The 144,179-nt window shown below is 35.2% G+C and overlaps 5 protein-coding genes across 11 annotated transcripts in view; 1 reads left to right on the top strand and 4 right to left on the bottom strand.

Annotated features, from left to right (window-relative positions):
* Positions 1 to 14,538, bottom strand: part of LOC136803308 (uncharacterized) — an 18,902-nt gene extending 4,364 nt beyond the window's left edge. Inside the window, exons 1-12 of the mRNA XM_067060032.1 lie at positions 14,459 to 14,538; positions 14,153 to 14,236; positions 10,879 to 10,903; positions 5,643 to 5,942; positions 3,379 to 3,689; positions 3,004 to 3,034; positions 2,432 to 2,566; positions 1,765 to 1,841; positions 1,196 to 1,261; positions 774 to 846; positions 417 to 510; positions 1 to 58 (exon numbers count right to left, since the gene is read on the bottom strand). The exon at positions 1 to 58 is cut by the window's left edge and continues 91 nt beyond it. Of these exons, the coding sequence (XP_066916133.1) occupies positions 1 to 58; positions 417 to 510; positions 774 to 846; positions 1,196 to 1,261; positions 1,765 to 1,841; positions 2,432 to 2,566; positions 3,004 to 3,034; positions 3,379 to 3,689; positions 5,643 to 5,942; positions 10,879 to 10,903; positions 14,153 to 14,203 (1,221 nt within the window). The 5' untranslated portion in view covers positions 14,204 to 14,236; positions 14,459 to 14,538. The remainder of the gene's footprint in view (positions 59 to 416; positions 511 to 773; positions 847 to 1,195; positions 1,262 to 1,764; positions 1,842 to 2,431; positions 2,567 to 3,003; positions 3,035 to 3,378; positions 3,690 to 5,642; positions 5,943 to 10,878; positions 10,904 to 14,152; positions 14,237 to 14,458) is intronic.
* A 47,082-nt stretch (positions 14,539 to 61,620) lies between these two features.
* On the top strand, positions 61,621 to 72,767 carry LOC136803311 (caspase-3-like). 2 transcript variants are annotated; one of them, XM_067060036.1, is made up of 5 exons: positions 61,621 to 61,650; positions 67,006 to 67,142; positions 67,635 to 67,808; positions 68,358 to 69,224; positions 72,099 to 72,767. In XM_067060036.1, the coding sequence occupies exons 2-5, from the start codon at positions 67,028 to 67,030 to the stop codon at positions 72,368 to 72,370; spliced, it is 1,428 nt and encodes a 475-aa protein (XP_066916137.1). In that variant the 5' UTR covers positions 61,621 to 61,650; positions 67,006 to 67,027; the 3' UTR covers positions 72,371 to 72,767. The 2 variants fall into 2 exon arrangements, with proteins under 2 accessions (XP_066916137.1, XP_066916136.1); XM_067060035.1 differs by lacking the exon at positions 61,621 to 61,650 and adding an exon at positions 64,902 to 64,993.
* A 1,772-nt stretch (positions 72,768 to 74,539) lies between these two features.
* On the bottom strand, positions 74,540 to 79,267 carry LOC136803315 (zinc finger protein sens-like). Its single transcript, XM_067060040.1, has 3 exons — positions 78,581 to 79,267; positions 76,250 to 76,372; positions 74,540 to 75,744 (listed from the first exon to the last, which is right to left on the bottom strand). Exons 1-3 carry the CDS (start codon positions 78,729 to 78,731, stop codon positions 74,912 to 74,914), a joined length of 1,107 nt encoding a protein of 368 aa, XP_066916141.1. The 5' UTR covers positions 78,732 to 79,267; the 3' UTR covers positions 74,540 to 74,911.
* Positions 79,268 to 82,965: 3,698 nt separating this feature from the next.
* On the bottom strand, positions 82,966 to 102,985 carry LOC136803300 (uncharacterized). Of its 5 annotated transcripts, none has more exons than XM_067060021.1 (17): positions 102,358 to 102,985; positions 95,044 to 97,446; positions 94,472 to 94,770; positions 93,987 to 94,142; positions 92,830 to 92,994; positions 92,345 to 92,506; positions 91,485 to 91,691; positions 90,965 to 91,099; positions 90,445 to 90,675; positions 88,805 to 88,980; positions 87,864 to 87,986; positions 86,567 to 86,768; positions 85,649 to 86,046; positions 85,275 to 85,440; positions 84,090 to 84,484; positions 83,528 to 83,705; positions 82,966 to 83,242 (listed from the first exon to the last, which is right to left on the bottom strand). In XM_067060021.1, exons 1-17 carry the CDS (start codon positions 102,977 to 102,979, stop codon positions 83,021 to 83,023), a joined length of 6,240 nt encoding a protein of 2,079 aa, XP_066916122.1. In that variant the 5' UTR covers positions 102,980 to 102,985; the 3' UTR covers positions 82,966 to 83,020. The 5 variants fall into 5 exon arrangements, with proteins under 5 accessions (XP_066916122.1, XP_066916123.1, XP_066916125.1 ...); XM_067060022.1 differs by having other exon boundaries at positions 95,194 to 97,446; positions 102,358 to 102,984; XM_067060024.1 differs by lacking the exon at positions 102,358 to 102,985 and adding an exon at positions 101,653 to 101,920 and having other exon boundaries at positions 95,194 to 97,446.
* Positions 102,986 to 105,264: 2,279 nt separating this feature from the next.
* Positions 105,265 to 141,141, bottom strand: LOC136803314 (tetratricopeptide repeat protein 17-like). Of its 2 annotated transcripts, none has more exons than XM_067060038.1 (8): positions 140,977 to 141,141; positions 126,980 to 127,248; positions 108,104 to 108,335; positions 107,352 to 107,461; positions 106,787 to 106,934; positions 106,323 to 106,459; positions 105,639 to 105,840; positions 105,265 to 105,459 (listed from the first exon to the last, which is right to left on the bottom strand). In XM_067060038.1, the coding sequence occupies exons 1-7, from the start codon at positions 141,103 to 141,105 to the stop codon at positions 105,678 to 105,680; spliced, it is 1,188 nt and encodes a 395-aa protein (XP_066916139.1). In that variant the 5' UTR covers positions 141,106 to 141,141; the 3' UTR covers positions 105,265 to 105,459; positions 105,639 to 105,677. The 2 variants fall into 2 exon arrangements, with proteins under 2 accessions (XP_066916139.1, XP_066916140.1); XM_067060039.1 differs by having other exon boundaries at positions 105,678 to 105,840.
* Between the last annotated feature and the right edge of the window lie 3,038 nt (positions 141,142 to 144,179).

Raw genomic sequence — 144,179 nt, 5'->3', positions numbered from 1 at the left:
GTTTCCAGGGATCCTGACTGATTCGTTGTATACTGAAGGAACTAAGCAATCTTTCGTTCTGTAACGATATAACATATTTAAAAAAAAGTTTATTTTCGCGAATTTAGCCTGTATGTTTTACTAGAGAATCTAGCTTAAGAATTTTGGCTTAAAACCTAAGAACAATAAACGACTAAGAATGAGTAAGTCTGAGACAACAAGAATCTTTAAGATAGCTTGCTAATATTCCAAATAAATATCATAGACAAAATAGAAAACACTCGCACAAGGTTCACAAAACGTCGAAATGTACTAATGATTTTAGATGAAACAACGTTCAATAGGGGATATAATGTAGGTAGCAATTAAGAGTGGCATTATCTGGCCCTAAAATGGATATAAAAGAAATATCACAAGTTAAATAAAGCGATGAATACCTTGTTTTTTTAGTATAGCAGACGCCAGAACCGACACACTTTTCTTTACATATACAAGTTGACCAGCTAGACCACTCACTCCATACACCATCATCTAAAAGAAAACAATTTATTGATTATCTATCATCTAGTAATCTTATGGAGGAAGAAATTGAAGTCAGCATTTAGTCTTCAAAGATTATACAGTTCAGTCTACAAAACTTCAAACTCCAAATGGTCAGCAGTAAAAGTGTTCGACTTAATGAAGATTGTAGGAGTTAGCTGTTGATTCTATAAATTATGGGCTGGTTATGGATTCGAGTTATGGAGAACTGCTTTTGAAATGGTTGAAATTCGTTATAAGAAAAAATGCCATACAAGGACACTTGTAGAGTTGCTGTACTGTCAACGCCTGTCTGGAGATCTCTGGTAATTCTGGAATAGTTCTGACCTGATTAAATAAAATGATACCAAAAAAAATTATAAATCGATAACTGAGTATCATGTTTTGGGAAAGGGTTTACAAGATTTCAATTAACGATCGATTGTTCATTCTTGATATTCATGACGTAGTCTTTTATACCGAAACAGCCGAAAAACACCGGGCGTTTGCCACCAGTTTTGATTTAAACAATGAAACTGGTGGTAAACGCCCGGTGTTTTTCGTGTGTTTCCATATAAAAGATTAAGTCATGAATATCAAAAATTGTATCGTTAGTTGTATTTGAAAATCAGCTTATGTTCTTAGTCAACTTTCAACTTTTATCAAAGTTAGAGAGAAAACAAAATCGAGAACTTACGACAACAGTATATGAACAATTCGCGTAAAACCTTCTGTCTTTGTTCAAATCGAACGTCAATTTATCCTGAAAAAGCAAGGAAAAAATATCTAAAGTATGTTGTATATAACTATTTTCAAGCTATCCAAAAAGGACTTTGTTTTTAATTGATTTTAGAATTTTTCGTAGATCCGAGGCAAGCCAAATATCCTCCAATTAAGGTACACTTCAAAAGGATCTTATCAAAATTTGTGATTTAAAAACAAACAGAGGTAAAAGCAGTTGTTTTAACTAAATAATAATGCCTTCAAAATTGTTTTTATACTGGGTGTGCCAGAAATAAGTTACGTTTTTCCCCTTTTTTTGACACTTCTTAAAATTGACATTTTAGAGTTTTGAGCATAACTTTTGAACCCATAAAGTAAAATTAAAAAGTACTACCCCAAATTTTAATTTAGGCTTTCCTCTGAATGATTCAGAAAGAATCTCTTTTCTACTGCCTACAATACCAAATCAAAGAGAGTATTTCTGGCACACCCGGAATGTCCTTTTACTTGAGTTCGGCTTTGACGGATCTAATCATCATTTACCTTTGAAACTAGGTAACATCTAGAATGTTCTTCGAATTCTCCCATGATCGAGATTTTATAATACAATACATGTGATGCTAAAAAAGGGAAAAAGGGAAAAAGCTAACGTCAGTAATTAGAAAAACACCTATTTATTGGTTAATATCATTGTTAATACAAAGAAATGATCTCTAGCTTAGACGGTCGACTTTCTGCCTTGTCTATTTAAATTGTGAATGCAAGTAGGCAGAAGTTAAGTCAAATATTGCCCAATCTTCAGCAAGAAAAAGTTTTAATTGCAAACTCTCAAACCAACTTTTTGTGAAATCTAGCAACTGAAATAGGCAAGAAAGAAAGTCGGCGGCCAGCTGTCTAAACTACGACTGGTTGATGGGAAAATTATGCATAATACACACTAGAGGAGGTTGACAGCCCTACTTCCATCTTTGAAAAATCTTATTCCCAGAAATTGTTCATGTTTTTCAGGTTTGAGAAATCACGAGTGCCTCGACAAAGTTGTTTGCAAAGGTACAAAAAAATATGCTATAGATACTGATAAATATTTTGGATCACGAGCTTAGAATTTTATGTCGTTGACGTTTTTGAAATGTCACAACCTTTATCAAAAAAGAACCCCTTTCATCAACAATGTGTTAATTGGTATTGTTAAATAATGATTGATTATTACCGTATTCCGGTTCTGACCACCGGATAATCATCTTTTCGGAACCAGAACAAGATCGATGGATAGAAGTATGTTTGACGATTCCTGGATATTCTGTAATATTTTTTGGAGCTGAAATACTGTTGCATTTGAGTTTATCTGGAAACAAAGAACCGAATATTGAGTTTATCAGCTCTTTTCTTATTGTTGATTCATGTGATGAAACTACTTATAAGAAAATATGAAATATTTTTCATCAGTACAATTACTCAGGTATTATGGATTTTTGAAAACATTACATCAAGAACACAATGGTGTCTCTATAACTCGAACACGCACGGGGAAAACAAATTTGTTTGACTTTGAAGACTTTGATGATGAAATTTTTAAATATGAAATAAGGTTTATATTTATAAGACATTGGTAACTGAAGGGCGAGAATACTTGTTCGAGTTAATGAGACATTCAGTTATAAAGGGTTCGAGTTAAAGAGTTTCCAAAATAAATGTACAAAAAACTACACACAAGGGCATTTACAAACAATTTAAGAACAACAAGTTAACAAGTGAAGATCCAGCAAAGGTGTCGAGGCTTACCAATAACTTCTCGTCTTTTCCTTCTGTGATCCTGAAAAGTGGAAAAAACATCTCATCAATGACAGATTTAAAGAAATGGGAAAAAGCTTTCATTGAATTCGAGACTTATCCGATAATACAACTGTTGATTGAAAGTGCAAAATATGTATATGATTTTTAGAATAGCATAAGACAAAATCAATTTTCGAAATTTTTTCAGGGTTTGTACACTGAAGGGACCATAAATCTTTTAGGTAAGTTAGGGAGACTATAAGGGCTCGAGTTACGGAGAGCTATTGTATAAAGGACAGCACAAGAACAATTCAGCCTTGAGAATCATTAAATGAAAATAACAAGCTGGAAATTTACTGGTTAATATAAAAGGAATGTAGGTACCCCATTGAAAGCGATCTTTGCATCTTTAGTCACAACTTGACCAATCTTATTCATGATGACGCATTGGTAAAAACCGACGGAAACCGAAACATTGGTTACTTTCAAATTCGAACAAAACATATCATCTTTAACAACGGTCTGTGACACTTCATGAATCCGGTCACTTCCGATTGGATTTCGGTTATAATACCATTTGAAGCGGAACGGTGGTTGACCGGTGACGCAACAATTGAAATCAACAGAATCTCGTCTGGTGTAAACGTTTATAGGATGAACTTCGATCTTTGGAAAACCGTCTGGTAATAAATGCCCTGTGCAAAAAGAAGATGGTGAAAATTTATTCTTTACCTTTAAACCTCTTTAGAGATTGGCGCCCTAACTAATTGGAAGGCGGCGCTCAATATTAGAATAAGGTATGGACCGTATCTGCAAAATTCTATTAGAAAATAGAAAAAAACGCAGAAAAAAGTCAGACAAGTTAGCAAAACCCTTCACCCCGCTTAAACATAATACAGATAATTTGTTGATGTCAGTATCCTTGTAAACTGGAACTCAAACTTTGTAGTAATATGGTTACGGTAAAATAAGAATATTATTTTTGTGTACCAGGTTTAATTATCTTTCTTTGACCATCTTCGAATTTGATCATCATGCCAGATTCAAATTCAATTCTACCGAAATACTGAATTCCAAAAATGCAATCAGCCAGATATACCAAAGAAAAAATAGTTCTAAGACTGCTAACAGCTGGTCTAAAGTTCATCTTTGTATTTTTCTTCTACTTTTGATCGATGTTACAGAATTAGTAGTGCACTGAATGAAATCGAAGTGTGTTATTGTATCAAGCACAATATTTTTTTCAAATCACTCTCTTGAAATTATTAAATTCATTCAAATCCAAGCCAGACATAAAAAAACAATTAACAGCTGAATAGTGGTGCGACAGTACCAAGATCGAATACATGAACCTCTCAGCTCAACAGCCAAACATGTACTTTTCTTTGTCGAAAGGTTTAGCTAACTCAACACCAAAAAAATATATAGAATAGGTTAAAAACATTGCACTTCAGCACGTTAGAGCACGAAAGTAGGATTGTTTATGCTTTCTCTATATTTTTTAATATCTGTCGCCTTCCAAAAGGATTTTTTTATGACTTTTTATAATGAAATAGTTTTGTCAGGATTTGAATGTTCATGCAAAAAGAGATTTTGACCAGCCGACAGGATAGGCTACTTTAAGCTTGCTCATACTTGCCAAAGTAAAAGGATATCGATAAGGAAAAAATAAGCTTCTTTTTAAAATCTTTTTTCCAGCTGTGCGGTCTTGTCATGATATCCAAGATTTATGTTGTACATAACTGGGTTGAAAAAATCCTTTGAAAGCCATACCTTCGGTTGAGAAAAATTTCCCCGAAACTTATTATTCGACGTACGCCATTATTTTACGCCAAACCTATATCTAACGATTCAGACATATTTCTCATCCAAGCTTTCATTTGGTTTCCATCCCTGACCAAAGACATAGGTAAATGGAAAAATTTAAAAGTTAAAACTAGGGAGGCAAATCTTTGAATGGATTTGGAATCAAAGAGGACAGAGTCTGCTCTTTTACCACAACTTTAGACATAAACATGGCTAAGCTTAGAATTAATTCTCCATCTTGGTTTATATTACAATCTAATACCCGTTACCCCTTTTTTATTAAAAATGTTCTAAAACTATTATACTCATATTATTTAAGGGGTCGTCCACGTAAATCTTTGTGAACAGACAGTGAGGTTTCTAAATTCTCTATATGAAAATCGAAAATCTAAACTTAAAAACTGCTTAAAACTTGATTAAAAACTCTTTCCCTGGAGTTACCACATTCACTTTGTCAAAAAATTGTTACTGCATGGGCTTTTGTAGAACTGACCCCTAACATTTAAATATGGGCGCATTTATAATCGTCTAATCCATGTACAATATGCCCCACCCTGAACGAATTTGGTATGTACAAGAAAATATTTAGGTATTCTGACATGCTAGACGACTAATTCGAACATAAGCAAAAAATAATAGAAGGGGTAAATTGTTTATACAAACTGGTATTATCCCATAATAATTATCGTGTTATCATACAACTCTCGTATTACTGCATTACATGGAATAACAGTCAAACGTTTAGGTCAAATGATATTATAACAACTGAGATTTATTACATTCTTTTTCATTGTAAAAACCAAAGGAAATTTATTTCAAACTTAAGCAGAAAGTCTACTTACTTTGTTTGACAATAATATGAACTGTAGCCTTGATCAAAAATGAAGAGGTCTGCGCTTCACAATCATATTTTCCGTCTCTGGGCTGTCTGATCATCAAGATGCTACCTTTCTCGCCGGCAGTTCCTTTGTTCCAGTCTAACACATAAGGTGGTGGATTTTTGGTGATTTCAGTATCGTTATAATACCATTTGAGTTCAGCGTTTGTTTTGATTTCGCAGGCAAGGAAAATGGTTTTCTGTTGCTCATCAACGTGGATGGTCTGTGGTTTGTCGGCCACCATGTGAACGAGTTCCATGCCATCTGTGAAAAGAAAAACGTTAATGAAGTGGTTACAGCTCTGCCTAGTGTGATGGTAGAGTCGACTCACTCTTTAACTAGATGTTTAAGGGACAAACAAAACTTTTTCTTCGAATTAGGCTTTTCCAGAAAAAAACCGTATACCCCCTGTTGAGGAGGGCCATTTCCGTTCCAATGGGGTAAGGTTTGATATGTGTCGGAATTCCATAGGGAGATACAAAAATCGGTCAAAAATAACTGGAATTCCATGGGGTTAGCTTTTTAAATCCTACTAAAATTCAGAATTCCAGAGGGGTTTAAACCTGAAATGGCCTGGAATTCCAGGGGGTTACAACATTTCTAGCCACAGAGGGATGGACCTCCTCAACAGGGGGTATACGGTTTTTTTCTGGAAAAGCCCTATACAAGGATTCGGTCTACATACGGAGGGTATTTCATACGTTCATACCAGTTTTTTAATTCGAATTACAGAGAAAATATAGAATTGTAGCTAAGTAGAAATGAAGACATGAGGGGTAAAGGATAGCCATTGTGACCCACTGATTTATCTATCAATCTATCTATGGGTTCTAGCTCAATGGTAGAGTAATATCCGCAAATGACATGGTTGTGATTTTGAGTCTCTCCGTACCCGTCGGCTTTCCAACGAATTCGATGGTTGGCCAGAAGAAAAATTAGAAAGAGAGTATTCACTTAATTGCAATTATGCAAAAGGCAAAACTTGGAATTAGAATTTAAAACGTCAAGTAAGGCAGTCCAGCCCATCTTATCAAACTGTGTGCTATTTTTAAGCAGACAGTTCAAAGTTGTTTTTTCCTTTTCAAATTTCATTGTGGTATAAATTACAAAACTGAAAAAAATGCAGCCTAAGGACCACTTCAAACACCACAGTTTGAAGGACGTAACTTTTACACTTTTCCAAACTTTAACCACAAAATGGAATTAGCTTTAATCTGATTTACTTTCGCGATTTTGCGAATTTTTGACATTTTCGCGAAATCAAAACTCGCGAAAACGCATGAGATTCCTGATTCGCGAAATTAAATCCATCACAAAATTTTTTAAATCGCATATTCGGTGGAAAAACCAGTCCAAAGTCTCCATTTGTGGCATTTGTAAATCCTTCTTTATTTTCTCTATCTTAGGACCAAACAATTCCGAATCTTAAAAAAAGAACAGTTCAAAAAATAAAAATTACGAAATGAGAAATTGAATTTCAATCAATATTGACAAGATGAGAGACCTAGCATTTTTTGCATTCGGCTTCAAATTACAAAAGGAGAGATTGAATTTTGGAGTGATTTGGCATAATTGCCAAAATATCTATATAGACTTCATGATAAATAAATAAGGAGCTTAAAAACTAAATCATCTCAAAACTAACGATAACAAAACACCCTTTTTTGAAGAGATGTTTACTTTATAAAATACTGTTGAATCTTGTTGATTCGAATTCGAACGATAAAACACCCCTGTGTCGCAACAGACTCAAGGCCAACTGGAAAATTTGTTCGAAATTTCATTCCTGGTGAAAAAAATACCCTACAAATTCGGCCCCAATGGGAAATTGACTTTGATTTCGTCCCTATTCGATATTCGATGGGGAAATTGCACTCCAAAACCTTCCCTACTGGAATTTTCGAACAATAAGATTTCTATCCCCATTTCGATAGAAATTTTCAGGGAATGAGCTGAGGGGAAAACTTCCACTGGGCTGTGAGACAGGGATGATGAATCTAACTAATTGTCTAATTGAGTGATTCGTAAAAGCGAAAATACTATACTAGGGGTTTCTCATTCATTCAATCAGTTCCAATTTATACGAAGAATTAGTGAGAGTCCACTGAACTATAATCAGAGACCGATTTCGATTCAGACAAAATTTAATGAACATGCAAACAAAGTGACTCATCCACTATTTGGAGGAACAGAATTTGTGAAAATGTTTTCCTAAGTGAATGCTTTGAGTAGATATTTTATCCTAATTTCCATTTGTGTATGCAAATGTTTTGAACTTTTAAAAAAGGACTAAAGTGAAAGCACTATTACTGTAGAGAATTGACAACACGAATAACTTAATAATGATTTGGTAGCCTATAGTAGATGTCACCCGCGTTCTTTCTACGCAATTAACGTCTATTCGAATTTGCAACTTTTTCGAATGTTTTGAACCCAGGTTTTCGGGCTCCAAACATTCGATTTTTTGACGTCACTTTAAACTTTCGAAGCTCTCACAATTGCAAAAAAATTGAATTTACGTCAAAGAACTTGAAAGGCTTCTATTTTTCGAAAATCGTCAAAGTGGAACTCACTAAGAAGCGGGATGAAAAATCCCGGTTTGGTGAGTTGCTCGCTAATGATTACGCAACATATTCAAAAATGGAAATTCAATATTTGAATACCAAGCACCGATGACGTAAATATTGTGTTAATATTTAGTTTTAGTGGGCTTACTTTTTGGCATCGATTTGTTTTTTTAACATAAAGTAACCTTTTGTTGGGATTAAGCCAGTCTTATTGAGAGGGCCTAAGAGACTCAAGTATGAATCAATTTTTATAAAGTTTCTAATGAGCTAAATAGCCTTTAGCTTGCGAAATATTTTGAGCTGGTAATGCATATCATGTTTTTGACATTTTATTTCTTAAGAGAGTTTCTTTGACGTCATTTTGTTTACATTTTAAACAGACTCTTCATTTAAGTTCTCTTCATTACAAATACTGACTGATAAAGTCCCTCGTGACAAAAATACACATAAGACTTTCAATAAGGTCGATGTAACTCGAATCTGTCACACATTTCAACTTAAATCAACACCTGAAGCTTGACCCATATAAACGACTCGGTGTTCTTCGCATAAGTCGAACGCATTTTTGCCCTTTCATTTATTTCCAAAACTTTTACAATGAATCTACTTATTCTTCACCATATGTAAAACAAAAAATATTAAATGTGCAGACACGGATAATAGTATCGCGTGGATCGGAAAAATTTAGGTGAGCGTGAAATCCCGGAAAATCCACTTTCTGATTGAGAGAATGCGTGGATTTCGGTTATTTTTACCACAATCAGTCACATTTTATAAAATTTATCCCGTTTTCCCGAAAATCTCTCCGAATTTTTTTTTTAATTTCCGGTTTGCGTGAGGGTTGAAGAAAAATGCGTCTGTGCGTGAATTTAGTAAAAAAAATGGCTTGAATCCGTGAATTCTGCGACCGGGTTTCTCTAAAAGAATTAGTACCGATAAATCAGTATTTTTCTCAATAAGAGCCCTTTCTCACAATCAGAAGAGTGCTTTCGTAAACTTTAGCAAAATATCAAAATTTAAACGACTAATCGAAAGAGGGAAAATAAAATTATCTTTATTCGGATCAGCATTCTGCCATTAAGATGGAAAATCCTGGTAAATCTGTTCAAAATCTATTATCCAAGTATGTTTTTGTCATGGAGTATACCAAGCTCACACCCTTACGAGCCTTTCTAAAGAGTGTCGAGTGTTTTTTACCAAAAAAAGCATTTCTGATAAAGGGCATGATAATAAGAACTTTCTGAGGATGCTTGAAGGGGAAAACACTAATCGGATAAGCTTGATTTAGCGAAGGACTAATGTCTTTTCCCAGCCGATATGCGTGCTATTTTTTTAATCTGTGAAAGTGTCAAGCATTATTGATCCAGAGATTTTTAAGATTCCTTTTCCTGTCATTAACTTGATGGGAATACAATGCGTTCACTTAGAGCAGTCATATCTGCGCGGATCAAAGACGTTTCACGAAATTTTCAAACAGCTTTCGGAAAATGAACAAAATTTTGAGAATAGGTAATTCTTGGTCAACTTAAGCGGGATTGTAAATTGCGTTTGATAGAAATGAAGGTCAACAGAAATCTTTGTAATCTATCTACTATCTATGTCCAAAATAGAAACCGAAAAAAGTATGAATCGAAAACAGTTAAATAAGCTCACTGGAAAGGTCTTCAGGTAAAGTCAAATCAATTATTACTATGAAAATTATTAATCGGTTGATTGAAAAATGATACTTAGTTTCTTAGTGTCTGGCACTACCAGCTATAACTATTCTTAGGAGCAGACGGATAAACGTTTCTCCAGCTCATTAATGTCTGCGGTTTTACAAATGATAGAATAGATACGAAACTAAGACGACAATCAGTAGGTTATAGTTTGGTCAACGTCTACAAAAGGGGCCTTTTCTTGACCCGTCATCAACTGCAACTGGTTATGGTTAAAAACCACTATATTTCCAGCTGTCAATTACAGAAATGTATACAGAAAAGTCGAGGCTGGGATCTTTTTAACCATACCAAAAATTTTACCTAGAACTCATTTTAAGAGTCACAATGAGCTTTTCCAGAAAAAAATTGAATATGGGGGGTAGAGGATATATCAATTTTCAGTTATCTACCCCCTCCCCCCGGACAAAGTGACTTTTAGCCCCCGGAAAACGGGTTTTACCCCCCCCCGGACAAGCATTAGTCGACCCCCGGACAACCCAAATTACCCCCCGGACAAGGCAAATTTTGATGATTTTTCGCTACCCCCGGACAATATATCCTCCACCCCCATGTACGGACATTTTCTGGAAGAGCCCAATCTGGCTTTTGAGTTTTCATCATTTTCATGTCTTGGCTAGTGATTAAAAAGTTTACTCTTCTAATTGAGCAAAGTGAATCTTTATATGGCTTAGCTTTCTACTGACTCCTCTCTTCAAAAATCTTAGATCTTAGAACATACATCAAAGGACATTATTCAACGTATCTCCTACCATTTTTTACACACCATTTTGAAGACAAAAGTAAGAACTGTTTTCTCCCATTCTCCCATGCCACGCTGCGCGAGCACAAATGTTGAGAAATTCTTTTATAAATTGTATTTGTAATTTGCTTTGTCAGCAACATTTTCTATGTTACAAAAACAAACATACTTACATTGGTGGTGAAGTGAACTGCAGACCTAAAAAACGGAAAAAAGAAACAAGATTTAGAATCATAACACTAACTTCTAGCGAAGTGAAAAATTGTTTGCGAATTTATGGAATGAGAAAGTAGGAATTGTATTTTTGTACAAGTTAACAATATCTACTTAGCTCCTTTTTAAAAGAACTTGTAAATTAAACGGATTCTAAATTTTTAAGGATGCAAATTTTGGTTTTACGTAGAACAGCCTTTATGACGCAATTCCTTCCTAAAGAAAGCCCAGAGTTTTTCTTCCTATCCAAGAAGGTCAGTGGAAGAAACCATCTTTCAATTTCAACGAAGCCCTTAAAAAAGGGATCTGCACCGTTACTGCTTGATGCAGTGCTGTAATTTTGGGCGATTTTGGGTTCAAGACCTCATAAATTTGCAGATTGATTTTCTTAAAATTTTGTTCATTTTAAATAACATACGCCTAAAGTGTGCATTAATTCTTGCTACCGTGTAGATAATCAGAATAATTCCTAAGAGAGTAGTTTCCAAATGACCGAAAAATAGTTCATAAATTAAGCTGATGGACTTTAATAGCGTTGTACTAGCAATAATGGTGAACTCGACACGCCCCGATCACTCCCAGAGCATTCCAAGGCAAAGGTTTAGCAGTTGAGCACTCATTAAAAAATATGACAAAAACACACAGCTCAAGTATAAAATATAAAATCAACAGAAACTTATTTCATGAACTCTGTGACACTCGAAAATCATTAGCTTTCCAAAAATAACTACATAGCGCAGTTTGAAAATTGATTATCCGTCAATGCCGTTCATGTCATCTTGTATGGTGAAAAAATAACCTCTTTGTTTCGAAATCGAAAACAACTGTATGATTCATTTTAGATCTACAAAGATTAAACTATAAATAGAGTGAAAGTTCGTGCACCATAATGTGTCTAGACGCAAGAATTTTGCAATGCAGGGTTTAGGGCTCTAGGAGAGAGGAAACACTAGGCTAGATATGGTCACGGAAAAAGTCTGAATTTAAAAAAGCCGTGTAACATTTCAAAATCTGCAGGTATATTTTGAGGTGGACATTAGGACAGGATTTAGAATCTGAAATTTTGGAATCTCTTTGAAATTATTTTCAAGATTTCAAGAATGAAACCTTCTATGGCATAGTACAATTTCGAACATGTCGACTTGATTCCTTCGTAAGGGAAACAAAAACAACAAAGATGGAATAAATTAGGAATTTGATATTATCATCTATTTATAAAGTCCTAAACCTTATTTTTTGCAAGAAAAATTCCTTATTGAATGGAAAATACAAGAAAGTAGAGCTCTTTTGGGAATTATGAGTTTACTTTCCCCAGTTTTTTTGAGCCGTTTAAGCAGGGGTTTAGAAAGTAGCACATTCACATGAGGGGTAGATTTAACCCGTCATTTCTTGAGCATAAAGCCAATATTTAAACTACGAAACGTTCCAACGTTTTTAATTTAGGATATGACAAAATGAATAAGCAATGACATAGTTGTTTAAAGGAAACTTAAAAAGCTCCCTTTTTGAAACACAGCCAAATAGCTAATCGTTAGTGTGATCAATAGGTCCAAAAACAACAAAATATTTGCAGCTTTTATAAGCATCATCAAAGTGATGTAAGATATCAATTATTTTACGAAGCTTTTTATTATAATCCACTGAAAATAAATTGAAACCCATGGATGGTAACTTAGCCTGGATGAGTTGTGTCCTTAATTTTAAGGATCGTTTGGCCTTCTTTTCACTTAGTCAAATATTTCAATAATGAATTTTGAATAATGAATAATGGAATTTCAATAACATCTAGAGTGAGTTATAACTGGTCTGAAAAATTTACTTAACATTTCGCGATGCCATAAAAATGATACTCCTTATTTATGTATTTGACAAGAATAAATAAACAATGATATCTAGTGTCAATGTGTTAGCATAATACCCTTATATCAAGTTGGAAATTTCACTTCTATTGCAATGAATCACGGATAAATGGTGTTTAGTTCATACTGTATACGTGAGGGCTAGGAAATAGGAGTTAAATGTAGTAAAAAGTGAAATATATTGGGTTTTTTTTATAATAACATACATAATTTTTGAAGCCTTCGGATGTTCTTAACTTTCTGATTTTTAAGCCTAAAAATATTCTTAACATGTTCTTATGTCATATTTTTTTCAATATTATTGTCCATTTTCCTCAGAAATCGCGTGTTTTAGAGTCCTTACGGACTTAAAACTTAAAACTTTTTTGACTTGTTCTTAATGTTTTGGTTAGCGAAGCCTCGTGTTATTAAAAAAACGTGTACTGAATTTTTATCAGGGATTTTTACTTATTGCCACCTCTTCCCAAAAAGTAAAACAAACACCCACGGACCAGACGTAAACATTCATTCAAAGAACATAAAGCTTGTTAAAAATAATAAAAACAAAGTCAATAGTATATGACATTCGGTGTTAATGTAATCCGGAAATCCGATAATGTCAAAAACGGTTTTACAGTGAGAACCGTTAAATAAACTGCTGGTCAACCTCTCTCTCTCCAATTCCTCTAACTAAAATTTTTTCCTTTTTTTTCTCCAAAAAAAATTGTTTTAATGGTTTTAACTTAAACGGGTCAAGGGCCAAATACAAAGCTTGTTTTTACGAGAACAATTTTATAAAAACAAGATGCTTAACTTTGCTATAACCTAAGAACGAACGAACGAAAAAAAAAGACTGCTTATTTAAAAAAAATTCCCCATGTCTGTGTCCATTGATGATCGAAACAAACAAATCATCAATGATGTTATGAAATTTGGTTCAAAAGTTTGTAGCTTCACAAATATATTTCACATGGAATGACAGGGGAACGACAAAACAAAAACCAACAAAATGTTCAAAAACAATGATTCGAAAGTCAACGCAGAGTAAAATTTAGATGTAGAACGAGTAAAAATGGAGAATGCCCCCATCAATTAGTTAGAGGGGCTAAAGAGTATGGGATGTCGGGCCTCTTATAAAATCCAATAGAAATGGTGTTGCCCCAGGCGTCAAAAGAAAATCATTTAACGTATCATCTTCTATTTTGCTTACACGGCATATTCATACAAACCGAAGAAAGAACAACTTTATCTCCTCCCACGGTGCGTGAGCACAAATTTTGACAATTTTTTTTTTAATCACTTCTGCTTTGTCAGCATCAGATGCGCACTTTCTTTCTATATCATAAAAAAGAGTAGCTTAACCTTTAAACATGGAAACAAATCGTACTCCACTCACATTGTGACAAAGGCTCACTATCACCAGAACCAAACATAATATTGAATCCATCGCACACTTGCTTCAATCAATACTATTTAATACCTGAAAAATAAAATATCATAATTGAAATAACCAAATGCAAATCAAAATTTATTTCACAATAGCTATACAACGGGGAAATATAACATTAACATTTGTTGCAGCTTTAGAGTTTTCCATGAATATATTGACATAAAACTTCCTCCGCTGCAGATTATGACTTTGATAGTCAATCTAAGGAAACTTTTAAAGACCATTTTAACCGAACTCCCTCTTCAGGATTACCTGTTATAATAAATACTTTTACTCAACACACCAAAAAGTGAAGATTCAAGAACTTTCTAGTGAATTATTATAAATAATCTATGAGAAAAGAGAAAAGATAAACCTTCAATGAAAAGGAAAAGATTATCAGCAACCAATGAAAATACACGTTGGAAATTTTCAAAAGATTAAAATAAAATCAATTTAAATCTCGACTAAGCTCGATGATTAAGGGCCTGAAAAGGAACTGAGTCGTACTTGTACTCGTACGATACCCACAGTAGACGAAAACAGGGCCTGCAACTCCGAGATGGAGGGTTGATTGTTTTCTGAACTTGAAGATTTAATTTCAGAAAAGCAAATGTAGGAAGTCCTATACTCTTCACAAGCCTATAACAGATTTGGCTACTTTTAGTGCAAATGTCGCCCAATCTGTCATAGGCCTCTAATATAAAAAATCGAAATCGAAATAGAAATCGATTGACTATTTACCAAATTGACCAATATTGTTTATTTGTCATCCAAACTTGAAGATTCAATTCCAAAAAGGCAATTGTGGAAGCTTTCATCATTTTGACAATACTATAACAGATTTGGCAACTTTTATCTTAAAAATCACAACAAAAGATGACCTGGCCTTCAAATTTAAATTTTTCCCTCGCCCTTATGGTAAACGGTTCCCTTCATAGGTACGGGTATGTGCCGCCCTTAAGGGTGCTTTCTGAAACCTGGCAGTCCCTATAAGGGTTGGAAAATGTTCAACTTTTTGCCACTAAAAAGATCGAAATTTGGTCAAAAAGACATTCCCTGGGTATTAATATTAACAATAATTAGACCCTAGTACTTCCCTGGTTTACAACGCTACAAGCCCGTTAAACCTAAAAAATCATTTCGCTTGACGTGTCACAACTCTTTGGAAACAAACTTTAGTATTCTTGCTTTCTTTTATGTGCCTTATGTTGACCTTGAAAAACATTCATTCCTTATCATAAGCAGGATGGAAATATTGCAATCTGTAAATGAAAATATATTTGACTTCTGAGATAAAAATGAAGAAAAAGGAAAGACAGGAAAAAAAAAGAATTCTGTTGCAAATTTTCCTAGAATATAAAATGAAGTACTTGTTCAAAACGTATAACAAAGAAGTTACCAACCATCCGGTAGGATTTGTGAAACCAAAATGTATAATTTAACTCTACAAGTTATTATGAGTAAAATATAGATCCGATCTGAAGAGGGAGGTGTTTAACATTTTATAACATACCTTATAGTGTAAAATTTCGGCCTGAAAAACACTATCCAGTATTGACAACTTAAAAGACTACGGTAAAGTTTTCGTCAGTAACATTTTTGTCCAATTTCCTAAGAAATCGGGTGTTTTAGGGTCCGCAAAGCCTTAAAATGTTCTTAACTTGTTCTTAATATTTTGGCCATCGAAGCTTTATGTTCTTATGTAGTTTGTTCTTATAAAAAACGTGTAATTCATAACTTTCACTGGATATAAACATACAGTAAGTAGAATATATGAGCAATGAAACATTATTTATCAACCACATAAAACCTGATACCTTATCTTTATCAACCTATATCCGTAATTAAAAAATCAAAGAATGGTTTCAATATATCTAGGTCAAATTTTGTATCAAATTAATGTTTATAAAAATTCTTTAAGCCGCCAAAACCTTTAAAGACTGAACTCAAAACTTTACCCTTTGCTCATATCTTGGTGATAAAAGAAGCTAGACTATTTGAACAAAATCAGAAAAGATATTAAAAGGATCAATTCTTAAACAATTAAAACCATGCTAGATCTGCTTGTTCATCACACAATTAATCTCACTCTGAAAATCGAAAAGCTGATCAGCACCTATTAGATTAGAATCCTGTATCAAATTTTTTCCAGCAAAAAGCAACACCATTTTTGCAACGTTGATTGAAAGAATGGCTACTATGAATACAAAAATATCTCCCTCTCAATGAAATACCTTAGCCTCCTTACGTAAAAGGGGTAAATACAAAAACTCTATTTTGATTGGTTGACTGTTTGACATTATGTAAACAATGTGTCTTATTTTGACAAAATACAATGGTAGATTATATTTTGTTTTCGAATCTCGATCTATATGATACTTGAGATGTATAAAATGAGATGTTCTTAAACCTTATCGGCCCTTTTGCACCGAAAGTAATTCGACCCAAAAGTAAGGCAGATCCCTGTGAATTGTTTTTCTCAATTAGAAACTATGCACTGTTTACCGATCGAAAATCTTTAGTATATGAAGTCCAAAGTGGACACAGAAAATTCCAGTTACTGTATATTGCTTCATCTCAAGACGAAAGTAACCCCCTTTCTCAGTACCACTTTTTGATCAGAAGCATCCCTTCCACAAAATTTATGGCTTGAAAAAAAAAACATTTATCAAAAACAAAATCCGCATCGCGCTTTAGCCTGGGATAATAACCGCATGCCCAAGACTGATCGCATTTTAATGAAACCTCAAAGGCTTATTTAAACATTCATTCCAAATCTTGATTGAGAAAATTTTAAAGCGATACCGACAACATCCAGTTTCATATTACCAGACATATCAAAGAAAACAAGATTGTTTTAGGGTTCAGTTATGGTAATCGTTTTTCAAAATACTCGCCTCGTTTACACACCATTTAAAATGCTAAAAGATACAAAAAATCTAGTTACAGTCTATAAATCAGCAAACCGTGTAAATATTGTGCATCAACATTAACCCTTGGAGCAGCCTTGCTGAAAGTGCAGACCCCCTGGAAATTGGCACCCCTGCCCCCTCCCCCTGTTGAGGATATCGGATATCCAAGGGGTTCACGATTTTTGTACAAAAGTGGATATCCAGGGGGTTAAATATCTACAAGGTAGCGGATATCCAGGGGTAAAGTGTCTTTTCAAGTAAAAAAAATACGATATCCAGGGGTAAGCATCTTTATAAGAGAGGATATCCAGGGGGTTCAGCATATTTTTAAGAGTGGAGTCTTTACTAATAAATTAGAATATCCAGGGGGTTCGATACTTCGAAAAATCAATATCCTCAACAGTGGGGGTAAAACCTTTTTCTGGAAAAGCCTATTTTAGATCTGAAAGTCAGAAAAAATGCACTGATTGCATGAAAAAAAAACTTTTAAAACATTTTTTCAAACTTTTACGATAGTATTTCGTATAATTTTGACAAGTATCTGCTAATCTTGTGAATTGTCTCCATTACAAAATTTGTTTGTTAAAACTACAGTCCTAATATTTGACTACAATTTTAGGGTAAAAAAAATAAGGGTCACGTATTCACTTTGTTAAAGTAAACGTCTAGCTGAATACTTTTATAATTTAGAAAGATTTTCGATCAATCAGACATGCCTAGCGTTTAGTTTCTGGTTCAAATCTCCCTGATACCGACGCACCTAAGCGTCAAAAATCAATACATAATAGGTTACAAAACACCCCAAAAAAATGGGTGCGTACCAGATTAATCCAGAAGCAAGACATCATCATTCATACCAATCTTACTACAAATTTGAGTTTGATTTCAAATTTGAGTTTGATTTCAATTTTCTTAAACGTTTATATAGTATTAGGGAAAAATATCTTTAATGAGCAGGAAACTTGACACGATATTGGCACCGATCTTTTTATAATGGAGCATTTTCAATAATGAAAACATTGTAATGTATCCAATGCAATTGAACTACCCTTGAACCAGCTTTAATCTACGGTCCATATCCGACCAAAGAAGGTAAGGCCCCCATATTTTCCAAAGGTTCATGGTTCAAAATTTACTTTCCAGAAAAAAGACAGAAAAAGACCGAATAGGTAAATTGGAACACGCTTGCTTTTTTTTGGAAAGCTAATTTCAAAATTCTTACAAATAGTCTTCGATACGTACACATTGAAATCGTGACGTGGAGTAATGTGTTGGAACATGACATCATTACTTTGAGTTCGTCAAAACATCATACGAAAATCTCTCTTGTGACGACAAATCCGCTAGAACAACAATCGCTCATATAACTTTAGCATTATTTTACAAAAAAAATTATAACTTTTAGTAGGAGGCCAATCCTTAGGATCCGTGACATCTTTTATGCGACGCAACCGCATGTAGTTAGTTCGAAAGTAGGAAGGTTTTCAAGACTTTTTTGAGAGGGGGCCCGCTGACGTCAATCGTACTCTATCTGACAGAATTTCAAACTTTAGATGGCCGTATTTCTTCGTGCGTTCGAGTAAGAGACTTGTTATAGTATACTTTTTTGCTCAGAACTTCATGCTCTTTCCGATGGTCTCATTCATTTCTTTCAAATTCGACTTTAAAAAACGTCAATTTTTTACCCATTTTTTACCCTTACATTTTTGTCTGTAAACGTCAGTCTTTTAGTCATAAAAACTTTTGCCGGGCCTAATTCGCGGACCCCCTCTCAAAAAAGTCTTCCTTCCTACTTTCGAACTAGCCATATGCGGTTGCGTCGCATAAAAGATGTCACGGATCCTAGGGATTGGTCCCCTACTATTTAGGATATTTTGCCACGAGAAAGACGTATTGCCAATGATGCTTTCCATATGCTCATTTCGAAGAAAGCTTTTACTATTGCTCGGTAAAAAAGTTGAAATATTGAACTCAATTCATATATTTTGTTACATGTCTGTGATAAAAATCTTCAACGAAGCTACCTGGAATTAAACCGGTCTTTTTGGCTACGGTCTTAGGCCGGTGAACGACCGACAAAAGTTTACCAAAAGGCCCACTACGGGCACGGTTGATTAAGAGACAATTTTGACGTGCAACAATTGGACCGTTCGAACGAGACCAGTCTCAACATTCTTTAAAAAAATTGTTTCAATGCCATCGTTACTAACACGTGGCTCGATAAAACGAGCGGCTAAAATCGATAAAGCGAGCGGTCATGACTGAATGTGAGAGAGCGACTAGGACCGGTCGAAGTCGGTGGAAATTTGACATTTGATCGCTACTAGAACGCTCTTTTGTTAATGAATTGGCACCCAAGTCAATCCTGCATGTTAGGTCCGCTCAAATAAAGAGCTTCAGGGCGCGGATTCGAATTTTTCGCCACCTGCTTGATTCGATTATTTTATCGATGAAAAAACTTTCAGATCCCAACCTAACCTTCGATTTCCATTAAATTCAAATTTCAGAAATTTTTTACCGATGAAGATAGAAATCTATTACTATCTATATCTATTTAACTAAAATAACATTATACCAATATGCAAGGTCTCGACAGATTTTGATAATTTTGAATAAACATAGAGGGCAACATGCATCTAGTAAGGGGCCGTCCATATAGTACGTACGCAAAGATTTAAAAAAATCTGATACCGCCTCCCCCCTTGTACGCAGAGAACAATAGAAAGATGTCATTTAAACAATAGATGTACGCTTTTGCTAAACCCCCCTCTCCCCCCTTCACTGCGTACGTACTATATGGATGACCCCTAAGTGACCACAATTAGTAAATCAACAAAAATAAAAATATGTTGCAATTCATTCTTTCGTTGTTATGGTCTTAACATTCTTGAAGAGTATAAAAGTGTTTGTTCGTGAAATTTGCTCATGAGTCCTGACATTTACCAGACTGACCGGGGACGCGGGACCATCAGAAAAACACGCTCAGAATACCAACATCGTGGAATTTGGCAACTGAATCGAAGAATGCCAATTTTACAGCACTCTACCTGTAAACTGCTAATCAATATAAATTGGCGTTTTCGTGAAAATTTTGAGCAGTGGTATAAGGGGAGGGAGCAATTCTTTGCTGCGGTATGTATTACATGTTAAAATTAGGCTACAATCCCGGACAAAAGGTTGTAGACTTTTCAAAAATACATGAAAAATTTCAAAATAAGCTCTGAAAACCCATTTTTACCAGGGCCAATGTTGTTTTTATTGGATTTGGAGAGTTGGGTGACAAGTCTAAAAGCCAAATCCACTCGACATTGAAGGAAATTAATTTTTGCAAAGTCTTCAGGCCTTATTTTTTGTCTGAGATGGATTGAAGATTGAAGGTTCAATGAGTTTTGCTCCTCAACTTTTTCGAGAAGACATCTAATTAGACCATATTCGAGATGGTTTAATCAATTGATTTAATTAACTTTTCAAAGCTCTCTGGTGCACCCCCCACTCACCACCTTTATGTGGCTGATTTTCAGTCATTTTCAGTCTTTGGCAGTCTAAAATTCACAAGGACTAAAGCCACAAGGACTGCTAGCAAGCCTGTAGGTGTCTTCTGCCAAATATAAACACTTGTCGAAAACGGGAGCTTATCGAATAATAGAATGTCGAATAGTATAGCGTAGTTTATGAGAGTTTCTTAAGCAAATTTGACCGTGACTTTCAATTTGATCGAAAACGGGAGCTTATCGAATAGTAGAACGTCGAATTAGAGAGCGTCCACTGTATATCCACGATGAAATGGAAAGACAGCTTTCTTACAAAAACAAGCAACATGCTGAATGGACCTACCTGCATCATCAACTTAGATAGCAATAAGGAGAAAAACAATCATTAAGAAAATATAGCAGTTAGCGAAAATGCATTAAATTTCATCATTGATTGTTGATGGGGGGAGGGGTTTAGGGAAAAAAGAAATAGAAAGTTCCAGTTGCAAAATTGCAAAAGTTTTATTGACAATTGAATCATGCTTGATGGTGGCATTGTTATCAATAATTCTTTAAGTGAAAAAACAAAGAAATATATGAAAAAAGCCCAATTCAAATCTGCAAAAACGGCGATTTCCGGCATACTTCCGGCATTTTCGGCCGGAAAAACATGATTCTCAAAAATCCGAATCGGCAACACTTAGGGCCTTGCTGATACACATCTTTGTGCAAAAATCGGGAAAAACCATTAATGAAATCTCGACAAAATGGCAACAAACCGGTTTCGACGGCATATTATCGGCATTTTTGGCCGAAATTTTTTTCTTCAAAAATCAGGCTCCTTCACATTTTAAGTATTGCCATTTTGCATCAGTGTGCAAAATTTCATGAAAAAATATAAAGTACAGCTCGAGAAATTCAAGAAAAACCGTTTTTCAAGCGATATTCGGCTGTTCCGGCGATTTTTAGAAAGTCCCGGCATCAAAAATCAGTTTTATTGACAATTGAACCATACTTGATGGTTGGCATTGTTATCAATAATGATTTTGCGTGAAGAAACAAAGAAATATCAGGAAAAAGTCCAATGAAAATCTGCAAAAACGGCTATTTCCGGTATATTTCTGACATTTTCGGCCAGAAAAGAATTGATAGGGAATCAAACGATATTTTCAAAAGTACGCTGGATGGATGGAGAAATTGAGTATATAAAAAACTCTTAGCTGATGATCGATGAGCATCGCTCTCCCAGTGTCGTTCGAGTGCCATGGTTTACGCCATGGCTTGGCAGCTCGCGTCTGTCAAGTCGAAGCGTCTGTCAGCGCTGTGATTCATTCTCCCTCAGGAGTAGGACCCATCCCGAATGATTCAGAGGGCATATATTTATATCAGCATAATATAACATTAGGCAGACAATGGATTTAATGATCCTCCATATTAAATCCATGGTCAGACACTGAAACACAAACAGGAACACTTCTGTAAGAATAAAACCTTTAACTGTTATGATTGATTTTTATTTCAAACCTTTGGTATCAAACTTTAGAATATAAACGATATCTTCGAAACCTATTTGAATCATTATTATTATTTGAATTTTTCTATAATTGGAACTAATTCCTAGTACCTGCTAAGGAGTAGTCTTCTTAAAGTCTTCTTATTTCGTCTGTAGTCGTACGTAACTTTTCAGGGTATATGTTTACTCGGTAGAACGGAAAGACGGTTTAGATTTCCGATTTAAAACTCTACCCGTCCACCCATGCACTCTTTTATGTGAAAGATTAAACTTTTATTACGTGGGATGGAAGGGGCACCTTATTTTTTATTACAATAGCATGAAAAAAATATCTGTAACAATTTTTTTCGTATTTCCCTTTGAAAAAGTATAAAGGGATATTTCTTACATTTTTGGACCTACCTCGGAGATCCTTTAAATAAGATGTTCGTTCGTCTGTTGCCAGCTTTTCTCGGGATTGGCTCATTAGTTTTTCTGATTTTTCGCAGTGATGCAAAAAATGTCCAAAAAGTGACGGAGCCCGATTTTCGCGAGAAAAAAAATTTCCAGCCGAAAATGCCAGAAAACCAGTTTTTTAGTATTTTTACCGAGTTCTCATCATTAGTTTTTCCCGATTTTTTGCACTAAAATGCGTATTTATTTATTCTTTGTTTAACGTTGGTCAAAATAAAAATAGTACAAAGACTAATTAACACCAACATGACGATCAAATATTTACTAAATAGTAAATAATCTTGTAAAAGTTAAAATTTTAAAAATCATTAAAAGATTGAACACAGTTTGCAAGAGCAATAAATTTTTGTTTTCAAAATTTTGGTTTTGAAGCACTCAACTGAGTCTGATGTTTTGATCTCATTGGGCAATCTATTCCAAGCCTGTCCTGCCCGATAGTTGAAGGAATTCAAGCAAACTGCATTTTTTGGTAGCGGAAGTTTGATTTGAGCGCCTCTTCTGGATGTTGGGACTCCCTGATTTACGCTGGATAATTTCAAACTGGTCCCAGCCTAGTTTATTTCCGATTTTATTTACGCTCTTATAAACTTCCACTAACATAAGTTGTAGATTTTGAGTGTGAATAGACGCACAATCTGCTTTGACCAGTAGCTCGTCATAATCAAGATGGACAAGATTTTCTTTTGCCCTAAGGGCCCTGCAATGAGCTTCGGTCAAAAGATTGTGAGCCATCTTACTACAAAACATCCATATTAAAGGGCAATATCTAAAATAAGATAAAACAAGCTATATGCTGAATGGACCTACCTGATGATGAAAGTTAGATAGCAATACGAAAAGAAAAATGAAAAAAAATCAGTCAGAAAATATAGCGCTTAGCGAAAATACACAACACAATAAATTCATCATTGATTGTTGATGGGGGGAGAGGGAAGGGTTGTAGGGAAACAATAAATAGGAAGTTATGGTCGCAAAATTCAGTTTTATTGACAATTGAATCATGCTTGATGGTGAGCATTGTTATCAATAATGTTTTTGTGTGAAAAATATAGAAATATAAAGAAAAAATCCAATGAAAATCTGCAAAAATAAAGAAATTCAAGAAATACTGTCTTTCCGGCGAAAAAAGGTTGTTCCGGCGACTTTTAAAATAGTTCCGGCTTCAAAAATCAATTTTATTGAAAATTGAAACATGCTTGATGGTGGGCATTGCTATTAATAATGTTTTTGAATGAAAAAACAACCAATTATAAGGAAAAAGTCCAATGAAAATCTAGAAAAACGGCGATTTCCGGCATATTTCAGGTATTTTCCACCGGAAAAAAATTTTCTCAAAAATCGGACTCGGCCATGTTTAGGGCATTGTTAATACGCATCTTTGAGCAAAAAATCAGAAAAAACTAATGATAAAATCTCGAGAAAGTGCCAAAAAACAGTTTTTCCGGCATATTTCCGGCATTTTCGGCCGGAAAAAAATGTTTTTCGAAAATCGGGCTCCGTCACAATTTAGGTATTGACATTTTGCATCAGTGTGCAAAATTTCATGAAAAAATATAAAGTACAGCTCAAGAAATTCAAAAAAAATACCGTTTTTTTTTCCGGCGAAAATCGGCTGTTCCGGCAATTTTTAGAAAGTTCCGGCTTCAAAAATCTATTTTATTGAAAATTGAAACATGCTTGATGGTGGGCATTGCTATTAATAATGTTTTTGAATGAAAAAAACAACCAATTATATGGAAAAAGTCCAATGAAAATCCAGAAAAACGGCGATTTCCGGCATATTTCCGGCATTTCCGGCCGGAAAAAATTTTTTCTCAAAAATCGGACTAGGCCATGTTTTGGGCATTGTTAATACGCATCTTTGAGCAAAAAATCAGAAAAAACTAATGATAAAATCTCGAGAAAATGCCAAAAAAAACAGTTTTTCCGGCATATTTCCGGCATTTTAGGCCGGAAAAAGATGTTTTTCGAAAATCGGGCTCCGTCACAATTTAGGTATTGACATTTTGCATCATTGTGCAAAATTTCATGAAAGAATATAAAGTACAGCTCAAGAAATTCAAGAAATTTAGAAAGTTCCGGCTTCAAAAATCTATTTTATTGAAAATTGAAACATGCTTGATGGTGGGCATTGCTATTAATAATGTTTTTGAATGAAAAAAACAACCAATTATATGGAAAAAGTCCAATGAAAATCCAGAAAAACGGCGATTTCCGGCATATTTCCGGCATTTCCGGCCGGAAAAAATTTTTTCTCAAAAATCGGACTAGGCCATGTTTTGGGCATTGTTAATACGCATCTTTGAGCAAAAAATCAGAAAAAACTAATGAGCCAATCTCGAGAAAAGCTGGTAACGGACGAACGAACGAACGAACTAACGAACAGACAGAGGTTAATTCATAGGACCTCCACCGGGGCACCCGGAGGTAGGTCCAATAAAACTATTAAATATGAAGTCCGCTTGTTCTTGGCTCAGGTACGATCTAAACCTGAGTGTAGTTTTTGTTTTCTGTGAGGCCTTGTTACATAGATCCTGAATATGCGGATAAAAGGATAAGGCACTATCTATGGCTAAACCAAGAAGTTTAACACACTCTGAAGATTTTAGTGAAAAATTTCCTAAATCAAGAGCTATATTTGCATTCTTTGTACCTGGAAATAACATCTGAAACTTCTCCGGATTTGCTACGAGGGAATTATCTTCAAACCAGGATAGAATAATATGCATGTCTATATTCAAAGCTTCAATGACTTCCTCCAAGCAGGAAGCACATTTATGGAGAGTATTATCATCGGCAAAGTTACACAGGTCATCTTCATTTACAAAGTAAAACAAATCATTTATAAAAACATTAAACAGAATTGGAGCCAAAATGGATCCCTGAGGCACTCCAAATAGCAAAGGTAGCCAGTTACTGTAAGATGATCCCACCCTGACCCTGTGTTTCCTTTTTGAAAGATAGCTATGTATGAAGGCGAGACTTCTACAATCCAATCCATATGCATGAAGTTTGGCGATCAGAAGATCATGGGGTAAGCAATCAAAGGCCTTTGACAGATCCATCAGTATAGCTCCTATTTTACCCGAAGTAGAGAGAGTTGACTGCCATTTTCGCAACATGTTTAGTAAAGCACTTTGTGTGCTATACTCTTTGCGAAAACCGCATAGTCTTGTGGAGAAAAAAGACTCAAAAAATATATTAAGCTGATTTGAGATAAGTTTTTCAAAGATTTTAGCTGAGGAGGGGAGCAAACTGACCGGTCTGTAATTGTCCTTGTCGTGCTTACTATTCTTTTTATGGACTGGGATTATATCAGCCTGCATCAAGCTATCAGGAAAATTTTGAGATGTAAGACTGTGGTTGAAACACGCTGTCAAAGTAGGAGCACATACAAACTTGGCTAACTTTATAATTTTGGTAGGAATATCACCACTGACTGATTTAGAATCGTTCAGGTTTTTTATTACCTTGAGTGTTTCGGAATTTGTTACAGGTGAAAGCTCAAATTTATCAACACCTTGCCAAAATACTCGGATGGTCAGAGAATTTTTCTATGGCCGTATTGATATCATCTGAGATTTCACCATTAACAGAATTCCATCGAGGAACGTCTAATCGATCAGTAACAGTGTGATAGTGCTCATTGAAAGTTTCAGCAATATCTCTATTTCTAGATATTATGCTTCCATTTTCAATGAGCTGAATTCTCTCATCAGCATTAATGACCTTGTTCGAAAAGAATGGCTTGAAAGTGTCCCAAAATCCTTTGGGAGATTGTTTTGGGTCATTTTTGCTGAAGAAAGATTTCTTTTCTTTCCTATTCATATTAACGACAAGGTTTCTCTGACGCTTATAACGAGCAACATCTTCAGGATTCTTGGATTTATTTGCTATATTTTTAAGTTTTGATCGGAGCATAATAGCTTTCCTGAGGTCTTTGGTGACATGTTGCTTATTATTAGCACGGATTAACCTTGTCTTTAATGGTGCATGTTCGTTTAATAAATTTACAAAAATACACTCATTTCGTTTTATAAGCATACGGTAAATTTCGGCTGAAGCTCACTATGCTTAAGTAAAGCTCAATTTTGAGTCTCGACTATGCTTAACCCTATGCTTGGTAAAAAAATTATGAAGAGGGGTAAAAAAATTCGCGCATTTTCCCCAATCTTTAATCTTGAGAGAAATGAAGACATTCTATTGTTTTTGAATGTTGTTGTTATTATAAGTTGTGTTATTTATAAGAGATTAAACAAAAATAAAATCACCAATTTTGTTTGTAATTCTCTTCTTCATTCTTCTGTTATTTTCTGAAGTTTTGGAAATTATGATTCTAAAAATTTCTTTGGCTGAGCCTCAAGGTATGCTTAGCATATGCTTAATTTTTCTGGAAATTTGAGCTTCAGTATGCTTATAAACGTTATGCTTATAAAACGAAATGAGTGTATTCGTTCAAAAATACTATAATCTATGATGTTTCTGTCTTTAAGTATACTATTTAGCTCATTTAAGAAAATAACTGAATTAAAATTTTTGTAATCCCTATACCTTTTAATTACAGGTGGTAACTTAACATATGTAGATTTCATCATGGTATGAACTAGCAGGTGATAATCACTTAAACCCGTTTCTAGAGCACCAGTGAATTGAAAGGAATGCTTCCTGTTTGTTAAAATCAAGTCAATGCAGGTGCCAGCTTCTGACTTAAAACAGGTTTTTTCTTTGACCAGATTGTAAAGGTCATGTGCATTCATAAAGTTTTTAATTAATTCATTTTCGGGTTCTAAGTTAAAATCACCTGATATCACAAAATTGTCATAAGTTCTACTATAAAAATCTAATCCTAGGGATAAATATGATAAAAATTGCTCAATCTTTTCTTTTGATTTAAATTTAGTAGGATTTCTATAAATCATAAAAAAGCACCATTTAGTTTTCCTGAGGTTTATTTCAAAAGGAATGACCTCTCTATGCCTTTAGGGAAGATAAAAGACGTAAGCTGATGCATTAAGATATCAGACCTAGCGTAAACCAGAAGTCCCCCACTTGAATCAGTATCATCTAAGCGGAAGGGTGTTTTGTAGCCCGGAAGTATCAACTTGCTGGTTGTAAAAGCTTGATCTAGCTTAGTTTCTGCAATAGCTAAAACGTCTAGATTATTTTCCAAAAAGACATTTAGGTTCTTTAACTTATATTGCACTGAATTTATGTTTATATAACCTATTGTTAAATTAAGAGGATGTTTCAATTTTTGATTTTTCAACTTAGTTAATTTATCACAGTCAGCATCTTCAAAAGCATTTTCAACACTCGGTAAGCCATTCAATCAATTTTTTCCAAGAAAAGATTTAAAATTTAGCGCAAGCAATTTAGCAATGCCCAAAATATGACTGATTCGGATTCATGAAAAAAATAATTTTTCCGGCCGAAAATGCCGGAAATATTCCGGAAATCGCTTTATTTGCAGATTTTCGTTGTGCTTTTTACTTTCATTTCTTAGTTTTTTTCACACAAAAACATTGTTGATAACAATTCCCACCATCAAGCATGATTCAATTGTCAATAAAACTGATTTTTGCAACTGGAAGTTTCTATTTCTTTTATTTCCTCGTCTCCCTTTCTCTCTACTCCCATCAACAATCAATGATGAAACTTAATGCGTTATGCATTTTCAATAAACGCTATATTTTCTGACTGATTGTTTTCATTTTTCTTCTTATTGCTATCTAACTTTCATCACCAGGTAGGTCAATTCAGCATCTGGCTTGTTTATCTTTTTAAGGAAGGTGGCAAGAAAGGTGGTATCGATTAAGAGGTTGAAAACACAATAAGCAGGATTTAAATTTTTCTTACATCCATTTGCGCCATTGGCCGAAAATGATAGAACTGGCTTATTGTTACTTATTATTATTGAGACAAAAAACAAAAGGTTATTAAACTTTCTCACAGTAAAAGAGAGAACCCGACTAAAGATTTTACCATAACAAATAAAATACTTGAAGGAGAAGAAAGAGCAGTAAAGCATTTCCAAGCCATATGGAATCTAAAAACATTACAACGGTCAAACCTCCTGAAGAAACAACACCATGCATGTTGAAATTCGACGAGAATTGGGATAACAATGGTTTTTTCTTAGTATACTATGTTATGACGCTGACCGTTTTGTTGGTGACTATTACTTTGATACTTCTCAGAAAAAAATACAAAACAATGTCTGCTAAATTTTTCCTGATTTTCTTTTTCGCCAACTGTTGTGTTTTGGTGAATTTCATTATCAGTGCAATCGTCAAAGAGAAAAAGATTTCTGGTGATCGCTGCCAGTTCATCAAGGTCAGCTATACATCTCACAGCATCAGCACTAAGCTGACCGTAGCTTCCCTGATGGTCATCATGCAGGTCAATGTCAACCAAATCAGAAGTATCCGTACCATTGTAACACCAAACGAAAAGAAAAAACAAATTCGCAAAAGTATCGGAATTTTTGTTGCTCTGGTGTTGGCATCAGCGAGTGAACCATTATTAGCGGTGGCATTGGAATCAAAAATTGTCATCCTGTTTGGTATCATTTTTGCTATTGGTATGAATGTATGGTCATTGGTACTGGCTTGGAAAGCATACAAAGTCATTATCCATCAGACGTCGATTGTTTCCCTGACAACAGCCTCACGATGTACCATGCTAGCCGTCAAAAAGCTACAAAAGACCACACTCGTACTAGTCATGCTGACGTCAATCCCGATGCTATTACATATCGGTATCTATATTCTCGTAGGATCAAAATCTGGCGCTGAAATGCTTTCAAAATCAGCCAGACAGGTTCTGATGTATATTGGTCGCACCTATATTTTCACAATCAGCATCAACACTGCCGTCTTCCTGTGTAACCACATCCAGGAATTGATGAGAAAAAGAATCGAGATTTTGGAAGCCTCAACGGTACCTTCCCTGGAATCAGCTTGTGTCCAGGGTACCCCAAAAGATCAAAGATCTGTTTCTAAGCAAACCCAATCGTCTAAAGTCAACTTGGAGCTCTATCGTATTTCAAATGCTGCGAAATCGGAGAAATTTAGTGAAAGGCAAATTTCGCATGATCACCATGTACCTTCAAACGTCATAATTGTAGAAACAACAGAACAACTGAATTAAAATCACGCCTGAACAACCCTAAAGCTGGATCATTGTCAAACAAGACTGTTTACTGAACGATGGAAAACGCCAGAGTTTCGAGTAGAAACAACAGAACAACTGAATTAAAATCACGCCTGAACATCCCTAAAACCGAATCATTGTCCAACAAGACTGTTTACTGGACGATGGAAAACGCCAGAGTTTCGAGTAGAAACAACAGAACAACTGAATTAAAATTACGCCTGAACAACCCTAAAACCGGATCATTGTCAAACAAGACTGTTTACTGAACGATGGAAAACGCCAGAGTTTCGAGTAGAAACAACAGAACAACTGAATTAAAATCACGCCTGAACATCCCTAAAACCGAATCATTGTCCAACAAGACTGTTTACCGGACGATGGAAAACGCCAGAGTTTCGGGTAGAAACAACAGAACAACTGAATTAAAATTACGCCTGAACAACCCTAAAGCCGGATCATTGTCAAACAAGACTGTTTACTGAACGATGGAAAACGCCAGAGTTTCGAGTAGAAACAACAGAACAACTGAATTAAAATCACGCCTGAACATCCCTAAAGCTTAATCATTGTCAAACAAGACTGTTTACTGGACGATGGAAAACGCCAGAGTGTCCAGCAGGAAAGGAACCTATGTGACTATGTCATCAATCTATTAATGCAATGTATATTTTCTGGGCAGAAGTAAGGGAGTGGTACCCGTTGGTAGAACTTCAAACAAAAAAAGAAATGTAAATGTAAACAAAAAATAGAAGAACTTTTAGGAAAAGTTGTTTACCAAAAAAAAATCGATGGACTATATTCTCGAAAAGGATTAAATGATTGCTCGCCTCCTTCTAAAACATTGTTTCAAAGATATTTTATAACGACATAAAAAGTGTTTGTAAGAGTGGTTGCTTTAGTATCAAAATTTGGGAACATACATTCAGTTCCCAGAAAGTAATTACTCTTTTTCAAAACGAGGCCGGAAATGTGCATTGCGAGTTTAAGAAAATCCTTTGATAAGGCGATAAGGAAGAAAAGTTTTTGTAAGTTCCGAGCGACCCTAAATTTTTAAAAATATGAAAATAGATTCTTATTTTCATTGGCATTTGCATCAAGTTTTCCGAGAATTATTTTTTAATTTTTTGTTTTATCGGCTTAGTTTGAAATAAGTTTCCTGGCATTCAGCAATAAGCAAGCTAAATTTTTTAACAATATTAGTTGTCTGTAAAAAAAGTAACCCATCCCAGGTAAGTTATTATTTCGAAATATTTGTGCTCTATGCACCTCTAATTTTCAACATTTTGTGAGTATTTATGTCCATTTTCCTACGAAATGAGGTGTCCACAAAGCCTTAAAATGTTTTAATAAACACCCCCCCCCACTTGTTAATTTTTCAAAAATCTCGGGACCCCCCCCCCCGTTCAATAATTTTTAAGAATATTTCAGCTGTCAAAGAGAAAGCCCCTTATTTTGCTCTAAATAGCTTAATTTTAGCCTATATTTACCTTATTTGGGTTTTCAAAAGTACAATTTCCAACCCCGGCAATTAGGTCCCTGTTCATTAAATTCCCGATCATTTTCCAACCCTCCTCCCCCTGCCGTTTATTTGGAACCTAAGAGTATTCTTGTATAGTTTTCTTATAAAAAAACGTTTCCAAGGAGCAGATCACATATCCGATGATACCACACGTATAGGTTGGTACATTGTTACAAGCATAGGTGACTGAAGCGAAATGTTTTTGACAAAAATCTATCATTGGTTTGATGCATTGTTCCAAATCCAACCAAATCACTTCCCCTGTGAGTAAAATAAACACGATACAAACTTTCTTAAAGCAGGGGGGGTCAACATCCAGATACCAGACCCATAGCCGGGTGGTGGTGTCTTTTTTCCTTTAAAAGTCTGAAAAGTCAAGTTGGTATTGATGGGGGTGGGTCCCCCTTTTTTTAGAAAAAAAGAATTATCCCCGGTTGGTATTGATACCAAAATAGGGAGTGGGTACCCCTTTTTTTAAATAATATGATTCAGAAAGTTGGTATCCATAATTATCAAAATGACAGCAAAACTTTCCTAATTTTTGCCCTTATAGCTAGAAAATACCCCGAAAAAATTAAACAGTCTGTATTTCTTTATTATCTTGGTCGTTTTTGTATAAAGGTAAAACTCTAAATCCATGAATTTTTGCTTCGAAATTTCGGTATTATAAAATTTTTATCCCCCTTTTTCGGAATTCATACATGAAAAATTAAATTTGATGAAAAATTAGTCAAAACGAGGAAAAATACCCAAAAAAATCGGCATCGAAATTGCAAGTATTTTTTTACGGAATTTCGGAAATTTTGACAAAATTACTCGGTATTTCGGAAATCGCAAACCCCGTACGCCCCCCTTTTTCAAAAGACCATAATCCCCTCTTCATATTTCATCTGATATTTATATTGATATAACTTTTTTTCATTTTAAATAAAGTACATTAAGTCTAAACAGGTTACAATTGGGTTTGTTTTAGCTTTTGAATATAATGACTGTAAATGAGTAATAAGTATAAATGACTTTGAAGTTTGTTTATTTTGGACTTTTTCAATATTTTCAAGTTTTATTTTTGATCAAGCCTGAAGCAAAAACATTTTTTCTGTGATAGCATTTGGAAATGAGTGAATCTATTCTGTTCTAAAATTATGGCACTAATAATAGCTTCTCCTAGTTTTTGCACATCAATTATATTCAGATAATATTGATTCAGATTGATTTTGTTAGCTTCATTGGATTCGTTTTTATTATATTGTCAGTTTTCAGTCATTTTCTATTTCAGCATATGACATTTTTTGTGTTGTGTTGAAGAAAGAGTATTTCAAAAATGAGTTTTTTTGAAGTTTCTCTTAGTACCATGTTTATGTGGGAGGGGGTGGGTCCCCTTTAAACAGCTTTTAAACTCAAATTTGTCAGATTGGTATTGGTACTAAATTAGGGGGTGGGTTCCATGATATTTTGTCAAATTCAAAAAGTCATGTTGGTATCGATACCAAATTAAGGGGGTGGGTCCCCCCTTTTTCTGAAAATTATAATTTTCAAGTTGGTATCGATACCAATTTTGGGGTGGTGGTGTTAACTTAGCTCAAAAGGTCAAAAGTCGGGTTTTTGGGCTATGGGTTGGTATTATAAATGTTGATCCCCCCTGCTCAAAGTAGAAATTTTGAAGGATATAGCGTGGTTGCTCCAACTACTTTAATGGGAAATATTCTTACCGTTATTAAAATTTTAGAAAAAATTAGAAAGTTCCAGTGCTTGTTGGTGGACATTGTTATCAAGGATGTTTGAATGAAAAAACAAAGTAATATTAGGAAAGAGTCCAATGAAAATCTGCAAAAACGGCGATTTCCGGCATAAAAGTTTTTCTCAAAAATCCAAATCCCCACATTTTGGGCATTGCTAATGCACATCTTTTTGCAAAAATCAGGAAAAATTAATGATGAAATCTCGACAAAATGCCGAAAAACGGTTTTTCCGGCATGTTTCCGGCATTTTTGGCCGGAAAATTCTTTCTTCAAAAATTCAGGCTATGTCACACTTTAGGCATATTGCTATTTTGTATCACTGTGCAAAAAATCGGAAAAAACTAATAAGCCAATTCTCGAGAAAAGCTGGTAAAAGACGAACGGACGAACATCGATTAATTAAAAGGACCTCTGAGGTAGGTCCAAAAAACATTAAAAAAAACAACTAGTGAAGCAATTTCACACAAAGACCGTTAATATGTGAGACCTCCGTTTAGCTGCTATAAAATTTCACTCTAGCCAGTAGGATGGCTTTTGTTTCGTAACAGAACAAAACGGAACTATAAAAAGTGGGAAGCAGGTTCGATAATCTCTTATGAAAGTGGGAAAGTGTGGGCACAAAAAGTATTAATGTCAACCGTTATCACTGACACCTTAATTCATTGTGACACAGTTAAGTTCACTTTTAGCACCTACACGTTGTTGTTTTTTAAGACACTAGTTTTACTAAAGCAGCCTCAACGTTTCTTAAGAAATCGGCCTTTTGAACCTTAAATGTTTCTTACATGTTTCTAAACTTTTTGACATAATCAGCCTATTTTTCATGCAAAGAAAAAAAACATTTGTTTTGATTGGAAGGTTCTTAAAATAAACAGAATTAAATCAATTAAAATGTTATTTTCTCATTCTCAGCCTCAGCATGTTATAAACGCTTTTCTTTATAAAAACAATCCACTTTCAGTGGCTCTACCGTGACATTTTCTTCTTTGAGAAAAAAAAATCAGTTTTATTGACAATCGAATCACGATTGATGGTGGGAATAGCTATCAATGATGTTTTTTTTTAGAAAAAACAAAGAAATGTTAGGAAAAAGCCCAATGAAAATGTGCAAAAACGGCGATTTCCGGCATTTTCGGCCGGAAAAAAATTTTTCTCAAAAAATCGAAGTCTGTCATGTTTTGAGCATTGCGAATACGCATCTTTCTGCAAAAAATCAGAGAAATCTAAGGATGAAAATTCGAGAAAATGTCAAAAAACCGATTTTTCCGGCATATTTCCGGCATTTTCGGCCGGAAAAAAATTTCTTTCGAAAATCGGGCTCCGTCACAATTTAGTTATTGTCATTTTGCATCAGCGTGCAAAATTTCATAAAAAAATATAAAGTACAGCTTGAGGAATTCAAGAAATACTGTCTTTCCGGCGAAAATAGGTTGTTCCGGTGATTTTTTAATAGTTCCGGCTTTAAAAATCATTTTTATTGAAAATTGAAACATGCTTGATGGTGGGCATTGCTATTAATAATGTTTTTGAATAAAAAAACAACCAATTACAAAGAAAAAGTCTAATGAAAATCCAGAAAAATGGTGATTTCCGGCATATTTCCGGAATTTTCAGCCGGAAAAAATTTTTTCTCAAAAAATCGGACTTGGCCATGTTTTGGGCATTGTTAATACGCATCTTTAAGCAAAAAATCAGAAAAAACTAATGATGAAGTCTCGAGAAAATGTCAAAAAACCGATTTTTCCGGCATATTTCCGGCATTTCGGCCGGAAAAAAATGTTTTTCGAAAATCGGGCTCCGTCACATTTTGGGCATTGCCATTTTGCATCTTTGTGCCAAAAATCAGAAAAAACTAATGAGCCAATCTCGAGTAAAGCTGGTAACAGACGGACGGACGGACGGACGAACAAAGGTTAATTTATAGGACCTCCAGGTAGGTCCAAAAAGCGTGTATTTGGAGCATTTTTGAGAAAAAACTCATTTCACATAAAAAAACTATCAACGTAATTTTCGTATAGGTCTTGTTTACATTAACGCTAGTATGACTGGCAAATATTGATGAGTAACGTCATGAGTTTCATTGACACAAAAAATCCAAAAGCTAAAATTCATCCGTTGGCAAATTCTGACAAAGCCGACCCAACCTCCAATTTTCCGTAATTTCACAAAAAATCTTTAAACCTCCCACTAAAAATATAACATAAAAGATAAAATTATTCATCTTAGTAGCCTTTGCTCTAGATAAATATTCAGTCTTAAAACGATACAATCTTTCAAAGGAAAACAAGCAACATGCTGAATGGACCTACCTGATGATGAAAGCTAGATAATAAGGCAATAAGGAGAAAAATGAAAACAATCAGTCAGACGATATAGCGTTTTGCAAAAATGCATAACACATTAAATCTTATCATTGATTGTTGATGGGGGAAGAGGGAAGGGGAGTAGGGAAAATAGAAATAGAAAGTTCCGGTTGCAAAAATCAGTTTTATTGACAATTGAATCATGCTTAATGGTGGGATTTGTTATCAATAATGTTTTTGTGTGAAAAAACAAAGAAAAAAGGAAATAAGCCAAATGAAAATCTGCAAAAACGGCGATTACCGGCATATTTCCGGCATTTTCAGCCGCAAAAGAACCTTTCGCAAAAAGTAAACTCGGTCATGTTTTGAGCATTGCGAATACGCATCTTTCTGCAAAAAATCATTTCAATTTCAAAAATCAAATTCGAGATAATGTCAAAAAACTGGTTTTACCGGCATATTTCCGGCATTTTCAGCCGGAAAAAAATGTTTTTTCGAAAATCGGGCTCCGTCACATTTTAGGTATTGTGATCTTGCATCAGTGTGCAAGATTTCATAAAAAAATATAAAGTACAGCTCGAGAAATTCAAGAAATACTGTCTTTCCGGCGAAAATAGGTTGTTCCGGCGATTTTTGAATAGTTCCGGCTTCAAAAATCAATTTTTTTGAAAATTGAAACATGCTTGATGGTGGGCATTGCTATTAATAATGTTTTTGAATGAAAAAACAACCAATTATAAGAAAAAAATCAAATGAAAATCCAGAAAAACGGCGATTTTCGGCATATTTCCGGCATTTTCGACCGAAAAAAATTTTTTCTCAAAAATTGGACTCGACCATGTTTTGGGCATTGTTAATACGCATCTTTGAGCAAAAAATCAGAAAAAACTAATGATAAAATCTCGAGAAAATGCTAAAAAACCAGTTTTTCTGGCATATTTCCGGTATTTTCGGCCGGAAAAATTTTTTTTTCGAAAATCGGGCTCCGTCACATTTAGGGCATTGCTATTTTGCATCTTTATGCCAAAAATCAGAAAAAACTAATGAGCCAATCCTGAGAAAAGCTGGCAACAGACGAACGAACGAACGAACGGACGGACATGGGTTAATTTAAAGGACCTCCACCGGGGTACCCGGAGGTAGGTCCAAAAAATCAAGAAGCTTTATAATTTCTTGGGGTAGAAAATTTTCCTCTTTTGTTATTTATTTCAAAAAAAAACTTATAATACAATAAATACAGTGATAATAACAAAGGGTATAATGAAAAAAAAAGGAAAGAAATTGCAGAAGTATTACAACAGGATAAAGGAAAACAGTCTTACCTACAAAAATATGACCACAATAACCCCCTATCAACATATTGCTAAGATTAACCAACCAACAGTAAGAAACCTTAAAGTTGATGATAATTTTTATTTTTGAGAATAACCGACTTCAGGGGGTCTCTCTGCTCAGGATTCGTTCACAAATGTTGAGAATTTATTTTTGGAGGGTTGAGAATTTGATCATAGTACGTCTGAATCAGATTCTTGATAAATAATGACACCCCCTTCTCACAGACCCACTGGGAACCCCTTCTCAGTGGAAAAATTGGCCAAAATATCGTCTCCGGTGGAAAATTATCCTCTCCCCATTGAAAATAATGAAATAAACCTATTCTCACCGCAAAATATTTTCCTAAATTTGACCAAATTTGGTACACATTTTTCAATTAAGTTACGAAAACTAGTATGTCCGCATTTGTAACCTTATTGCTTTTGACAGATAACATTTTCTTAAAGTTATGCCACATAAGTTTGCATTTCAAAATTCCTGCTAAATTTGGTCCGATTTGAAAACAAAGATATTACTTTAAGGGCAGAAAGTTTCGCGGGCAGAAAGTTTCGCGAGACCGAAAAGTCGCGAAATTTCGCGGATTTAAGTTTCGCGATTTTTACTTTTTGAAGAAAATTTACGGAAGAAACTTTCGCAGTTTTTTGTGAATGTTCAATTTTAGTAGCAATAGCCGGTACCCGGCGTCGCACGCCGGTTTAGCTGTTTGCTGAACGCATTTAAAGTCCTTTGAGATGTTGGGAAGATGGCTTAAACACGATGAAATCAAAGTTTGACTCTATCCCTCCCGGGTGACGTATCTTTTAATTTTGAAAAAGATTTTTGTGGCAAAAATGATAAGAAAACAGAAAGGGCGTCATTTCCAAATTACACCATACCGGCGACCAGCGACGTCCGAGACGGCTCTGCAATTAGATTTTTTTTCTCGCTTCGCTCGTATTATATTTGCCGTAGTTCTTGATGTTTAGGAAAACTTTGATGTCAAGATAAGCAGAGTGAAATAATAGACATGACACGCGATTCGTCGAAAAAAGGTGGCCCGGGGGAGGGGGTACTTAGGCAAGAGAAGGGTATGGGTATGGGTATGTGCCGGCCTTAAGGGTGCTTTTTTTGAAACATGGGCAGTTTGAAAAATCGGAAAATCAAACTTCAGTCCCACTGAGAATTGGAAAAATAGGAAAATTTCAACTTTTTGCCCCCAGAAAGATAGAAATTTGGTCAAATTAGTTCCAAAGAGTGAATTAAAAAACACACAATTTCCCTTGTTTCTTCTCCTCTTTATTCTGCTAAGGGTCCGACGGGCATAACCTGATAACAGATTGTGTATTTTCTGGCCTAGTACGCTGAAGCTCTAAAGACGTGGGCGAAAATATACAATCTGAAGAATATGGTCGCGCGCCTGTTCGCGGACCGCGTAGAATTTTATTTAAGAGGAACAGGTCCGAGTGCAATGTCGACAGGGAAGGGTGTCATGGCCGACAACTTTTGGGTCGGGAGATATGTCAAGTTCTCTCAAAGCAAATTCAGAACTTTTTTGGAAAAGAAGCATGCAAAACATTATTGTACTTCACAAACAAGGTTCTTCTATGAATGAATATGCTCAAAAAAGAATCTTTTTGCTCCGGCCTAGGAGCCTTAAATTCTCTCTCGTCCGAAGACGACGACAACGACGACGGTCAAGACATTTTTATTTGTTTATCTAATCCGATGATCTATTCCGATTTAATAAAAACGGATTATCTGGATTTCGATAATATTGCGAAAGTATTTAGAAAAAGATGGCTGCCGAAAGTGGGCTTAGCTGCAAATCTCAGTGAAAGATAGTGATCATTTTCATCATTATNAAAACACAATTCTTGTGAAAATTTGAACAAGATTGCAGAAATTTTCACAGTGTTATGGCTGAAAATGATCGTTTTTGGACTTTGTCGTAATTTTCATCATGGCTGACGACCGTTCCTTTTGATTTTTCAAACCCGACACAGATTTTTTACAAACATATCACTATGAGAATTCAATAAAGGATATTAAAACACAATTCCTGTGTAAATTTGAACAAGATTGGAGAAATTTTCACAGTGTTATGGCTTAAAATGATCGTTTTTGGACTTTGTCGTAATTTCATCATGGCTGACGACCGTTCCTTTTGATTTTTCAAACCCAACACAGATTTTTTACAAACATATCACTATGAGAATTCAGTAAAGGATACTAAAACACAATTCCTGTGTAAATTTGAACAAGATTGGAGTAATTTTCACAGTGTTATGGCTGAAAATGATCGTTTTTGGACTTTGTCGTAATTTCATTGCGGCTTGCGACCGTTCCTTTTGATTTTTCAAACCCGACACAGATTTTTTACAAACATATCACTATGAGAATTCAATAAAGGATATTAAAACACAATTCCTGTGTAAATTTGAACAAGATTGGAGAAATTTTCCCAGTATTATGGCTTAAAATGATCGTTTTTGGACTTTGTCGTAATTTCATCATGGCTGACGACCGTTCCTTTTGATTTTTCAAACCCGACACAGATTTTTTACAAACATATCACTATGAGAATTCAGTAAAGGATACTAAAACACAATTCCTGTGTAAATTTGAACAAGATTGGAGTAATTTTCACAGTGTTATGGCTGAAAATGATCGTTTTTGGACTTTGTCGTAATTTCATTGCGGCTTGCGACCGTTCCTTTTGATTTTTCAAACCCAACACAGATTTTTTACAAACATATCACTATGAGAATTCAGTAAAAGGATACAAAAACACAATTCCTGTGTAAATTTGAACAAGATTGGAGTAATTTTCACAGTGTTATGGCTGAAAATGATCGTTTTCGGACTTTGTCGTAATTTCATCGCGGCTGGCGACCGTTCCTTTGATTTTTCAAACCCAACACAGATTTTTTACAAACATATCACTATGAGAATTCAGTAAAGGATACTAAAACACAATTCTTGTGAAAATTTGAACAAGATTGGAGTAATTTTCACAGTGTTATGGCTGAAAATGATCGTTTTTGGACTTTGTCGTAATTTCATTTGCTGGGGCGACCGTTCCTTTTGAAGATTTTTCAAACCCGAAACAGGTTTTTTCCAAATATACCACTATTTATTACATACACAATATTGTACCATTTTATTTGGTTTATCCTACTCTCCCTCAAGTATTATCCCAACAGAAAAAATAATGCTTAGCTAAAAGCCCGTGACCTCTAATTTAGGCTATTTTTCTCCCCAAAATTTTATCTGGACAATCAAATCAAGAACTTGGAGATATTGACTTCTAATGTTTATCTCCTTTAGCTCCAATTTTGAACTTTTTAGTTGAGGATGAGTGGGCGGGGGATGGTTGGTTCTTTAGGCAAGAAAGTGCATGTGTAATCACTTAGAAGAGCTAAACTTCCAGCTGGTTTTTTTATTTGTTAAGATTATTTCTCATACTCGCTTCTAATACTCGCTCTGCAATAGAAATATTACTGGGCTATCTGATCTGTTCTGATTAGCAGTTTGTGGGCAACGTTCTAACACAACTAACTCAACAAGCTCATCTTTCACATCTTTTAATCTCTTAAGCCGGAGCTTCCAGCGCAGCTGGTTTATTTTGCTTTAAACTGGTCACACAAGAGAAAACAAAGTATAATAACATCATACACAAATATCACTTAAAAAGAGAGAAAAATCATAAACAAACATCTTTATATTATCAGTAGAAGAAAACTGAAGCTATAGAAAATGAATACAAACCATTACTGTATACTTTTATGAGGTTTATAAAGTATAAAAACCAAAAAAACTTGAGTTTTAAAACAATAACAAACATCCATTTTCACCTTCCGCCTCCAATTTGTAACCTTTCCACTCGCAAAGCATTGTGGGCCAGAATTCTAATTCCTATCTATAAAACGCACTTTTCATGGAGCGCCATTTTAATTTTTAAGTTTTCGGCACGAGACAAAAAGTTGACTCAAAATTTCTGTAGAGATAGGGCCATTTTCCTCAGATGTTAGTTTTCAGCGATCTTTAGAGCTTCAGCGTGTCGCGTAGAAAGCTCCACAGCTGCTATCAGGTTAGAGGGGCAGGGCCGAAAGTCAGCTCGCAACCATAGTCCCCCCCGGAAGCCGGAAGGCAGCTAGAACACGCAGACAAAAAAGCGTGATAGCGCAATTTTATGTTGCTTTTTATAAAATAACTTCGTCATAACTTCAATAATTTTTCAAATTCAACAATGACTTAGATTTACAGCAAAATAATTATCGACGTACATGTTTAAAGGTCCCTTTTTACGGAGAAAGAATTCTAGTTTTTACCGCCTTTTGAATGTATTTTTAATGTTGCTGTTGTTCTAACAAACTTCTCTTGTGATTCTTGTGTTTTATTTTATATTTGTTCTTTTTCTTTAACAGATTCTGTTTAAAAGATTTCTTTTGTTTTGAAAAGAATTCGAATGTCTCAAATCAACTAAGGTCGTTAATTACATTCGAAAACATAAAACAAAAGAAAAGAAAGAAAAAAAAAGAAAAAGTCTAATCTATCAATCAAAACAAAGTCTTTATAAAACGGCGCGAATCTGATTTAACACATTTGAGGAGCAAGAAACAAAAGTCATCTTTTAAAAGAACAAAACATTGCTTGCGAAAACGAAAGTGACACACAAAAAACAAACCAACAAACAGACATACAGACTACGGCTATTAATATATAGACTAGGTCACAGTGTGGATCTAAACCACACAGAAACGACCGCCTTCCATCACGCATCACGCTTGCGAAAGAGCGCATGCACATTATTAACGCCTACATGTCATCTCCAGTACATTTTAGATTATTCATTGAAAACAGATTATAATATAGTCATTTTTCATGTCTCGATTATTCAATTCCGAATAAAAGACATTCAGGGAAAAAAAAGAGAAACACCTGGGTAATCTAGTTAAAAAAACCGAAAGTAAATGGCAGACAAACTAATGAGCCAAGGCAAAACGAGATTAGCGTACCACTATGAAAGAAACCGCCTCCGGCGGTCGATAACTTTCGCGAGTGGCTAGGGAAAGTGAATAAACGCAAAAAACGCGAAAGTTCCTGCCCGCGAAAGTAATAATGTAATAACCCGTCAAAAATTATCCAATGTTAAATTCCCTACCTGGGAGTAATACACATACCAACCAACAGGTGTGTTCGAAAGTTTGTTCTAGAACCACTTTACGCGGGACATTTTTATTTCGAAATTAATAATGTATTAAATAGCACATTACTCCAATGCTAATTCTAATCTGTTGTCAATCTGTCTAGCGGCAGATTCCCATACCTCTATTTGCCCCGTCCTCCCAAGATTTCAAAAAGATTAACAGAAATTTTACTATTTAAGCTGCATACTGAAGACATACTGGGACAAGTTAAATCCATGAGCTATAAAAATACCGTCTAAAGGCTGGGAAAACTTTACAATGCCACTTTAAGATGGAAAAAGACCATAATACCTTACCAAAATACCTTACTGGCCCTTTTTACGCCGGTCCTAATTCAACACCGGCCCTAATTACGCCAAAGCTATTTTTCCCCTTTTTAGCCTACCTAGCCTATACTAGGCGTCACCCGCGCTTTTTCTACGCAATTAACGTCTATTCCACTTTGCAACTTTTTCGAATGTTTTGAGCCCAGGTTTTCGGGCTCCAAACATTCGATTTTTTGACGTCACTTTAAACTTTTGTAGACCTTGCAGTAGGGAAAAATCGAACTTGCGTCAAAACACTTGAACGGCTTCTATTATTCAAAAATCATCAATGTGGAACTCACTAAGAAACGGGATGAAAAATCTCGGCTGTTAGTGAGGTACTCGCTATTTTTAGCCCGGCTTTAATTTAATTCTGATATCTTACGTCGGCTCTTATTAAAAGGGAAAACCTTAAGGAAACTTTGGCAAGAACTAATTTTGGCAAGTAGACTTTTTCAAGTCAGAAAACATTCATTGGAAATGTACCCATTACTTCATATTCATAAAAAATTATTTAATGTCTTAAGAGACATATAATCACCATGGTAATATTGTTTGAATACGATGCAAGTAATGTTCGTGACGTAATTTATGAAAAGGTCTATTGGAGGTCTACTGTATGTCCTATGAAACATCAATCCCAGAAATTCACCAAAAATGTTTTTCCGGGAAGGGAAAAGTTAAGTCATTGTACCATAAATACTGAAGACATGTAAATATAAAACGAAGAAAAATATTTCTGGGCCACCCGGTACATCAAAATCATATTCAGTTGTTCTAGCACATGCAATAAATAAGATGAAAGAAATTTTTTGAGTAAGAACTGTATTATATACTCGATTTAAAATTTATCACTAAAGCTTTTCTTATTTTCTAGAATTCCTAGAAAAGCAATTTTTGAACTATTTTTTTGACTGCTTTATTGTAAGTTGACTTGTAAAGCAGAAATTATTTATGAAATAAAAACGTAGAATAGTCACGAAAAGACCTGCAAAACATAATTCAATTCGGAACTACCCGATGGATATTTTGAGGAGCCCTAATACTTAATACGTAATACCTTTCGAAAGGACTTTAAGGTATGGTAACGATTTGATCTACGAATTAAAACTCAAAATCTTTTCATGTCTTCCACATTAGGTAAGTCCATGGCTGGACCCCCCCCCCTGACCTGAGGAGGGGGCTAAAAGGTCGAGCAGTAAATTTTTTCAGATGGACCTGGGGGCTAGATTCTATGTTTGGTGATTTTTTTCTGAATTTGTTTTTCTTTCATCATAAACTTCACTATTGAATGTCTTTTGTCTAAAAAAAGTATGTATTATCTTCTTTTTCTAAGAAATAAATACATATTCAGTTAATGAAATAAAAAAGAAACTAATGGCTTCGACTGAGTTAGAGGAGAACAGACAGCCAAAAGAATAAAATCTCTACAGAAAAATCAACCTTTTGGCAAAATAAGCTAAACTAACTGTTCTGTTTGTTTGATTGTTTGAAAAGGGTTTTCGAAAAAATTTGACGTGTCATTGGATCAGGGGTCACGTAAAATATTTGGCAACCAGGGGTTACCTAAATCTTAGGGGTCACCTGAATTCTTAGGGGGCACCTAAAACCTGCTGCCAAGCCATGTAAGTCGTTTTAAATTACATGTAGTTACACAGTTCTTTATCATCTCTTTTATCACCAAACATTATGGTATATAATCATAAAATAGTCTCTACAGTATGTGGCCCCCAAAACGGCGATTCAAATTTGAAATTTCTCTCAAATCTAGAGGAAAAGAGATTTTACAAAACTTTTTGCTGCATGAAAACCTTTAACATCTCTACTTTATTTCCTAGAAGTTCTTTTTCAAAATTTTCAATTTCAACAATATTTTTCAATCGCTTAAAGATAGGTAGCTTTTTTCTAATGGCCCCCAAAACGGAGGTTTGAAATTTTAGCGATTTCTCGAGATATCTTTAAGATATGAATACAAAATTTTGACCATAGTTTTGAAATATGATTTAGAGGGTTTTGGGCATAAATTTATTTGATAAAATTTTTACAGATACCCCTGGTTGTCAAAATACAGGTTTGGGGCCTCCAAAACGGAGATGTAGCTAAAATCAAATTATTAAGCCCAGTCGTAATAGGGGGAAAACTATGAACATATTTGTGTTTTCCCTTTAATTTACGACCCGATTGATGTAAAATTTATGTTTTTTATGAAATATTTCAAGATTTTCGATATTGCAAAGTCCAAACTGAAAATTTAGAAATTTTCAAAACGACAATTTTGATTTAACAATGTCTTAATCAAGTTTTTGAAAACAAATCTCTTTTGAAAATAGTTCCATTCATGTATGGTATAAGCTGTGAAAATTTCAGAAAAAAAACTTAACTGAAACTGAAAACATTAAGCTTTAAAGATATTTTTCTCCTATATTTTGCAAAAAAATGACAGAATTTGCCGTTTTTGCTGATTCAGCGAAAATTTTTATATATAATGTTAATTTTTGTTATAAGCTATAAACTTAAGGTGATAGGAATAGAATTCCAAGATTTTTTGCTTTTTCTCATATTTAGAATTTTCGGTTTTGTCAATGCTGATTCTAGGGCTCCAAAAAACTGGTTGACCTTCAAGATGCTGTATCTTTTACCCAGCCTCTAAAGTCACAGATGTATTTACATTTTCTGAACGGCATTAGGTGTAGAAAGTTTCCTATACCCCGTTCTCATAACTTATCTTCAATATCCAAGGAGCTAGAGTGAGTTATATGCAATTTTTATCTAATTTTGGTGTTAAAATATTTCCTTTAGACGCAAATATGTTATTTTGAATCTGTCTCAAACCAGCAAAAACATGCTCATTTTTAAGTATAACCATCATTCTTTCAAAATAAACAAAAATCGTTTAATTTTGATAAATCTACAAAATCTTCATTTTAATGAAAACCTCCGTTTTGGGGACCGTCTCCGTTTTGGGGGCCATATACTGTAAGTAGTATTTACATTTAAAACAAATAATAAAGAGCCCTAATATATCTAAGTTTTCGTTTTTCAAATATATAAGTGGAGTGACCGGTATAGATCACAGGGACAAAAGCAGTCACTAGGGGGAAACAACACTCATCTGTTACGGGGCCTATCCGCAGGTGAGGATAGCTTCTCCCCAGATTACCCTCGGTCCGGACTGTGGGAATCTTTCTCCACGCCCTACTTTCACTCATATTCATTAATTCCCTACTACTTCGACGTCGAAATCCACGTCTTCTAGTGTCAGTGTCGTGGGTACTTCTTTAGCAGCTGGCGCATGCGCGATAAAAGAAGAACTCCAAAGGTCTTTTCTTACAACTGCGCCCCGTGGTTTCAATTTCAAAGATTTTTTGTCAGGAAGTTGTGAAATATTGCCGAGTTTAACACCAATCATAGCAGCCGGCTGTACTGTGTTTTGACGGTGAAATAAAATCAAAAACCAATCATTGATACGTAGTAAAGTTTTCGGGTTTAATATGATATACGTTATGAGTAAGAAATGATTTACAAGACGGAGCCATTCTTTGAGATAACAGGCGTACAACAACGCACACATTTCGGTAGACGTCCACAAAAAAACAGTCCATATGCAAGTAAATAACGTAAATGAGACGCTAGGACGTAGCTTAACGTAGGCGTCTAAAGCAGCTCTACGTTTACCGTTTATCAATTGACGACGTAATAAATCAAGTTCCAGATTCTTTCCTTTAACGTACGTTAAGACGCAAACGGGGAGTGTAATAAAAGATGATAAACCCCTCGCAGACAATGTCAAAATGAAATGGTACTCCGATTTAAGTTGGTGTATAAAACAACCACGAATGACGAAGGCGATGATAACAAAAACCCAAACCAGGAAAATTAAGACGTTTTTAGAGATCATCGTATCTCTATTTTGATGACAAAGAGTCTGGTATCGACTGATGTGCCAAAGACACCAAAAGATACTAGATACCACTAAAAACAAACGAGCGATCGACTTGAACGCTACGGTATTATACGAAAAAGCGCCTCGTAGAAAGGCGATAGTTCCGTAAGCGTAAAGTGAAAGTAAGAAATGAGCGAAGATCAATTCTGTCTTGTTATGCTTACGTCTTAATATACTGTAAATCGTCTTCAGAGACTGGATACAGAACACTAATAACATAGCCATGGATGCAGATTGGAATGCCATTGCGTTAGTCATATTGGATATAAAACAAATTTTGAATGTTGTGAATAACTTCTTGTTGAGTTGAACTCTCATTCATCAGAAGAGTGCTTGACCAATCGGAATCGGAAGCATATATATACTATTGTCGAATGAAGTTAATATATTGTGTGTTGAATATATTGTGAATATATAACTAGTCTGCCACACATAATTACTTGAAAGGAGATATTTGGACAGAATTCTCTTAGACTTAGATTTCCCAATCCCGATGTCTTTTTTGTGTTTTTAGTTATACTGAAGAAACCATATAGAATAACACTTTTCTAAGATGAACAAGCAACATGCTGAATGGACCTACCTGATGATGAAAGTTAGTTAGCAATGCGAAAAGAAAAATCAAAAAAATCAGTCAGAAAATATAGCATTTAGCGAAAATACACAACACAATAAATTCATCATTGATTGTTGATGGGGGGAGAGAGAAGGGTTGTAGGGAAAAAATAAATAAAGTTCTGGTCGCAAAAATCAGTTTTACAGTTGGTGCTCTCTAATTCGACGTTCTACTATTCGATAGGCTCCCTTATTCGATGAAATTTAAAGTCCCCTTCAAAAAGAAACTCTCATAAATGACGCTCCCTTTTTCGATAAGCTCTCTTATTCGATGAAAGTCCAATTCCCCTTGAAGATCGAATTAGAGAGCGTCAACTGTATTGACAATTGAATCATGCTTGATGGTGAGCATTGTTATCAATAATGTTTTTGTGTGAAAAACATAGAAATACAAGGAAAAAATCCAATGAAAATCTGCAAAAACGGCAATTTCCGGCAACAGGAAAAAATTTTTTCTCAAAAATCGAACTCGGCCATTTTTTGAGCATTGCGAATACGCGTCTTTCTGCAAAAAATCAGAAAAAACTAAAAATGAAAATTCGAGAAAAAGTCAAAAAAACCGGTTTTTCCGGCATATTTCCAGCATTTTCGGCCGGAAAAAAATGTTTTTCAAAAATCGGGCTCCGTCACATTTTAGGTATTGTCATATTGCATCAGTGTGCAAAATTTCATAAAATATATAAAGTACAGCTCGAGAAATTCAAGAAATGCTGTCTTTCCGGCGAAAATAGGTTGATCCGGCGACTTTTAAAATAGTTCCGGCTTCAAAAATCAATTTTATTGAAAATTGAAACATGCTTGATGGTGGGAAGTGCTATTGATAATTTTTTTTGAATGAAAAAACAACCAATTATACAGTCGAGTACTATTGCAAATTAGGAGAAATGCGGGTATTTCGCTTAAATAGGATGATTTATCCTAAATAAGATAAAATCGATAGCTTAGTTAGGAGAAATAGAAGAAAAAGTTGATTTTCTGAACAACTTCAGAGATCCGCGTCTTTTTAACTCTCTGAATCAATTATACTCATAAAGAAGATCATGTTAGGCCAAATGTTAGCTTCTTATCAGCGCGGAGTGAAAAAATATTAAACATTTATCCTATTTTGGATAAAATATACAAATTAGGAGAAATAATGCTTTTGTTACACGCTTTGCCGTATGAAAAATATGAGCGTGAATGAAAAGTGTCGAAGGACGAGAAAGTGTTCATTCTCCTTGACACAAACCACACAAACGTAAATTGCGCAAATGTGTCTACTACAATAGGATAAGTTTTTTTATATCTAAGTTTCTATTTCTTCAAAACATCGTTACGAGCAAAGTTTTTACTAAGAGAGTTTGATGCATAAAATCTGAAGTTTGTCAAAAGTTGAATAACTTCTGAACGCACGCTGACTGATGGATCAGACTTCACAAGCATACTATACTGGCTCCAAATTTCTTAAATTTATGCAAAGCTTGACGCGGATCTCTGAATTTGTTCAGAAAATCAACTTTTTCTGCTATTTCTCCTAACTAAGCTATCGATTTTATCTTATTTAGGATAAATGATCCTATTTAAGCGAAATACACGCATTTCTCCTAGTTTGCAATAGTACCTGACTGTTATATGGAAAAGTCCAATGAAAATCTAGAAAAACGGCGATTTCCGGCATATTTCAGGCATTTTCCGCCGGAAAAATTTCTTTCTTAAAAATCGGACTCGGCCATGTTTTGGGCATTGTTAATACGCATCTTTAGGCCAAAAATCAGAAAAAACTAATCGTAAAATCTCGAGAAAATGCCAAAAAACCCGTTTTTCCGGCATATTTCCGGCATTTTCGGCCGGGAATGAATTTTTTCGAAAATCGGGCTCCGTCACAATTTAGGTATTGACATTTTGCATCAGTGTGCAAAATTTCATGAAAAAATATAAAGTACAGCTCAAGAAATTCAAGAAATACCGTTTTTCCGGCGAAAATTGGGTTCCGGCGATTTTTAGAAAGTTCCGGCTTCAAAAATCAATTTTATTGAAAATTAAAACATGCTTGATGGTGGGCATTGCTATTAATAATCTTTTTGAATGAAAAAACAACCAATTATGTGGAAAAGTCCAATGAAAATCCAGAAAAACGGCGATTTCCGGCATATTTCCGGCATTTTCGGCCGGAAAAAATTTTTTCTCAAAAATCGGACTAGGCCATGTTTTGCGCATTGTTAATACGCATCTTTGAGTAAAAAATCAGAAAAAACTAATGATGAAATCTCGAGAAAATGCCGAAAAACCAGTTTTTCCGGCATATTTCCGCCATTTTCGGCCGGAAAAATTTTTTTTCGAAAATCGGGCTCCGTCACATTTTAGGCAATGCCATTTTGCATCATTGTGCAAAAAATTAGAAAAAACTAATGAGCCGATCCCGAGAAAAGCTGGCAACAGACGAACGAACGAACGAACGGACGAACGAACGAACGAGCGAACGAACGAACGGACAAGGGTTAATTTAAAGGACTTACTTAGGTAGGTCCAAAAATGAAATACATTTCAATGAACAACAGTAACTACCTTACAAGAAGTGTACCGCGTGATGTTTTAAGCTGATGGATTCTAGAGGAAATGAAAACCAAATTGATATATTTCAGAATTTACAATGTATTGCATTGCCCAAGCTACAGTAAAGTCTTAATAACTCGATCACACAGAGAAAACACAAATCTGTTCGAGTTATAGAAATTTTTTGAGTTGCTGAATAAGGTTTATAAGGCACTGTTAACTGAAGGGACCATGAAACTTGTCTGAGTTAAGGAGACATTCGAGTTATAGAGGTTCGAGTTAAAAAGACTCCACTGAATTGAAATTTATATTGAAATTCCATGTAGCAAATCCCCTGCTTAAAATCAAATTTTTTCAAAAGAAATTTAACTTAAAATAAAAAGGCAGCGATAGAAACAAAAATGAGGGCTTTGGTGCTGTGGTTCGTGTCTTAGTTCCATTTTCCTTTGAACTATTTGGACTCTCTTAGCACAAAAATCAATGTCTCCAGCGCCAAATTTATAAGCTCGCGCTTAACCTCTTACATAAGTTGAGAAAGCCGTTACATTATACGCAGATTTGAAATGGGAAAACGTGAAAAGAGCATACATACCTCATTATATGAAAAAATCAGAAAAAGTAAAAAAATCAAAAACAAAATATTCCATCAATCCCCATTTAAAATATAAAATAAATTTTCCTGTTTTTGCCTTTTGTTTAGAAGTCAATGAAAAGTCTTTTTTAGAAAATACACCTACTTATTTCATACTCGAAATGTCTTTTGAAGATTTAAGCTATAGAACTTTTTTCCAAAACACTGTATGATCAATAGTATCTCTCATAAGAAGTCTTTACGTCTCTTTGCAAGTCCTGCAATAACTTTCTTCACAATCGTAACGAAGATGGTAGGACTCATCCACAACATCGAAAACAATCCTTTTTACTTTCAATAAAAAATATGAAAAAGTCTCTTTAACCATAGTATGATTTTTAAATGTTTAACATCTAGTTGGACAAGAAATAGTATTAGAATGGTAATTGAAACTTTGCACAGTGGGGGCGAACCAATGGGCCAACCAGCACCAAAATACCGACTGTTTTTTTCTTGATTCAAGAACAAAGACATCGAAATCCTTATTTTGTTACGCATGGAAAGTTTGACACTGAACTACACATAGTGTGCAGAGGAGTCCGAACCCCCCCCCCCATATTTAAAAAAAAATTCAAATCTGCGCTATTTTCAGCAGCAGTCCACCAGTCATTCAAAACTTAAAACATCGAAATTTGTATTAAAAATCATTTTAAAAAGGAGCTTAACATGGCGCCGCAGGTGAAAATTTAGCCATCTACACTTGTTTTTTAGTTGTCCCACACCAAATATCTAAATCAATATAAAATATGATAGATATTTTTATTCGGAAAATCTCCTATCCCCCTATAAAGCACTTTTAGAAAGGTTGGACCACCCCCCCCCCCCCCCCCCCCCCCCGTAAAAAAGAGGGGGTTCATCACACTATAGTCACTTTTTTCTTTAAACATCGAAAGCCTAAACCTTTACAGAGGTCTAACCATGACTAAGAATACACATTTTCATAGGAAACTCAAATAAATTTCTGAGTCAGGGCTGGGGTCACTTAGCATTCTAGCTCACTTTGTGAAAAAATTGCTTTGACCAACCCTGATATTATACTATTTTTATGCTTATTGGGTTAAGGTTAAGGACTATCGTTTGCCGTGCTTGGATTATCTAAAAACCTTTTACTTTACGAAATGGACTCGAGCCTTAGGTTGCTAATATAAAAAGCAGTGTGTAGTGACGAGTCACAATTACAAAACGCACTGGAACGCAGGGGAACAAAAAAAAATCTAAATGAGAATGTCTGAAAGTATCAGTCCAAAGCCTCAATTTTGACCAATTACCAACTACTAGGAATTTCGTTTCGAGAATTTATTTCGATTAATAAAAAATATGAAATATATAAAAGCTTTGTTAAAAACAATAGAAAAAGAATGAAGTCCATTTAGAATTCAAAGTCGTCCAGAACGAGATCAGTAGTAGAATTGACCTCTGCGATACAAGAAAATTCATTATCAAATTGATCTTTTGTTGTAGTATCTTGTCCATCTAACAACATATTTGAAACGTCGAAAAAGGCGTTCTTAAGAACGTTAACAACAACTTGTTTTGCAGCATCATCAATATTTTCATCTGCAAGTGGTAACTCAAATGTTTCTGATGGTTCAGAAGTTAATTGAGATTCTCCATCCATGCTTTCATAGCTAGCGTTGTTGGTATTTGGAGTAGACTCGTACGACTCGGTGGCTTCGAGACTGTGTGCTGAACCAACGGGGATCGACGAAGCAAGCTCTTTATAATCGTTTGGTTCCAGAGAGTTTGTTACAGATGGAACAGCCATCTCTCCCATTTCGGAAGGAGTCCCTTCGTTTAAACTCGCAGACACGATCCCGAGATTTTCTTTACCGAGCGGCATTTCAGCTTGACTTGGAAAATCAATACACGAATCATTTTGCAACTTTGTAAAATCAGATTGTCCAAGAACTTTCTTATTAATGGTCGATCGTTCGCTGTGCACCGCTTTGTTGTCATAAGAAGCCGTACCAAGGATAGCGTTGGCTTCTGAAAAAGTTAATTGGTTATTGACATCATTAAGGGACGCTGAATGGACGTCTTCCGGCTGTTAATGTATCACGAGTAGATTGAGCGTCAGCCTGGACATGCTTGAACTTGGGCTGTTCTGGTTCATCAGCTACATCAGCACATTTATCGATTGCAATATTCGAATCCGTCCCTACAGATTTACAGTGGTCACATTTATTTTCGATACATTTCAAAGTACCACGTTCATTTTGAAAACCGTTAGCCAAAGCTAAGACATCTCTCAAACCACTAAAATCGAAAGGTTCGTCGTGAGAGCTCCCATTGCATTTAGGTTGACAGTCATGTTTAATGTCGGTCATTGCATTATCAACATCCGTTGCCGATTCTGCATCTTCTATGTTATACCCATAACCTTGAGATAAACGTAGAACTTCGAAAAGGGAAGACATTTCCGATTCGGATATCTTCTCACCGTTTTTCTTGTCACAGGTTGAATCAGCTTCAAGGGGGGTTTGAGGGGCGGTTTGAGGGGCGGGCGATTTAGGTTTGACCTGATATCCATAGCCCTCGGAGCTTCGAAGGACGTCAAGAAGTTCATTCACGTCAGCCTTTGACATTTTTGTTTCATTTTCGTACTTAGAATTATCGTATGCACTTCCATTGTTCTTAGAACCGGCGGGGTCAGAGTCATCGCTGACTGTGTCGTAACCAAAACCTTCGGAAAGTTTTAGCGCTTCACAAAGATCCTTTAAGTCTTGTTGTACAGCACCATTTGGAGCATTGTCAGTTTCTCCCAGAGCAGTTGGATTGTCGTTAACCTTCTCTTTCATCGGTTTGTCACTAACATCGGAAGATTCCATTTCAGTCTGAGGGCGGGCAGATGATGGTAAATCTTTAGAATCCGATATTTCAAGAACATCCGGGGACACCAAAGGAGAAGGATTAATCGATTCAAGGTGATCTTGTGGTTGACTTGAATCAAACTTGAGCTTCTTAGTTGTTTTCTTCCGTGAGAAGCTGATCTCAACGACAAGTTTCTTGGGAGCGGGTTTTGTTGATTCACCTATGGAAGGCATATTCCTAATGTTGTTACCCACATGATCGAATGGTTCGTTCATTCCAGAACCTACGTTAAGAAGGTTTGAAAAAATATATAATAAGACTTGCTCTTAAGGATTTTTATAGTGAGGTTTATGTATTTATGTTGTTTAATCAAAAAATAATGCACGATCTTAATTTCAATCTTATTTTGATTTTTCATTATCGAAAAGTTGGTCAGGCTTGTAACAAAAACTAATCTGAAATGTTCTGACCTACTAGTCAAGGCAACTACTTTATAATAGTAAAATTGGTGAAGATTAAGTCTATAAAATCGAAAAGATTTATGAAACGATTGCTTTACAATCGTAATTAATAAGCACAACGAATAAGCTATAAGAAAAGGAAGTTGAATTTGAAAAAAGAAATAAACTAAGCATTCTACTTACTAGGGCATAGAGATTTGGAGCAGCATGGCTCTTGATAAACAGCCTCAAAGCCATTGGTTGCAGCGGATTTACCAGCGCTGACGTTGACAGGAGAAACACGGTTCTTCCCACGTTTCCAATTTGCAGTTCGAGGGCGCTTTTCGCGTGTGGCCTGTTCGTTGTTTTTCGTGTTGAAAACCGTCGCAAAAAATACCGTCACATTGTTGAAAAAATTAACAAAAGAAGAATTGTCTTTCTTCTGTTTGGCTCGCTTTCGGAACAATTTTGGCCTCGGCAAGGAGACCATCGTGGCGGCGTTACAGTTAATCCAGAGTTGCTTCAAGATTGAAATTCACCTGAAGACGTATGTCGCTTTTATAGACATTTTTAGATTGAAGTGACGTCAGTAGATATATTTGACGTCAAAATTTTAATCATAATTTTAATTTTAAGATCCAAACCAATTGAGAACGAAGAAGTCGATGGAATATGTAGAATAACCGATTGTTATTTAAGCTATGTTACTATGGAAACCGAAAGGACCAACACACGAAATATAAAATTGACATCAAATATATTGTTTGAAGTTGTGGGTCACATACTCATTGAATACGAGGTAATGGCTACAAGAAACTTAATTCCTATTATATTCGTTTAACTTTCTATCGGCTATTGATCCCGAACTGTTTCTCAAACTACATCGAAAAGCGTATGTCAATAACACCAAAACAAATACGGCTTAAGATCATCAATCCCCTTTGCGATCGGCTTATATAGGGCACCCACACCATCTTGACAAATCCAACTCGGACGTTAAAGATACCTGGTGTCAGTCGCACTTCCGGTCTCATTCTATTGTCTATAACATCACACCCTTATTAATTCCTTTCAAAAAAAATTTCGTTTTGCTTATAAATTTGCCAATAAATGATTTCAAAGTGTCTGATTGATGATTTCGTGATCATCAGAGAGGTCCACGGCGTTTTAAATTGAATTTAAAACGCCATGGTGAGGTCATATAAGAGGCCCCCAGCGGTAAGTCTGATCACGATATCCCACAATTTTTTGTCTTCGATCACGATCACGCAAATACAGCAAAAATATTGGATAATCACGCATCCCTTTGAAAAGGTCCAACTCACGCATCACGGCTTAAAAATCTTTCAAATCACGATCACGTTTTGACTTCTGATCACGCAATCACGAAAAAAAATTTCCAAAACACGTAATCACGCTAGAAAATAGTCCCCATCACGCCATCACGAAACCGCTTTGGGGGCCTCATATAATTATTCAAAAATAATAATAGAAGTTAAAACCCAAGCTTTGCAACTACAGTACTTTTACAGGTGACCGCAGCTGCTTGGTGCTTGTGATTCACACAAGCAAATACCAGACCTAATTAACCCAGATTTTCCCTTAGTTAGACGATTGAAATTTAAAAAAATTGGCCGATAAAAGGGGCTCTCTTCAACCGATTTTGGTAAGTCACATAAATAAAAATATGTGTAAAGCGAAAGATAATAATACTTTTCAAAGATTTATGTAAAATGTGTAAAATGTATAATACCTCCATCTTTAATTCATCTCAGGCTCAGAAGATTTGAAATCCAATGGTATTTATCCAAAAGAACCAACCCGTCTTTTCTATGGATCATTTTCGTCTGTTTATAGTGGTGCATTTCAGTGCCTCCGACTAAAAATGAAATCAAAATGGAATGATTTATTTCTATCATCAGAACTATCTTTTGTAGATTCAAATCATATTGGAACTATTTGTAGAAGCTTGGTAGAAGCTTCTCAAAGCTGTTTTCCAAAGTATGCTGAAAACATAGCTTGTACGCAGGTTCTGCGTTGCCCGTACATTTAGGAACTAAGGAACTAAAAGACTTTATACTGAAGATTATATCTTTAGAAGCGTTATAGAATTTCTTTTATTAACCACAATTAAACACAACAGTTTCCATATGGAAAGAGAAAAGTTTAACATTAACTTTGATGGCTCAACTTCTCTCATTTGACTGAAATTTAATCCCATAATCCTTTTCGTATTAATTCAAAAGTCATGGAAGTTATAAGTTTTTCTTTTTAATTGAGTGTAATTTGCGTCAAATTAGGTCTACTAAGTCAAAAGCTATATGCTAAAATGAAAAGGCCTAACGAGAAAACTTCTTTTAAAAGTTAAAAAAAATCTTGTAAAAAAACAAAAATTCAACACCATGGTCTTGCCAACGAAATCAAAACCAAGTTTTACTTTGAGGGGTCTCAAGGGAAATGTTAAGCTCGATTTTGGGAAATCTTGGGCATAAAGCAAATTAAATGATTGAGAAGGCTTACTAGGCTCCACCCCGCCCCCCCCCACTTATTTGGGGGGGGGGGGGGTAAATCTAAAATCAGCCTAAAAGTGGGTGGAGCTGTCTTATTTTTTAAAATCAGATACTAATTCGTGAGTTTCCACCAAAAAAAGTTAGTTCTAAGATGTGTGTCACGAAAATTGTTTTCTAGCCACTTTTTTCGATCTCAGCAGCGGGACTATTGTTTAAAAAGTAATAATCAATCAAATGAAAGTTTAAGCCTTTTCATTCAATCAAAAAGGACATTTTGACAATCTAAAATTCTGCATCAAATTCCTGCTATTGTCTTATTGTCTTAGAATGACGATTCAAAGCCTGTTAACAAAAATAATTTGTATATAGTTTTAATTCTTGATATTTTGAAATAAGAGTAAACATAGAATTGAAGTTATATTTGTTTCCTATAAAGATTATTTTAGCGTTGAAATACATAAATGAAAAGCATTCTTAAAAATGACGAAAACAAACAAATATATTCTATCTAGGGGCCAATCGTATCGAATACGTATAGCGTCCCAGAATTCTTGTTTTGATAGTTCGTAAACTTCGTCTTTGATCAGAAGCACCGTCAGCCAGTTTGAAACCCCCTTTTGGTTGAGAGTTTCCATCTTTCGTTTGGTCGATTCATCGGATTCGTTCAGAAGTTGTTGAAGTTTGCCTTGATCTCGTAGATCTCGTTCTTTGCGAAGCTGACTTCTGGTCTTTTGATTCTCGTCATTCGAACCCAGAATCTGATTTTGAAGAGTTGTTGTGGCGTTCATCGAGTCTTAAAAGTTGCTTTCAGCTTCTTCTTCGAAGATCTTTAGTCCCAAGCCACCAAGGCGTGGTGGTAAGGACAACATGATGCGTTCTTTATCGTTGATGATGTGACCACCAACCAGAGCAGGAATCAGCCGATGTCTGACCACTTCGTCAACTTGCTTGATTTCTTCGGAGATACCCGGGATCGTTCTCAGGAAATATGTCAGCTTGTGTTGATAGCTTGTAACGTAAGCAGCATATGCCGATTGAGGATATGTGGCGGCTATGTCAGCAAGGAGGATAATTTCATCCTTCCACTCGCTGACCTTTTCGTTGATGTAGTTTCGTTTATTTTCGTCTGTCCCGATAACCGCGCCTAGATGACGTTCTCCTTCAGTGGAGATCTGAATCTGTGTACCTGCGAATATTCCGGTTGCTTCGGTGAGCTTGGTTTCTTTTACTATCAGCGAAGATTTTGATGGTTGCGGGAAATATCCGTATGCAGTGCCAATTTCAAGGAGATGGTCCCACCATTGTTTGAGTGACTGGATGTCTCCTGCTGCGGTGATATCGTATGCAAAACCCACCATCTTGTTGTGCTTGTCTGCAATCACCATCAGCATGATATTCATCACGGGGGTTATTCCCAAAGCGTAGATGGCCATACCAAGAGGATCGCCTTGAGTTGTGCCTTGGTTTACCAAAAAATTGCAAAATGACCCCCTACAATTAAGCACAAGAGGATAATTTTTACAGAGGTCATAAATGTCTCTTTTTGTATAAAAGCTCATATGTATTTTCATATGATCAAGTAAAAGTAATCTTAGTTTTGTTTTGCAAGTATAAAGTGGTATGAACTCTCTCTTCTCATGACATGACGAAACCAAAATGCAAAAATATTTCCTTGCATCACATTATCTTGAAGCATGCATGAAGGTTCACTTTTCCGGAAATTTCTTCAACCAAATTCAATCAAATTGCTAAAATGTTGTTCCCTAACCTTTCTTCCAGTCTCTGTTATAAAACAAATTTTGTCCTGTTTTTCTATAATAGTTTTTTAAAAATAAAGCTAGCTAGCTTTTTTTTCCATGTGAAATTCATCAATGTCCAATGATGGGAGAAGAATTTCTTGAAACGTAGCCAAACCCAAATCTCGTGATCCATATATAGCTAGGTAGATTTTTTCCCTGTGATATTCTCGATGCCTAATGATGGGAGAAGAGCCAAACGTAAATCTTGTGATTATTCAAGACACACGATAAACTTCCACCAAATATTCACAATTGTCCTTTCCCATAAAAAATTCCATTGTTTTTGTTGGTATAAATGCTTCTCCTCTAAAGATAAACCAAAACAAAAAAGTTTCCTCAGAATGAAATGAGTCGTCTTTTCTTTTTCTTTTGTCACTCTTTACCACATCAAACAAAAGCAGATAAAAATTCCATCACACAGAGTCTTTGTGAGAATCATATACATTGATTGATATTGTTGTGTAATTATCTCAAATTTACTGATTAAATTGAACCAAAAATGTCCTCAAAAAGATTAGTAATTGCCTGATTATTACCACTTTTCAAGACTTCAATTCATTTCTTTAAAACACTGCATTGACAGCTTGCAAAGAAATAAGGTCGTTTGCCGTACGAATGGCTACCCTTCAAATCATTTCAATATTTTGCCGGCGACGACATGTGACTGAAAGTTATAGCATACAACCCCTGGTAAAATAATATCAAGATGGACAAGAAGAAAAATCAGTTTCGATCAGAAAACTAGATTTCACTTGATTCCCTTTCTTTGTATTTTTTATTTACTAAAAGGGTTGGGGTGGTTCAGCTGAACCATTTGAACCCCCTCAGATCCGCCGCTGGACTTTGTACCCTATGCTGCACTCAAGCACTTAAGCCAAAGAGCAGTAAAAATACAATTTTTCTATTTTTCCTTTTTTTGCAAAAGTTCTAGGAATGAAAATAAAGGGATAATGATAATTGAATACTATCCATTGATGATCCGCAGCACTATCGTAAAGCTAGAATCGCTTTGTATACTCTTTGCTTGAGAAAATGATTGACAGATTGAAGTTTTTCACCCACGCAGGAGCTTGCGAAGCGTTCTCGGCTCAATCCTCAGACTGCGCTAAAAATGGTAGACTGAGCTGTGATAGATCATTTCGATGAGAGTTGTTGGAATGTTTACAAGGCTCTTGACAGAAAATCGTTTGTTTTATTGTCAATGATGACAGTGCGGTTATTAATTTTGTCAGCTGGCAGGGGGCTTAAAAGAACATACCGTGAATTCGGGTAACTCGCATCAGTGGAGGGAAACATGCATAGCCATCAAATGACTGACCAATCAAAGCATTAGCAAAATTTCAAAACAAATGAACTACTCTAGCTCTACTCTACCATTTTTGTTTTCATTTAACTTTGTATTTTAATGACCAGCCAGGACATTCATTTGAAGGCATGTTAGCCTCCACTGATGCAAGTTACCCTATCTCACGGTATATACCTTATCAGCCAAAACTTAGTCGGCCTTAATTATTACTTGGCCCTAATTTTAGTGGTGAAGGCTTCTTCATAAAGACGAAAGACATGTATCTATTTTTCGGATCCCGTATGCGGGAATAGTGTCAAGACCTGCAGGCGACCTGGTAGGGTTTGGTATGGGTGTGGTTTGGGTGTGGTTATGTATCAGATTGGCTAGGAATTGGGTTATTATCAGTTAGAGTTAGGGTTGGAGCTCGAAACAAGCACTCTTTTGTGATTTTCTCTTAATACAGTCTTTTCTGCAGTTTGTACAATATAAATAGCCGTCAGAAGCATTATCCTGGCATGAATCCGTGGCGCAGTGGATAAGGCAATGGGTTTCAAAACATCGGAACTTTGCATTTAGTGGGTTCCAATCCCACTGGTGGCGATCTGTTGGTAAGTCATTCAGTAAGTTAGAAAACATAGAAAATAACTCACAAAGAACCAGAAAGTCAGAAAAACTACGAACAAGAGACTGGAAAGTACGAAATAAGTCCAGATCTGTCTTTCAACTTTGTGAAGAAGCCACCACCAATTTTAGTCACCTCGTCAAAATTTAGTCACTAATAAGGCCAGACGATCTCAATCGAACGGAATCGACGATCGAACCAAATCGAACGCAATCGACCGATTGAAATTCGATTGTCGAACGCAATCGAATCTCAATCGAATATTACTGCAATTTTCAGATTCGATTGATGATATTCGATTGTGTTTGATTGATGTTCGTTTGCGTTCGATTGATGTTCGATTGCATTCGATGGTCGATTCATTGACCCCCAGATTTTTCATCGCATAATTTCTACCAGTGTAGACCTAAAGCTCTAAAACAGCATCTAATAACATGAAAACCAGAATATGATTCTTCAATGGGAATCAAAACTATAAAGTGCACTTACAAACATCAATTTGTCAGATCTAACAAAATTAATAACCGCACTGTCATCATTGACAATAAAACAAACGATTTCCTGTCAAGAGCCTTGTAAACATTCCAACAATTTCCGTCGAAATTATCTATCACAGCTCAGTCTACCATTTTTAGCGCCGTTCGAGGATTAATAACCGCACTGTCATCATTGACAATAAAACAAACGATTTCCTGTCAAGAGCCTTGTAAACATTCCAACAATTTCCGTCGAAATGATCTATCACAGCTCAGTCTACCATTTTTAGCGCGGGCTGAGGATTGAGCCGAGAACGCTCCGCGAACTCCTGCGTGGATGAAAACTTCAAACTGTCAATCATTTTCTCAAGCGAAGAGTACGCGAAGCGATTCTAGCTTTACGATAGTGCCGCTGGACATAAATGGATAGTATTCGATCATCATTATCCCTTTATTTTCATTCCTAGAACTTTTGCAAAAAAAAGGAAAAATAGAAAAGTTGTATTTTTTGCTGCTCTATTCACATACTGAATTTGAAAGATCTTCTATGTGGCGTTTTTTTGCAAACTTCAAAAAACTGATTTTTGTCCTGCCTTTGCGGGACTTTGGCTTAAGTGCTTGAGTGCAGCATAGGGTACAAAGTCCAAACATGCGTTTCCCGTAATTTTTGTATGAAGAGTTAGGTCTATACTGTCTACGGGAAATCGAAAGTAATTTCATTCGGCTTGTGATGTTTGAGAGCTTGAATGTTGGAAAGCTGCAAGAATAAAGCCAGACAATCTCAATAGAACGGAATCAACAATCGAACCTGTTGAACAACAATCGAACCAATCGAATATTACCCAGAATTTTGACATTCGATTGAGATTCGATTGCGTTTGACAATCGAATTTCAATTGGTCGATTGCGTTCGATTAGGTTCGATCGCCGATTCCGTTCGATTGAGATCGTCTGGATAATAAGGGCCGACTAATAACTAAGTTTTGGCATTTCCAAATTTTAGTCGGTCCAAATTTTTAGTTGGCCCTAATTTTAGTCACCAAGCCAAAATTCAGTCACTTAGGGCCAACTAAGTTTTGGCCGATAAGGTACCTGAGAACTTATTTATTTGTTTATATCTATAATAAAAAACAACAAAAAACAAAACATATTAATTTTTTGCCAAACTGCCAGACTGTACAAAAATTCCCTGATTTATGAGATGGAGTGAGCATAAAACAAACAGCCATATAAATGTATAAGGTTTGCTTTGCTTTAAAAGATGAATAGAAAAAATTAACTTACGCAGAGCTAAAACTGCTGAAACCTCATGCAAAGTTAAAAATTCTGTCGCCATCTTGACTGCGGACACCACGCTGGAAAATATTTTTCCCGCCAAGTTTTAAGCAAATCCGCCTTTTACCGTCAGCCGACAAAATGCCTATACTGCGGACCGTGATGAACCAATTAGTAAATAACAAAGGGACTTTCCCTTCTCGATTTTCTATTACTTTCACTTTTTTGACAAATCTAGCATCAGCTCAGCCACAATCAAGGTCATAATATATTGAGAATTTTGGCTATTTTAACGTTTTTCAAGATTTAAAGTTCTGGCGAGAAAGTCGATTTTTGGCTATCTTTTTAATTTAATCGAATATTTCAATTTGGGAGGGGTTGGCAGACTTCCAGGCTATATTCTGAGTCTTATTGGACTATTTTTGAACTTTTGGATCCTGAGATCCTAAGGTCCTAAGTCTTAAGTCTCATGTTAAAACTCAGAGTTAAAACTCTACCCTTCCAACCTACTTTAGAGCACTTACAAATCGATTGTGGTTCAAAAACTTCCCGGTGGATTTCCCTTTTTTCTCAAATATTATGACCTTGATTGCAGTCCAGCCAGAACACGCCAGAAGCTTTTAGCAGGTTTGTACTAAACAGTTTCTTTAATCTCAATTATTCTGCAATAATATACCTTTCCCTACTTTTTATATCGTAGACAAGATCAAGGTCTTTCTCATATTACATTTTACTATTTTTTAAGACTAAGTTTTTCCAGACGATGTCAATCGAACGAATCGAACGCCGAATCAATTGAACGCAATTGAACACAATCGAATTATTGCAATTTGATTGTCGAACGCAATTGAATTGCAATCGAATATTACCCAGGATTTGCCGTTCGATTGCTTCAATTACGTTCGTAGATTTTATTCACTTTCGTACGGGACTTAAAAGCGCTCGGCCGCCCACGCTAAAAAGCTCTAACGGGGCGCAATCAAACTCATCGAATATAATCGTAATTGAATGTAATTGACAATCAATCGAACCAATAGACCTTTTTTCAAAGAGGACGTCCTGTTGAATAATTATGTACTCCAGCCATAAAAACAATGATAGAGCCATGCATAATTACTGGTTTTATCATTGTTTTTCTGATGGACTACATAATTATTCAACAGGGTGGCCTCTTTGAAAAAAGGTCTATTGAATATAAGCAACTATTAATCGAACCAATCTAACCTTACTCAAACGCAATTACCCAGGATTCGGCCGTTCGATTAAGATTTGATTACGTTTGACAATCGAATCGCAATTATTTGATTACGTTCGCTTGGTTCGTCCACGCTAAAAAAGCTCTAAAGGAGTGATCAAATTTAATTTAATTGCAATCAAACTTATCGAACATAAACGTAATCAAACATAATTGAAGATCAATCAAAGGTAATTTCCTGGGGGGAATTACTTAGGCAAATGGATGGTACGGTATGAACCGCCCTTAAGGGTACCTTTTTTGGACTTCCAAAGTCCCGCTAAGGGTCGGAAAAATCAGAAAATCAAATTTCAGTCCAACTAAGGGTCGGAAAATTAGGAAAATTTCAACTTTTTACCCCCTGAAAGATTGAAATTTGGTCCAAATTGGTCAAATTTGTCCCGCTAAGAGTCGTAAAATTCCCAAAATGTTCCTTTGTTTTCTCCTTTTTAGTCCCGGTAAGGGTCCAAAGTCCACCCCCCCCCGTCAGCTCGCAACCCGCAACCCTAGTACAGTGTAGACCTAACTCTTCATACAAAAATTACGGGAAACACATATTTAGACTTTGTACCCTATACTGAACCCCAGCACTTGAGCTGAATTCCCGGAAAAACGGGAAAAAATCAGTTTTTTGCAGTTTGCAAAAAAAACGCCACATAGAACAGAAGATCTTTCAAATTCAGTATATGTGAATAGAGCAGTAAAAACTACAATTTTTAAATTTTTACTTTTTTTGCAAAAGCACTAGAAATGAAAATAAAAGGATAATCTGGGATACTGTAATGATGATTGAATACTATCCACTGATGATCCGAGGCTCCATTGTAAAGCTAGAATCGCTTCGCATACTCTTCGCATACTCTTCGCTTGAGAAAACGATCGACCGGTTAAATTTTTCACCCGCGTGGGAGCTCCTGGGCGTTCTGCGAGCAGTCTAGGCTCAATCACTGACCTTTATATACCCTGGACAAAGCTTCTCAATCCCAGCCAAGCAAAATCTTTGATCGGAGTTTTTTGAAAATTGGTACCCTAATGTCGGCACTACTAACTCGATAGCGGTGTAAATGCATCGAGAGCGCTAGGTCTACTTTTCCTCAAATTTTTTTGATGATGTAGCGGCATTAGACGTTAATTTTTAACATTGCAATGGCTTCTCCTTGGGTACCAATTCTAAAAAAACTCCAATCAAAGATGGCAGATATTGTTTGGTCCAGGGTTATATAAAGGTCAGTGGGCTCAATCCTCGGACTGTGTTAAAAATGGTAGACTCAGCTGTGACAGATCATTTAGATGGAAGTTGTTGGAATGTTTACAAGACTCTTGACAGAAAATCTTTTGTTTTATTGTCAATAATGACAGTGCCGTTATTAATTTTGTTAGATCTGATATATTGATGTTTGTATAGTTTTGATTCCCATTGAAGAATCATATTCTGGTTTTCACAGGTTTTCATGTTATTAGATATGCTGTTTAAGAGCTTTAGAGCTACACTGTAGTATCCCCCCCCCCCCGGGTAATTTACAATCAATTGAACCAATCAAACGTTACTCGAACGCTATTGAACACAATCGAATATTACCCAAGAATCCTCCGTTCCATTGAGATTCGATTGTGAATCAACACAATTGAGAAATCTGTATATAATGTCTTCTAACTTTATTTTTTAGTATGTTTGAAACTGATATGTTTGAAACATTCAATTCAAAATGATTCTTCTTTCAAGTTCAAATTTCCTTAGGTCGTGATCACGAACGCATAAATAACTTGTGTTTGCTTTTTGTTTTTAGGTTTAAAAAAGAGTAGTTCCAGTCAGTGAAAAAAGGCAGCAAAATAGAGTCTCAAACTATGAGTCAGGCAGTATTGGAAATTGAAAATAAACAGCTGCCGGTTTTGCCATGTTTAAGATGGACGGACCACGTTCCTTTGTTTTCAGGATACGGCCCCTTTTTTATCAAATGCGCCATTTCTGTCTTTATGAATGACCAGGCTGGAAATGGTGCACAGTTTTTGGCGTATTGGCACAAGAGGCACCCCCATTCTAACGCCCGATTTTATGACGCTAGGTTTAAGCGCATCCACCTTGCTCGTAGAGTGTAAATATAATATAAAGCTTATGAGCAACTTTTAGGGGTGAGAAAATCAAATATCCCAGGGCTTTTGGGGGCTTCGCCCCCTGAACCCCACCCAAGCCCTGGACACAGAACTTTTTTTTGGCGTAGACCTCAGTTTTTTAAAACAAATATAACAATTCGGAGTGGACTTTGCATCATTTCCACACTGGATGAATGGGGAGATAATAGTACATTCCCACAAACCTGTAGGAAAGGGTTGAATATTATCTCTGTTTTATTTTGAAATTGAGCTCTTCGGTGTAATAATGTAATGTGCAATCAATAATTGAAGTAAAGATGGCAGTTTGTTCTTGCTTTTTCACTGGTATAACCATGGTAATATGATTTTTTATTTTTTTGCGGGGGGGAGAACCTAGGATGGTAGGGGGAAGCTCTAACGTAGGGGGTAATGACTCCTTCCGAACTATGAATCAACTCTTTCCTAGTTTAAATAAAAAAAATTTTCATGTCAAGAGTACAACATAGCACAAAAGCCATGGTTAACCATACATAGTTTTTTCTCTCCATATATTGAATTGCATTCGCAAATGCAGTATAAACGTCACTTTTTCATTTTTCCTATATACATACAAGAAACAGAATTCAAGATTCAAGCAGAAAATAGGTAACTTTTGTGCAGAATTTATTGGATCTCTTTTAACACACATAAATGAAATATTCTTTTCCGTAGATCAGATCCTTTTAATAAATACAAGCTTTTTTGGTACAATTTATATTGATTGATGTTTAAATCATCTTTGCCTACCAGCACCTTATGTACATGCAGTATACCATGAACATATAAACGACTGGACATCCATCTCCTTTATCTTTTTGTAGAAAAGGCTGCTAGCTTCGTTGTCGCCTCGTTAAAAGCACAAAATGAAACAATAGATTTTGATGATATACCACTTGGGAATACCTTGCTAACAACGTCAAAACTTCGACAAAAGTCTCTGTTGTTCTACTCTTCTCAAGTCTTTTATCTTTATCATAACAAAGATAACAGAGGCAAAACCATCGTCAGCTTGTCAAAACTCAGACTAATATTTTTAAATTTTGACTTAAAAGTGTCTAATAAGTTTAGAGAGTGTCACATTCTAATTTTGATATTCTTATTACACAGGCTCTCAACTTTGGCAAGCTATTTTTTTCAAGTCATAAAAAAAATTATTGGAGTGACAAAAGAGATTCAAAAGTATACACGCAGTTGAAATTCTGCATTTCAGAGTTGAAAATGTTGATAAAATATATTGCAAACTTGTAAAAAAATTCGAAAATAATTTTTTTTGTACATTAGGAGTAATGTTCAAGATCTATCAATCTTTTTACCTAAGTAATTCAAAGAAATAAAATTATAACGGAATGTTGTCGGATTTTTCATATCAATTTTGAAATACAGGCGGCAACGAAGCTCGCTTCAAAGAAACAATAAAAGATAGATGTCCAGTCGTTTATATGTTCATGAGTATACCAAATTTGAGGGAACTATCTGACTGACATTTGTTTCAAATTAGCATTCCCGTTTCTATTTCTGTTCTTTCTATCTATTTGTTAAGTAATATAAGATGTAAAACCCATACTGGACACGTGTAAAATTTAAGATAAATATTGTTGGTATTATGTACAAGTTTTGTTGAAATAAGGGAAAAGTGGAGAGATACTTGGAGTAGGTATAGTACGGTCTAATTGTGTAAAAATTGTGCACAAAGGCGTGCAAGCATGAAATTTTGCACAATTGTAGTTTAGGGGTCAAAAATGGATTTAAATCTCAGACCCAAAAAATTGGCACATGTTTGTGTATTTTACAGGCCAGAACAGGTTCCATGGCTAAATTGAATTTATTTTTCTCCAAAGTATATCATGTTACATACCGTTGGAAAGCATTTTTCATGCTTGTTTAGAAAAACATTACAACCTATATCTGAAAATGAAGCCAAAAAAAGTTATTGAGGAAGGCTTTTTAAAAATGAAGAAAAATGATGTAATTGCTGACGTCGGCAAAAATTCAAGGACCATACCTGAAAAAGTTTATGTCTATCAAATTAAATAGAGGACCTTTCAATGTCTAAATGGATAGCTTTGATTGAGAGTTAAACTTACTTGACATTGAATATCGCGTTTTTATGACCCTTCGAAAAAAAATTCATTTTAGCCTGGGAACCTGTTCTGGTCTGTAAAATACACAAACAGGTGCCAATTTTTTGGATTGGATTGGATTTAAATCCATTTTTAACCCCTAAACTACAATTGTGCAAAGTCTCGTGCTTGTACGCCTTTGTGCACAATGTTATTGACTTTTGGCACATTTAGACTGCACTAGTAGTGTATCTTAATAAGTGAAAATAATATGTAGTGGTTTAATTAGACAAAAGACAAGATAATAGTTAGCAACTACACACCAGGATAGACTAGAGCAAGACTATAAAAAATATTAATAACTCATAATTAAGAGTATTGAGCAAACCTCAGAATGATGCAAAGAGATTTAATTAATAGGAGATGCTAAGCACTGAAAGGATTAATGTTTTCTCACAAATATTGTTTATTTTAGGACAAGATGTTATCCAATTAGGGACTAAGGGGTCCCTCACACATTGATTTTTCCCACTAATAAAGTCTTCTATTGTTTATTAGGTGGATTGGAAGTTTGTATACGATGACACCTGGCAATTCTACTACCAAACGTGAATACAGAAAGCTGATTGGCTGGCTATCAGACTCAATCATCAAAGCGAAACTAGATGAAATGAAATTCTTTTTGGGAGTTCCAGGTTTGTAAAAATTTATTCCAAATTGATCAGATGAGATGGAGTTTTTATAAGATACTTCAATAATTGGTCATTTGAAGTAATAAAGATGACGCGTTCTTTAGAAAAAGTAACAAAATTGTTTTATTAATGGTTAACGACCAACCAAATCAAATAAGAGCTTGTAAAAACCCCATCTTGTCCCAAATTGATGGACTTATAAATAAAGAGAGAGAAAACATGAAAAATTTATTCCCATTCCAAAAAAAATAATTCTCTTGTTTATCCAGTAAAGTTGGTAATTTTAGGTAAACATTTACTAATTGAACATGAATAAATTTTGGTGTATTGAGCCTAATGTTTTTATTGAAAAGAGAAGTGTGGCTGCTGAAATATTTTTAAATTTTAGCCGGAAGAAATGAGAAAAGATACACACCTTTAAAAATTTTCCAATACATGAAAATCTAGTTAGCTGGTTTGCAAAGAAAACCTAGAAAATCTTTCTGTCATTTCTAGCTGGCAAAAATGAGAAAATTCAAACACCTTTGGAATTTTTCCAATACATGGAGGGAGAAGGGCAACTAGGACAAAATAATTTCGATACCTTGATTGATATCATGGAAACTATTGGTCGTATTGACCTCGTGCAACGAATCAAAAAATTTCAAGAAATTTCAAAAGAAACTGAAGGTATTTCTTATATATTACTTCTCTTGTAATGTGTCACTCAGTTAATGCAGCCATTTAAGATGTACGCCCAATGAAGTATAGGCCCGAAGGGCTAGAAGTCAATCTCCTTGGTAGGATTTGAAGCCAACAAATCCTACCAAAGTTGCGCGGCCTTGAGCGGCTCGCCTGGTTTTTACACAAATGACAGATTGAAACTAAAATTTACCGCTAAATTTCGAAAAAAATATCAATCGTAAACAAAGGAATTGCTAGATTCAATCTGTCGTCAAAAATGCGGCGCATTTTTTAAGGCTTCACTTTTTCTTGCCTGAGAAAGGTTAGAGATTGAAGTCTAGTCCTTCGGGCTTTAAACTCAATGTGTACGCCATCACTGTGTACCCATAAACTTGTGACAGTATGAAGGTCTAAGAATATGTTTCGGACCTTTTTATGCAGAATTCTTTCAGACGGTATAGATATCATTATTTTAGTGTACTTTTTTAGAAATTGTTTATTCATATTTATATTTGTTATATTTGTTATTCATTCATTCTCATTTTGATATTTTAGCTCCCATCACTGTCGAGTTAGCACCGCAAACCTTCACATCTCCTCCAGGAAATCTATCTTTGAACCTGCAAAGCCTCAGTCCAGGTCATGATGATCAATCAATCCAAAGCATCAGTCCTGGAGCATCTGAAAGTATCGCCGAGGAAATGATACGCCCCGAATTATCAGAAAAGGTGTTCACGCCACCGCCATTCCAACAAGCTGAGGAATCCTGTGGATCTCAGAACAGACAGACGTTTGTATTAACGTCGAATTATGAAAATAAGAGCGGCGGATCAATGAAACAAGACCATCCAAAAGAAAGCAAAGATATTTTAAAAAGATATAAAATGGATTCGAACCCACGTGGTATATTCTTGATCATTAGTAACAGTGATTTTTCATTCGCTCTTGAGAAGAATGGTCTCACTATTAACGATAGAGACGGCACCATCAAAGATGTTGAACGTTTAGATAAGACCTTCACTGGATTACAGTTTGATATTAAAAAGTATCATGATTTAGATGCGGAAAGTATGGAAAAATGTTTAGAATATTTCGCCACTTTAGATCATACTTATTATGATTGTTTTGCATGTTGTATTATGACTCATGGTACTGAATCCACACTTGTTGGGACTGATGGTGATGAAATACAACTAACCAATGTTCTCGGAAAATTTGAATCGGTTAAAAGTTTAATAGGTAAACCAAAACTATTCTTCTTTCAAGCGTGTCGTGGAAAACCCGCTAAAAAACCTTATTTTACCAAAGATTCTGCTCCTGGCGGTTATGGTGGAGCAAGTACTTGGGATGACAATATGTTTGGGAAACGTTACACTCCACCATTGGGATCAGATTATTTCATTGGTTATGCAACACCACCGAGTAAGTTAATCACATTTCCTCGCATTTTAAATTTGCTTGCCAAACATTTTTTCTCACAGACTAAATTGTGTCTCACAGACTAAATTGTGTTACATAGCCTCGGCTGTTTTTTGTTTGTATTTTTCTTTGCTTTGTTTTGAAAAATCAGCTTTAGATGTTCTAAAGATAGTATTTACTTTCTCTTTTCCAAGTACTTAAAAGGCGCTGAAAGGATGTTTCTTCCTCAGTAAATTCAAGAATATGTGGTTTGATCGCCCAATAGTTCCCCTACTAATAGCCAATTTTCAATTGTAAAAATATTCTCCTGTATAAAACGTGCAGTATTCCGTTCCGCTCCGCTCCGAACCAAAATGAAGCCAATCATGGTTTCTAACCCCCCCTACATTTAGGGGTGGTCTTGGGTTTTGATGAACCAAAAGCAAGGGGGTGTTAAAAGTATGACTTTCCTAAGGGGGGTTGTCAGTTAAGGGGGGGTCTTCTTACCTAAGGGGGGTCTTCTTAGATAAGGGGGGTCTTCTTCGATAAGGGGGATCTTCCTTGAATTATGCGAAATTTCAATTTTTGGACCTACCTCCGGGTGCCCCGGTGGAGGTCCTATAAATTAACCCATGTTCGTTCGTTCGTTCGTTCGTTCGTTCGTTCGTTCGTTCGTTCGTTCGTTCGTTCGTTCGTTCGTTCGTTTCGTTCGTTCGTTCGTTCGTTCGTTCGTCCGTCCGTCCGTCCGTCTGTTACCAGCTTTTCTCGGGATTGGCTCATTAGTTTTTTCTGATTTTTTGCACAATGATGCAAAATGGCAATGCCCAGAACGTGACGGAGCCCGATTTTTGAGAAAAAATTTATTTGGGCAAATTTGGGCCAAAAACTACCTAAAAAAGGGTTTTTTGGACTTTGTGCAAAATCCTGTCATTACTTTTTCCTGATTTTTTGTACAAAGATGGAAAGCAAGATTCTCTAAAGAATGGCTGAAGTGGTTTTTCCCGGAAAATTCTTATTCGCCTTAAAAAACGGATTTTCATATTTTGGGGGAAATTCCCTTTAACCAAATAAGAAAATATAGCTTTTAACAATGTTGATTCAAAATTTTTTTTGATTTTTTGCACAATGATGCAAAATGGCAATGCCCAAAATGTGACGAAGCAAGATTTTTAAGGAAAATTATTTTGTGCAAATTTGGGCCAAAAACAGCTTAAAAGGTTTTTTGGGCCTGAATGGTTCAAGTGATTTTCGTATTTGGGGAAATTCCTTTTTACCATTTTACATTATTCAACACACAAGCTTTATATTTCCATTCTGAATTTTTGTACAATTTTTGTCACTTTTTTCTTATTTTCATCTGATGTTAATCATTAGGTAGGTCCATTCAGCATGTTGCTTGTTTCATTTATACTGATTTTCTAAGGGGGGGGGTGAAATTTTAAATTAATTTCCTAAGGAGGGGTTAGCACTTAAGGGGGGGGGGTCCTCTTATCACAGGAAAAAATTTTCGATTTCCAAGGTTGGAAATTCAATATTTTTGGGTTGGAAATTCAATATTTTTGGGTTGGAAATTTTTGTTTTATAATTGAAGATTGGAAATTTCAGCGATTACCTTAAGCTGATTTGGAAAACGTAAATTACCCATAGGTTTTGTAGAATAAACCAACGCCCTTAAAAAATCAAGTGAAAAAAACTCATGTAGAAATGACAATTTTCCAAGGCTAGTTGGAAAACATGACTTTTTGGGTGGGAAATTTGTGTTTCTCCAAACAGTTTGGAAAACGTTAAAAATCCATGTGGAAATTACGTTTTTGTAACCATTTTCTGCGCATGTCCTTTGAGAAAACCACAAGTGATTTTTCGCTCAAAACTGGTTTGATGTATAGCTACAGCTGTAACCTAGATGTTAGGCTATAATGTGAGCAGTCAAGCTGTACGTTTCGGTCAGGTGAGGCGTCCCTTCGGAGTGGACTCGGTCAATCGCAGTGAGTTTGCACAGTGAAGCACATAGGGTACTTGTGTCATAGTTCCAAATGGTGCCCTGCTGAGCTGTGTGAGTGATCTAAGATCAACCACATATCTGTGCGAACAATAACGAGAGATTGACCGGGAGCCATCGAGCCTAGGCTAGCGAATGACTGTTCACAAAGACAAAGACCTTGTTTTAAGATCTCTTTTTCCACATCTCTGCCATCACTTTTTGGATTTTAGCTTTTTTCAACCTGAATTTTTGAAAATTCCAACCTTTTTTAGCTTGGATTTTGGCTTTTTTCCAACGGAATTTTAAAAAAATCCAACCTTGTTTAGCTAGGATTTTGGCTTTTTTCCAACTGAATTTTAAAAAATTCCAACCTTGTTAAATTTGGATTTTGGCTTTTTTCAACCTGGATTTACGAAAATTCCAACCTTGTTTGGTTTAGATTTTGGCTTTTTTCAACCTAGATTTTCGAAAATTCCAACCTTGTTTGGTTTGGATTTTGGCTTATTCCACCTGGATTTTTGAAAATTCCAACCTTGTTCAATTTGGATTTTGGCTTTTTTCCAACTGAATTTTAAAAAATTCCAACCCCAACCTTATTAAATTTGGATTTTGGCTTTTTTCAATCTGGATTTTTGAAAATTCCAAGCCATGGAAAATGTAAAATTTCCAACCTTGGAGAATGTCCCAGCCACATTTCCAGGTTGGATTTTCCATTGGATTTTATCTATTTTCCAATAAAGAAAACATGAAATTTCCAACCTTGGAAATCGAAATTTTTTCCTGTGTTACCTAAGGGGGAGTCTTGACCCCTCTAGAAACTATGCCATTCTATTGGTTAAATTCAAGTTTTACGTCACTTCTGACACCAATAGAATGGCTTCGTTTCGTCTAAGTCTTGAACTGAATGTTTCTTTTAGACCACGACGCATGGTTAAGTAAAGATGGATCTTGGTATATCACAGCATTGTGCGAATCTTTAAATAAATACTCAGCCACCGATGATATTCACCATATTGCTACATATACAAACGATCTGGTGGCCCAGTATTCCCATGGTGCTGGCATACCACAAATCCCAAATCCAACATATACTTTAAGAAAACAGTTGTATTTTTTCCCTGAGAATATTGATACAGTGGTACGAACGGTGGCACCGAAAAAGAAATCGAAAGAACCAGCTGAATCATGAAAATATGAATGTCCATTATTAAGTGGACATTAGGCTGAAGGCTGAAGTCAAATTTTCAACATTTCTTCAAACAGCACAAAAAGGTGAGACCTTGAATCTGCACCGTACTTTGGATAACAGATTTAATCTACCTAGCGCGTTTTACACTTTTGGAAGTAATTTAACTTCTAATCCAGCATTTGTATGCGTTTTTATGTTGCTTATATAATAGATTCGAATCTAGCCATCGACTACACCTTACTGAATTTACAGTATTGGCAGAAGAGGATTGACTTTGGATTTATAAATAAACTCTTAATGTTATTCACGAATTTTGAAATTCAATGAACAAAAACAAACTTTTTTTGATCTAAAAAAAGATTTGTGAACTTGATTTAAAAGAATGTTGAATTTAAAGCAGAATCTCAAAAAAGTGAATTTTTGTCAATTTTTTGCATTTTTTTGACTTTTTTGCTTAAAATTTCGCTGGAAAGACTCACTTTTGAATTTTTTTTTGCTTGACCATAAAGGACAATCTAATTCCTACGAGTTCGACCAAAAATAACGATTTCTAACTCAAACTGGGCATTACAGGAGGGCTTCGCCCTCCTATATAGCCCATGTCGTATATATACGACATCGGCACTTAAAGGGTTAAAAAAGATCTTCTGAACTTCCCAACCAATCCGAGTATCTAATATTTAAATGACCCGACTCAATCATTAAGATCTGTAAAATTGAGCTAATTTGCAGATACATATTGAGAGAGTGTCTATCATGTTTATCATAGGGAGTTCCTTCTAACTTTCTACACGTTTACGTACGACATTATAATTTGTTTGTATCATCCTTTAACGGATGCTTACTCTATAAAATCATAGATCCTTTTCTGAAATGGCTGGAAATAGTCAACAGCACACTTGTCATTAAAAAATAATCAAATTTATTTATTTCAATATTAAAAAACCGTACAAAAATAGCTTTAAATTACAAAGTAGTATTTTATACACAATATTTTTTACATTTTTCTAAAATTTTTAGAATTTATTTTGAAAAATTAAGATTATTTAGGAATAATCGTAGGGACATATTATGCAGACGATTGAAGAAAGGTTATAAATTTATCTATGAAATGTTTGATTTCTTTTTATTTTCCTACCTATTACTAGTATTACTCTCGGGTACCTAATAGCCGGGGGGGCCCGCTAATTAATTTTTCGAAAATTTTCCACCCAGGACATTCTTATTCCAACCCCCCCCGCTTATTGATTTTTGGGAAAAAATTTTTAGAAGTTCCCTCGTTTGCCCTAATTCTGCTGTATCAGCCTCCTTTTCGAACATTTTCCACCCAGGACATTTTTATTCCAACCCCCCCGCTTATTAAATTTTGAGATTTTTTCCAACCCCCCTGCTTATTCCAAACCCCCCGGCTATTAGGTACCCGAGAGTATTAGTTTTAAGAAATCGAGAACGACTCCCTACAATGCATACAATCCTCATTGATAAAGTTTTCAATATATTATCTAGCAAAGCTTTCTATGCCTACTACATGTTTTTTATAGGGAAGTGTCAGGCTCGTGTTATGCTAAGAATTCTATTGTTCTCAAACTATTAACTAACTCTAGCCATTGTTTAGGTACCAAAAACTGAGTCTGCATATGCGTATAAACGCTATGCTTATAAAAGAAAAAATACCTTCTAAGACAAAATAAGGCAATTTCTAGGATTATATAAAACATGTAAAAACATTTAACATCTACCTTAAACGATATAAAAAAGTACGAAATATAAAAACTAAAATATAAAACGAGTACAAAAATTTACCTAAAATATTTGTAACAGCGACCGTTGCTTTCATTTCATTTACTTTAATCGTAGAAATTTTAGCGAGACTAATTTTAGCGTATATTAGCGAGCCAGGAAAATCTTGATTTATTTTAGCGAATCACGATTTCAAAAGATTTCGCGTGGATAAATTTTTACATTATTGATTGAATTCGTTTTCTAGCATTTTTTTGCACTGAAACCCTTTCTATTGATAAAAATGTATCAAGGCAATATAACCAGAAATTTCGCGCGGATAAATTTTAGCGATCTGTCGATTCAGCGTGTTTTAGCGAGATTTATTTTAGCAAAAACAGGGAAAACTCGCTAAAACGCTAAAATTTCTACGATTAAAGCAATCGATTCCAGAAGAATTGAAAGTCCATAGAAATTCGAAAAAACTTCAATGTCTGCAATGGCTTTTTTAAGGTAAAATATGCCACGATTTGTGTAACCGAGCTTTTCTTACAATTGTATAAGCCTTCCCTCTACTACGATTTATTAAGTGAAAAGAGGCAGCCCCATTTTGAAACAGCCTTAAAAATGGCCTTGCAAATGTAGTTGACTGGGTCGGAAAGCCAGCTATTGATTCATCCATTCATGTATCAGCTATTCATTTAGGCAACGTCTGTATTTTAAAATACTCCTTACAATGTTGTGTTTCTCTTTGAAGCTGTGTATTAATGAAAACACCATCTGGTTGGACCTTCTCCATCCATCACTTCAAAACTTTACAGTTTACAGCCTTATCGAATCTTTGTTTTGATGTGTATACATATGTTTACGTAGATCAATTTTCTGTTGAAAATCTTCCAAACAGATGCTACATCTGAATGGTTTAAATCCTTTATGTTTGCGGCAATGTGTTATCAGGTTTGACGACTGGCTGAATGATTTTCCACAGAAATTACATTGATGAGGCTTTTCCCCTGTATGGGTGTAAGTATGTTTACGCATATCAGATTTCTGGTGAAATCTTTTGCCACAGAAGGTGCAAGCAAAGGGTCGGATGTTAGCATGAATCATCATGTGGGTTGATAATGTGGACGACCTCTTGAATGTCTTGCTGCAGATTTTGCAAGGATAATTGCGGTCTAAAGGCTGTTTATCTTCAAAGGATTGATTCAGATTAGCAATTTGATGGTTAAGAAGATGGTTTGGCTGGAAATGAGGTGCTGGTTGAATTGCTTCAAATCCTTTGAGAAGATGACCGAAAGCAGCATTTGCAAAATTAGCTGTTGGATATGGTGGTTGCTGTTTCTGGTGATTCTGTTGTTGATGTTGTTGATGGTTACGGAATTGAAGGATAGACTGGATGCTCGGTAATACATTATTGGAGTAAAAATGTTGCTGAGATGCTAGGTTAGGATGAAGTTTGTTGTTCACTGATGATGCAAGGAAAGGTTTTTCGGATAACTCTTGGCTAATTCGTTCGGTAACTTCACGATGTTTTTCTTTGCAGTAATCACCGATGGATTCAAGGCTTTTGGTGATTCTTTCATCATTCAGAAATTCCATGAAGGAGCGAGGGAATGGAACAGAATCAAATACTCCATTTTTCAACGATTCAACTAAAAGCAAAAAGTAAATATCAGAATACTTTACATAGTGAAGTGAACATTCAATTATATGGAGAACCACCGTTTCAGCCATCTTATCAATCTCCACAAGATCTAACGACTTTCTTTTCCACAATTTTTTCCTAAATGTTTTGCTGGTGGCTTTCAATGTTCAAAATGTTCAAATTTAAGGTCTTTTCATACATCGGAGAAAAAGGTTTAGGAGCGGTCCATTTTCCAAAGGTGCGGTACTTTCTTATTAAAAAAGTTACCGAGACAAGGTTGTACTTACGATGGCGTGATTTGGACTGTTTATTGTGTGATGGCATGATTCGATTTTTTTTGGCATGACGGAGTGATCAAAATTTTGGCATAATTATTTCATAGGGCAAAAAATTTGAGGCGTGATGCGTGAATTAAGCTATTTTTGTAAAGACAGATCTTAGCGATTTTTGTGATGTGTGATAGATAAAAAAAGTTTACGTGATCACGTGACGATGAGTTTTTTATTTCTTACCTTCAGTGGCCATACGATGATTTTCCTTTTCACTTGTGTTGCTTGGACATTCACTGCTGAAACTCGACCGATCATCTTCGCCATCTTCGCCCAATGAGCAAACATCTACTTTGCTATCCGTTTCTGAAAATAAAAAATTTGGGAATTAAATAAAACTGTACCTTAAAGATAAAAAGGTTTTTTGTACAAGATCGGTTTAGAGGCCCTCTTGTGACAGGACCAACTCGAACACGCAGGGGGGACGCAAATTTGTTCGAGTTAAGGAAATTTTGAGTTGTGGAGTAGACTGGAGTCGTTTATAATGCATATAATACTAATAATAAACACAAATAATGATACGGGATTTAGTTTGTATAAACGACTGGAAGAATCCGGTGTTCCAGCCTTATAGATACCGGGCCTAGCTACGCAGAAACTTGCGTAGCGGGAAAACAAACGTGAAAACAATTTATTAAGCAACAACAAACTCTCAAAATGAAATCAACTCAAATGAAACATTTTTAACACACAAATCCACACACATTTTGTTTTCAAGAATTGTTTTTGAGCGGGAAACAATTTTAATTGCGATATTGACACTTTTTTTTTGTTTGGAGTTAGTGCACAAAGGTTTCTAGACGACTAAAATTTACTTTTTTGCTTTATTTCTAATATGTCTGAATTAGTCGTCTAGCTTGCTAGACTAGTTGTGGACCATAAAACTTGTTCGAAGAAAGGAGACATTCGAGTTATAGAGGTTCGAGTTAAAGAGACTCTACTGTACAATGTAACAAAGAAGAGTGTAATCAGTTCTGATCCAAAAAGCAAAATGTACAGAGAAGAAATATTGGTTGGAGTCCCCATACATCAGTTTTTGAAGTTATTTAAATGTCGCTTTTGAAATCAGCTAAAAAGATTGGACATGCAGTTTGAATTAATTACTCATGTTCAGAATGATTCTACTTCGCTAATTAGCAAGAAATTAAACAAATTAATTAGTAATTAAAATATGTTAATATTAAAAAAAATCAATTTATTAGCTGCGTGAATATTAACGCTGATTTTCCGAAACTGTAAAAGCGAACGGTCAAGATAAAAATTCTTGAATGTCGGCATAAACATGAGTGAATTCGGACAAGCGTTGTAGAAAATACTCTTTAACTCGAACCTCTACAACTCGAATGTCTCCTTAACTCGAACAAGTTTACTCGACCCTTCAGTTAACAATGCCTTATATACCTCAAGCCATAACTCGAAATTTCCTTAACTCGAACAAATCTGTATTTCCCTTGCGTGTTCGAGTTATGGAGACTCAACTGTAAATTAAACGGAATGAGAAAATTCGTCTTCGTATAAAATGACCAAATGAAGATGAAAAATTCTCTATGTAGTAGGGGGGGGGGGCAAGCTTGGGGTTCCGTGACATCTTTTTTACGACCTAGCCATTTTAGTCTGTTCCAAAGAACTGTATATTACAAGATATTTTTGAGAGGGAGGACGCGGATAAGGCCCGGGAAAACTTTTTGTGACCAAAATAGTGACGCCATAGGCAAAACTTCATGGAAAAAATAAGGGGTAGGAAAATAGCTGATTTTCAAAAATCAAAATAAACGAAAATGTTGGTACCGTCTGAAAGAGCATGAAATTCTGAGCAAAAAACTGTATTACAACAATTCTCTAACTAAAACACACAAAGAAATACAACAGCTTAAAGAACAACTAACTGTCAGCTTTACTGTGATTTGATTAATCGTACTGACGTCGGTCGTCGTCGAACTTCAAGCGGCTGTATTTCTTTGCGTGTTTTAGTCAGAGAGTTGCTGTAATATATTTTTTTGCTCAGAGTTTCATGCTCTTTCAGATGGTACCAATCATTTTCGTTTATTTTTACTTTTGAAAATCGGGACAAGCTGGAGTTTTTACAAGCTCTCGTTTGATTTGGTTGGTCGTTAAGATGTAATAAAACAATTTTGTTACTTTTTCTAAAGAACGCGTCATCTCTATTACTTCAAATAACCAATTAGTGAAGTATCTTGTAAAAACTCCAGCTCATCCCTGAAAATCAGCTATTTTCCCACCCATTTTTCCTTGCAGTTTTGCTTATGGCGTAACTATTTTGGTCATAAAAAGGCTTGGCCCCCTACTAATGGTCAAAGAAAGTTATTCATCTCAGACGGAAAATAGACTCAATACGACAAATTAGCCTAGATTCTAATTTTGTTGAATTTTGTTGAATTTTGCTAAATGCTAAGGCAAAAAAAGTCTCTTTTCATACTTCGCTGAGATTGACGGGAGATAAACTTGGAAAAACAACTGAAATGCTCTGAAAAGAAAATATTTGAGAGAACTCACCGATCCTCCATTGGTTTTCTTCATCATCATCACTTTCGCTTTCGTTTTCACGCTGTTCATTTTTTACAAGTGCTAAAGCATCTCCTTGTGGTTGGACCAACTCATCTTGATTCAAATTGGCTGTCCGTTTCAATAAAAATGATTTCGGCATTCTATCCTCGCGATGTCAGTGTCGGTCAAAATTCACCAACTACTACTACTCCTCCTTGTTAGCTATCAAACAGCTAAATATCATACACAATTTCACCAAAGGGGTAACAATCTACAAATGGCTCGATTTCTTGAAAATACCCTCTCTTTAAAAAGTTGTTAATCCAAAAAATCTTGACTTGACACCAAAGTGATTCTTCCCAATCAGTAGATTTCGATCAATTAAAATCTGGATAAAGTATGATTTTTTTTCATGAAGCATAAAAGAAAAATCTCCAAGCAAGCCGATGCAAATCTGGTCAAAGAAAGCAATCACTACACTCAATCTTCTAAGAAAGAAACACTAACTTTAATTTTAATCAAAGTTTTGCGTGTTAGCCCATTAGAGTAAATGAACGAAATGCTAACTGGTTGAAAAGAAAAGTCAAAGCGTCCCTTTTTTAACCAGCGTTCATTCTTATAATCAATGATAGATGAATCTAAAATCAGGCGTCTCTGAGCTAATTGCGGCCTATACAAGCTTTCTTGAATAAGCCTCCTCCACCAGATTGATTTTATTGGTTGCTAAAACAATTAATTTTCAAAGTGTTAATTATGTTTCGATTGTTTCTATTGTTTATACAGAATGTGTGTTCTTTTGTTTATACTATAGAAATTCTGTATATTTTCATCAATAGAAAGTTACTTAATTTTTGAATCAGCTGAATAGGTTATCTTTTTGAGGACTAAGCTGGTGGCATAATTTATATTTCTTTGACCACAGTAACCATTTATTCTTCTAGTTGAGAGACATTTTCTTCTTTGAACAGGATATAAATATTCCGTTGTGGTTTTTCAAAAGGACATTTGACTGGCGACACATGTGTGAACCAAATTAACTAGTGTTTATTTCCCGTTGGGAATATAGCTTTGTTTACATGAAATTCGACGTGATTGTAAACCTAGTGATTTGAAGCTTCTTCGAAATAAAAGATGGACATTAAAATTGCCTTAAACACTTTTTCTATTACAAGAATAAGAATGTTTTTCCATTTCGTCATGGATGTTCTTAATATTTTAGGGAAATCGTAAAAAGATATTTTTGCATTATTCTTAAGTTGGGATAGAAATTCAAAAATGAAAATTTCATAATTTTTATTTTTCGAAAAATGATCGAATCAGCTGCCATCCAACAACCTTCTATGTATTCTAAAGGTTTTTTTTACATAAGTGTTCCCGTTTCATATCACACATATTTCATATCAGGACAGTGTCTGCCTATTTTCATATTATGCTGATATAAGCAAAAAGATCTTTTTCTTTTCCTCTTTCTTACCAATATTGCTCCACATCCGTGTCAATCCAATGTGAAAAAGCTTGTGAATTAAAATTGAAGAGTAAGCAAACGATATAACTCTTATTTAAAAACAAAACCTTCAACAAGCTTTCTTTCTACTTATTATATATCGCTAGGCCCAGTATAATTCAAAAGTGTAACTTTCCAAATAAGACAAAAACAATGAAAAAACTCACCACCACTTTCTGTCCATTCATTCAGCTTCCTTGAAATATCCAATGAAATGTGCCTCCATTTGTTTCCAAGAGTTGGCAACCATTGATTGCTAATCTCTCGTATCAATTTTTTCAAATATTAGTATATTTTGCTGAAATAAAAAGATTATTTGGCTGAAATATTAAGTAAACACACGTTTTCTTTATCAGAATATCTTAATTTTAGCTGAGCCTGAATGTGCTTATTTTTTTGACAATTTTGAGCGTTAAAATGTTCTTATTGGCTTTTTTATGCAAAACTATCTGTGGTTATAAAAATTGACCAAAATTCGAACAAATCTGCTGTTCTAATTTAAAATTGGGAAGTTAAAGAATGACGAATTCCTGCAATTGCGGAAGTTTCAGGTTATTTTGAAAAAAAATGGCTGATCTCTACAATTCTAAGGGTGGTCGTGTACTTGCAATTTTCTTAAATTTTTCCCAAAACTCAACCTAAATTATTTTGTGTGGGTTACATTTTTAGGCCCACTTAAGGAAGTAGGAAATGTTACGTTCAAGTACAAATAGCGGGTCAAAATAACTGAAGAAGAATTGGCGCCAAAAATCTGGACACGTATCGTGAAATAGGTCGTTCCCACGCTTACAAAACAAAGAAAAAGAATTGAAATAAAAAAATAGGTTCAATGAGTCTCTTTGATTTGTGGTTGGGTTGAATTATCTACCTTAGGAACTTCACTTAATATTTCATAATATGATTATTTTTAGACGTACCCATTGACCTTTCCCGTCAATGGGTACTGAGATTGAAAATCACCAATTTTAAAGAAGAACAATCTTTTTCTGGCTAGAGTTGGAAGCTGCAAAATGGTGCCCGTTTTCCCAAATTTTTCGGCAAACCTAAGAAAATATATAAATTCAATAGGCCGAAATCAAAATCATCATGTAGAGTAGCCAGCAATATCTCTAAAGACTGTCTCAAAATAATTTGCAGCGGAAAAATAATAATTTCTCACATAATTATATAGCTTTTCTGTGTTTGTTGGAAAGCTAATCAGGAGTGAAATTTAAAAAAAAGAAAAGATTAAAAATGATTTTCAAATGGATATGTATTGAGGCAGACTTCAGTAAGATTTTTTTTTTAATTTTTGCGCGCCAAACAGAATTTCAAGCTTTTTTTAGTCTAGCATGCTAGACGACTTAACTCAGTAAAAAATAGGAAGTAGAAAACTCGACAGGAGCATCAATATAGTCGTCTAGAATATTTTGTGCACAACAAACTTTTCATAAAATTCTCTTTTTTATGTTTTTGGATAACATTTTCAGGGGGTCTTGTTGGTTTGTTTTGGTTTGTTTTTTTTTTCTTTCACTTAGAAATTCTCATTGGCTGAAATTTTTATTTGTTTATATATTTTGTTGTATATGATTGTTTTCTCACCCCGCAGAAATCTGCGGGCCCTGCTGGAACTCCCGTAAGCTACGGAAACCACCTTAGCCCAGTCGTTTATTTTAACCATATCCCGACATAAAAATTTCCCGCTTTCAACAAAAACGTTATAAACGACTGGATTCCCAGTCTAAGCTTTTTTATAATAAAATAATTTCTTTTAAAAAAACGCTATTTACAATTTTGCAACCATAAAACAGTAAATTTTACACAATGAACAAATGAGTGGACCAAAAAAATAAATAATTGGACACATAAAAATTTCATTCAACCTAGATATTTATACTCGATAAAAAATAATCAAAATTTTGGATTAAATATTTTCCCCTAAAACTCCATATATTTATAGACAATATTAATAAATGTTAAATAATTCCACCTAATAATTCTACTATTTCTATCATATTTTGGAATGAAAGGGACTCCACTATGAATAGCCAGAAATAAACAATATAATTGGGTTAGGAATAACTTATAAATCGAGTTTAAAACTCTTGGATGTGAAAGAAAGTCACCTATTTCCTGCATGGTTTTCACAAAAACGCCTGCGTGAGAGAAAAATCTATCACCAGATTTCGAGAAGAAAGCGCTAATTTAGTCTGTCATTCTAAAAGCGGCGCCAATCTTAAGGCTGCACTTTCCTTGCAGGAGAAAGATTGAAGAATCATCCTCTATAAACCTTCGGTCTTCAAACTTAATGCTTTATTCGTTTAACATATATCACCTAACTATTTTGTACACTCGAAATCTATGAGATTTTATGTCAGACAGCATTTTACTCTTGTGTACCCTATTGTACCCTTGTGTACTCTTGTGGACTCGGGATCAACCCCCTTCCATGCAGTTCTTTATACAATGTTAACGATTAGTAACTGGGTTTCGATCCTTGGGTTTTGGGTTTCCAGCATCCGAGGAGAAACTTAGTTCTTCTTGGCTCCTTCTTTGTTCTTCTTGGGTAGAAAGAGAGCGTTAAGGTTTGGCTGAGAAATAGAATAATCGTTTTAGTGAAAAAACGGGAAAAATCGACGGTGCAGTAAGTGTACTCATTATATTCATGACGTAATGTTTTCTATGGAAACACCCCGATTTTTGCCAGCAGTGTGGTGAAAAGAGAGACTGATTTTTGTTTCTTGATGATTTTTTAATTATAAGCAAGATAAAAATTGTTTATAACCGTCAATCAAAATCATCAGAACTAGAGGCTAGTCTAGTAAGAAGGTTCAATTCCTCTCAATATCTCAATCCAATGTTTTGAGATAGGAAATTCAAAAGGTATTTTCATCTTAGCACACCTCAACCCCATAAGCAATTCACCAATCCAACACTCTTAAATCCAATACGCCATCCGACGTTAGCTACACGTTCGATTCACTAGGGTTCAACTCTTGAACACGATTCTTTCTGTCTTTACTGTGAGAAAGTTTTAACAATTCATCTTTGATGGCTCTTATTAAAGGTTGAGAACTACTGTCTTTCTTCAGTGAGCCAATGTCATTGAGATCTATGGTAGTGTTGTGTGCTGCAGGAGTATTAAATGGGTCCAAGTGTTGCTTTGTAGGACTCTCGCCAGGAACCGACTAAAAATTAAATGAAAAAAACAATGTGATTGATTTTTAAAATTATCCTGATTATCAAGAGTTACAATTTTCGAAAAAAACTCACAAAGCCTTTTCAAAGTTATAGAATTAAGGACTATAAAGTATCGTAGCTAAAGTGACATATATTTTACTATTTCAATTACGTTATAACTATTAGTGATAAGGGGTTAAAGGCACCAACCAGACAGCGTCGTTTCTAACCAGAGGCAGAGATATCTCCTATATACACCTCACTGGACTAAACACTGCCGTCATACAACTCACCTGACCAAAACCATCGATATGAGGCGCTGCATAAGGACTCCATAACATTCCACCCATCCCATCAGGGCGTTGTTGAACGGGCGTCACGTAAACATTTTGACCGGGTGCCGCACCGTAAGGCATGGCCAACGACGAAGGATATCCCAAACCAGGGAATCCCATTCGTTGATTGATGTATCTGTTGAGGTAATGAGAATTCTTAAAAAAATGCGAGCAAGACTTAATTCGACACGTACTCTTAGATTCTCCGCCGTCCGTTGGTTAGTTCAATATCCCCGGACTTTTTCAGGACCCCTGTTATTGACTTTTGAAAATATTACCAGGTCATAAAGCTCTGAAGGTCCAGAAATATGAACATCTGGTAGCAGCAAAACGAACAGAGAAATAAAGACCTGGGAACCAGGTTCGTTTGAATACTACTCAGTAATTGTTGAAAATGTCAGAAAGTCTAAAAATGAGAAGTTATCGGAATCAATTATTGAAAGTCTCATAACATCTACAGTGACAGACATAACAGAATTTAAAATTCTAAATCACCGAGACAGACAATTGAAGATTATACCTCTGTCGTTCCATAGGGTCCCATGTCAGAAGCGGATCATGATATGCAGGATACTGCGGATATTGTGGCATCATGTACGGGTTCGGTGTTGCGGGTTGAAAAGCTCTTGGTTTCTTATTATTGTTGGTAGTGGAAGGTGGAGTAGCCGAGGTCCGCCCATGGGCTGGGGGCGGCTCAGGTAAAGCTGGCGTCGTCCCTGCATAGCGTCTTATGGTATTTTCTCTACTGGGTGGTTTAGGAGTGCTTGGTTTGTTCGCTTCTGTTTCGTTGTTACCGAGTTGGCGTTGGTATTTCTTTAGTGAACTGAACGTATCGTCAAGTAGTGAGTGAATACGTCTTTTGGCTTCACGCATGCTCATCTCAGACTCAGGTTCTGAACTTTCCTCTTTAAAAAGCTGAAGAAAGGAAGTAAGGGTGGAAGAAGGGTGATTTCAAAGTAGAAAAAACAATTAAAAATGGCTGTCGAATGCTCATTGTTTTTGATAATCTTTCAAAGCTTGATAGAACTTTTTGATAGTTGACAGAAAATAGACAATCATAGACTACCAATGTTATAACTATCAGATAAACCTCTATAAATTGCGTCACGAACAACGCTTACCTCATTTTCAAATTATTGCTATGGTAATTGATTCACAGAGGAGTTCACAAAGAGTTTACTCTATTTAAAATTAACACTTGAACACTCAATGGACACATTCATCTTGGTAAGGGTTTCAAAACGAGACATTCGTTGCACCTATTGGGTGCCATAGAGATGCGAGAAAAAGTGACGTTATCGTTTATCATAAACTTTCATCCATACCCTTACCACGATGAGAAAACTAAAGTCACGTTTATTCAAGCCAAACTTTAATGATAGCCAATAGTAATGACTTTAGTCCGATCTCCTAAGTAATATAGAGGCTATGTGATAATAACATACACTCTCATTCGAGCCTCTACTATTCGAATCTTTCTATAATTCGAACTTAAATATTTGTCCCCTCAGCTAGAAACTATTATAAAATACTTTCTATAATTTGAATCTTTCTCTAATTCGGAAAAAAATATTGGTCCCTTCAACATCGAATTAGAGTGTGTCAACTGTAACTAAACCAGACTACAATTTGTCCCTTGCATCTACCTCTATTGTATAGGTCGGTAGAAGTATTGTTTTCTTTCAATTATTATGGGAAAAATTACCTTATCCCGCGTTCGTGACAATGCAGGGCTGTGTGAATTCTTTGCTGAGAAACTTTTCAATTCAATATCTTCTGGATTGTTACTAGATTGGTTCAATGGTAACATGCTGATCTTGTTTTTATTACGGCGCATTTTACGACGTAAACGACCTTTACGCTGACGCAAGCTATAAGAAACAAAAAAGGTAAAAGTTAATGGTTGTTTGCCTCTGTAAGTACAATAAAGAAAAATTAGGAGTTGAAGAAAAGCCAACGGTTTATGAAGTCAGATTAAGGAGTTTTCTAATGATATTCTTTATACATTGCGAAAAATCTATCACAGATTTGCTTTCTTACAAGGAAAACTTCTCTGGAGCGATAAATGCAATAACTTACTCGTTAGCCTGGGGATCAAGAATCGCATTGATTTTCTCTTGCTCTCTACGCCACGAAGAATTATCATTATTATTCATTGATGACGTCATCGTGCTCGAACGACCACCATCAGCTGCGAACATGTGATCGCGCTGACGCTGTTTATTACGCATACGCTCAATTTCAGTTTTGTGATCATCGTCCGGATTTGTCGGTCTCGGTGGATTATCCCCCATTTGTCGAGGTGAATTACCTACTAAAGATGTCTGCTGCATATTAAGAACGGGAAGCGGTCCACTCGGCTTTATGTAAGCGTCCATGGAATCGATGTTCTGACGGAATCGAAGCGGAGGATTAGTTTTATATTCTCTTGAATCGTTCATATAACTGAAGGTCGGTACTTGGTCAGCAGTATAGCCCTGTAGAAAAATGACAGGGATATTTTCCTTTAAAAAAGAAAGTCTCAATTAAATCATCCCTGGATGTTTGTCACTAAAGTCACAATGTCAACATTACATAAACTTGACAAAAACACATAAGGGTGGGAATATTGTCTAAAATGTATTATGTTTTATTTAGAATAATATAGCTATACATGCATTGAAAAAACCACCAAATTTTCTATTCTGGGCCATTAATTGAAAAAGCAACACATTTTAAGGTCTACTATTCACGATATGCATCATTGCAATGTCTTCCACGTACCCAACAGCTGATTGGTTGAAAGTGACGTATTGACTGATTTTACGTCACTTACAACCAATCAGCTATTGGGTCAGTGATGTAATGTCAGAAGACACTGCAATGGTACATATCATGAATATGTAAAATAAGTCATGTACAAGATTTACTTCGGCAACGGCTAAATGACAGAGAAGCAACGTAAACAAAAAATATCAAATCGACATAAAAAGTGTACAAAAAACGAGAAGAAATTACAGTGTTTTCATTGTACAAGACATTCCCCGTCATCTCCAACGGTCTCCGAGCATCTGCTCGTCTGTTCGGTACAGATGGTGGCGTTTTCGCCCTAGGCGGGGTTCGAGATCGGGGCGGTGTTCTGGATCTTGAACGGGATTTAAATGAGTCTGGTGTGTAGTCTAAACGACGTCTGGGTGGTTTTTGAGGTGGTGTCTTTGGCCTGAAACAGATGTATGATAGACCAATCAAATAACAGGATTAAGTCCGACAAATCCTAGAGAAATGATTGCAATACCCACCCCTCCCCTCATGGTCCGGTACATTAATGGTTAAATGATTCGTAATACAATATCATAATTTCAGAGCTACCTTGATAAAACTGTCGATTACTGTATAGATTTCCATTTATTTTGATATTTTAATTGTAACGAGGCAGGTCTTACGGAAGTAGCAATATGAATTGTTTTGTAATAAAACACTTTATTCCTTTTTAAAAGACGGTTACTTCTCCGTGCTACGTAAAGAAAGAAGTGTGCATACCAGTGAAAATATTACCTTGAAAAGACCGCGATAGTGAGAACTTCGAAAAATGTCGTGATGTTTCGTTAAAAGATTCAAAATATTGTCAATAAACCTCGGGGCTATTAACCCCAACCCTCCAAACCATGTCACAATACCGTACTAACAAGAATGGCCTTGAAAAGACTTTTTCCTTGTTAAGGGCTACTTAGACTACACAATATATTGACGAATTTTTCATATTGGATGAGGCTGCGTCCAAATAAATGGTTTATTATCCGTTCATCGCTAAAATATTTCCCGTTTTCAAACATAATTCCAATTTATAAGCTCTTAAATCTGGTTTCTTGGTAGTTTTTTATTCAAAAGTCTTATTTTTATTTTGTGACGTAACGTCAAAAAGAAGATGTTCAATTGTCATTGAACTCGTTGTGTGACGTCAATTTTTGAAATATGTAGCCTCCATGGAAGCTATATATTCGAAAATATTGGACAGCAAAGAAGCCAATCAAATGTCGCTATTTACACGCGTCGGATAATAATCGACAATATGGGTTGCGGACCGTAATGTACGAAGTAAACAACTGGTACTCTATATAAAAAGGAATTTTCTTTCTGTAAACAACCCCCCTTTGTTGGAATATTGCAAATCGAGCTGACAATATATTGCGGACACCTTTTCAATATATTGTCGACATTCAGCAATATATCATCAATATATTGCCTGACAATATATTGTGTAGTGTATGTAGCCCTTTAGATAAAGAGAAATTTGCAGACAAGAGAAACAAATTACCTTGAAGAGACGGCGATACTTTCATCCTCTTCTTCCGTTTCATACTCACTCTCTTCATCTTCATCTTCTTCGGATTCATCTTCATCAATCTCATGAAGACTCGGTTCGTACGCTCCATTTTGTCTGCAATGAAAAGAAAAGAAAAATAAGCAGTGGTCAAAATGAAGTTTTTTTTTGTCTCAGTTGGAAACAGACTTACAAAAACATAAGGAATAATTCTTGGAAAGAATCTTTTTTTACTTTGCTGAGATGGAGATCCGTGTGAATGGGAAGAACTTTGTACACTGAAATGGATATAGCTATAGGTCATTTCACGGTCGAAAGGAATCATGGGTTATCAGAACTGATCGAGCCCTCATAGACACTTTACGTTGGTTAAACGCAAAAATATCCTAAATAAGGCGTTATTAGAGCGCGATGGTCCTGATTACCAATTATTCAGCTCGGCCGTGAAATGACCTGTTCAGTTACCTCTCTTTCATTTGAATCTTTCTTATTTATCTTTTATTGAAACTTAAACGACTCAACAAAAGACTTTCCACCATTGATAACTTGTGATAACTTGCAGATCGGAATGAAACATTATGACGTATAAATGAAGTTGAGTTGATTGATCTACACCTTTCAAACCTAAGGTTTCTTTCGAGTTAACACACATTGCAGAACCTTTTGACTTTCAGTGGCTTATATGTCACTCAGATTTGCTTTGAATGCTTTCAAGTTGTACACAAGTCGACGCGGAATTTCACGTAGATTCCGGAAATGCAAAAAACTAAGAAAGCAAAAATTATGTGACAAATTTATGGCCCTTTGAAGTACTACTGGTATTTTGACGAGCAATCTCGTAGTCGTCAACGAAAGTGTTAACCCAGCCCGAATTAGGAAACTTTAAAGAGCTCTATGCCACATTAAGATGGAAATTTGGCTCCCTAATTTCTTACCTTCCCATACTCTGTTTGAGACTTGAGCGATTGATTTTGCGGCGTTGTGATGTTCTGAGGTCAGTGTTGGTGAAATGTTTAGCGTCCTCAGAGAACAACGGAACAGATAATGCATCTTTCTTGGAGACGATTGTTTCTTCAGCAGCTTCTTCAGCACTTTCAGGTGGTGCCTCCTTCTGTTTGAAAAACATTGAAGACAAAAAGTTACAATCGAAGTAGACTGGCGTGTAATACAGTAATATCAGTCAGATTGACAGGTAGATTTTTATTCCAGGGGGGATAAGCTCATTATTTTAGCGGTCTGCTAAGTTATTTATAAGGATGGACGTCGAAAAAACTCATCAAGACACTCAAAATTGTCGTCATTACTGAGAGAACTGTCTTGAAATAATACAAGATTCGTGAACGAGTCAACAATAATTGAATAAACTCATAAAACAACATACAGTACCATAGGAATATCAACCTCGTCACTAGACTATGTTACTAATCATTACGTTCGTAATTTTAACGATCGATATCACTTGTTAAAATGTTTTATTGATAATATCTTTGTACGTCTATTCAATATTGTCATTAAATATCACATTTTAACGTTACTTTGTCATTTTACTAAATATTTGAACGACCTTACGTTATGAAGATAGTCTAAAGTCAAAACATCCAAGGAAAAGTGAAAGTACTGCAATTGATATCCTCGTTAAAACGTTAAAATACACAAAAAATTCTCAATACATTTTACCCCTGTAATGAGGTCCTCCCAGGTCCTCCGAAGATTTGAAAATTTTCTAGACTTTCCAACCCAAACAAATACTCTCAATGTAATAGTTTATTCCATGTTGACGAAAAGGTAGCAACAAAGGCTAATAAAAGTTAACGCTACTTTACAATTAAAAAAAAAAAGCTAATGTTTTGTTGGCATCTCATCGTCGCTGCTACTGAGGCTAGATATTGACAGCTTTTGGTTGGCAAAGTTTTTATCAAGCGAAGATTATCTGTTCTGGGACTTCCTCTCACACGCCAAATGAAATCACCATCACATTCGGAGTTCCATTTCTTAGCTTTTTCGCACAACTCTTTGATTTTTCTTCTTTCATTGATAGTGAAATCATCGGTGATGCTTAGATGATATCCAAGCCCCTTCAACTTTTTTAGGTTGCTCATGATTCTTTCTTTTTCTTCTTCACTTTATAAAGTCACCTTTATCGGACGCGTTTTCCTTCGGCCCATTTTCATGTTCGAACCCAAAACGATGTTGATGGGTTGGTTTGATGTCGCGGATGCCGATATCTTCGAGCAGATCCTCAATTTTCTTTTTGTCCTTTTCTTGATTTTCTTCTATTTGTTCAGCGAGATTCGATATCTCGTTTTCCTCTCCTCTCCTCTTCTTTTTGTTCCGCAACAACAGACTTAAGATTTTCCTTGTGTGCTTTTGTTATATCAGCGTAGGTTTCACGAGATGACTCTCAACCATGGTGTTTTGGGAGAACAGAGTAAAGCATTGTATTTTCAGCCGCGTCTTTCCTTCTTCGGACGTTTTAGCTCCAAACGTTTTAACGTTACACCCCTCCCTCTTCCCTGTAAACATAGATATTCTACATTTTAGCGCGAAATGACTAAATAAACAATAAAAGTTATACCTCGGGTCCATCAATTTCATCTCCTTCCCCATCCTCTCCTGCATCCACTTTTACAATCTTCATTTGACCTTCTTTGGCAGCTGGCCCGCCCCTTTTCCACCGCCAACATATGCACCCCATCACCAGAAACATGAGCAAGACCACTCCTCCAACCACGCCAATGATCCAGTATTTCAAATCATCTGCAGTGGTTGTAGTGGTTGAAAACAGAGGCTCTGGTGCTAAGAGAACCTAAAAGTAAGAGTGAAAAATGAGTGAAAAATTAGATGGATAGGAGAGAATGTAGTGCATATTGAACGTATTAAAGTTGAAATCTGAGGTCTAGGCAAAGACATTCAGTATGGTGAAATTGCCTTTCATTTTATCGAACTTATAGGTAGTTGGCACTAGGTTAAATGCATGAAAATCTAGGTCAGTAGTAAAGCTAGTCAGACTTGAAAACAAAACTTCCTTTTGGTCTCAGGTCAACCAGAAAAGGCGTTACAAAACCCAAGCAACAGCATTGTAAAATTGTGCCTACCTCAGCCCCAAGAAGGCTAGCGATATTTGTCACTTTGTTCATAGTTGTAGCTACATCTATTGCTTTGATATTGGAACCTCTGTCATTCAATTCAAAGGCAACTTCCACAGGATTCAAACCAATGAATGATAGAATCTGAAAAATAAAATATTTGATTAAAGTCATGAGACTTGGCAGTTATTTGAATGTAGAGTGCATGTTTAATAGCATTACACACCAAAATCACTGAAATTGAAAAAACAATTTGAACGTCTCAAAGAAAATTCGTTTAGAAGTGTCATACCGTATTATATCAATAACGGAATAGTAAAGTTTATAGCTAAGAGGTTGTTCACGTTTTGATAAGTTACGTAACTTCTGTTAAGAAAGTAAACGTTCGATTTGCGTAAAGGATTGCCTCTACAGTTTCAAACGTTTATTTCCATAATGGCGGAAATTGCATAACTAACAAGACATGAAAACCGTTTTTCCTTATTTAGTCATCACTATTATAATTCATGAAACAATTTGAACAACGCACCTTCGTATCAACACTACTTGTGGCTCTTCTTTTCCTCCGTCTTGTTGTTTGATGTTTACCAGTCAAATAAACTTGTGAGATCTGTGCCGGTAGTTCGTTCCTGAACGTTTGGAGATCGGTGTTTAAAGGTGGTTTCAGTTTCATTCGGACTATGTAATCTTTATTATTTGTGTAAGTGATGGTAGCAGGGTATGGCATGTTGACAGCCTGTTATTGTAAAAGAAAAACATTTTGATGAAAACAATTCTCGATGTATCGAGATCTCTAGAAACGTAGAATTTCGTTTTGTTAGTCATTTCTAATCAACTGATTGATAAATGTGTTAAGCTAAAAACTCAGAGTATTGAAATTATCAATTTCTTCAATTTTTATAGAAGAAGCTCGTTTCGAGTTTCGAGCAGTCTCAATTGTGCAGAGTAACACAAAAAAAGAGATCTCTATGTTATATATGACTTTTTTAGCAAGGTTGTATCCATCACAATGTGACGGGTTTATTGATTCTAGTCGGTGTAAGGTGGCTAGGCTATGATAACAGTTTTGACTTGATCAGCATCATTAAAGTTTCTTTAAATCAGATTAACTGAATGATTGAACCAAAGATATTATTTTTTAAGATATAGAAACGACGGTGCACCTCAATGATTAAAAAGCAGAATAAACAAAACATCCTCAATATTTGTGCTTGCACGGTGCGGAAAGGGGAGAAAAAGTTGTTCTTTCTCTTTGTTTAAAAAAAATGATGTGTAAGCAAATTGTAAGAGCCACGATGATGTGCTTTAATGTACATCCGAATTGTTGTTTTAAAGCATCAACAAAAGCTTTCTTTAATTTTTTTGAATAGTAAAAAATTGATAACTTACGATTAGAGGGCTTAGTAAGCCATTGAGCGTAGAGAGTTTAGTTGAGGGGAAATGATCTTGTACTGCACTCGTTGCATTAATGAAATCATTATCAATCATCATATAAAATTGTAGATAAGTATATAAAGATGGTTGTTCCAATTTGATGGTGTCATCTAAGATCTGTGATGATCAGAATAAAAGATTCAAAAAATAATGAATTACAGTGATAACCATTGGTCTATTTCTGACATCCCTCCCTTAGCTTTAGACGAGAGTGTTTTAAAGAAAAATTGCTTTTTTATTGAAAAATTTAAATACCCAAAACTGGAATGGAATAGGACTGGGGCGGGAAAATCATTCACGTTCGAAAGGTGTGAAATTTATTTTCCCAACCAGGTGATACTAAATTTTTCCTGTACCGCTCAACCCACGAAACATAAGGCTTTCTTGTACATAGACCCCCTCCTCCCCTGAAAAACAATTTCCTTAAAATGGTTACTAACCTCCACTACAGGTCGATCACCGCCAGCTTCTTGCACATAATAACCAGCAATGCGATTCTTGAACTGATTCTTGTCATCGTTGGAAAGGCTGTTCTTGTTCAAAAGGATGGCGAAGAGATATGCTTGGCCAGGCTGCACAAACACTATTTGAGCAGGACTAGCCACCTGAAATGTTAATGACGCAATTCTCATCAAAGTTTTAACCCTGGAAAAGGGTGCTACGGTTAGAGAATGTCAGGTATGTGCACTATAAACCTCTAAAACCAAACTTTAGACAGCCTAAATCTTTTAAATTTTCTTGTTTTTATGGGCCTTAGAGAGACACGAGAAGGTAGAAACTGATTCTTATAGTCCCAACACATACCCTGCACCTGTTAAAAAAGCTAAGTGTCCAAGGATTAAACATAGTTTGCAGAGAGGCATGGTTGCTCGCCAAGTCTATTTCATTCCCCCTATATACACCGCACCCCTTTTTTGTAAATAAAATGCGTTTCGAACGAAAGTCAATCTATGCCCCACCAAAATGATCTAAAAGTTCATAGTATATACAATCTGATCCCTTCTTTACATTCCCATCCCCAAGTTTTTTGGCAAATTTTGGTAACCTCCCCCCCCCCCCTGAAAAAGGCCCCCAGAAAAGTTGACATCCCCCTATTAAAAGGTGGTAAAAACTATGTAAAAACAATTTTTGACCTGATATTTTGATCTTGCTTGTATCAGAAATTTCACGAAATAGTAATCACTCCTTTAAATCTGTTTAAATCCGTTAATCTTTAAATTCCTCACGTAATAATATTTAAAACCCCTGTCTCACAGCCCCGATGAAACTATTTCCCACAGCGGGGAGGTTAAAAATTAATTTTTAAGCATTGAATTTCGAATGGGGATCAAATCAAAGTCAATTTATTAGTGGGGCTCGAATTCTAGGGTACATTCTTCCCACATGGGACGAATTTTTTTCCAAATTTTCCAGTGGGGCTGGGGCTCAAGTCGGTCTGTGACACAGAAGTACAAGCAATAAAATAGTTGTTATTTCAGTTTTTCCATGATGGTTATGTTTTATGGTGATAGGTTAACCAAGCACTCTTGGCTGTAAGGAAATACTCATTCAAAATTCAAACTTAACCTCTCTCATAAATCTCCAAAATATAACTTACTGGATAACCCAAATTCTTTTGCAAGCCAAGCTCACTGAAATGGTTTAAGGTAGAAACAGCTTGATCGGCTGGTACAACTTGGTCAATTTCTTGTACTTCGAATTGCATTTTGACATTTGAAGGAGCTGTTGTATTCCTTTGAAGCTGGTTTACAATCTAGAAATGAAAGTTCTTATCATAATAATAAAATCGAGCTTAGTAATTCTTTGATTCTTCCAAATAAACGGAGAAGTTTTAAATTCGAAAATACAAACAATTTGACTAAATAATATCATGTAATAAGAACGTACTTCTATAATAACACCTTATTTCCACTTTCAGACTACATTTTAACCAGTTTTAACAGCTATAAAACAAAATGAAACTACTTTCTAGCTTAGAAATGACTTAACCCCAAAAATGACTAAATAGAACAGCTTCATTAAGTTTGGCTCTAAAGACAACAAAAGGTGTGAATATGATCCTAAAGAGTGAAATATTCGTACCTCAATTGTAATATTGCCAGATGTTGCAGCTCTTCTCTTGCGACGTTGCGCAATATTTTGTGCACGTACATAAGTATCTGCAAGTCTGCGTTCCATTTGAGATTTGAAAGTGTCGGAAGTCACATCCTCTGTTTGATCCCTGACTATGATGGTGAGCTCAACCAGGGTTTGATTGGTTGTTGGTGCAGTTGTGGGTGTTGGTGGCTGGGTGGTAATTACTGTTGAAGTGGGCGGTTGTAAAGATTGTGTGGCTAACAGTTCTGATGTTTTAAAAGTTTTGGTGGTGGGTGATTGGGATACTAAAATAAAATGTGTTGTAAATGAAACATAAGAAGGTGCAATAAAAACTGGTGATGTGGTCAATAGTGGTTCTGTTGTGATCGTCATTACTGTAGTGCTTTGGAGTTGTGTCATTGGTGCCAAGTGTGCTGTGCTTAGAGTGTTAATTGTACTTTGGTTTGTATGTGCAGTAGTTGCGAATGTTATTTCAGTGCTTGAAGCAGTGTTTGTCAAAAGTGTTCTTTCTGTCAATGCTGGAGTAACTGTGCTAATCTGTAATGTGGAAATTATACCTTTTGTAAAGTCAATTGTAGTCAATGTATTATAATATGTTGTTAATGATGATGTCAATATCATTGTTGTCACTGTTAATTCTATTGATTGTAAGGTCGTGTAAATTTCTGTCATTGTCGTGATCGATGAAAAATCAGTTGATGTTTTACCTTCACTGGCATATATTGATGTCTTGAGACTTTGACCATGACAAATTGACGTAGTGACATATCTGGTGCAGTATGCAATGTTTGTGGATGATGGAAAGATTTGAGGTGAAGACATTCTGCTGCCTTGTATTGATGGTGAGATCTGTGAAGATGACATTGACTGAAGTGCAAGGGATGATTTGGTTGTATTTGGTAATGTAGTGCTCTGTGGTTCCAGCACTTCTAAAATTGTTGATATAGAAGCATTTAAAGGAGTCATCATCTCTGTCGTCTCTGGAGGTTGCAGGTCCAAAATTGATGATGCATTGATGCTGTTGGAAAGTGTGAATTCCCCAATGGACGTTGTTGATGGAGAAATCTCTGGTAAATCAGTTGCATTAATTTCACTTTTCAAAGCGGTTGTGGTTACAGTAGGAGAAACTGCACTTGTCCCATTCATTATTTCATAACTTGGTAAAATGGTAGTTAAACTGCTTGAATCCAGACTAGGTGAAACACTTTGGGTGTTATTCATAATTGAATCCAAGCTAGATGAGACACTTAGATAACTACTTATCGATTCAGAATTTAGTCTTATAGATGATCCTGGTGTTGGTAAGACTGAGTTCACTAAATTTGACGTGACAGTTGAATCATTAGTTATCAATGGTGAAATAGTTTGGGGTTGTATTGAAAAGGATGAACTATCTGATAAAGATGTTAGTAAAGTTTGTGACATCTCCATTGATACTGATGATGTTGTGTTTATCTCATTGTTAACATTACGTCTTCTTCGCCTCTTTGCAATAGCCGAGGATGAGTATATAACTGATTGGTGATCTAACGATGTTGAAACTGAAACCGATTCAAAATCACCAGCGATAATGGAAGATAAACTACTTGATTCCAAAGCTTCATTAGATGAACTTAGTATAGAAGATTCGTTTCCAAAAATTGATTCAGTTGACATAATTGATGAAGACAATGTATTTAGGACAGGGTTTTCTCTACTGATGGTTGATCCTATTGATATTGCTACTGGTGATATTGTTTGTATTGATGTCTCTATAGACAATGATTGTGAAATTGACGACGATGGATTTATATCCGATGAATTGTTAAAAATAGAAGATTCATGTCCAACAAAATAACTATTCGCAGATGATTGATCCTCTGAAATAAAGTTGGATGTTAGTTCTATACTCATGGTTGTGCCATTAGTAATTGATTGAATATCTGCATAATTTGTTGAAAAACTAGACTCAATGCTTGTTGGTAACATCGTCCCAGAACTCTCAATAGAAGTTTGTATTTGTGAAAAAGTCATGTTTGAATTTATCAGTATTGATTGGTTTCCTGTCACTGGAATACTAGAAGCTTCAATTACTGAGGTTGAATTCACAATCTGTATATTTGACGAATGTATATGAATTGAAGTGGAGAAAGTAGGAAAGTTATTAATAAGTGATGATGTGGGTGATAAACAAACTTCAGTAATAGCAGTAACAAAATATGAACAAGATGCTTGTAGAATTTCTGTGCTTGATGAAAAAAATCTTGATAAAAGTGAGCTTTGTACTGAATTTATGACTGTCTCTTGTGAAGTTAAACTTTTTGATGGTGAAATCCCAGATGTTGGTTGAACTGATTCAACTATTGAACTCTCTCCTAAATTCAATTGGCTTGATATTGGAAGGATTTGTGAAGATTGTATTATATCACTTTCAATACTTTGGTCAACTCTACTTGAAGAGGGAATGATGAGAGTTTTTGATTCCATTAACACATCCATTGAATGAATTGATTGCGACTCTAGCATACTTGATACAAAAATGTCTGACATAGAAATGGAAGTTACTTGTTCTGACACAGAACTTGATGGTAAAGAAAAATTGTTCATTGAATTTGAAAATATATCTACTAAAGAGCTTGAGTTTGATTGAATAAAACTGCTAGCTGAGCTTTGTAATGAAAATGTTTCGATTTTCGAAGTTTGCGTGCTCTCTTTATTATTGAATTCACTTTCACTGAGAACCAAGCTTTGTGAAAGGGACAATGTTTTTGATAAAGAAGGCTCAATCATGGACATCAAACTGGCTGTTAAAGCCTCTGTTATGATAGAAGATGATGATATGTAGTCACTTGCTGTATAGAGCTCTATGGAACCAGTTGATGATATTGTCTGAGATATTGATATAGAAGATTTGTTTGGTATGGTTGATGATGGATCAGAGAAAAATGATGATGCATCTTGTGTTGGAAGGATTGTTGATCCTAAAATTACAAAGATAAAAAAAATATAAATAAGGATGCAGCCATCAAAGATGCAATAATTTTTGTTTTGCTTGTCATTTTTCAACAACACTTAAATTGTAGTAGGGAGGTCGAAACAAGTTTTCACTACACTTATTCCCTCTCAATCAAAACGATAACTTGTTGTTTTTCATTTTTTCGATAAAATTAGGGCCCACATGGCCCTTGAATTTTTGCATATGGCCAGATTATCCTGCCACTATATCATAGTGCGGAAAGGGGTCTGATCCCCAATTCTTAAATGACCCCCTTCTTGGCATCCCCTAACCTTTAAAAATGCATACCCCGCAAGGATTTTGGACAAAAATAGCTAACAAATATATGTGAAATATCTTTAGAGAGATAAAGCAAAATAATAAACTTCTTTTTTCATTTTGACTCAAACTAATCTAAGAGAAAACTTTCTTTCATGAAGACCAAATTTCATAACAGTGATTGAAAATAGTCTACACTATATATATAAGCCCCCCCCCTTCTTAAACTATCTCCCTTCCTTGCTATCCCCCCCCTTTTTCATGGAAATTCTGACCCCCTTTCTTCATTTTTTTGGAAGGTGTCATTCCCCCTTAAGAAAGTGGGGGGCGAACTATGTATATACATAGCTTTTCACTATATCTAAATAAAGAATTAGTAAACTTTTTTAAGATCTGTAAAAAGCTCTCTACTCCCAAATAGTTCTAGAATAAACCCTGAAAAAACCAAGATAATTGATAAAATATCCAATCTTTAAAGGGGATCTAACGTCAAATCTTTCATTACACTTTTTTGGAAAGTTTTAAAAAATTTATAACGAGAGCTTTCGAAAGAGCTATGTTACATCAAAAGATCTTCAGTCAATGTGTTATAATGATGGGATACTTTGGAATACCTATCAAAAAGTTTGTTCTTTAAAGTGCGATTACAAAGATATCTTTTTTATCCAACAAAAGCTTTTTTTGAAGCCATTACAAGACGCTGTTTCTAAAAATGTGCCTGTTCAACGACTGATTTATGAAACTAAAGTGCAACCATGACGTCACAAAATCCTCTTTTTCTCAAAGAAAGGGAAAATTCAAGTATCAATAACTTAATGAATTTAAAAGATTTTAAGTTCGTTCTTTTTTCAATATTTTTGTTTCTATCAGAGCTTTCCTATGTAAAAAATGAGGTACATGAATTTTCTGACATTAGATCCCCTTTAAATAAAGATTGAAGATGAAAATTCACGAAAAAAAAACAAACCTAAACAAAAATTTCCAACATCCAAAAAAATGCACGATTTGTATCACGCGGTAGAAAAAAGTCACGTGACAGCAATTTCCGTAGAATGGCCGTTCCGTTATACTTATAGGATACAAATACAAAGATTCAACTGTCAGGAGGTTATATTATTAGCTGGGGCTTTGCGAGGCTAACATTTTAGGACAATGTTTTTGGTTTTTCTGAAGCACATAAGATAGAGGAAGACCTACTGAATGTTCCGGTGTTCCGGGTTAATATATCCGCGATATAAGACTATGTTCAGAGATTACAGTTTTGTATCGCTCCGGTATGGTTTCTGTTACAGATCGAGAGTGTTCATATTGCATTGGTTTTGGATCAAGAAAACGGAGCAGTTCTGTTCCGATGAAAAAAGTGGAGTGAAACCGTTTCGATCTTTTTTGCTTTATAACGTCTTCTTTTTGACGTTTCGAATTTTTGACGTTGACAATTGTTTTAGAATCGTTTCGTTTCTGAACGATACAAAACCGTTACGTCTGAACATGGTCTAATTATGATAGCACTCACTGTGCTTATCATGTGAAAACTAACTGCACACATGCGTATTTAAAAAAAATCAGCCGACTCATGGAAGTTTCGATATTTTGACCAGTGATGCTTTCAAGTATAATGTGACAAATTCAATAGACATTTTTGCCTTTCCATCTGCCATCTTGAATTGAATGTAAAAATAGAGGGGAACGAAAAAGCCGTGGTTGCATTTAGTTGGAAAATATACAAAACATATGCAAGTTTACACAAAGATTAAAAAATTTACCGTCAGCCGAATAAGGATTATTTTTGTACCTTCACTGGTGATTTTTCAGCTTGACTTTATGTCTAATGTTATGGTTTTTTGAAGTGCTTGTTCTAAGAGATGAGCAAATATAGTTATTTTTAGTTTTCAAGAGAAGCAAAATTAATTAATTTTTTTTCTACAAGATTAAACTTTAATATAATGCCAATTAGAATTATGCATAGAAGTTTTATATTAATACTTTCTGTTTGCACATGTTTTGCATACTTTATAAGGGAATTTCACCACGACAATTCGGGCACCATAATTTTTGCATACAATTCAATATGGCGGACGGAAAGGCGAAAAGGTCTATTTCATTGATAGTTGAACCATATCATCCTCTGTAAGTATTTTATTTGACCAAAGTCCATCATAGCTGGGGACAAATATTTTTTTGTAACCATGTTGAAACCGTTTATTATTTTAGAATGTGTAAAAAATTACTTGTTCCGGAAGCACCGGAAGAGCTCTTTCAGGAGAGAAAAATGGTGTTTTTTAGCTGCTCCGGAAAACTCCAGAAGTTTCTGGAGTGCTGGGAGGGTCCTCTGAACGGATAGATTGACGCATTTCCATTGTTTTGGCTTTTGGAAAACATGTGAGATTATTCTGTCACTAAGATCAAGTAAGGTTTATAATCTTTTGAAGCTGTTACAGTAAGATCGGGTAACTTGCATCAGTGGAGGCTAACATGCATAGCCCTCATGACTGACCAATCTAAGCAGCAAAATTTCAAAACAAATAAACTACGCAGCTCTGCTTGCAGCTCTACTCTACCATTTTTGTTTTGATTTAACTTTGTATTTTAATGACCAGCCAGGTCATTTATTTGAGGGTAGAGGGGGTGCCCAGTGCACGAACGGCAAACTTATTTTTCACTTTTCTCACTTACTTTTGGTTTTTACATAAATCCTTTTTGACCATCTCCTAAACAAGCTTGAAGTCCTTCTTTCAGTTTGTTTTCACTTTATTTGAAAGCTTCTTCTTGGAATAATAAGTCGTTAAAGCGAGCGCTATTCGAACCCAGTCCCCGAACAAGGAACCAGTTCGCGAACAATCTTTTGAAAGAAAAAATTAGAACTCTGCTCGCAGGTAATACTTTAACTCTCTTCCGAGATGATACAGGGGTATTTGTGCTTTTCAAAACCACGCGCTTTTTCACTAAAAAAGCGTCTTTTTATAAGAACTTTAGTGTTTTACTAACCTGTTTATTTTTGTAAATATTTTCTTGTTGTCCATTTTTTTGTTTTCCTTTTCAAGTTTTGCTCATCGAAAAGCGCGGCAATGTAGTGTCTTCTTTTTTAATTGAGATCGCCAGCGCTTTCGAATGTTTGCAATGTCTTCATTTTGAATACGGTGTTTGGATCGTTCGCGGACTGGAACCTTTTTTATATCAACTACTGGTGATATGTTTCTATTGATTTTGAATTAATGAGCTAACATGTTTCAATGAAATTTTGTGTGATGGAAGATAAAAGGTTTTTAAAAGAGGAAAGTCATTTTCAGAACTCTTCTTGCGTAAATTTTCTTATAAAGAACATTTTCTCTCGCGATCAGCCATATTTACAAAAATCCCGAATTTCGTGATTTTTTTACTTGGCCTCGTTCAAAATCGGTTTGGTGTTGTTCTAGTGCTCTGTTTATTTTAATTTTTGGAGAGATTACAAGGAATAGTTTGAGGATTCTGCTGCACAAAGGAAGTTCTATAGAAGTTTGTTTTTGGTTGTTTTTTTCAAGTTCAAAGACGCTCGTTCGTGCACTGGGCCGTTCGTGCACTGGCGAACTGACTCTATGCATGTTAGCCTCCAATGCAAGTTACCCAATCTCACGGTGTACGTATGTATCTATCTACAAAAAGCGCAATGGGTACCGTGAGATAGGGTAACTATCATCAGTGGAGGCTAATATGCATAGCCCTCAAATGAATGACCTGGCTGATCATTACAATACAAAGTCATTAATCAAAACAAAAATGGTAGCTGCGAGAGGGAGAGAGAGGGAGCTGCGCGCAGTTCATTTCTTTTGAAATGTTGCTTCTTTGATTGGTCAGTCATTTGATGGCTATGCAAGTTTCCCTCCACTGATGCAAATTACCCGACTTCACGGTAGGTGATAAATAAAAATGAGATTACCAGATTGACAATGTGATCCATTGGGCAAATGAATAGACAAAATGAAGCAAAACAGTGTGATCACCAAAAATGACTTTTTTGGAGATCTATTGCATAAATATCCAGTTTTGAACAAGAAGTACATGATACCATAATCACCTCAACATTTCCTTACCATCTTCAGTATATTACACATGATTAAATTATAAAAATTTTAAGAATGTTTGGATAAAAATTCTGATTTTGTTTGCGATTTCTCCTGTCCTGATTTGAAATTTGTTTTGATTCAGAAGCAGCTGCCCTGTTTTTTCGAATTTGGTCGCACTCTCTTAAATAAAATCAGCATTAATTATTGAAAGATTGTTCTAGTTGAATAGGCCACCGATAGCGCTCATTGAGTCGCGTGAATTTTAAAATCTGCTGATCTCAGCATAACAACCTTGCATAAATAGCCCGTTACTAACATGACGCGTGGACGGATAGGGGGCGTCTTCCGTTCCGAGTTCCGAAAACGATTACATTTAACTCTCAGCAATAATATTTTATTTAGTATTTTCAACACTTGCTCTCCTTAAGGTCAGATCTCTGATCTTCACCATATTTATTAACATTTAATATCCGCCACCGCGAAAAGAAAGACAGAAATCAAAATTCAACATTTTCGTCGCGCTCATCGATATAATGGGGGTATTGTGCACAAAGAGATCACACTGAATATCTACATACCTGTTTCAAATGGATTTGTTGTTGAACTGCTTCTCCATTTAGCACTTTGGCCAGCAGTGTTATTGACGCGTACACATTCTGTAATTTCATCTTTCAGTAAAATATCAATACATGAACCACCTGGAAGACCACAAAATGGTTTTGTAATGTTTCTCACACCTTCAGTACAATTTTCATTCCAGCATTTCTTAACTGTAACATTATACTTTAAATCAAAACATATAGATGTGAATTCCTGACTACAGACTTGGTGATACTCCAAGCGCTGAGTAGCGTTACAAGCTTCCTTATCGGTACTATTGTTTACATCACCATAACAACGTACTATCTCAGTTACAACTGGGAAATCAAAACAAGGAAAGCCCCCTTGAAAGCAATGTCTTCTTGTACCGTTAAAGGTACCTTCTATACATGTTCCATCACTGTTATGACATTCTCGAACGTTAACAGTATACGTCAAATTCATGCAATTGGTACCAGTGCTATCACACAGTGATCGGTGTTGGACTATCTGACTTGTGTTGCAATGGTTAGTCGTTAAAAAGTTCTCTTGGCAATAGAACAGTGGGATACAAAAGATTCCAATCAAAATATTGATTATTAACTGATAACTGTAAACCATGTCAAAATATTCCAAAATTATTCATTGATTTATCCATAATGTTAAAAAATCATTTCTATTTTATTTAAAGTTTAAAACACAACTAAAAAAAAGAGAAACCTAGAAGCCAGTGTAGCAGTCAGAAAGAGCTTGATTCGCAACTCTATATTTTGATTATGTGCCATATGGTATCTAAGTTTTAAAAATCGATATAATTAGATAGATAGATTTCGAGAGAAATTTTTGAAAAGCTTCTGTTGCTATGCATATAAAGTTACATCTTACTAAAAAACAAACATCATAAATGTAAACGATAACGAAAAAAAATAGTAGGTCAAACATAACGATCATAGAAATCCTCGAGTTGTTCGTAATACGTGTAACACGATAATATGGGTGTAATATGATAATACGAATTGTTATAGGATATTATCAGTTTGTATAAATTGTTGAATATAACAATGTTTTTGCTTATGTCTGAATTACTGTAGTCGCATGCTACATAAGAAATCCCTTATACATCACAATTTAAAATCTTAAAACATATGATTCATTTCTAGACGTAACATTATCCTTATTTTGTCTTTCCAAAAAATCAAGAACTAAAACATCTTGATAATTATACAATGGTTAAATAAAATAAATTATAAAAAATTGGTTAACTACTAGGGCGAGACCAATTTGATTAGTTGTTTTACAGGCCTGACCGACCCTGAAATTCCAAAAATTGAGATTAAAAATAAAATTGATTTTGGTAGTACATTTTTATTTTCATTGCTTTACAGACTGCCAAATTTTCAAAATGTTGGTAGTTTTTCCAAGGTTTTGAGAATTTTATGTTTCAATTTTTCATTTTATCCATGAATTCAAGCTTTATGTCTTTCTATTTTGTATTTCGCATTTTTGTCAAGATGTAGCTTTTGCTGCCTTTTTAGAAGATTTTTTAAGTGAAACTTTAACTTTTATTTTTATTTTTTTGCCGACTGACCAACTCTCTTTTTTGGTTAGCTTGGCCCGGAAAACAACAAATTAAATTGGTTAACTACTAAAGTATATATAAAGAAAACATTAAATTTACAAAGCATCAAGGGTCATTTTATGACAGAAATCAAATTGATTCTCCCTAGTTCCAACATGTCACTAGAATTCAAACTTTAGAGGAAATTAGTGATCGATCGAGTTTGGCGAAATAACTAAATATTCACTTAAGGGGCCCAAAGTTCTTCGAGTTATTAAGAGTTTAGTGCCAGAGAAAAGTATGAAGTGCGACTTTCTGTGTAGTATGATACATAATAGAAGAAATAAAGTTAAACAAAGATAAAAGTTCAAAGATACTAGAAATTTAAAAGCTAAACAATCAAAAAAGTGAAAAAAAGTGAAAAAAATATTAGTCGGGTAATGATCATGGTTTGCATTGTTTAGTTGTGGTGAAAAAAACATCCTATTTGGAAGCGATGAATAGTTACTAGTGTGATGTTTTTTATGAGAACAAATTATATAAGAACATGAGGCTTCGATGGACGAAATATGAAGAACAAATTAAGAACAAATTAAGAATATTTTAAGGCTTTGAGGACCCTAAAACATCCAATTTCTTAAGAAAATGGATGAAAATACCCTCAAAATGGTGAAAATAAGAACATTTTCAGGCTTGAAACTGAAAAAGTTAAGAACATCCGAAGGCTTCCAAAATTTTGGATGTTCTCATAAAAGCAAAACGTGTATGGTGTTACACGCTTTTTTTTTATAAGAATGGTGTAAATCCATTTCATCATGGATATTCTTAACTTTTTTGGTAAAATCATCCTAAAATATTCTTACAGCATTCTTATTACTTGGGGGTAATTGGCAATTTATAATTTAAAATGCTCTAAAAATGACATTCTTAGCTTTAGTAGCCAAATTCCATGATGGTGATATTCTTACCATATTCTTAATTTTTTGGCCATTTTCATCATGGACATTCTTATAAAGTGTATTCTTATTAAAAAAAAACGTGTAAAGAATTTCACCTGAACAAGAAAATGAGACCTAGATCAAAACAATCTTTCATTTTAAAATCTTGGATATAAAAAATGGAAACTAAATAGCATAAAATGTCTGCAAATGAAATATTGAGGTAATGAGGTTTATCAAGTGTCCGGGAAAAAAAACAGAACAGACTTATAATACTAAAAACTATCATTATTTATGACCCGAAAATTTGATATTTTTTCTCTCACAAAACTATCGAATAATAACATTGGGAATTGAATGTCTAACGACTGAACAGAAGATTCCGGCAATAACAATTTCTCGCTTCTTTATAAACACTGTTCAGCTTTTTTCCATATATTCAACAAACTTTAATCGTCGAATTTCGAATGATTACGAAAGTCAAAAACATAAATTTTCAATTTTACTCTTTGCCAGTGAATGCTTGCATGATAGTGGCAAGGAGTCCAAGCGAAATGAGGTATAAAAACGTATAAAAATTCCAGCCATTAAAACATATGATTGATCTAGAAAAATAATATAAAGAAATTTGAGTTAACCATTTTCGATCTTAAATCATCCAATTATTTGAGCATTTAGGTTTTGATTTCAAACTTTAGAATAACGTAAGAATACTTTAAAATGATTTCCAAAAAAAAAGAAGAATATCCGTGATGAAATGGACACCAACACCAACAACACCAACCTTGTATGGTACACCCCTTGAAAGTCCAAAACATTTTACCTAGATATAATCTCCCCTTTCGTGGGCGGGTGGTTGTATATCTGAATACATGTTGTATTTCCGTAGGGGTGATGAGCGGTCTGCTAAATGACCTTTGTGCGTATCCTCAATCAATTGTTGTTTACCGACCATTTCTTCTAATTCATCAATGTCATCTTGAAACCTGGAAAAATGAAGAATAGAGAGTAATCCAAAGTAGAGGTCAGCCTAAAAAAAAGCTTATTTTGGTTTAAAAAGCCTTTATTTAAAACTGTCCATCTATAATTTGAAATACATTGGAAATACATTGGAAATACTTTGCAAAGGATTGGTTCAAAAGAAATTGAAAATATAACTTTGATACTTTTTTTATTATCTTACATTTATTCTTTTTAGCTAGCTATTTTAAAGGTTCAGTAACAGACACTCGAAACCACTTAAAATATTATAGCTCAAGACTGCTCAAGAAAATCTTTTGAAAGAATCGATCCATGTTGATCAATTTAAACCGACAAAAAGTAGCACACCGTGAATCAATAATGAGGACGACATGCAGAAGTTTTATATTATGTAGACTTAGTAGATCTTTAGAGGCCGAAAGTATTTGTAGGTTGAGTACCCAAATATGGATTTCCAGACGTCGTAAGAAAATGACACTTCACTTACTTTGGATTCTCAAGAGGAGAACCAAGTTTGAACTCGCACCTCGCCGCATGCATACGTAACCGAGCAGCCTCAAACGCAGGTTGTAAATCTGACACGTATTTATAACATATATCTGCCAAATCAAACTGTCCCAAAGCCTGAAAATAAAGATAATTGTGTGGGGGCTGAGGGTTTAACTGTTTTTTAATGATAATTGCTACGTCCAAATTTCGCTAAATGTATCCTAATTAGAAAGCTTTAGTGTTGAGAGTCCTACCGACGCGGTCCAAACGATGATAGATACCGGCCTACTGTAGACTAGAGAGGAATATATAAAAAGTTACAAGTTTGTGTGAGATATCTATGAATAACTTAAATACCTTATGATTAGATTCGCAATCTTCAAACAAGGAAAAAGAAAACTCCGTCCCTGAAGGTGTGCAAAACTAGAAAAATCTTCAAAAAATTAAACACATTGTACGTACCCCATATATATTGCCAAGTGTAAAATACACGATATCATAATCAGTGGTCATTTCCAGGGCGGCGTGCATCAAGATAGCCGCGTCCAATGAATATTTTGAACGATGTAAAATGTTCGCCAAGCTCACCAATGCTAAATCTTTATGTTTCCTATTGGAAAAGAATGATTTTTGTTATAACATCGTTGACTTACTCATAGACCCTAGTGCAAAGGTAGAGCGTCCGGCTACAGCGTGCAAGGTCCGAGTCATACCAAAAACTTCGTACTATCGTACAAAAATGGTACATGATGCCTCTCTGCTTGACGCTTACCAATTAAAGAAAAGGGTCAAGGGTGGCGCCATCCCTACCTTCTAGTAGATAGCTACTGAAAGAGGAGCCTTCTGGTCGCAGACTTACTTACTGTAAGGTATTATATGTTACACCAGAAATTAGAATGCTGCCATTTGTAAATTTTCAAGCAAAACATTATATATGGATGATTTTATAAAATAAGCCCTTTCCGTAACAGTAAATGTCGAAGAGAAGAAATTAATGGGTAAGACTTTTATAAAAAACTTAAAATACCTTGGGGAGTAATGAAGAGCTCTTCGAAGACATTCTACTGCATAATAAGCATTTCCAGCAACCCTCCAGTAAATCGAAGCAAAATTCAACAATACCCAAGACGTTTCATTCTGAAAATAATTTAAGATAACAAGAGATGAATTTTATTCGGTTAACAAGCCTTTTTGAATCTACCATATTGCTGTTTATCGGCCCAGCATTGGATCGTTCATTAGCATGTCGCTGTCCGTAGTGCCATATGTCCATTATTGAAGAAGTAGCGCTTCGTAAATTCAGGTTCATTTTGGAAGAAACGGCGCCATATAACATCCGTACAAACTGGTACAAAGTGAAAGCGTAACGAACAAACATTCGACTATTGCTATGTAATTGAACCTTAATGCCGCTTCAGCTTCTAGTTTTTATTGTAAAGTACTAAAAAACCTCGCCTCCAATAATTATTCATATTTCAAAGTCTGCCAGTAGCCTGTATTTAATCGGCCAAAATCTTTCCATTGGGTGATACCTTCATTCTAATATAATTACACTTATCAGCATTTGTGGAGGATTAAAAAAGAATAAAAAAACAATTTTGCCAACTATCGTTGGGCAACGGAGAAAATTAGTTTGTTAAGATGTGATAAGTAAGCTAAAATTTCAATGGGAATCGCTAAAACATTAGAACAAATAAGATAATGTACACAATAATGAGTAAATTACAAAAGAAAACAATTAGCCTGGAAAGCGCTGATTCCAATAAATAGCGTTTATACCTTTTCCAATGCTACATTGATTCGATGTCCAAACTCTTCCAGCTTCTTGGCATGTGGTATAGGGTTGACAAGGCCTGCTTCTGAAGCGTTGATCAATAATTTTCGATCACCAACTCCTTTCAAATGGTCATAACTATGCATGCTAAATGCAAACTCTGAATTGCAGTACGGTTTTGTAAACTTCTCTTTGTCTTCAGGAAGTTGCACTTTGTAATCTGCAAAGTCTTCTATTCTAAAAAAAATCAAAAACATGAAACTTCTATCAATTCTCAGTTTCCCATTCTACTGCATTTCTTTTTTTAAAGCATCATGTCATCAAAGATTTTAGCAATAACTATTGGGTGCGCCACGAAAATGTTTAACAGTTTGTATTCAATTTTGTGCATAGTCTCATCCCCCCACATTTATATTGCTACCCCCTACTTTTAGAATCGAACGAAACTGCACGACGATTTACTAACCGTTAAAATACACAAAATAAACTTCATTTTCGTAACAAATTGACGTAAATGGCGCGGCAGGCAAAATTTTACTATTTTCTAGGCTATTTTGTTCAGAAATACCAAATTCTTTAACCAATACGACATATGAAACATATTTCAACCAAACGTTGTTTACAGGTCCTTTATTGGTCCCCCAACCGAGAGATCAAACCTCGCATTGTATTCGGAGAAAGTCCTAGCCCCCTACAAAGCCTTTCTTGAGGTTCACATTGAGAATTATCTGAGAAATTTACTAGATTTTGGAAAGACGCAAAATTACTTAAATTTTGATGTGCCATTTATCAAATTGGGTAAAGTAGATCTCAAAAGTTATGATGAAAGGAATGAAAACTTTAGAAAAAATATAAAAATATGCTTTTTAATCTATCAAAATTTAATAAAAACACGATGGTTTTATAGTACATCAATATCTTTGTTAAGCAATTTAATTGTCTACCTTCTATTTATTATTTATATTATTATATATAAAATCAGAGTAAAGGAATCTCAATTATTGAGTTTAAAGCCACAGATGAATCTTCAGTCTTTCTCAAGCAAGAAAAAGTGAAGCATTTAAAGATTTGCGCCGGATTCAGAATGACAGATTGAATCTAGCTCTTTCTCTGTTTTCATGCGGCATATTTTTCGAAATCTGGTCATATATTTTACTTTCAACTAGTGTTTGTGTTGAAACGACACGGGTCACGCGTTCAGGATGGGAAATAACTGGCTTCATATTCTATCCAGGGCCCGGTTGTTCAAAAGTCGATTAGATTAAATCCCGATTAGCGCTAATCGCGATTAGATTTCGATTAGTTAATCCCGACGATTAACTTCCGTTGTTCGAACGTCAGATTAACTAATCGTGGATATTTTGCCTGTGTTTTCAAAAATCTTAATCTAATCTTAGTCACTTTTCGAACGTTTTCAAAACATTCGAAAATCTTTTTTCGTTCGAATTTCTCACTTCAATGCAGCGACTTCACTTTTTTGTAAGAAAAAGCTTCTTAATCCTCGTTAATCCTGGGTCAGAGCAGGATTAAAATTTGACCGATTTAATCGGGATTTAATCCAGATTTAAGCTTAATTTTTTTTCGAACAACCGACGGTTCTGTGCTAATCGGCGCTAATCAAGATTTAATCGAAAATTAAGCTAATCGGCCGCTAATCCACTTTCGAACAACCGGGCCCAGGGCCCGGTTGTTCAAAAGTGGATTAGATTAACTCCCGATTAGCGCTAATCGCGATTAGATTTCGATTAGTTAATCCCGTCGATTAACTTCCGTTGTTCGATCGTCAGATTAACTAATCGTGGACATTTTGCCTGTGTTTTCAAAAATCTTAATCTTGACGTCACTTTTCGAATGTTTTCAAAACATTCGAAAATCTTTTTTTGTTCAAATTTCTCACTTCAATGCAGCGACTTCACTTTTTTTGTAGGAAAAAGTTTCTTAACCTTTTGGACCCGAATGCCGTACATATACGTCCTTGAGACGTTCCGAATGCCGTACATATACGCAATTTGATAGGCATGTCTTTCTCGCGCAATATCTTTAATTGGCTTGCTTTCTGATCGTTGAAAAATAAAGAAAAAGAAAGTAGAGAGTCTAAGCTTTCCGTTGATATATAATGATGTAATGTTATGATCACGGTGTGAGTCAGCACTTTTCAAATAAAAACACTGATTCAAAATGGCAGACGGAAAAACACTGATTTTGGAGAAAAGTGAACAATGTTTGAAAAGCCCTTGTGACCAGTAGAATTGTTTTTGGATGCTAATTTTTGGTATATGGCTTCATGAGTAAGTATATATTGATAAAATAGTAAAGAAAAATTTAATAATTAACTTTCCCCCACTTTTTTTTGCATAGAAAGTGAAAAATGCCAAAAAAGTGACATTGTCGAAAAATGAGGAAAAAAGCATTGGTGTATGTAAAGCTACCATTTAAGTTAGAATACTTTAATTGAACTTGTACCCAACCTAAAAGCTGCAAAACTTAATTAGCTTTTCAGGGATAGTTTACTTTTTGCCAAAAGATTTCTAGTTCTTGAGTTATGGCAAATTTCCCAAACCCCGCGTTTTCTCAAAAAAGTTGCGCGCAGACAGCGTGAAAATATAAAAAACAGCGCGCTGGATTAAAATTTGGCCAATTTAATCGGGATTTAATCCAGATTTAAGCCTAATTTTTTTCGAACAACCGCGTTAATCGGCGCTAATCGAGATTTAATCGAAAATTAAGCTAATCGGCCACTAATCCACTTTTGAACAACCGGGCCCAGGGCCCGGTTGTTCAAAAGTCAAAAGTCGATTAGATTAACTCCCGATTAGCGCTAATCGCGATTAGATTTCGATTAGTTAATCCCGGCGATTAACTTCCGTTGTTCGAACGTCAGATTAACTAATCGTGGACATTTTGCCTGTGTTTTCAAAAATCTTAATCTTGACGTCACTTTTCGAATGTTTTCAAAACATTCGAAAATCTTTTTTTGTTCAAATTTCTCAGTTCAATGCAGCGACTTCACTTTTTTTGTAGGAAAAAGTCTCTTAATCCTCGTTAATCCTGGGTCAGAGCAGGATTAAAATTTGGCCAATTTAATCGGGATTTAATCCAGATTTAAGCCTATTTTTTTTCGAACAACCGACGGTTCTGCGTTAATCGGCGCTAATCGAGATTTAAGGGCTCTGACCATAGTGAACTTTTCATAATTGCCGTGTTTTAAAATGTGTTTTCTGACTGATGTAACCAAATAGACTATGGCAGGTTATACATTTTCTGTTAGACAAACTATTCCTGAATCTGAAAATTCAAAAATTGCATTGAAAAAGTTTGATGAAGAAGAAAATGAAGACTTTTGCGAGGAAGAGTATTTCAACTTTGAAGAGCTTAGTTTCGGCGAAGAAAAAACATTTTGAAAATTTTTTCGCAGTAGATGGTGTATCTTTTACCGAACATTAAAAATTTTTGCGGAAAATTTTTGTAAATGCTTCTTTGTCTCGAAATCTTCAAAATAGTGGTTTTTCATCAATTTTTCATCTGGATTTTGCTTTTTTAAAAAAACATTCATAACTTTTGACACATCTTTTTAGAAAAATTTTCCGCAAAATTTAAAATAGTTCAATTCTTAGCGGACAGTTTGAAAAAAGTTCGAAGCAAAAAGGTTAATTGCCCATTAAAACTTAGCACTTTTTATAAAAGAAGGTGATGCAACATATTATTAACGTCTTTTTAAAGTTCATAACGTCATTTTAGCAATTGAGTTTTTAATTACTCTTAAGGGATTTGATTAAAAATCAATTTATAAAGGCAATTCTTTGTTAAAAGTGTTAAAGAATCTAAAACATAACTTTTATGTTCAGATACTAAAATCAATTTTCTGACTATGGTCAGAGCCCTTAATCGAGAATTAAGCTAATCGGCCACTAATCCACTTTTGAACAACCGGGCCCAGGAGTCTAGTGTCTAGGGCTTATTGTAATTTACGGAATCAGATTCCGCCTTTTAATTTGCGGAATCTCATTCCGCAAATTACTAATCTACGGAATTTGCTCATATCTTTCCAACCAATTAATATTTTTCAACCAAATTTAGCATACATATTACCAACTAACAGATGCACCTTCACAAAAAAAATCAACCCTAATAACCTACGTAAACGGATGTTACGACAGAAAAACTTTTAGTTCCGAACTGATTCCGCAAATTACAAATCTACGGAATCTGCTTATAACTCTCGAAGGAATTGGTTATTTCAAACCAAACTTTGCACACGTCTCGACATCCATAAGACGCTGTTCTGTGCCAAATTTGAACATTTGAAAAGGTCGTTAACGGCAGCTATTACGGAATAACGTAAAATCACGTAAGGAACTCTAACAGCCCTTGTTGAAAAAAACTCAAAATCGTTGTATCTCCCGAACCAATATGTTTTACAAGCCCAAATTTTGCACAAAGAAGCCCTCCCTCTTAAACTTCAGTCTTCTTTGGATAAAATTTAGAAGGTTAATCGTAAAATGATCTGCTTTGAATAAGTAGCTTGCCATTTCTCGTAAAATTACGATTTTTTAGGATGTTAACTTGAATCAAAATGCACATTTATTAATCAAAATTGTCTATAAGAAAAGAAAGGTTGTACCTATTCGGGGAAAAATGTCGGGGAAAAGTGACGAAAAATTTTTAGGGGGTTACGAAATTTTTACCCAACGAAATCTTTACTTGTCATTTTATCACCCGGCTAAAACTTTGACCAAGCTTTTTTTATCTCCGACCGAAACTTTTACCCGAAATTTTCATAACCAAAACCAAGTGACCTACTTAAAGGCATTTTCGTCACATTTTCCCGCTCAAATTTACAATGTAGACACTTCCAAAGAAAGAGAGTCCCTTACGTCATTCCGTCATAACTCCCGTAAACGGCCTATTCAAACAATCAAATTTGGCACAGAACAGCGTCTTATGGATGTCGAGACGTGTGCAAAGTTTGGTTTGAAATAACTAATTCCTTCGAGAGTTATAAGCAGATTCCGTAGATTTGTAATTTGCGGAATCAGTTCGGAACTAAAAGTTTCTCTGTCGTAACATCCGTTTACGTAGGTTGTTAGAGTTGATTTTTTTTGTGAAGGTGCATCTGTTAGTTGGTAATATGTATGCTAAATTTGGTTGAAAAATATTAATTGGTTGGAAAGATATGAGCAAATTCCGTAGATTAGTAATTTGCGGAATGAGATTCCGCAAATTAAAAGGCGGAATCTGATTCCGTAAATTACAATAAGCCAGTGTCTAGCCCTTTGGGTTTGTAAGTCAATGGTCTCAATAGTCAAATTTCTATCTAACATAATAACTTCCCCCAGGAGCGTTTTCAGTGTTCACTTGTTTGAAGTCATTTCGAACAATACCTCTCAAAAAATGTTATATATGCTTGATGTCTACCCTACACGTTTTTTTTATAAGAACATACAAAGCCTTAGGATGTTCTTAACTTTTTGAGTTTTAAGAGCCAGTTTTTTTAAGAATGAGAATGAGGCAGTTTGGGGCAGTTCCAATAGTTTGAAAGTTAGATTTTTTTCATTTTTGGATATGTTGTGTTGTTAAGTACAATGAACTGAGTAAAATCCCAAAATATTTTGGTCTGAAAATCCATAATGGCGTTTTTATGCCAATTTGAAGTTTTTGACATTTTTGGGCATTGCACTTAAAAAGTTTTTTGATATAGAACAATGCTTTCTCAAATCCAAATAAGGAATTGATTTTTGGCGATTCTGAAACTATGGCCAGTTAAACTATACAATTTTCAAAATGGTAGCTGGAGTTATGACGTCACATGATTTTAGGGGTATTTTAGAGCCATCTGACCTGTCCCAGGGGAGTGTTTTACTGCTCAAAATAATAATTTCTGGTAGTTCAGTCCCTGGTCTATCCATTTGAAGTGATTGCAATAAAAAATTCCAGCCCTACTGGCCCCTGGAGGCCCGAAAAGCCAATAAGGTCTCAAAAAAGTACCAACTTTAGCCTAATTTTCCTAGAAATCCCAACATTGTCTGACCTCCAACTCTTCTGTTCCTGAAAGACAACCGCCTGGTCTCTTAGGATCAAAAGAGAAACCTATGTGATCTCCTACCATTAATTTTTTATCTTGATTTAAAAAAATTCTTATAATTGCTCGAAAAATGACTAAAATTTGGGATATTTTGGCTCATTGGCAAACTTCAAAGGGGTCTAGGTCACTGAATTTGTTTTAATATAAGGGCTATGATGAATCTTTTATAAAAAAAAATGAAACTAGGTGAAAAAAGTTGTCAAATGTGCTTTTTTGGGCCAAAAAGGCTTTTTTTTCATTTTTTTGACTAGAGCTGAGGTCATTTTTGCAGCCAGTAATTGGCAGTTAGAAAGTAAATTTTATCTGAAAATCATGATTCCTCATCACATTCCAGAAAGGTTTCCAGGAAAATCAAATATGGTACTCTTCGAAAGCTTATAGAGGCTGAAATTTCACTCAAAGGCGGCTTCTAACTCCCCTGACCCCCTTAATTTTGTAAAATTGACTTAAAAGTACATTTTTGGCTGAAATTTTTGCCCAAAATGAGTACCCGTTGATACTTGATTCTTGATTTTGTGAAAGCATCCTATAGATAGTTCAAGAATTTATCAGAAGTTTGCTCAAAGTCAGTCTTAACTCTAAAATCCTAAAAATCTTGACAATGCTGCTCAAAACAAAAATTTTTGCTCAACATTGAACAGAAAATGAGTCCACTAAGATAATGAAATCTTGGTATTTGGAAAGTTTCATGGGGATAGTACAAACATTCATCAAGATCTTTACCTCCTGATCTACCATTTAAGGATCAAGTCTGTCAAAATGTGCTTTTAAACTCTCAAATCAGTGCCGTAGCAACTGGGGGGGGGCAAGGGGGGGCTATGCCCCCCAATAATTTTTTCAAAAATGGTTATTTTGCAAAATGCAAAGTTTTTCTTTTTTAATTTGTCATAATTGTCACAATTGAGTGCATTTTCAAGCAATCTAGAGTTCAAATTTTCAAAATTTTCCCCCTCGGGCCAAACCATGGTTGGCCCCTTGAGGTGTCACTAAACTTCAGCCCCCTCAATATGAAAATGCTTCCTCCGGCACTACCAACCCCATAAAACAATTTTGCTATCAACCTGTTTGCTCTCAAATGCAGTTAAATGAGCCCAAAGTTCAAATTATCCAAAGAGAAGGAACGGTTTAGGAATAATAGGTAAAATATAGTCTTTATTTTAGAGTCCCGTCCATACAATCAAAACCCAATCAAACAACAGAATCCTCAGGGTCAAGCACGAGGGGTAAGATTGGCGTACGATAATTTTTGACTTTTTTATATTTCCGAAGAATTTTTGACTTTTTTTTGACTTTTTGAATTTTGACTTTTTGACTTTTTATGACTTTATTTTGACTTTTTGCTCCGGCCTAGGAGCCTTAAATTCTCTCTCGTCCGACGACGACGGTCAAGACTTTTTTTGTTTGTTTATCTAATCCGATGATCTATTCCGATTTAATAAAAACGGATTATCTAATTCCAATAATACTGTCATTTTATTGGCCGAAAGTATTTAAGAAAAAGATGGCTGCCGAAAGTGGACTAGCTGACTGTGTAGCAAATACTGGCGAATCTCAAAGAATCAAAGAAAAATTGATCATTTTCATCATTATTCATGATGTTTTGGACATGATTTATGAGAAGTTTGATGCATACTGGCTCTCTAACAATGTGGAAAGACTTTGGAGAAATTTTGTCCATGAATTGTCAGCTGATCGAATGCTTAAATCTTGCATATGGCTAACTTAACTTCTCTTCTAAGTTCTAGATGCACAAAACCATAAAACTCTGTAACTTGACTATGAAACTTTCAAACACACATCCATTGGAATTCAAAAGAGAATACTAAAATTACAACATCATAGTGCAAATTTGAAAACGATCTGAGTAGTTTTTGTGGTGTTATGTGTATGGCTGAAAATGATCCTGTTTTGTATTTGTCATTGTTGACTGGCGACCGTTCCTTTTGATTTTTCAAACCCGACACAGATTTTTTACAAACATATCACTATGAGATTTCAGTAAAGGATACTAAAACACAATTCCTGTGTAAATTTGAACAAGATTGGAGAAATTTCACAGTGTTATGGCTGAAAATGATCGTTTTTGGACTTTGTCATAATTTCATCGCGGCTGGCGATCGTTCCTTTTGATTTTTCAAACCTGACACAGATTTTGTACAAACATATCACTATGAGAATTCAGTAAAGGATACTAAAACACAATTCCTGTGTAAATTTGAACAAGATCGAAAAATTTTTCACAGTGTTATAACTGAAAATGATATTTTTTGGACTTTGTCGTAATTTCTGGCTGGGGCGACCGTTCCTTACCTTTGAAGATTTTTCAAACCCGACACAGATTTTTTACAAACATATCACTATGAGATTTCAGTAAAGGATAGTAAAACACAATTCCTGTGTAAATTTGAACAAGATTGGAGAAATTTCACAGTGTTATGGCTGAAAATGATCGTTTTTGGACTTTGTCATAATTTCATCGCGGCTGGCGATCGTTCCTTTTGATTTTTCAAACCTGACACAGATTTTTTACAAACATGTCACTATGAGAATTCAGTAAAGGATACTAAAACACAATTCCTGTATAAATTTGAACAAGATCGAAGACATTTTCACAGTGTTATAACTGAAAATGATATTTTTTGGACTCTGTCGTAATTTAATTGGCTGGGGCGACCGTTCCTTTTGAAGATTTTTCAAACCCGAAACAGGTTTTTTCCAAATATACCACTATTTATTACATACACACTATTGTACCATTTTATTTGGTTTATCCTACTCTCCTCCAAGTATTATCCCAACAGAAAAAATAATGGCTTAGCTAAAAGCCGTGGACTCTAATTTAAGCTATTTTTCTCCACGAAATTTTATCCGGACAATCAAATCAACGGCGCATCATGGCTTCCCTATTGGCAAGTTTAGAAAAAAATTAATTTATAAGAACTTGGAAATATTAACTTCTAAATGTTTATCTCCTTTAGCTCCAATTTTGAACTTTTTAGTCGCGGATAAGTGGGCGGGGGGTGGGTTGGTTCTTTAGGCAAGAAAGTGCATGTGTAATCACTTAGAAGAGCTAAACTTCCAGTTGGTTTATTTATTCGTTTAAGATTATTTCTCATACTCGCTCTGCAATAGAATTATTATTATTTTGCTTTCTGATCTGTTCTGATTAGCAGTTTGTGGGCAACGTTCTAACACAACTAACTCAACAAGCTCATCTTTCACATCTTTTAATCTCTTAAGCCGGAGCTTCCAGCGCAGCTGGTTTATTTACTTTTATTTTGACTTTTTTTCTTTTCAGATGATCCTATACTCCCAGGTGTCCTGTATTTGTTAATCCATTTGATAGCTGATCTTCTATATATTAATAGCGGTGCTTTGTGTGTCTGTGTGTCACCACTTTCGTTTTCGCTTTGTTTGTGTTTTAGAATTATGACTTTTAGTCTTTTGCTCCACAAATTTGTTCTATTGGATTCGCGCCATTTGCAAAAGATTTCGCAAGCAATGTTTTGTTCTCGATAAGTTTGTTTTGATTGACAGATCGGATAGAGCCTGGTTTAGACTTTATTCAGCCTTTGTTTTGAAATTTAAGGCCCATCTACATTTAGTAATTTTAATTTCTGCACAGCTTTGCCTGATCCTGTTTTTCTCTTTTCCTTTGTTTGAAATGTTTTCGAATGTATTTAACGATCGTATTTATTAATGACATTCGAATTCTTGTCAAAACAAAACAAGTTTCTTTTATAGAAAAGAACATTTCAAATGTAAATCAGAACATAAATTTAAAAAGTTAGTCGAACAATAACAGCATTCAAAGGGCGATAACAAGCAAGAAAAGAAATTAGTCCATCTCTTTCTTCATATAAAGATATAAAAACATTCAAGTGGTTGATACTGTTAAAAACTGTGTACGTCATTTTACATGTTTGAATTCGAAAAGTTATGACAAGGGTTTAAAAAATGCAATTTAGAATTGACTTATTATTTATCTTTTTAAATCTGATAAAAACAAAGTTGCACTATTCTTTGTGGCTTTCCCGCTTTTTCCTAAAGAATTGTCATTTCTACAATGCACTCCTCTTTACCATGACATTTTCTCAAATTGTCGAAAACTGGACGGCGTAATTAATGCGAGCGAAGCGAGAAAAAGATCTCCGGGGGAAGGTTAGTGTCAAACTTTGAAGATATCTTTTTATTAATTTGATCGTTTGAGCCAGCTTCAACATCCAAAGGACTTTTAGTGCGTTCAGCTACAGCTTAACCGGCGTGCGACGCCGGGTACCGGCTAGTATATAATAAGGACTTTTTGGTTTTAAATTTTGAAAATACTTATCTACAGTCTGGGCTGTATCAGAAGGCCTAGAATAAGAACTCCCAATCAGTACCAAATGTTTTTTTGTTATCAAGGTTTGTTTAAATGAGATTTTCACATCATTCAAAACAGATAATTTTTAATTTAATAATTTTTATAAGAACATCCAAAATTTTTGAAGCTTTCGAACGTTCTTAAGGGAGTGGTTTGAAAGTATCTACTAGGGAAGGGATGGAGGATTTCGGGGGGGGGGGGGTCGATATTTTTTTTGAGGGTTTAGGGGGGGTTTCAAAATATTTTCAATGGAAAAAGGGGGGGGGGGTGCGAAATATTTTTGGGCAACTCAAGAGATATCTCAGGAGGTCAAATTTCATGGTTTCACATTTGAATATTTGAATTTTTTTTCGGCCTGCCGGCCGACATTATTCGTATTTTGTTCTATTGTTAATTCTGTATTCATGCAAAATCGTGATAGCCTCACCATTTCGGTTCCTAATAGGTCTCAACATTTGGTTCAGTGGACTAAGGGAGGTTGTTTGTTAAGGGATCCCCCCTCATACAATTTCAAGAGCAGAAAATACAGTGCTTTTAGCGAACAAAGTGAAATTTTTCTCCTGTCGTCGCAAACCATGGTTGCGCCTCCTTAATCTCTGATATTACTCCTGTTATATTAAGATATTGTACATGCAAAGAAAATATTTACTTTTAAATTCCACATGATTCAGACATTGAAAGCCTCATTTCTGGACAAAATCGGTCCGGAAAAGATTTTTCATATTGAGGCTTATAGGATTACTCACAATCTGGAAATTTACTGTAGCCGATTTATATGTGACCCTTGTTCAAAAATAAGTAACCTTATAAGTTGCCCTTAATATCCAAAATTAAATAAAAGTAAGTATAACCCTCACCTTATTAATCAGTCAGTTAGAGTGTAGGGGAACAAATTTTAGCAAGGGGGGGGGGGCGCGAAATTTTTTTTACCCCTTTGATAGGGGTTCGAAAAAATTTTCCAGGTTAGGGGTGGGGGTGCGAATTTTTTTTGGATTTTTTAAAATATCCTCCTCTCCCCCTAGTAAATACTTTCTGAACACTCCTTAACTTGTTCTTAATATTTTAGTCATCGAGGCCTTATTTTCTTATTTAGTTTGTTCTTATAAAAAACCCGTTTGTGAAAGAGATTTTATAGACTTAAAGATGAAGGATGATTTTTTTTTATTGTACTTCATGGCGAACTGTCTATTGACTTGCGTAAATAACTTGTTCATACTTGGCAAACAACATTATGTTTACATTCTGTGGGCGTAATATGTTTATTTCATTCTGAAGGTTGCGAGTGTGTGCTGAAATTTCAACCACCTCCTCGAAACTGTTTGTTTTCTTTGCAACTGCACTATTGGCTATAAACAAACAGCTTATAATCTTAGAAAAAAAAAATACCTCACCTCGCCATAGTCAGTATAAAAAACTCTAGTCTGGAAGCTTATTGATTTAACTTTTTGTTAGCTTTTTCCTTTGTTAATATCAAAAGATAAAAATCGATTGGCTCAGTTTTTCATCACGTTACCAAGTATTCCTCTTGGGATTGGTTTAATATTTAATCACATGATCAAAAAGTCCAGACGGTGTCAATCGAACAACTTCGAACAAAAATTGCAATCGAACCAATCGAACGTAATCCAACGCAATCGAATAATTGCGATTCGATTGTCGAACGTAATTGAATCTCAATCGAACGGCGCCGATTCCTGGGTAATATTCGATTGCGTTCGAGCAAGGTTAGATTGGTTTGATTGATAGTTGACTATGTTCGATTGATTGTCAATTACATTCGATTAATCTTCGATTTCGTTCAATAATGATTATGTTCGATGAGTTTGATTGCGATTCAATTTAATTGGATCACTCCGTTAGAGCTTTTTAGCGTGGGCGGCCGAGCGCTTAAGTACCGTACGAAAGCGAATAAAATCTAATACAATCGGATCAATCGAACGTAATCGAATACAATCGAACGTAATCGAACAGCAAATCTTAGGTAATATTCGATTGCGATTCGATTGGGTTCGACAATCGAATTGCAATTATTCGATTGTGTTCAATTGCATTCAATCGATCCGGCGTTCGATTCGTTCGATTGACATACCATCTGGAAAAGTGAGCAAAACAAACTAATTTCTCAAACGCAAGTTCAAGTAAGAAACAATGGAAAGAAACAAAAGGCTCCCAAACCAGGGTTTTTAATATATGTGAACCCTTGTTGACAGAGTTTTTGAACTTTGGAAACCCAGGCAAACACACAAATTCAACTTACCATAAAAACTCTTTCGCAAGCTCTAAAGACTTTCAAAACTACAAAAAACCACATCAAAACATCAGCCACTTGTATTTATTAGACTTCTGGCCAACAGCCATTTTGTTTCAAAATGAATCAATGTTTTCATTTTCATTTGTTTTCCTTTTTCTGCACTGGGAGCTTTTTCCATAAATTATGCGCGCGCATCGAAATTATCAAAATGCGCGCGAAGATATCTTCTATAAGAATATCAGGGTGAAAATTGGCCAAATCGTAAGAATACCCTAAGAATACCCTCTAGGGTGAATTTCACAGAATTTGATAAGAAAACAGCCAATTTGTATTCCATTAACAGAAAAAACTGCTTCCTTTGTCGGAGATAAATTGAAGCTTTGAGGAAGAAATGTAATTTTAACCCAAATGTTCACTCATAAGTCCAAAACTCTCAAATTGATCATTTCTCATGTTTGTAAAACAGTCAAGTCTAAAGTAAGAATACGTTAAGAATATTTCACCCTCAATTTTGGCACTTTCTTAAGAATACTTGACCCTCATCCAAAGTACACTATTCTTATAAAAAAAGCGTGTAATGCTTTAACGTATGATACAGGGGGATACAGACGAAGTGCAGGGAGTGATTAAAGCTAAGAAATTGCAAACCCTAAGTATCAGACTTCAAGTTTTTATAGATAAATTATTAATGAATTTAGAGCTGTGGTCCTGTTATCCTGCAAGATAATTTGCACCTAGAATTTAAAAACTAGTTAAACAATGAAAATAACTGAAGCTACCTCCAGCTGAATGTAATTTTCTTAAGTAACGATCTTCTCAATTGAAAAAGCTATCCATCCAATATTGACAAATCAACCTATCCCTTCGATTTCCAGACGGAAAATAACTTAGTTTCCAATACTTTTCAGTTTTGTCTCCCGTTTCCCTTTTGTTTCTCCTGTTTCCCAGTCGTTTCCCTCTGACTCCTTTCGTTTCTCTGCCGTTTCCTCTCGTTTCTCTGCCGTTTCCACTCGTTTACTAGGCGTTTCCATGTCATTTCCACCAGTTTCTTTGTTGTTTTCCCCTCCCTTTCTGGGCGTTTCCCGTTTTAGTAAGTACGAAGATATATTCGAACTAATTCAACCCCGTTTCTGCAAATTAACACAATTGACATCGTGCAAGTGACCTTGCTAAGAAAACTTTTAAATAAACACCCCAGGAGGTCATGCAGTTGGTACCAGACATCATGACGGTTAGTACCGTGGTGGGTCATATTTGATACTTGTGGGTACTAAACTGCTGTAAGGGGTGGTGTACTATAAATCTGAACTCAATCAGATGGTACACTTTTTGGGTACTAACTGTAACAAAAAAAGCTGGTCTTATCCAAATCAATAAGTCTTTTTCAATATAGGAGCTTAATTTGTCTTACTCTTCAGACTTACCAAATCAGCTCGAATCTTAATTGCGATGTAAAAGATTGCTTGTTTTGAAATTGTGTGCAGCTCACTGACCTTAATATATCCCTGGACCAAGCTTTATCCGCCATCTTTGATTGGAGTTCTTTTAGAATTGGTACCCGAGATGAAGCCACTGCAATGTTAGAAGGTCAGTGATGCAGCTACTAAATTACGTCATTATGATTTACGTTATGTTATTCTCCTCAGCTAGCTTTTTGTTTTTATTAAGCATTGCAATATCTTCTTAACCCTCTTGCACCCAGTCGTTTGTCAAACAATGCAAAAGTGATGTTTTTCATTTCTGGGGCTTTAGATCTAATATGCTGGGAAGACTTTATATGTTCGGCATAATAGCTTTGTACCATATATGCTTGCCTTTGCATTTTATTAAATCAAATAGAGAAAAATTACCAACGTTAGTATAATGTCAACTCCAGGGCTACCTAGGGTACTAATATGTTTCAAATAGTGATTACCTTGAGTGCCGGTTACTCAAAACCACTAAACAGGGCAGATTAGGGGGTGGTGTCAACCTGCCAATAGTCAAATGCACTTAGTACTGGGGGTTACTAGGTGCAAATAGGGATGGTCTCGACCTACCAGTAATCAAATGCACTTTGTACTTTGGGGTACTAAGTACGATAAGGGGTGGTGTCAATTTGTCAATAGTCAAATGCACTTAGTACTTTCGGGTACTAACTGCTAAAGGGTGGTGGGTGTACTGGTACCAACTGCATGACCCCTCCCCTGAACACCCACTTCTGTTGGGCACCCCGTAATAAACACCCCTCCTACAAGCCTGGAAAGTTAAGGCGCGTTTAATCAAAATAACCCGGTAATTTCACAAAATTCTTATTTCAGTACTACCCTACAAGATGGAAAACACATTCCGGAAAAATTACTGAATTTCACCGAAGCACGCAATACGATCACCGCAGCAGTGAACAAAAAGTACAGCGCTAAACCGAAAGTGGTTTAAAACTGGAAAATAACAATACGGTAGGACTCATCATGATTCGAATGTCTACAACGCGAGTTTCTCTATAAGTCGAACATTTTCTTTTTCTCATTCACCGGTCGAATTATGGAGGCTACCATGTAGTACGAATAGCCATAAAACCGGGTTTTTTTAGATGAACTTTTGCTCTATTACCGAAAAAAATAAAGACTTATACCGTACTCACGGCTTACTATCCAAAAGTCCACCCCACAATCTGACTGATTGAAACTCAAAATTATGATGTATTTATCCAAATTAACCAACTAGGGCTCAGATAGTGATTCGATTGATCAGCAAACTTTTGGATAGTGTAAATCGTAAGTAAAATAATGGCCGAAATAGGTATAGATTCGATATAGGTTCAAAGTTGAATATGATTTAATCTTGCAAGGGTCAAATTTCGCGTTTGAATTAAATTCACAGATAACATTGTCATCGACAGAAAATGTTTTTTACGATATTTGATCTTTTTTACTGCTTGAGTTTTGAAATGACATAAACACTTGTTTGACTCCAAACACTTAAGTGTCCTTTTCACATCCTTGAAATTTTTCTCATCAAAAAGATTACTATCCAATTAAGTAAATTTATACTGGTTTTTATCAAGGTATCTTTATCCGCTGACGTCGGACTGGTAAATTTCCCCAACGCTCAATCCTTTTCTTGAAGAATTCAATTTACGATTTTCGAGAAAGTTTTTGCTTCTATCTAAAACAATTATTTTTTTTTCCTGTTTCTTTGGATTATGCCATTGATCACTTATATATAGAGATTACGCAAATATGTGGTTTTATAAAAGTGGTTTTGGCTGACATGAAAGGTTTTGTCTTGTGGGGGAGATAAATATTAACAAGTGATACTTTTATGGACCTACCTAGTTATGCATTTAACACATATATAATTGATATCTACGTGAGCGTGACCATTAAACAATCATTTAGAACACAAAGTGACGATCTATTAAAATTAGTCGTTTGTTTCTTATAAAAAAAACGTTTAAAAACCAAAATTTCATGCTCTTGAAATATTCTTTCATATTCAAGACTTTGAGAGCAAAAAAACATCTATCTCATCAAAAAATTGAGTAATTTGGCTAAGAACATTGATGTATGCTTATCAATAGTGATTCTTATAGATAAACATGCGTTTTTTGGGCCAACAAATTTTTTTTGAAAAAATCTGCTTGAGCCATCTTTTCCCTATGATAGTACCCTACTTTCATGCAAAAAATCAGAAAAAGTTAATCATTCAATTTTTCACAAAGTTCAAAAAACCCGTTATTTAGCAGTTTTTTGGCCCAAATTGGGCCTTTTTTGAAAGTCAGGCTCCGTTACATTCGAGGGTTTATAGTTATGCATCTTTGTGCAAAAAATCATAAAGAATCAAAGAGGCAATCTCGAGAAAAGCTAATACCTAGGTAATTGATAATGTGCTTATAAATAAATATCGAATTTGGCCAGTTTTTCTATAAAAACACGCCAAGCAACCAAAATTTCATGTCTAAACACACACATTCTTCAAAAGTAAGCCCTCATGAGCAAAAAAAAACATTTATCTCATAAAAAAATTGAGTAATTTAACTAAGAACATTGATGTATGCTTATTAATAGTGATTCTTATAGATAAACATGCGTTTTTTGAGCCAAAAAAAAAATTTTGAAAAAATCTGCTTGAGCCATCTTTTACCTATGATGGTACCCTACTTTCATGCAAAAAATCAGAAAAAGTTAACGATCCAATTTTTCACAAAGTCCAAAAAACCCGTTTTTTAGTTGCCCAAATTTTAAATATTTTTTTTCGAAAATCGGGCTCCGTCACATTCGAGGGTTTATAGTTACACATCTTTGTGCAAAAAATCAGAAAAAACTAATGAGCCAATCACGAGGAAAGCTAATAACGAACGAACGGACGAACGGACAAAGGTTAATTTATAGGACCTCCACCCCACCGGGGTAGGTTCAAACATCAATTGAGTATCTATAAGACTGTGAGGGTTCCAAGAATTACGAAAGTCAAAAATCCTCCCTCAACGGGTCATAGGTTCTTGAAATTTGGACTGAAATTTGGACTGAAATTCGAAAATTTTGGCTAAAGTAAAATTTTGAGGAAATAGTCGAAAAATGTCATAATGGACAAAATTTTCGAAATTCAGTCTCTCTAAGGGTCGATTTTGAAAACTTTGACTCGGACATACCCGTCATCTCACAGTCAAGCACTACCCCGTTTTTAAAACAGCTGTCGGTCTATTGAGACAGGGATGTGAAATACTGAGGAATTTAATCTTTAATAGATAAAAGCCGACATCATGAGGTACTGTACAATAACCATACCCAGTTAGAAATATTCTATCAACGAATCAAGTTACATCATTATATTTACTCAAAAATGTAAAAATCTAAGTTCTAAAATAATAATAAAACTATATAGCGGGATAAATTCCTAGAGATAAATATAAAGAAAAACCAGAGAAAAAGAACTGACATTTAAGAAGATTCCTACAATTCCTTCAAGCAGGGTTTGCTTCAACAATCGAGCAAAACCTCTAAATTTTACTGGCTTTGTTTTCCAAAGTCCGTTGTGAAATCTATAAAGGCCTATAAAAGCTTTTAATCTTAAATCTGCTGGAGACAAATCTTTGAAGTCTTACCGTTGAGTTAGGTACTAACTCTTCATATTAAAATGCAAAATAATCTTTGATTTTATCAGCTGTAGCACAGATATTTAGAACATTCAAAAGTACATCATAAAAATAATATTTTGTTTTAATAACTGTCAAGATTTGTTGATGGACACATACTTTGACATTTTACAAGTCATTTTCATTTCCAACAATATTTATAAAATCCTTTTTCATACAATCATATGTTATAAGTTTCCTCAATAGTTTACTTCCATATTTAAAAGAACAACACCAAGCACATTTTCGAGGAGCCAAGTCAACATTTCAAGAACAACGACAAACAATCAGTTCTCTTTTCCACTGAGTAACAGGAATAAATTCTTCCAGATTATCCATATCCTGAATATATTCGTCCCCATTTCAAAGCATACAAAAAGTCCAAGTTCATGTTCTTGCTCACTCTTCTCTTATATTCGCCCCGGGGGGGGGGGGGGGGGGTACTAGGGTTGCGAGCTGACGGGGGGGGGGGAGTGCCGCCCGACTTTCGAACTTTGGACCCTTACCGGGACTAAAAAGGAGAAAACAAAGGAAAATTTTGGGAATTTTACGACCCTTAGCGGGACTAATTTGACCAATTTTGACCAAATTTCGATCCTTCAGGGGGTAAAAAGTTGAAATTTTCCTATTTTTCCGACCCTTACTGGGACTGAAATTTGATTTTCTGATTTTTCCGACCCTTAGCGGGACTTTGGAAGTCCAAAAAAGGTACCCTTAAGGACGGCACATACCGTACCCTCCATTTGCCTAAGTACCCCCCTCCCCCGGGATATTCGCTTCGCAAAAAAGGTTTTTCACCACGTATGCAGGTCATTTTTCAGCTTTTCTTTTCTGAAAATAACACAACAACTCTATTTGCGAATTGAGTGCGTGACCCTCTAAATATTTTGCTTGCACCTTTCGTGAGTTTAGAGTGACCTGCCTGGATCGCTTCAAAACTTTTATACATATATACTAGTGTCAGAACTCTAGGACTAGGACTAGGACTTGAGAAAATTTAATTCAAAATGTTCAACTTCTTTTGTGTGGCGGGTATATAATTTAATCTAAGGAACAAACGAAAACTTACTTTATCTTTTTGGCTTCCAATCGAAGAAAGGAGCTCAGATACAGATCAAAATCTGATAATTTCTTCTGAGTGATACGACAATCAGGATCAGAGAAAAATGCAAGCCGCTCTCTATCCAGACGCTCGATCTCCACTGATCTCAGTAATTTCTGTTGACGCATCAGATCAGCGGACTTTTTCTCCAGTGATCGAAGTTCATCTGCAGCTTTGGCTTGTGCGATGAATAGCAATAAGTCACCGGGAGAGTGCAAAGTGTAAAGTGATTCCTCCTAGAAAATAAATAAAATAGTACTTTTATTGATCTAGCTGCTTAAAATTATACATTAAAAAGATCATACAGATTTGAAAAATGAGCCCCTTAAAAGCCTTATGACTAAAAGAATTGCATCACTCAATGAAAGCCCGCCTACAACTGCAGCCAAATCTGAGAAAACGAAAGTGATTTATATCCAAAGATAGGAAAATTTTCAGACCCAATTTTGTATCTCAAAATTAATCAGTATCAAATTTCCGATCGATTGATATATGTTAAGCCTATATTTGGGTTGGAAAAATTTTCAGTTTTGCCTACAGGGGTCACATGACCAAAAATCCGCCATTATGGATAACCGGGTGAGAAATCCAGGTGGCCCAGAAGCTTAAAATATTCTTATTACCATAAGGTACAAGAAAAACCCCAAGAAAGTTAGTCCACCAAATGGATAAGATACTTCCCGGCTCGTACCTGTCTATTAAAACAGTTAAAACGGATATCTCTAAAATCCTCGAGTGTAAAAACTAGATGTTTCGAGCTTTTTATGAATGAAAAAAAATTGAAATAAGAATACCATTTTTGGGAAAAGAAACAATAATTTAAACAAACTAATGATGAATAAAGATAAGGAAAAAATAAATGAGATGATCTAAAAAACTACTTTCTCCCCTTTCGGTGCCTCGCAAGTAGAAATTTTGAGAAATTGTTTCGTTTTTGTGCTTTGTCAGTATATAAAAAAGTAGAGTTTACAGTATCATTGAATCCTGAGATGCTCCTCTTATAAAAAGAAGGAAATAGGTTAAAAGGGATTTACCCTCTAGTTGAATTTTAACAACTTTCGTTTTTAAATTAACTGAGATGGCAAAAAATAAATGATTAGAGAAATTTTGCAACTTTCGTTACAATCTTACTGCATAAAAATGTGATTACAAAGCATTAACAAGCAGCATGCTGAATGGACCTACCTGAGAAAGGAAGATCGGAAACATGCTGAATGAAGATGAAAATGTTTGAACGAAAAAGAGAAGATGACAGCATAGCATAGCATAGAGATATGTAAGCTTGAAAAACACTTTGCTTTTTGATGCTTTAGAGGTAAGGAGCTATGCTAAGTTTTGGACACAAACAAAAAACAATCCTTTCTTTCATGTAAAGATAACTCCATCTCTTGAAAGATAAAATCGAATGAAGCAACTTCCACAAATCCAAAATTTGGCTAAAACTTTTTCTTTTAAAAAATCTTGAAGTCTTACATTTTAAAGATTACAATTTCGCATCACTGTGTAAAGAAAGAAGAACAAACTAAAGAAGGAATTTCACTCACTCTTTTTTCACACATTTTTAGACAGTTTTTGGCTTAAATTTGCCAAAAAAAATTCTTTTGAAAATCGGGCTCCATCAGATTTTAAACAATACTATTTTACATCAGTGTGCAAAAAATCTGCTCATTATCCCTAAAAATCACAAAAGGGATTCGATTTATACAGTCAAAAAAAAAAAAGTTTTCCGAAAAAAAAAACAGCTTCAACCACTTTTGAGAGAACCTTGCCATAGATTCTAGAGGGGTGAAGATTCCTCCTTATGTAAGAGGACCCCCCCCCCCTTAAGTGCTAACCCCCCTTAGGAAATTCATTTAAAATTTCACACCCCCCTTAGAAAATCGCAAACTTTATTGGAAAAGAAAAAAATTTAAATTTCGCAAAATTCAAGGAAGATCCCCCTTATCTAAGAAGACCCCCCCCAGCTTAGGAAAGTCATACTTTTAACACCCCCTTGCATTTGTTTCATCAAAACCCAAGACAACCCCTAAATGTAGGGGGGTAGAAACTATGCTTGCCCTTTATCTTTATACAAAAAATCAGAAAAAAATCCCAAATCCAATCACGATAAATGCTCATTTTCCTAAAAGGGAATTTCCCCAAATAAGAAAATCCAATTTTTATGGCCAAAACAAATTTCAAGAACAGCTTCAGCCACTTTTTAGAAAACCTTACCCTTTATCTTTATACAAAAAATCTATTTATACAAATGAAGAAATTTCACACAAAGTCCAAAAAAACACTTTTGGTGTAACACACTTGGGTGTAACCTTTTCAGGTCACTTTTTGGGTACTGTCATTTTGCATCACTATGCAAAAAAATCCTGAGAAAAGCTGGTAACAGACGAACGGACGGACGGTCGGACAGACGGACAAACGTTAAATTAAAGGACCTTCAAGGTAGGTCCAAAAATCATTCAATGAATCGACTCAGAATAGATGGGAGGTAGACAATTTTCAGGCAAAGAAACTGCACTTGAAATATACGATGGAAATGTCTACTTCACTAGTCTCATCGTCATAAAAAAATTATCAAAAAGCAAAGTTTAGAAAAAAGTAGACGTCGGTCTATGCATTAACCCGCTTTTGAGTGATTTGTTGGCTTATTCAAAATTTCCCAACATCAAAACTCAAAAATAACCTCAAAAGGTTAAAAAATGACTGATGGGGAAATTCCACCGTTAATCGTTTAGTTATCATCTTACCATTATAAAAGCTGAGATTTCAATCACTTTAAAACCATTCGATGAATTGACTCTGAAGAGATGGGTGGTAACTCATCAAAACAATCTTCCAGCAGAGCAACTGCCCTTGAAATATACGATTCAAATGTAGCTAGTCTAGCTCGTAGATTTGACAAATCTGATTTCTCATCTCCAGAGGCATTGGTTAAGCACCTACAACCAGGTGACCTCGTCCAAGTGAAGGGTAGATACATATGGCAATGGTTTTATAGTCATTTTGCTGTTTACATTGGAAATGGTAACATAGTCCATATCAACAAGCCTGGTGACAAGAAACAAGGTGGAAAAGTATGGGTCGAAAGGAGGGATATGGTCACTGAATTCATGGGGAAAGACGTAAGAAAAAACAACACAATGGATGGATCCTTCAATGCTAGACGTGTACAAGATATTGTCAAAGAGGCTAAAAGCTATGTTGGTGAGAAATGGGATTACAGTTTTTTGTACAATAACTGTGAGCATTTTGCATCAATGTGTCGATATGGGCGTAAGATCAGCTTGCAGTCATTGTCAATGGTTGATGTTTACCGCAATGATCTCAGTCTTGAAGAATACATTGAGTATCATTTCAAATCAGCGAAATCAAAATGTGGCACATTAATCAGTTGGGTCAAACGAAAGGTTATAAGTGCAGCATCCATAATGGCAAATGCAGCTCAATTAGCTATCGGTTATTAACACTAAAATAGTGAACAAATTGAAACAAACATTCTATTGCATAAACATTTTATTTTAAAGCAGACAAAATGACATGCAAACTTTTATTTACTGGTTATTATGATACTGATCATCTTTTGTTGTAAAAATCTTTTATAGGCTCTACTGTTCGCTATTCTTACTATTTAATTAGGTTTATATGTTCTTTTACCCACATATCTTTAAAAAAATATATATTGTAATGTGAATAAGCAATCATAATTCATCCAAATATCATTTGTCGCAGTTTGACTAACTCCCCTAAATTAGGAATATCAAAGTCTTTTAAAGACTAAAGAGATCAAAATTTAATGCATTAACCCAGGGATTCCACACGTAATATTAAGCATATTTACACATTTGTACTTTTTTATTTTCTGGTTTACGGACATTTTGAGGAAAAGTTTTGGACCGGACGATGAAAAAAAAATAAAAATAAAATTAATGTTTTTTTATTTCCTTTTTAAAAACCTAAAATCGGAGGAAATAATAAAAAAATAAAATTTTATGAAATTTCCTAAGGTATCGATTTTTTAGATTTAAAGACAAAAGAATAAAGTGCAAGGTGTTGTTATAGATAGAGTCTATGGCAAAAAAACACTAAGAATAAACTGAAACATAAAAAAATGTACACAAAGACTGGTATGTAAGACTGACATAGATTCCCATTTAGGGTTCACCCTTAGGGTTCCCACTTAGGTTCCCCATCCCACGTTTCTAGAATACCTATTTCTATATCTACTCTTGAAAGGGGACGTCAGCTTTGGGAAACCATTTTTACCATTTTTTTAGAGAAGATACATATGATGAAAAAAAAGTGATTGCAAAAAGAACGAATAAAAAATCTCTGTAAATTCAAATTTTAATTTTTATTGTTTTGACTCTACGATGGAGAAAATAAACGAAGGAGAGTAAATTCGTGACCTAGATATTGCGTTTCTGTTTCCCCTTCTCTTTCTTTTAATAACAAATTTCTCCAAATAACTCACAAATATCTGTTCTTTTTCGCCAGCGATTTTTAGAACAGAGATCCTCCATTTTCCAAGGCACTAATTCTATACTCAGAACAGATCATATTTCAGCCAAGTATAGATAAACTGGATAAAACTAATGAACGCAGATAAAATTTTCTGAAGGAAAAAAAGCAGATCGACTTTCCTGCTTAATAATTATGAAGTCTCTCTCTTTTTTTATTGCCCCGCAGGGGCTTTTGTTGCTTCACGTAGCGGACCTGCTCGCCAGAAAAATATTCATGTTTCTTCCGATTTTTTTCGTGATATTTTTTTAAACTTTCGTTAGTCTAGCAAGCTAGACGACTAATTTATACATAGTACAGTAGAAATAAAGCAAAAAGTAATGAATGGAACAATTTTAGTCGTCTAGAAACCTTTGTGCACTAACTCCAAACAAAAGAAAAGTGTCAATATTGCAATTATAATTTTTTCCTGCCCAAAATAATTCTTGAGAAAAAAGAATATGTGTGGATTTGTATATTGAAAGTTTTTCATTTGAGTTGATTTCGTTTTGAGAGTTTGTTGTTGCTTGATAAATTGTTTTCTCGCTACGCAAGTTTCTGCGTAGCTAGCCCCTGTATCTATAAGGGTGGAACACCGGATTCTTCCAGTCGTTTATACAAACTTAATCCCGTATTGGTATTATTATTATTAGTATTGGTATTATTAGTATTACACGCATTATAAACAACTCCAGTCTAAACTTTCGTGCATTTTACATAGAGCATTTGTGAAAGCGAGAAATCGAAAGTCCCGTCTGCACTGCCGTTGTTTGTGAAAGCTTTTAGCTGCGTGGACAGTCCACACAGCTAAAAGCTTTCACAAACAACAAACAGCACACAAGATTTTTGCTTGGTAATATCTTTTTAACGTAGTTGCTCAACTGGATTTACTTGAGGGACATTGTTTGCTACTGAATGAATAACTATCAAACTACTGATATTAGATCAAATCTTATACGATTGTCGAAATGGACGACGGACATCTTCAATGACAGTGTGTTACACAACGTTACACACACAGAGTGTGTTATGCGCTGCTCTACCGAAACCCTACTGATATTATAAATATATATAATAGACATAGACAAAAAGGAAATTGGCCGTTAATTCATATTGTTTACCTATATAGTGACTTCATTTTGAAGGAAATTAAATTGAAATTTTTGGTGGAAAGACAAAACCCAGAGTACCCTGCTATAATTATATGGATATTGCATGCGCCAAAAGTAATTTTTCAAAGAGTAAGCCTTGCGCCAAAACGTGCCAAAAACTGGTACCAACATTGAGTTTCTTACAAAAGGTTTAGTGAGTGAGCATGCCAATGAGAATATTCTATGACTAACATGAACTGATTCATTCTCGTGGACATTTGAAGCACAGTGTTACAGCAAAAAATGAATTATGGAGTATTTGATGCCATTTTGTGAATAATTCTTTACGCCAATATTGAAGCTTAAGCAAACTTTGAAAATGCTGTTCAGTTTATGTCACTGTGTCAAAACGGTACTTCGATATGTAATGTACGCCGAAGATTTTCAGCCTCATATTATGAACAGACTCAAACACTCTCTCTACTAATACCACCACGGCACACTGTACCGTATTGATGTTGAACGCAGGAGCATACTTTGCTCAAATCAAAACTGAACAAACTTTTTGACTTTTTAGAACCAGACGTCCAATAAAATACAAACACAATGTTGTACCTACCTGTGAAGTGAAAAGTTTTTAACCATGTTGTTAACCACTTTTTGCAGAAACACGTATAAAGATTGTTAAAGTTTTTCAGATAATTTTCAGTAACCTTTGATACAAATAAATTATATCTACAGTATGCCACCAGTCCAAAGTTACTTACTTTTTAAATTTCAAATCAAACGACTGAAATTTTTCAAAAATTTTTTCGAAAATCGGGCTCCGTCACATTTTGGCCATCACCATTTTGCACCTTTGTACCAAAAATCAAAAGATTCCTATGATTCAATCCTGAGAAAAGTTGGTAACAGACGAACGAACGGATGGACGAACAAACACAGGTTAATTTATAGGACCTCCACCGGGGTAGGTCCAAAAAGTATTTGCCTGATTTGTGCAAACTGATTGGTTTTCGTATCCAAAAATCAGCAGTAATGTTTAAAATGATTCTATGAATCATTGCTATGGAAAGTTTTGCCAAAATTCAATTTTGTGAATGGCATGAAATAAGCTAAGACAGTATGTCTAGTAATAGTACAAGTGTGCTAAATTATGTGGGTTACGTGTGTGTTATCTTATGATGACAACCTAAAACTTTTAAGAATTATTCAATTATTTCTTTTGTGAGTTTCTTTGCAATTCAAGTGTTTCGATATTTGAGACCCTTGCGCAATTTCACCATCCGAACAACCATATTTCAACTAAGTTGATAAAAAAGATTGTTAATGTTATAACCAATCGACATGACTTTTCATAAATAACCAGGAAATTCTTGAGGGTGAGATAATTATTGATCTTTTCAAGGAAGAAAAAATTAGAGAGAAAGAGTCTCGTTTAGTTTGACGCCACAGCTTGATTGTTCTCTTTGTTTCGATGTAACAGTCTAGATGTGAAAAGACGATGGGTTCTTCTTGAAAAGAAAAATTAATTTGAATTAACTTGAATTTATGCACGGTATAAGTTGAAACGCTTTCTGTTTAGAAAAGATTAATTTGATAAAAACTAAATGAAAGATGGGAAAGACCGTAGGAAAGGTATCAACGCAAAAAGGTACAAAACACCAATATCCAGCAAAGCGTAAAAGTTACACACATAGTCGAAAAGGAATCGGTGGTAGAAAAAAGAAACAAGAAAGGATTCTAAAACATGCAAAGAAAACTTATTTTGATTAGCTTCTAAACAGGCAGAAAGAAAAAGGTTAGGGAGTGGTCAGAAAGTATCTACTAGGGGGGAGTGGAGGATATTTTGAAAAATCCCAAAAAACTTTCGCACCCCCTCCCCTAGCCTGGAAAAAAATTTCGAACCCCCCCCTAATAAGGCCCAATATTTTCTCGCACCCCCCCCCCCCTACTAGAAAAATTTTTACGCAAAAAAAAAAAAAAACAGATGTGGTACAAAGAGTATTATTTGTTTGTATGACAGTTTTTTATGTCAAAATTAGGTAAGGGAGATAGTTTAGCCCTGTAAAGTTGAGTTTAGTCCTTCAGGAGATCTACCATTTTGATTGACGTTTACACCACAGGATTTTTTCCGTCGATTTCCATGGTTACGACGGAATTTCTCTGAAGTAAACAAAAGAAAAAAACTTTGAAGATCAGGTACTCGAGACCCTAAAATACAAGCTATTCTGTTGTTAAAAGGAGTCTGAAAAATAAAATTCTCTGAGTTTGAAATTTCCCTATAAACCTATATTTTTCAGGTTTTCCAGGGTCTGTCAAAGCTCTGTGTATGTAATTTATAAGATATTAGTAGAGACTAAGGAGGCACAACCATGGTTTGCACCGAGGGGAGAAAATTTCGATGTTTTTCACAACCATTTTAGCTAAAAGACACTTTGTTTTGACAAATGTCTTTCTAAAAAGTACTTTTTCAAACCACTCTGATGAGCTGTGAAAGCCACTAATCTACTTCCCTCATCTAGCTCAATGCTACAAATCAAAAGGGCAAGGCGATGATGCCCAAATAATGTTAGTATGACATGTATCCAATAAAATAAACTGTGAGTTGTCAGTTTTTCTAAATCTTGAAACGTAAAACTATGAAATTAGACTTCCTACATTTTCTCTTGAGTTGCCCAAAAAATTTGGAACCCCCACCTAAACCCTCAAAAAAAAATTTCAAACCCCCCCCCCTAAACCCTCGAAAAATTTTTGGAACCCCCCCCCCCCCCAGTAGATACTTTCTGACCACTCCCTTAGTTTTTTATTACATCTCATATATTCATAAATGTTCATATTATTCATTCGACAGAAGTTGGGAAACTAGGTATGTCTTATTTTTCAACTGAAATTTATCAATTTCAACTTTCAGAGGGGGGTTTCATGGTTGGCGAAGGAGCGGAATTGGCCCTTTTTTCGGACGGAGTGGCGGAATTTGGCGAAAATTTAGACAGAATTACGGAAATTGGTTTCTCTGACGGAGACGGAAAATTAGACAATTTTAGTGCGGAAAAAAGGAATTTAGCAAAAAAATTTGCGGAATTTCGGAATTGGTAAAAGATATTCAAAATTTGCGGAATTTTCGACAAAAATATTGAATTTCAAAGGAATTTTCGGTGACGGAATTTTGGTTCAATTTAAGACGGTTTGACGGAAATTGGAAAAAAAATTGGCGGAATAGCGGAATCGGGTACCCCCTGAAACCCCCCCATTCAGCCCTTCCACGTGTTACTCTCTTTTAATAGAAGTTCCTTGCTTATGTTCCACCATCCCTATCAGGGTTTGAAATTCCGTCGCTATAATTTATAACGAATTAGAGTGTGACATTGACCGTTGCATTCCGTTACATTCAGAGTGTATGGATCGTCTGTTATTACTGTAACTACCCCAGGAAAATGGGGGGAATCAGATTTTGGTGCCAGAGGGGGGGGAAGTGAAAATTTCAAGCTTGATGGGGGGAGAAAGGCGAATAGGGGGTATATTCAGTCCTCTACCTAGTGGGGGAGTAATAGGATAAATACAGACCTTCCTGGTGTGTTTGGGCATTCAGGCTTATGAGCCTGTCTTTCTAGGGATTTTGAGAGTCTTTTTTTTGCTATAGTAGCTTGCAAATTGATTAGATTGGTTGGATTATCACTTCGCAACCCTTATACAATACAGCTAGGGGGATTTCCCAATTGGGGGGGAGCACAAATTTTAAAAACAGGTGGGGGAGGAAGGCTAGATGGGGGATTTTAGCTCATATTAGGGGGGACCAAAAAGCTGGAGGAGGATGCCATGTCCTTTTCTAATGTAGATCAATCACTCACCAGTTGCTCGAAAGAAAGTGGCATAAATGAAGAACAAAATCCAGAGAGGTATTCAATTTTTTCGCCATTAAAACGTTTAGAATGTTCTTAACAATTTAGAAAGCTTTTTATACTGCTCAGTGAAGTTCAAAGCCCAGGGTTAAAAATAGGATTGGTAAAAAGTATCATCTATAATTATTCATTCGTTCCCGTCATTAAAGAGGCCCCCCAGCGGCACCCCTAATCACGCCATCACGCATCACGAAAATCGCTAAAATTTGTCATCACGCAAAAAATAGCGAAAAATAGCCCAAATCACGCATCACGCCTCAAATTTTTGCCCTATCACGCATCACGCCAAATTCTTGATCACGCCATCACGCCAAAAAACCCTCTAATCACGCCATCACCCAAGAAAAAAGTCCCAATCACGCCATCACGCAAACCGCTGGGGGGGGGGGCTCATTAAATAGCTGAAAAGCACTTTCTCACTCAAAATAATTCTATCAAAAGTGGTGGTCTGATACAGTAACTTTTTCAAGACCGCTGTACCCATTGATTACATTTTGCCGGGCAATTGAAAAATTCTAACTACAAATTCTTTATAGCATATCAGATGACGAAAGTTCTAGCAACACAAAAACCGATACTGAAGAAGATGAATGGTATAACGAAAATGTCAGCAAAGAAGAAGAAGGTGATTCAAAGCTAGAATCAGGAAGTGACTCAGAGCTTGAAGGATCAGAAATTGATTCAAATAACAACTACGCAGGACCTGATGATGGTTTGGATATTTCCACTTCTAGCAAGATCGATTACAGAAAATTTCGCCTAGGACCTTACGTAGAACAATTTCCTTGGCTTTACTTCAATGAGTTAAAAAAGGGATTCAAATGCAAGAAATGTGAATTATTTCCTGCCATTGGAAGTGGACATTCTGTACATAAATTTGGAAAAGAAGCTGTCTCACTGGCCATCCAAAACGCTATTTGGAAGGACATGAAAATTCGAAGAAACATCAAGATTCCGTCAAAGAATACGAAGGTGTGTACATCAAACATATATCAGGACTCCTCTTATCTCTGATATTGACAAACATTTTCCAACTATATATATCACCTTTTTTCTCCACACAGGATATGGTGATTAATATCCACTGTGTATTCTCGACTCACTCTTTTTATCTTTTTTATTTATGCTTTCATAGAGTACATGAACGACTATTAAAACAGTAACGAAAGAATTTACATTACACCGGTTACAAGCAACTTGACAATGACAATAACTATGACAATGACACATTTGCGCACTGATGCACTATAAAGCCTCGACAAAGTACTCTGAAACAATGCCAACAATTTACAGTTTTTATTGTTCTAAGGTAGAATGCTGATGTCAATTGTCAGGCTTTCTAATATTTTGTTATTTACAATTATTTTCTCGATTTATTGGCTCATAATCTTAGTTGGTGTATCTTTAGATACACCCTTTTTATAAGAATATCGTATTTTGGTTGAGGTGAAAAATGTAATTTTCACTCTGATATTCTTAGACTTGAGTCTTGTAGAAAAGGCATGTAATTTTAAAATACATTTGGTTCAATCTATTTTACAGAATTCAAGATGCAACACACTTTATCAAGTGTTGAAGAGAAAAACCTACAGAGAGAGATTGGAGAATCCGAGATAACAGAAGAAGCTCTTCTCAAGCTTCTAAAAATAACAGTGTTTATGATTAAAAAACACTGGGCCCACACATACAACTACAAGGACTTTGTTGAGTTTGTTAGTTTTGATCTAGGCGACGCTGTCTTGAAGTAGTGCATGGAACTTGCGGAGTCACATAAAAATGCAACTTATCTCTCAACAACCACTGTCGTTCAATTTGTTAAAGTCATCAGTGAATGGATGAAAGAAGAGACTCTAGAAGAATTAAGGAACTACGAAGATTTCACACTTTTACTTGACGAGTCAACTGATGATAGTAATAGATCTGAGCTTTGTCTTCAAGTGAGAATTGTAAAAGGAGGAGAGATTCAAAATCATTTTCTTGACCTACTTCAACTTAAACGAGGAGACGCTCGCAGCATCTTTGATTCGATTGTTGAATATTGTCAGAAAAATGAGATCAACTTGGGTGGAATGGATGGTTGCACTGTCATGTCTGGTGAGCATAACGGACTCAAAGCTCTTCTTGGGAACATTACCCCACACTTTATTTATATACATTGTCGTAACCATCGTCTTGCATTGTGTTTTGCACATTAAATTCCAGAGTTCAAAGAGTTCAAAAGTTTTGATGGGTTACTTTTGAATCTCTACCTATTACTTAAAAAAAGTACCGTTAAACAGTCGATTTTCGACGAGGTTCAAAAGGCATACAACTTAACATCCCTCAAATTGATCAAAGCAGCCATAACTCGCTGGTCAAGTCATGGTCAAGCTGGTAAAAGAGTATTAGACCGTCACGAAGTTTTGATTGCTGCACTTGATGAAATCTTCTTACGGAAACACAAACCAGCAGTGAGGGGTTTACGTGACAATTTTATCAAGCCAACCACAATAGCTACTCTTTGCATTTTAACCTGTTTTAACTGATATATAATTATGATGACAAACACAATGCAAAAATTTCTACAGTCTTTTCACGGCTCAATTTCTTGGATATACCCAGAGAGAAAGAAAAATTAATTGAAAAGTTGAACGCTAAATATAACACCCCATCTGCCCCTATTGATTCATATTTCGGCAAACTTGAATCGTTTCTTGATATTGCAAAACAATCAGCGGAAGGGCGTTACGAATCTCGTTCAAACAAAGACTTTGACCCTACATTTTTTTAAGATAAGGTCATCAAACCTTTCATCTCAAAGCTAGTAGATGAAATTGAGATAGCTTTTAACATTCCAGAACATTTGAAAGGTTTTTTTACAGCACTTGATCCAGCTCAGATTCCACAGACAGAAGAAGAATTAGCAAGCTACAGCAAAAGTGAAATCAAATAGATATCTCAATTTTACAGATCTCCATCCTATGGAAAACCTCCTATCATTAATGGATAGGAAAAGCGATTGGAATGGGAAACGGAACGAGAATCTGAATTAGAAACATCTAAAATTAAGTTAAACGATGAAGAAAAAAAGAAAGCCAACTTATCTTCAATCTACAGCAAACGAAAAATTATAAAGCTCGACAAGAACATTAAAACTTTCGAAAATCGAATTGAAGAACTGGAGAAGAAAAAGAAATACACTTTTGAAATCATGTTAAAGCAATGGGTAGATTCCAATCTTGCCATGCTGAACTAAGCAGGATACTAAACTTGGCAGCAAGCACTCATTCCACCCTCTACAGCTGAAGTTGAACAATCGTGCAGCTTAATGAAACTCATATGTACCAAGCTGAGAAATAGGCTCACAGAAAACTTGGGAGCTTGCATGCGAATATGCAAGTTCAGAAAATTGAATGAAGAGGATTACTCTTCTATTCTGAAAAAGTGGTTGAAGGCAGAGGGTACAAAGTCAGGAAAGAGAAAAATTGCTCATCGTTTGCAAAATAACTGACCATAGACCATTCTTAATCAACCCGCGGCATCTTTACATTTTGTTTATACTATTTTACTATTTGAAAACATTTTCTATTCTTTTGAAGATTTTTTCCTAAAAAGCAGATTCTGTTTTAATTATTCCTTCTTTACGTTTTTATCTTAAAATAAACCAGCTGCGCTGGAAGGTCGCCTAAATAGAATAGCTTAAAGAGCTTAAAAGTAAAAGACGAAAAGCTTAACAGTCTAACACGTGATTTGAGAATGTGCAAAATCGTTAAAAAGCAACTTTGATTTTAAGTTAATGTTAGAAAAGATAAAATGAGATTGGAATCAACCTGAAAAAATATTATTCAGAAACAAATATGTAATATAATATTATTTTTTTCATCCCTGAAATCTTAAAGGTTTTCAGAAAGTTATCATTTTTCAAAACTAACATTAGGGATATAGATGAAAATAGCCTAAATTTGATCTGAAGAAATAAAAAAACCGTTCGAGTTAAGAACACATTCAAGTTAAAGGGTTCGAGTTTGAAGACTTGATCATATCATGTTTAACTTATATCAATGAATGTTTCTTGTTTGCATATGCAATAAAAACATGCTGCTAGAAAGTTTCAATAAATTATTATAGTAAATCTAATAATACAGTTGAAGTAATCTTACCCTTACCAAAATATTGACTAGAAAAGTATACTTTCAGTATATAGAAAGTATACTGCATTCATACTTTTGCTCAAATTTAAAGATTAAAGTATACTCTAAGTATATTTACCAAAATCAAAGCATCACTCAAATTAACAAAATGTGTACTGCATTTATACTGCATTGATTTTATCGATTAGTAACGTCTGGATAACATAAATTGAGGCCAATATGTGGGAGTAAGAAAAGGCCAATATATTTTTCTGATATAGTTGGTATAGTGGCGTGGTGAATATATATATTTTCAAGCAAATTTTGTCTAGACAGACAATAAAAATAATTCATTGAAAACAATTTACCTGATATTTGATTATACCGTCTTCTAAAGCCCAATGGGTGAATGCATGGCCAAGTGGATGTGGTAGAAGAAGAAAAATAATAAACAAAATTTGGCACCGATCAAAAAATCTTCTCGATTTCGTCGCCATTTTGAATTTTAATGTAGGTCAAGTCGGGTCTAGCTGCAATTTTACAAATAAGAGACTAAAGACAGATAAACCCGACTGGTACATATCGGTACATTAGCCATTGAGTTTCAAGCCCGAAGGGCTAGAGGTCAATTTCTTTGGTAGGATTTGAAGCCAACAAATCCTACCAAAGCTGCGCGGCCTTGAGCGACCCGCCTGGTTTTTACACAAATGACAGATTGAAACTAAAATTTACCGCTTTATTTTGAAAAATATATTACTCGAAAACAAGGGAATTGCTAGATTCAATCCGTCATCAAAAATACGGCGCATATTTTAAGGCTTCAATTTTTCTTGCCTGAGAAAGGTTAGAGATTGACCTCTAGCCCTTCGGGCTTGAAACTTAATGACATTAGCTGGGTCCATGACACGCCCATGACACGCAGTAACACTTACACGCTTTTTTTTACCCACCGCAGCCAGCCTCAGGCCTCAGGCGGCGGCAGGGGTTATCTGGCACCCAGGCCGTGGCCAGTGGATTGTTATTGTTTCAAAAATAAAGAAAAAATTCAAAATGTCTGTGAGCAACTTTTTGACATTGTTTCTAACTAAATTTGAGGGTGCTGATTCCAAATCTGAATGTTACCAAGCTTTAAAACCCGCAGTTTTTGTGTAATTTGCGATTTTTTTGTGTTTTTAAGCAAAATTGTAAGCCCTGAAAATTTGTGATTTTTGGGGGGTCTTCAAAATCAAAAAAGACCTATACCACGTGATAGAGCTCTTCAAACTGAGCAAAAAAATGTACTATATCAAAGTCTCAATTTTTTAGATCAAAAGTTATAGACGATTTTACGGTCAAAAATTGATTGAAAACAGGGAATTTCCCCACAATCTGCATAATTTATGCAAAATTATAGCGCTCTTTTACCACAAAAACGCCCATAACTTTTGATCTAGAAAAGTTGAGACTTTGATATAATAAATACATTTTTTGCTCAATTTGAAGAGCTCTATCACGTGGTATAGGTCTTTTTTCATTTTGAAGACCCCCCCCCCCAAATCATGAATTTTCAGGGCTTACAATTTTGCCTAAAAACGCAAAACATCGCAAATTACGTAAAAACTGCGGGTTTTCAAGCTTGGTAACATTCAAATTCCGAATCAGCACCCTCAAATTGACCAAGAAAGATATCAAAAAAAGTTTATTCACCGACATTTTGAAAAAAAGTGAAACGTTTTAAGGTACCTGGACCATGGCCACTACAGATGGTGAAATTTTCTTCCGACACGCTAAAGCTCTGAAGGTCGGGAAATTGTCGTCGTTTTAGTTGTCAGTATTTTTGTTCCGGTTGATATAAGATTCCATAATGTTTGATGCCCGGTTAGATTTCATAGTCAATAGCTCGTCTGTTTTGGCATACTTTTTGTATCCAAGCTAGCTATTGATATACCCCAGCCCAGGCAGGCCCGACTAATCGAACTGATCGAACCAATTTTCTAATTGAACTGATCGAACTTCATCGAACCTAATCTTTAACCTAACCTAAACTTTAATCGATCGATTAAAGTTCGATTAAGTTTGGTTGTTGGTAATCAAAACTAATTGAACACTCACAATTTTAGAGTTCGATTAGTTCGGCTCGTACTATTCGTCTTTATGACGTTTTTGGTTGTATTTTGAACTATTTTGGTTTTGGAATGCTTCTATTGCCGCTGAATTCAAGCTTCGTTAGGTATTTATAAAACTTTATAATCAGTCTAATTAGTAACACCATAAGTCAAATTCCGGTTTTTCGCTCCGGTGTTTTCGATAAGGAAAAATAGCATAATCTTAATTAACGCATATTAATAGATCAAGAACATCAATTAAGCGGTGGCAGTTTTAGTACTTACTATAGCTAGTTATAAATTTTGGCTGAGCCCGAACCCTGCTGAGCCTGAGAATGTTCTTATATGAATGTTTCAAACAATAGAGCCATTTTCTGTGAGTGACCTAAATCTGAGACTAGTGTCTTATGAAATTATTCTTATGAATAAAAAGCGTGTAAGGTTTTGTTCAGTATAATTTTTTTATTACACTGTTCTGCAATTATCATTCGATTTTATTTTTTGAGTTAATTAGTGTGTTCTTCTTCTGTTTTTCTTCATTCTAAACAAGGAGTATCGTTTGTTCGAATTCAATGTTTCGTTTGTCATATCGGTGTAGTTTTTCAACATTTTTTGTTTAATCCGATCATCATGGTAATGTTTCTAGATACTATTCTTTCTTGCTAAAGTTCTAGAATCCGTATGGAAAGCATGGTAACACAATGTATTTTTGATTCCGCCGAATTTCTCAAACAAAAGAGAATCATGTTAATTCATATATTCATGATACACTGCAGGGTAAAAACACCCTGTCTCGTAGCCCCGGTGGAACCTTTTTTCTCGGTGGGGATAGAAATTCCTATTGAAATTCCAATGGGGATAAAGATTCTATTGTAGGTTAAAGAACCAGTGGGGATGGTTTTGGAGTGCAATTTTTAAACATTGAATTTCGAATTGGGATGAAATAATCAAAGTCAATTTCCCAGTGGGTAGAACTTCCAAGGTATTTTCCCATCGGGGACGAAATTTTTGTAAATCTTATTGGACTGAAGTCCCAGCCTGTGACACAGGGGTGTTTAAAGCGGACCTAATGGCATTACAAGAGCTGCGTAAAATAGAATCAAAAATTTATTCCTCTTAAATTTTAAGGGAATACGTATAATACGACATCACATTGGACTAGTTCAGTTCGAAGCGAAGTAAACTATGGCGAAGGTGTTTTACAGTGTACAGTGTTCCAAAACTCTACCGCCACTACTTCTCCCGTAAACCGCCCTGACGCCCTGACTATGCGCTTATATATTTCTCCGCGTTTACTGACCCTCTAAACGGACGATAGCATCGTCTAGACTAGTTGTAACAATGTTAAATACGGAATTCATTTTCCAGGTTTTATCTATGTTCGAGTTCAAGGGAATCCGTCGTAAGGGATCAAAATTGATCGAGTATCCTTGATTGCTACAAGTTTCAAATGAAAATGACACGATAAATATTGGAGGTTAATTCAT

The sequence above is a fragment of the Clytia hemisphaerica genome, unplaced genomic scaffold (assembly GCF_902728285.1).
Source record: "Clytia hemisphaerica strain Z4C2 unplaced genomic scaffold, Clytia hemisphaerica genome assembly, whole genome shotgun sequence".
Taxonomy (NCBI): domain Eukaryota; kingdom Metazoa; phylum Cnidaria; class Hydrozoa; order Leptothecata; family Clytiidae; genus Clytia; species Clytia hemisphaerica.
Note: the sequence above shows the minus strand (reverse complement) of the source record. Positions and strands in the feature narration are given on the sequence as shown.

Excerpts from the sequence above, each read along its gene's own strand:
- LOC136803315 (XM_067060040.1), bottom strand. The coding sequence starts at position 78,731 with ATGCCGAAATCATTTTTATTGAAACGGACAGCCAATTTGAATCAAGAT. Across the intron at positions 76,373-78,580 it reads AGAAAACCAATGGAGGATCG|AAACGGATAGCAAAGTAGAT; the intron begins GTGAGTTCTCTC and ends TTTTATTTTCAG. Across the intron at positions 75,745-76,249 it reads TCATCGTATGGCCACTGAAG|TTGAATCGTTGAAAAATGGA; the intron begins GTAAGAAATAAA and ends TTTTGCTTTTAG.
- LOC136803311 (XM_067060035.1), top strand. The coding sequence starts at position 64,917 with ATGCAGTATAAACGTCACTTTTTCATTTTTCCTATATACATACAAGAA. Across the intron at positions 64,994-67,005 it reads AAGATTCAAGCAGAAAATAG|GTGGATTGGAAGTTTGTATA; the intron begins GTAACTTTTGTG and ends ATTGTTTATTAG. Across the intron at positions 69,225-72,098 it reads TGGTTATGCAACACCACCGA|ACCACGACGCATGGTTAAGT; the intron begins GTAAGTTAATCA and ends TGTTTCTTTTAG.
- LOC136803300 (XM_067060020.1), bottom strand. The coding sequence starts at position 102,979 with ATGGTTTACAGTTATCAGTTAATAATCAATATTTTGATTGGAATCTTT. Across the intron at positions 92,995-93,986 it reads AAAAGAATTTGGGTTATCCA|GTGGCTAGTCCTGCTCAAAT; the intron begins GTAAGTTATATT and ends TTAACATTTCAG. Across the intron at positions 87,987-88,804 it reads CTCAAACAGAGTATGGGAAG|ACAAAATGGAGCGTACGAAC; the intron begins GTAAGAAATTAG and ends TTTTCATTGCAG.
- LOC136803314 (XM_067060038.1), bottom strand. The coding sequence starts at position 141,105 with ATGGCGACGAAATCGAGAAGATTTTTTGATCGGTGCCAAATTTTGTTT. Across the intron at positions 106,935-107,351 it reads GCTCTTCATTACTCCCCAAG|GAAACATAAAGATTTAGCAT; the intron begins GTATTTTAAGTT and ends CTTTTCCAATAG. Across the intron at positions 105,841-106,322 it reads TCTCCTCTTGAGAATCCAAA|GTTTCAAGATGACATTGATG; the intron begins GTAAGTGAAGTG and ends TCATTTTTCCAG.